This window comes from Phoxinus phoxinus (assembly GCF_949152265.1).
Source record: "Phoxinus phoxinus genome assembly, chromosome: 14".
NCBI lineage: Eukaryota > Metazoa > Chordata > Actinopteri > Cypriniformes > Leuciscidae > Phoxinus > Phoxinus phoxinus.
This window is the reverse complement of record NC_136889.1, coordinates 28,025,956-28,141,766: the sequence shown is the minus strand read 5'-3', so window position 1 is coordinate 28,141,766 and position 115,811 is coordinate 28,025,956. Positions and strand designations below refer to the sequence as shown.

Sequence of the window (115,811 nt, the reverse complement as noted above, 5' to 3'; positions counted from 1 at the left end):
GGCTAGCAGTCAGTTTTTCATCAGCATGTCTACTGTTATAATTAAACATAACTATCTATCTATCTGTGTCGTGACAGAAGGACTCGACCACTAATAGATCCAGCAGTACGTACGGGTACAATCCGGTTGGTATGTGGATACCGCGTAGCGAGATTTTCCCTCCGGGAGAGGATGAAGGATCCTCGATTTCTTTGTTTGCATATTTTTCAATGTGTGCTAGAAGGAATGAGGAGACCATAGCCGCCAGGCTCGTACAGGAGACGGTAACTTCCCCAGAGATGGTAAGTTCGATGCCACCGACACGCCATCATGTACGGAGGAGGAGGAGGAGACACAGCCCATCTGCCCAGCCAGAGACTGTTCACGTTCCATCTACTCAGCCAGAGACGGTTCACGTCCCGTCTGCCCAGCCAGAGACTGCTCACGTCACGTCTGCCCAGTCAGAGACTGTTCAGGTCACGTCTGCCCAGCCAGAGACTGCTCACGTCCCATCTCCCCAGTCAGAGACTGTTCAGGTCACGTCTGCCCAGCCAGAGATGGTTCAAGTCACGTCTGCCCAGTCGGAGACAGATCGGGAGATGCCCATTCACATGGCCGGGGGGGCACTGATCGGCAATTTAGAGCATTTAGCTCGGATCCTAGAGACGCACTTCAGACATTCAGTGTCTGCTGTTCCAGAGCCGGAGCCAGTGTCGTCTGTTCCAGAGCCGGAGCCAGTGTCGTCTGTTCCAGAGCCGGAGCCAGTGTCGTCTGCTCCAGAGCGGGAGCCAGTGTCGTCTGTTCCAGAGCCGGAGCCAGTGTCGTCTGTTCCAGAGCCGGAGCCAGTGTCGTCTGTTCCAGAGCCGGAGCCAGTGTCGTCTGTTCCAGAGCCGGAGCCAGTGTCGTCTGTTCCAGAGCCGGAGCCAGTGTCGTCTGTTCCAGAGCCGGAGCCAGTGTCGTCTGTTCCAGAACCTGTTCCAGTGTCGTCTATTCCAGAGCTGGTGTCTATTCGTGGTCCTGAGCCGGTGTCTGTTGCTGGTCCTGAGCCAGTGTCTGTTGCTGTTCCTGAGCTGGTGTCTGTTGCTGTTCCTGAGCCGGTGTCTGTTGCCGTTCCTGAGCCGGTGTCTGTTGCTGTTCCTGAGCCGGTGTCTGTTGCTGTTCCTGAGCCGGTGTCTTTTGCTGTTCCTGAGCCGGGTTCTGTTCCTGTGCCGTGGTCGCCCTGGTCTTCACCGGCGTGGCCGCCCGAGGGGTCTTCACCGCCGTGGCCGCCCGAGGAGTCTTCACCGTTGTGGCCGCCCGAGGGAAGTTCTCCGCCCTGGCTGCCCGATGGGTCGTCTGCTTCGCCCTGGCCGCCTGAAGGGTCTTCACCACCCTGGCTGCTTGCACGACCGGCGTTCCCCTGGCCGCCCGATGGACTGTCTTCTCTGCTCTGGCCACCCGATGGACTGTCTTCTCCGCTCTGGCCACCCGATGGACTGTTTTCTCCGCCCTGGCCGCCCGATGGGTCGTCTGCTTCGCCCTGGCCGCCTGAAGGGTCTTCACCGCCCTGGCTGCTTGCACGACCTGCGTTCCCCTGGCCGCCCGATGGACTGTCTTCTCCGCTCTGGCCACCCGATGGACTGTCTTCTCAGCCCTGGCCGCCCGATGGGTCGTCTGCTTCGCCCTGGCCGCCTGAAGGGTCTTCACCGCCCTGGCTGCTTGCACGACCTGCGTTCCCCTGGCCGCCCGATGGACTGTCTTCTCCGCTCTGGCCACCCGATGGACTGTCTTCTCCGCCCTGGCCATCCGATGGACTTACGGTTTTGCCCTGGCCGTCGGTTAAGCCGTCACCCTTTGTTCCTGTTTCCCTTCATGGACCTGGCCCACCATCCCTTCCCCTGATCCTCCACCGTTCCACCTCCCTCCTGAACTCTTGTGTTGTGTTGTAGTTACGCTATGGAGCGTCTGGTAGCTGCTCCGTATAGGGGGTACTGTCACAGTGTCTGGTTGTGTTTCCCTGGGTTGTCACTAGAGGTCCTCGTTCTCACGGTGTCTTTCACATTTGACTTCAATTCCCAGCATTCTGTCTGTCACTCATCAGTTCATTGCACTCAGCTGTTTCCCATCACCTTGTTAGATCTGTGTGTGTATACCCTGGCTGTTTCTGTGTTAGTTGTCGAGTCCTTGTTAGATGTCCTCACACTTCCTGGTTGGTTTCTTGCCTGTTCCTGTATTTTGTTATTCTTGTTGGATTGCTTACATGGTATTTGACCCTTGCCTGGACTGGATTACGCTTTACGGATTACCCCAAATAAATGTATCTAACTGCACTTGGATCTGCTGTCTCTCCATTGTGTGTGTCGTGACAGTAGCTTTATAGAGATATCCTAATACTGAACATATAAGTGCATTATCATGAGTCATATCTTTCCCTTACAAAAATTAACCCTGATTAAAGTATAGTAACCATGTTTATTTTTTTTATTTTTTGGCGGATTGATTATCATTTGTTAACCCACATGGCTCAGAGTGGTGTAACAATTAACGAGGAGGCCACACGCAGATTAAATTAACTAAAAAATACATGTTTATTAAAGTAACAAATAAGGAAGTATACATTTTACGTTCCCAGAATGTTCTCAGAACGTCCCCGCTGGTGTCAAGGACTTCGCCTAGTAACATTCCCGGAACGTTGACGGTCATGATGTAGAATTATTTAAAGGGTTGGGGGATGTAATTTGGTGGATCTTCACGGAACATTCAGGACGTTATCAAAACGTTTTGGGCACCATTTGGGACTTTGATGTTCCCAGAATGTTCTCAGAATGTCCCCGCTGGTGTCAACGATGTTCACTCTGTACATGCTACCCTTGGAGATATCATTAGGAAGCATGGCATTACTTTTTATGTTATGCTGATGATACTCAGCTCTATATTTCTTCTTGCCCTGACGAAACTTACGAATTCACAAAATTAATGGAATGCATAGCTGATATAAAAAACTGGATGACAAGTAATTTCCTACTACTTAATTCTGTAAAAACAGAGATTCTAATTATTGGACAAAAAACGTCCTCACGTCATCATAACCTAGAATGATGTCTATCACTTGATGGCTGCTCTGTTAAGTCCTCAGTGTCGATCCTCAATGTCGATTAGGAACCTGGGTGTGCTCTTTGACACCAATCTTTCATTTGAAAGTCACGTGTCTAGTATCTGTAAAACCGATTTTTTTTCATCTTAAAAATATACCTACATCATATGCTCTCAATAAAAAATGCTGAACAATTAGTTAATGCTTTCATGACATCAAGGCTAGGTAATTATAATGCTATTATCAGTGGTTAACCTGCACGCTTAATAAACAAACTACAGCTGGTCCAAAACGCAGCAGCTCGAGTTCTTACCAGAATCAGGAAGTATGACCATATTAGCCCGGTTCTGTCAACACTGCATTGGCTCCCTATCAAATATCGTATACATTTTAAAATATTGCTGATTAATTACAAAGCACTAAATGGTTTAGCTCCCCAGTATTTTACGCATTATAGCAATAATAACAACTCTTGACGCATTATAGGGATCAAAATCGACTGCTGGCGGTAGATCCTTTTCCTATTTAGCACCAAAACTTTGGAACAATCTTCCTAACATTGTCTGGGAAGCAGACACACTCTGTCAGTACAGATCTAGACCAAAAAACTCATCTCTTTGGCCTAGCATACACATAACACATTATAGACTTCTATAATTCAATGTTAGGCTGCATAGATTAGATCAGACGAAACTGGGAACACTTCCCATAAATCCTGATGTACTTGGTACATCATAATAAGGATGGATATTGTGGCGTATAATATCTCAAAGTCCAAACAAACGCTGCAGCAGGCTGAGACATGAGGGTTTACACTGAAGACACGTCACGCTAAATCATTGCACATGATGGAATGTCTTTATTGCTCTCTTTCACAAGCTTAGAAAACATAAACACTTACGTTGATTGATGTACTTCATAAACCGTGCATAGATACCTCAGACAGTGCGTTAAGTGACGATCAACAGAAAGTTTCTCCCCATGCTCACCCTGCAGCCATAATCCATACAACCCGCCATGTCACACAGGTGAACATACACGCTAATATATACTCACCACACCCCCTCACGGTGCCATAGTTACCAATGACGTCACACCGCACGTGCACATACACAACAGTATAGAAGGAAAGAAGAAATATCACAAAAGACTAATCAAACCCAATGTATGGCTCCTACATTCCGGCCCCAAATTATTTCATAGTAATAATTAATCACCACTATAACCTTGTGGGAGACAGACATCAATCAGAATATGAAGAATGAACTATTAGTCCTTCAAAGTCCAATAATAAAAAAGTTCATTCAAACTGTATAAAATCTTCACTGCTCTTCTGCTTCCTGCAGAAGGCAGACTTTGGTTATTGGTCTGTTCAGATAGCTAGTTTTAGTCTTAATCCGTACACTTCGTACCAATCCACTTTTGTCCGGAACAGTGTCCACAATTCTTCCTGTAATCCAAGTATTGCGAGGTGCCATATCATCCACTGGCACCACCAGATCTCCTGAAACAAAGTTTCTTTTTACGGAATTCCACTTCTGGCGCTCCTGGAAGGTCCAGGAAGGTACTCCTTTACCCAGCGCTTCCAGAACAAATCCGACATGTACTGAACCTGTTTCCAGCGACGACGAGAGTAAACATCCTCTTCCTTGAACAATCCTGGAGGCAATAACGGCCGCGATTTAAGCAGAAGCAAATGATTAGGAGTCAATGCCTCCAAATCTTGAGGATCTGTAGATGCTTTCGTTATCGGACGACTGTTAACAATCGCTTCAGCCTCACAAAATACTGTTGCCAAGCTTTCTTCGTCAAGGGTCTGAGTCTTAAAGACCGAGTTCAGCACTCTACGAACTGACCGAATTAATCTTTCCCAAGCGCCTCCATGGTGTGATACTGCTGGGGGATTGAAAACCCATTTAACACCCTTTTGCAACAGTACATCATTTACGAGGTTATGATTTAGATTCTCAATAGCCTGCCTCAATTCACGTTCAGCGCCCACGAAGTTAGTACCGTTGTCTGAACGAATTTCCAGGACTTGACCACGTCTCGCTATAAACCTTCTAAAACCATTAATGAAGGAGTCCGTGTCTAAAGATGAAAGAACTTCAAGATGTATGGCTCGTATTGCCAAGCATGTAAAAATGAGCCCATACCTCTTGATCACAGTTCTTCCACGTTTAACTTCAAATGGTCCAAAACAGTCCAAACCAACTCGACTAAAAGGAGGCTCATCAGGAGTTACTCTGTTGTGAGGAAGATCAGCCATTTTCTGATGTCCAGGTGAAACAGACAGTTTACGACAGATAACACATTTAGTCAGAACCTTTCTGATGGCAACACATGCACCAGGAATCCAATACTTTTGACGCAAGTGAGAAAGCATGTGGTTTCGTCCACCATGGCCTGTTTCTTGATGTACATGAGCAAGGATAAGATTAGAAATGTGTTGATCTTTAGCCAGTATAACTGGATGTTTCGCTTCAAGTGGCATTGCTGCTCTACTGAGCCGTCCTCCAACCCTAATGAGATCACCATCCAGGATCGGGTTGAGCTTGTAGAGATGACTTGTCCTTCTTACACACTCTCCTTTCTTCAAATAGGACAGTTCCTCCGGAAACCTTATTTTTTGACAGAAACGGATAATACTCAACTCCGCCATGACCATATCATCCAAGGATAAAACATCCTTTGGCACTTGAGCCTTAACACCTTCCATCTGAACCTGTAGCTTTTTCTCCAGCTGATCAGTACTTAGATCTAAACTAGAAAGGTTTTCTCTCAGCAGCTTTCGATGTCGCACCAAGGATAGGAGCAAGGTCTTCAACTTGAGAAGCCAACCAACTGCCCTCTTAAGACAGAACCAGGAGGAAAAGTAACCAATGAGCTTCTCCATCGGACTAACCTGCTCAACTTGAGCAGCGTTCACCGCCACAGCCTTGACCTCTGGGTCTCCAAAGAGAGAGCTTTCCAAAGTCTCAGGATTTTCGGGCCACCTGTACTCAGGTTCACGAAGAAAGTCAGGACCACAGAGCCATGCATCAGTCTTTAAAAATGACTGAACTTTAACACCTCTGGAAGCTAGATCCGCAGGGTTATTTGATGTATTCACATACCTCCACTGCGATACGTTAGACGTTTTCAATATTTCAGACACTCTGTTTGCTATGAAGATCTTAAATCTAGATGTCTCATTTTTTATGTATTTCAAAACAGAAGTGCTGTCTGTCCAAAAGACGGACTCTTCAAGGTCCATTTGCAGCTCCTTCCTCCACAACTTGTCCATCCTGCTAGCCACCACCGCAGCAGTCAGCTCCATACGAGGAATGGTGACAGGTTTAAGAGGAGCGACACGTGCCTTTCCCATTACAAATGCACTGTGAGTTCGTCCATTATTGTCATGGAGCAACAGGTAAGTCACAGTCCCAAACCCTTCCTCACTTGCATCTGTAAAGTGTTGTAGCTGAGCAGAGACGACACGGCCACAGTCCACCGGTTTTAAACACCTACTGACCTCCCAATTTTCAAGGTCATGAAGGTCTTTCAGCCAATCCATCCATTCTGCGACAACAGAAGAGGGCAAAGGATCATCCCATCCAAAACGTCTCCTGCAAAGGTCTTGGAGGATTTTCTTGGCAGACAAAACGACAGGAGCCACGAAACCAAGAGGGTCATAAATCAAACTAACCATGAACAGGATTCCTCTTCTTGTGAGTGGGTGAGTTTTAAGTACTTAAATGAGTCAGATTCGACACCACTGCACACCCAAGGCACACTCAACAGGCAACGAGTCGCTATCCAGATACAAATCTTTTACCTCTTTGGCTCGCTCTTCCGGAGGAATTGCAGCAAGGACAGTATGTCGATTACTAATCCATTTTGTCAGCTTAAAACCACCTTCAGCACACAAGGCACTAAGCTCTTGACATAAAGATACTGCTTCCTCTTCAGAGCCAACAGACACTAAACAATCATCAACATAGAAATGGTGTAGGACGGTGTTAACTGCCGCAGAACTGAAGCACTTTTGATTGTCTTCAGCACACTTCCTTAAAGCAAAACAAGCGCAACTAGGAGAGGAAGTAGCACCGAACAGATGCACCCTCATTCTGTACTCCACTAACTCCTGACTGCAATCTCCATCGGGCCACCACAGAAATCTCAACAAGTCAGAGTCTTCAGCAGGAACCCTGACCTGATGGAACATGGCCTCTATATCTGCCATAAGCACCACGGGTTCTTTGCGGAATCTTGTGAGGACTCCCACCAACAAATGTGTGAGATCTGGTCCTTGAAACAACTGTGAATTCAGAGATGTCCCCTGGAATGTGACCGCACAATCATAAACTACCCGCAGTTTTTTCTTTTTAGGATGATACACCCCATGGTGGGGTAAATACCACACTCTTCCATCGCGACGAGTCAGATGCTCAGTCGGTACTCTCTCAGCATAGCCATCAGCCAGCATCTTGGACATAAATGTAATGTAGTCGGAGCAAAAAGATGGATCTTTATTCAAGCGCCTTTTGAGACTCAATGCACGCTGTTCTGCAACTGGTTTATTGTTAGGCATTTTCAGGTATCTTTGTCTTACCGGCAAACCGATACTGTAATGACCATCAATGAGCTTGGCAGAATCGGAAACTGACTCCATGAAGCAATTATCCTCTCTTGACAGACCAGGTTGTTCATCCTGCAGATTTTCAGGAAAATCCACCTTCAGTTGCTTCTCCCAAAGCTCATCAAGCCTTGCCACAGAGATGCGATTAACTGTGATGTTGGGCTGCAAACACTGATCACTGATCTGATTATCTCCTCGGAGCGGACCGTTCACGGTCCAACCCAGAATGGTCTTGATTGCATAAGGGCCCCCATTCGCTGCACGAAACACTTCCCACGGTTCCAGAGCTTGAGGGACGTTAGTGCCGATCAGAAGGTCTACATCAGCATCGATCTCTGGCATTTTTATATCTCTCAGATGCGACCATCTTTGGAGGTCTCTCGAGCATGGAATATTACCTCGATGAACAGGCATACTCTTCTGAGTAAAAACCTCTGGCAGGCCACAAAAGTTTTCTGAATCTAATCCGGCCACTTCCAAGTCTGACAGCTTGTAACTGTTCACCACTTTCTCTTGTCCCATAGTTCTAAGAAGGATTCCAAGTTTCTTTCCTGTAAGATTAAGCCGATTCATGAGTTGCTCCGTACAAAACGAAGAAGTACTCCCTGGATCCAAAAATGCATATGTGACAAAAGTCTCTTGTCCTCTCTTGGATCTCACCTGAACAGGCAAAATAGAGAGCGTGCAGTCCTGTTTACCGGCCCCAGTCAAACCACTGGACTGAACAGACACAACAGCACCTTCTCTGATCATTTCCGAACCACCGATGTTCTGAGTCGGAATTTTTTGCTTTGCTTTGGGGTGGATATGCAACAACGTAGGGTGTCTATAATTGCATATTTTACATATCAGTCTTTTTCTGCAATCCTTACTCATGTGCCCAACGCACAAGCAACCAAAGCACAAACGGTTCTCCTTCAAAAAGGAAATTTTATCATCTTGAGTCCTTTTATCCAAAAGAAGACAAACATTCAACGAATGTCCAGCTCCACAAAACAAACAAGCTTTCGCTAGTGAATTATTATCCCTTTTATTCACAGACTCAATTTTCTTCTCAGCAGGTGCTACAGCAGTGGCAAAGCTACTGCCTCTAGCCTTTGAACCAGCTTGAGACTTGACCATTTTTAATTCTTTTTTTTTTCTGTCGCAGGTGTATCTTGAATATTTCCGAAGAGAGGATCACTTGATATCTTGACTTGTCTCTCGACAAACTCCACTATGTCCACAAATGTAGCTCTGCGACGAAACTTCTCCTGAATATCACCGGCTACACTTCTCCAATGATCCCGCAGCTTATAAGGCAGCTTTCTCACAATAGTTTGCATATTTGTAGGTACATTCAGGTCACTTAAGGCGGTCCCCATGGAGTTGCAACATTCCTGTAACATTAGACTGTAGGCCCGTAAAGCCTTGTTATCTTCAGCTTTAACCATCGGCCATGAAAGTACCTTATCCATGTAGGCAGAGGCTACTTTAAATGGATCGCCAAAATGCTCCTGAAGTAGTGACTTTGCCTTAGTGTATCCGTGGGAAGGAGGCAAATGTTGACAGCTTCGGATCAAATCCCTGGGCTGACCTCTCGTATACTGCTCGAGGTAATACAGACAATCCTTCTGACTTTGTGTTCTCCCTTCAATGTTGTGTTCAAATCCTCTTATGAAGGTTTGCTACTGGAGTGGATCTCCGTCAAAAACTTGTAGGTCTCGCTTAGGCAAGAGAAAAAGTGACTGTTGTCCAACCAATAAAGATGTAATTTGGTTTTGCCTTTCCAAAACGTTGAAAAAACGCTGATCAAAATTATTCATTACTACGGGTGACGCTTCCGACTGAAGGTGAGTAACTGGTGGATGAGAAGCGCCTTGCGGCAAAGTAAGCAGACCAACCCCAGTCACGGCAACGGGCTGAGTAAGCAATGTGGACGGATTGGCCCAGGTCACAGCAGCAGGCAGCTCAATTTTGTTGCATGTCTTGGGCCTAACAGCAGCATCACCTGAAAGCAAAGCTTCTCCTACAGCCGATGTTTGAATGTTGAACTCAGGCACAAATATTGCAGCGTCATGGCTTAACTGTGTTCTTTTCCCTCTTTCCAGATAGGAGTTCATCCCATCGGAGTTCACAGAAACGTGAGACACACTGGCTCCTTCTGAAGCCTTGAACACGCTTACTTTAGCCATGGATGCTGCCAGCTCCATGTCCAGATCGAGCTCCTCTTTCTTCCTCCTTAACAGTTCTTGCTGTTCCTCCAAGGCATGCTTCTGACTCAGCAACCCTTGACGAGCCATAAGAGCAGCTGTCTCAGCCTCAGCCCTTATTCTAGCGGATGATGCAGTAGACATAGATTTACTCACCACGGTACTGTATTTCTTTGATTTCACTGACACATTAGAAACGCTATCACTTGGCCTAATATCATCTTCTACTATATTTTCCATAATTTCAGATGTATGAGCCTCATTAGCATTAGAAATGGTAGATCGTAAACATGGGACATCAACGCCCTCTACAGGTATGTCTGGCGCATTCAACAGCCATTTGTTTGTCTCATCCACAAAAGCGGTATTATGTTCTTCAACGCTGTTAAACCAAGCATTCTGTTTTTCTTGTTCTTCAGGTGGGATCATAGAAACCACCACACCATGAAGATGACTTGCTTCTTTAAACAGGCTTGATATATTTTCGAGGTGTGACCGTATACCTTCACCACTGTCAGCACTTTGCATTAGATCTTTAATCTCTCTAATTGCACCTTTAATTTTTCTTATTTTTGTTTGACGTTCTTCTTGGAGCTTTCCCAATTTATATTCAAAAGCCTTAGGTGTCAATGATATTTTCCTTTTCTCATTCAACCTGGTATCACTCATCTCCATTTTATGTTGCAAGATACAAAAAAATATCACAAAATTATCTGCTAATGACACGATAACACAGCTCACTTAGATTACATTTCCACTCAGAAACAAGATACAATGCATTGGTCTTTTGTTTCCCTCTAAATTATCCACAAAAGCTAAACTAAACTCAACCCTAGTCTTCTGTGCATACTAGCGGTGGGTATTTATGTACCTCTATACCGATAGCCTTGAACCAGACTAACCGTCTTGGGACCAGAACTACGGCGGCACTCCCAAGCGCAATGCTTCACCCGCTTGACGCACGAACCAAAATACTACAAAGGGTAATAAAACAAACAAACCAGTACGATCACCTTATGTGAAAGTACCGCTGAGCCTAGCAGGGAATACAATCATTTATTGACCAGCAATCCTCATTGTTTACAGTGTACTTAAATACAACGTTTGTAGTAATCAAACATAAGCATAAGTTGTAACAGAAAATTTGTGAATAAAATAAGTTTTACACGAGACAAATGCGCGTTCACGTCTATCGCTTACAACCTTGAACGATATCAAACATCCAACGTTAACCAACACTACGTTTTAATCTGCGCTTCGTAAAATTTTCTGTTGACTTAATATTGCGGCGTATAATATCTCAACGTCCAAACTAACGCCGCAGCAGGCTGAGACATGAGGGTTTACACTGAAGACGCGTCACGCTAAATCATTGCACATGATGGAATGTCTTTATTGCTCTCTTTCACAAGCTTAGAAAACATAAACACTTACGCTGATTGATGTACTTCATAAACCGTGCATAGATACCTCAGACAGTGCGTTAAGTGACGTTGGTGATGTTGGTGACGATCAACAGAAAGTTTCTCCCCATGCTCACCCTGCAGCCATAATCCATACAACCCGCCATGTCACACAGGTGAACATACACGCTAATATATACTCACCACACCCCCTCACGGTGCCATAGTTACCAATGACGTCACACCGCACGTGCACATACACAACAGTATAGAAGGAAAGAAGAAATATCACAAAAGACTAATCAAACCCAATGTATGGCTCCTACAATGGAGTCTACGCTAATATTAGTGTCTTTGTTTATCCCGAGGTTTACCGCAGTCCACCGGATCCAGGCCGCATCCAGATCTGATGAACGACCAGCACCTGGACACGACGACAACGCAGTGCTGAAGTGTCAACTAGTCTCTCCACCATGGTGGACCTGCGCCTTGACCCATCCCAAAGCACCCTTAAGTGCCAGCCTCATCAGCCTTGTGAAGGCCTCATCGACACGACAGCCATCGGCACTGATCCTCAACAACTCGTCTCCATACCGGCGTGATGACTCCGACTTCCAACCAGATGGAAATGGATAAATACTCTGAATGCTCTGATCCAATCTGACTTCTGACCTGTAATGCTTCCCGAATCATAATCATACACTGTTCGTTCATTGGCCAGAGGAGAACTGCCCCGACTGAGCCTGGTTTCTCCCAAGGTTTTTTTCTCCATTCTGTCACCTGACGGAGTTTTGGTTCCTTGCCACTATGCCTTGGCTTTTGGCTTGCTTAGTTGGGGACATTTAATATTCAACAATATTATTAATCTGCCTTACTTAAGTTGGACGATGACGCAATTTTCTTCTAGAAACAACTTTGTTGTATTATTTTCATGTTATCACTGTGAAGCTGCTTTGATACAATCTGTATTGTAAAAAGCACTAAATAAAGGTGACTTGACTTGTCTCTCAGCCGCCTGCTCATAGAGATCAATTATTGTCACCTTCCTAGAATAATTCCCCATGTCATTTTCATTTTCAAATGGCAATTATTTTAGGAAAGTGACGTTATAATGCTCATTATAAGGAAAATTAGGATGTAGCTTGTTGTCTACATTACTAGTGTAAGACTTGTTTGTGGGTGTTCTCGGGGCTTTAATCTAAATATAACTTTAGGAATATAGAAATAAAACCCTCGGACACGGACGAGTTCTTCTTTAGCCTCTCTTTACTTTATTTTCCTTTCTCTTCCGCTCTCCTCTCTGAACTCCCCCCGTCATAATAAAAGTCCTCACAACAACATCCACTTTAACACAAATATATAATGCTGAATTAACATTGAGATATTCAAATATAACATCAGCATTAATCTTTTAATATAACGTGCTACACTTTTAACTCTTACACTACTTCCCCCTTATGAAAAGAAACGTCCTCGTTTCCTGATATACAAAACAGAAACAATACATCTGTAACAAAATATGCTTTCCTTACATTTGCACTTCAAAACAAAACACTTTGGGGGTACAGGAAAAATGTGAGTAAACAGTTCAGAATGCGAACATGAATCTTTAACATATTACAAATAACACTTTGAATGTGTCAGTTTTCTAAACTCTTTTAACATTACTCCACTCTTTCAACTATACATTACACAATCCCATACTCAAGAATTTTAGTTGTATGAACAAGAATATGTGGAGATGGATGTTAAAGACATTACACATCCCTATACCGTAATGGAGGGCGCACAGAACATCCTGATCTTGTTCTCATGCCATTTTCTGGCCGTTCTGTAGGAAGTTCTACATGGGATTCAGCTCTAGAGCTCTCAGAAATTTCAACCTGAGCCTGAACAGGAGGTAATGTACCATCCCGCCTTTGGATCTGTTGAATTGGCCTTGCAGAGTCATGAAAAACATAAGGTCTGGAGCCTGAGAGTGCCGTAAGTGGAGGGCGTCCCATATGAGGGGATGTCATAACTGGACGTGAATCAGGTGACCACACAGAGATAATACAACAAAGTCAGCACTTTGCATTAGATCTTTAATCTCTCTAATTGCACCTTTAATTTTTCTTATTTTTGTTTGACGTTCTTCTTGGAGCTTTCCCAATTTATATTCAAAAGCCTTAGGTGTCAATGAAATTTTCCTTTTCTCATTCAACCTGGTATCACTCATCTCCATTTTATGTTGCAAGATACAAAAAAATATCACAAAATTATCTGCTAATGACACGATAACACAGCTCACTTAGATTACATTTCCACTCAGAAACAAGATACAATGCATTGGTCTTTTGTTTCCCTCTAAATTATCCACAAAAGCTAAACTAAACTCAACCCTAGTCTTCTGTGCATACTAGCGGTGGGTATTTATGTACCTCTATACCGATAGCCTTGAACCAGACTAACCGTCTTGGGACCAGAACTACGGCGGCACTCCCAAGCGCAATGCTTCACCCGCTTGACGCACGAACCAAAATACTACAAAGGGTAATAAAACAAACAAACCAGTACGATCACCTTATGTGAAAGTACCGCTGAGCCTAGCAGGGAATACAATCATTTATTGACCAGCAATCCTCATTGTTTACAGTGTACTTAAATACAACGTTTGTAGTAATCAAACATAAGCATAGGTTGTAACAGAAAATTTGTGAATGAAATAAGTTTTACACGAGACAAATGCGCGTTCACGTCTATCGCTTACAACCTTGAACGATATCAAACATCCAACGTTAACCAACACTACGTTTTAATCTGCGCTTCGTAAAATTTTCTGTTGACTTAATATTGCGGCGTATAATATCTCAACGTCCAAACAAACGCCGCAGCAGGCTGAGACATGAGGGTTTACACTGAAGACGCGTCACACTAAATCATTGCACATGATTGAATGTCTTTATTGCTCTCTTTCACAAGCTTAGAAAACATAAACACTTACGTTGATTGATGTACTTCATAAACCGTGCATAGATACCTCAGACAGTGCGTTAAGTGACGTTGGTGACGTTGGTGACGATCAACAGAAAGTTTCTCCCCATGCTCACCCTGCAGCCATAATCCATACAACCCGCCATGTCACACAGGTGAACATACACGCTAATATATACTCACCACACCCCCTCACGGTGCCAAAGTTACCAATGACGTCACACCGCACGTGCACATACACAACAGTATAGAAGGAAAGAAGAAATATCACAAAAGACTAATCAAACCCAATGTATGGCTCCTACAATGGAGTCTACGCTAATATTAGTGTCTTTGTTTATCCCGAGGTTTACCGCAGTCCACCGGATCCAGGCCGCATCCAGATCTGATGAACGACCAGCACCTGGACACGACGACAACGCAGTGCTGAAGTGGTAAGGTTGATAAGGTTTCAGCCGATTATAGTGAATAACTTTAGGCTTTGACCTAGAATCAAGCAGATCTTTCACTTTATATGTCACTCCAATGTCACCGGTCGGTGAGTCCAACCTGCTCAAACCTTTGTATGGACCAGTCCATTTCGGAGAAAGTTTGTGTCTTGACATAGCTGGAAGATTAACCCATACAAGATCCTGAGTTTGATAAGCCACATGTCGGACATGACAGTCGTAGTAATGCTTTTGCTGTGCTCCAGCTGTCTGGATGTTATCTGCAACGGTGGTAAAAGCAGAGCGAAGTCGTCCCATCACAGAATGTGCATATTCAGTTGGGGTTCCGGTTGAAGCCCTGGAAGATGCTGAGGGTACACCAAGAAGAAAGTCAGCAGGCAGGCGAGCTTCTCTGCCATGTGCTAAGAAGAAAGGTGTATGTTTGGTTGAGGAATGAACACTAGTATTGTAGGCAAATTCAACCTGTTTTAAGTAATCATCCCATTCCCCACCTTTGGTATACAGATATTTTGCAAGCTGATCTTTTATGGACCTATTGGCACGTTCTACCATACCGTCGGACATGGCATGATATGGAGATGTCCGTGTATTACGAATCCCAAGCAGGGAACACAGTTCTTTCACCAAATCAGAATCAAACTGTCGGCCTTGGTCAGTGTGCAAACTCTGGGGCACACCATGTTGGCTCACATAGTCTTCAAACAAGCACTTGGCGACAGTCGTTGCACGTTGATCAGTAACTGCATAGAGATTGAGGTATTTGGTGAAGTAATCCATTACTACAAGAACATACCGATTCCCTTTCTGTGTAATGGGCAACTCCGTTAGATTAGCAGCAACTTTTTCAAAAGGCATGCTTGTGACTATGTTTTGCATTGGGGCCTGCTGATGAGGTGTTTGTGGTCTCCTTGATTCACAAGCTTGACATTGGGCACACCATTGTGTAATGTCCCTAGACATGTGGGGCCAGTAGCATCTCGCTAGAGCACGTTGCAATGTCTTTTGTGCACTAAAATGTCCAGAGAGTGAATGACCATGCAAAGTCTCAAACACGTTACGCTGCAGTGCAGTTGGAACTACAACCTGCATAATCTGTTCACCTGGCGGAGGTCTGACTCTTTGACAAAGGACATGATCTACAAAGGTAAGCCTTGTGAACTCTTTCCAGAAATGCCTAAATCCATTATCAGCACCTTTGAGCGCTGCATATGGGGGTCTTTTCTGCGTCAACACCCATTCAGCGACAATGCTCAAAATAGGGTCAGCTTCCTGAGCCTGTAGCATATCGTCATTATCCATACCCAGGCATGTAACGCTGGAAAAGGCAGAAAACGCAGAGTTTGAAGGCTCAAACCCAGAACCCGCACCAGAAGAAACAGGCTGTGCAGAAGTAGGGTGTGATTCGGCTACCTCAGTCTGCGTCGAAGTAGAAACAAAATGGACAGGCTTGATCTCGACGTCATTGGAAATGTTGCTCTCCCTGTCAGGTCGACGAGACATGGCATCAGCATTGGCGTGTTTGTGACCATGTCGGTGCTCAATGGTCCAGTCATAGAGGTCGATCTCCAGTGCCCACCTTGCTCTGCGCCCCGTTGGATCACCATCCAAAACCATTCTCCTCAGACTAAGCAAGGGCTTGTGGTCAGTAATGATTCGAAAAGAATGACCCATGAGATACTGACGGAAGTGACGAATGGACCAAACAATAGCCCACAACTCCCTGTCATATGTTGACCATCGTTTCTCAGTAGGTGTCAAGATGTGACTGCCATAAGCGATGACACTTTCTTTGTCGTCAACATTCATCTGGGACAGAACACTTCCGATAGCTGTGTTTGAAGCGTCTGTGAAGAGCAAAAACTCCTTTGAAAAGTCTGGGTAGGAAAGAATTGGAGCATTGGTAAGTGCATGTCGCAACGAATTGAAAGCTTCCTGTTCCAACTCAGTCCAAAGTACAAACAACTTCGCTTTCTGAGTTAGAGCATGCAGTGGCTGTGACATTTGAGAAAAGCAGCGAATGAAACGCCTGTAATATGAACACAGGCCTAAGAAGGCTCGAACTTCTGTAGGATTTCCAGGAGTAGGCCATTCCTTAACCTTCTGAATGTTTTTAACATCAGGCTGAAGACCGGCAGAAGACACAACATGGCCCAGAAATGTCACTTGCTGTTGAGCAAAATAACATTTAGCTGGTTTCAGCTTCAAGTTTGCTGCTTTCAAACGCTGGAAGACCTCCCTCAAGTGTTGAATGTGCTCTGCAAAATTCTTGCTGTAGACGATGATATCGTCTAAATACACAAGACATGTTTTCCAGGACAGACCCTGCAACACTAGCTGCATCAAATGTTGAAAGGTGGGCGGAGCATTGACAAGACCCATTGGCATCACTGTAAACTGATATAAAGAACGACCAGTAGTGAAGGCTGTTTTTGGTTTGTCTGCCTCATTAAGTTGCACTTGCCAATATCCGGATGAAAGATCCATGGTACTGAATATAGAGGAACCTCTAAGTGCATCCAAGGTGTCATCTGTTCTTGGTAAAGGATGAGTGTCCTTAATGGTGACAGAATTAAGGCCCCTATAATCTATGCAAAAGCGCCAGGTGCCATCTTTTTTCCGCACCATAACGACAGGTGCAGCCCAAGGGCTATGACTGACTTCCACAATACCTTTTGCCAACATGTCATCCACCTGAGACTGAATCACCTCTTGCATCTGAGGAGAAGTACGATAGGCACGTTTTTTAATGGAAATTGCATTGCCGGTATTGATTTGGTGTTTGACTATATTCGTACTACCAAAATCTGTAGGGTTCTTAATAAACACATCACAATACTCATGCAACAATGAGTGTAGTTCGTTCACCTGAGGGTCAGAAAGATTCCCACTCTGAATCTCAAATGGAAGAGGTGCCTGTGTAGAAGAGGAGGACACATTACATACAGAATCTGAGTGCTGAACGACATCATCTTGGTTTATTGGAGTGAATTCCCCCAGCTGCATACCTGGTTGCAGTACAAAAGGGCTATTTGTTGGATTCATGACTCGTACTACAGTTTGACCATTTTCAGCTACTGTAAGGGTGCGTGCAACTGCAATACCATCCAACTTAGATAGATTTGGCTCAAGCAACCCACTGTAACCATCTGCTAAACCTGCATTAACAGCAAACGGGATAAGCTGAGCTGTACAGTGCATCTCACATTAGGGAGGAATGGTAGTAGTCACAGTAATTTGAGCTGTGCAATGTGCAGGGGCAAGTTGAGATGTACTTAACAAGTGTAAAGTCTGATCATAAAGGCAACATAGCCCCTTACCAACATTCAAGATTACCTCGTGCTTCTGGAGAAAATCCCAACCAAGTATGATACCCTGACTCACATTTCTGATGACCTGCATGTCATGCTGTAACGTCAGTGCACCTAATCTCAGGTTAACAGTCACATTTCCCAGAGTATCTAGATTCTGACCAGTTACAGACTTTGACAGAATAAAATTACCCTTTAGTGGTCTTTTGCACAATGAAGGAATTGCCATACGGGTAGTTTCATTAATGAAAGAAATACTAGAGCTAGTGTCTATCATGATGTGCATGTCAGTACCTTCAACAATGCCATTGATGTGTGCTGTACAAATGTTCTTCATGTTTGTAGCAGGACAGTGTTCAGTCTCTGGATGGCTGGTTTCTGTAGTTGTCATCCGTACGGTGTCGTGTGGAGCTGGTAGTGAAACAGCTGATGTGTGCCCCGCCGCATCAGCTAGTGGAAGTTTCCCTGATGATGGCTGTGATGATCTGGGTAGACATCATGTGGACCACTCTGAAGATCCAGGCTTGGATGCTGAGGTCTGTAATGATGGGCTTTGTACTCCTCAAAGGTGACACGTTTGTGATGAGGGCTTGGACTGCGTCGTTGAAATGACGAGCGGTTGTAAGACATGGTGTCATTTCGTTGTCCCCGTCTGTCGTCCTCGTAGTAGTCAGGGCAGGCTGCAGTGGAGTATTTTGGAGAATAGCAATCCTTGAACCTCTCCCTACGGTGAGGCGAAAAATCCACTCTGGCATTATGCTGGTATGTGTCGTCACGTCGTCTGTAAAGGTCTCTGCGATGGCTGGGAGATCTTCTGTAGCTGTCAGGTGAAGGAGAACGAGCATCTGAATGTCTGGTTGGTGAATGTCCATACGGTGCACTCCATGCCATAGCATAACTCGTTGGACTGCGCCGATGTGGTGATGGGTTTTTTGCGAGGTCGGCTGCGTTCCTCATGCAACTGCAGTTTCAATGCTGAAACATCCTTACTTAAGTCTTTAACTGTGTTAGTTAGATCAACAACCGCTTGCTTCAGAAAAAGAGTGTCAGTGTCAGAAATAACATTCACTGTCTGTGCTGCCGAATTGCCTCTCACCGCAGATGGAACCGGCTGCACCAATTTGGCGGCCTGGCGCGCCCGTTCAGCTTCAGTAGCGATTTGTAAGGCCTCTTTGAACGTTTTCACACCCCTCTCATGGCATTTAATCTGGAGTTTTTGATCTAAACCAGCCAGAAATCTCGACAGTTTCATGTATTCAGAAGCATTCTGCTCAAAATCTGGAAAAGCTTCTTTGACCAGTCTACATATGTCTGCTGCATACACTTCCATTGGTTCATTAGGCAATTTGTGTCGTGAATTTGGAAATGTTTGAAAAGATGCAATTACATCCTTCTGACCAAAAGCATCTTGTAATTGTTTTTTCGCTGCAGCAAAAGAGTGCTGAATTTCAGATGGAAAATTGTCCCAAACAATGAACAGTTCAGGTGGCAATCTAGTAGGCAACTCTGCTGCTAACACTGCATCCAAATCAACACCGCTATCTTTATAGCGAGCCTCTTGAATTACCTCGTAACGACGGGCCCACAGCTGAAAAGACTCAGAGCCATCGTTGCGAAATGGTGGCGGTAAAGGAATGTCCTTTGGGGTTTGTGCACGGCGCGTCCGCGCACTGTTCTCCCGCGGTGCTTGTGCTTCTTCGTCCGACATCGCTGAAGTTTATTCACGCCACATCAACGTAACGTTACAGCGTCTTGCTGAAATGCGTTTGGCCGAGGTGTAACGTTAGGCGGAAAAAAAAGAAGAAGAAAAAGTATAGGCTATATACAAAAAGAAACTCGAATATCCGACAAAAAAACACCGCTGCCACCAGTGTAAGACTTGTTTGTGGGTGTTCTCGGGGCTTTAATCTAAATATAACTTTAGGAATATAGAAATAAAACCCTCGGACACGGACGAGTTCTTCTTTAGCCTCTCTTCACTTTATTTTCCTTTCTCTTCCGCTCTCCTCTCTGAACTCCCCCCGTCATAATAAAAGTCCTCACAACAACATCCACTTTAACACAAATATATAATGCTGAATTAACATTGAGATATTCAAATATAACATCAGCATTAATCTTTTAATATAACGTGCTACACTTTTAACTCTTACACTATGATTGTAAAGAGGAGTCAGCACAAGTTATTGATCCGGGATTTTCGAATCTGTGAATATATTGCTAACTTTACTGAACTCCTTGAACTAAGCACTGACCGTATTTCTTCATATTTCAGTCCAAGTTCAAAATAAAACTCTATGAACCACTCCATTGTTAACGTACGGAGCTGTATGAAACACGGCCAGCGGGACATTAAACAGGAAGGTTTTGTGAGAGAACTCAAATAACTTTGCAAGAGAACCCAAAAGCTTTGAAAAACCTCAGTGTAAATTACATGAAATTATATGCTAGTGCTACTGTGAACTATACAGCAATAGTTTGTGTACTAAAATCAAACTGAATCCCTTGAAATCCATTTTTTCTTTTATTGCAGCAGTTTTCCTGTGATGCCTGGAGTGTTTAAACGTTTACGCCAGGTAAGTGCTCTGAACGCAGCTCTTTTTAGCCACGGGGGTTTTTGTGCTGATAGCAAAGGAGAGATTGCATTGATACAACCCCCCTTTAACAGTTTAGAGGTGAAAACATGTTGTTTTATAACAGTGGTGCTTATTTTATCCTGCATTCATTTAGTTGCTTTTTGGGCATTGACTTTACTGCATTTTATCAAGCTGCATAAAAGACATGTCTGCATTTACATTGTTTTGTCAATTTATAATCAGAGGTTAGGTATTTCTTGCCAATTACAAATGAGAAAATAGCCTAAAGTATTCAACCGCATTCAGCTGATTTTTTTTAAATTTGTCATAATATATATATATATATATATATATATATATATATATATATATATATATATATATATATATATAAGACATTGTTTTATTAGTATAAACTGTTCATATGTATTTCGTGAGTTTTCTATTGATTGTCTAAATGAGGAGGTGAGTCATCAGCTGCACTGAAGACAGAGCTGGCTGTGCTCTATAAATAGCACAACTGACCTGGCTTCATGGGCTAATCTTGCTTTGAAAGGCTGAGCAGGGACATCTTCAGACGCCCGGTGGTACTTGCAGTCTTAGTTGTGATACTCAATGCTTAAAGGTGCTGTAACCAACGTTTCTTTCAAAATAAATCATCACAACATGATAGATAACATAAAATACTATGCCTCTCTTTTATAACATATTACACCTCTCTTACCTCAGAAAAAAATAAAGTGAAGCAGCCTGCTGTGGGAAAAAATGGTGTAGGATTTACTTAAAGGTAGGGTTGGTAATCCTGTTTAGAAACATTTTTTATTATACTGGGTGAAATGGTCCTTCCATTCTGATAGTAGTCAATACATTATGTGTTCAGAAAAAGGAATGAAACAAATCTGACCTCTGTAGCAGCTGTAGGACAGTAAAAACTCTGACCAATCACTGCCATTCGGTGCGAATGTAAAGAACCAATCAGATGCCTTCATGTCTCGTGCCCGAGCACCACTGCGTGCACACTGCACAGCAGTGATGCGCGGGTCAATGTATAAACAACCCGCACCCGACCGACGTTTTCAACTAACCCGCCCGCAACTCGGACCGCAAAAAAAGGTAAGAAAATATTGTACCCGACCTGCGTTTTTTAAAGTAGCTATAGTAAATGCTCATCGCATCATGGGCCATAGACGGAGGAACTAGGGGTGCACATTTTTCAGAATGCTGTATGATATAGCCTAGTGTTTTGTAATAAAGGCTTGATTTATTCATTTATTTCGTTTCATTTTCTTAACAATTAAGATGCTGCATGTGTTTATCCAGTCTAATCGACGTGCGTCTCTCCCCGGACTTTCCCAACAAAAATCCCGCCCCCTCTCAGCAAATAGGCGACATAAAACTGACATTACTGAGCTATATGCGTTTAAAAGTAGCCTATTAAAATGGCACAATGGCATTGCTCAGTTCAACGCGTTGGGAAATCGGGCATTTTGTCCCGCGTCAGCTTTTATTCAAAAGTTAATAACGCGTTCAACATTCAAAAGGTAAATAAGGATTTCCCACTGTCATCTGCAGACTGAGCTCGTGCGTCATCCTCGCGCATTCAGCCAATAAAGTGTAGACCTATGTATTTCATAGAACATTGTGTCTAGTACTATATAAATTACAAAGGTAAACGACCCGACCGACCGCGACCCGAATATCATTAAAAATATTTTTGGATGACTCGTAACCGCGGGCGCAGGCACCCGCTCATTTTGGATCAACCCGCGCATCAGTGGTAGGTATGCAGCTGACTCCAAATGTGGATGCGCGTTCATGTTTGTGGGGGGGCGTAGCTTTGGACGGAGCACTGACAGGAGGGGGCGGAGCTTAGAAGAGGTGCCACTTTCAAATCTGGCTAGCTCTCCAACATTACCTACTCTAGCTTTAATATATATATATATATATATATATATATATATATATATATATATATATATATATATATATATATATATTACAATGTGTCCGGTTTTATCCCATCAGAAAGCCTTAGCTCAGGGGTTCTCAACTATCAACTATGTCCCTCAAGGTTCACTTTCCTGTAGAGTTGAGCTCCAACCTTAAATAAACTCGCCTGCCTATAAGTTTCTAATCTTGAAGACATTTGCTTCATCCCAATTTGCCTATATATAGTATGCCATAAAAGTATGTATTGTTTTTGTGAAGAAAAAGAGTGTGCGTGTGTATAGCAGAATAGTTTTGGGGCATACTTGTCAATCATCTTCAGTTAAAATCCTCCACTTTTTATGTTCTACTTTATTAGAGAGAAATGTAGTAGCACGTTGATCTGTCAGTCATGGGTATTTTATGCGGAGAATGACGCATTTCAAATTTAATGACCAAACAATTTTTATAAAGGTTCACACTGCTTTTTGCAGATGAAATGTTGATGACATAGAAATATGCTTTAGACAGGTTATATATCGATTATTAACCTATATTCTCTAAACCTCTCTATTTATCAGTCGGTCTTACACATATGTCATGTTTGTAGCTTTTTCAAACACTTTTTCTTTTTGTTTATAGTTCTAATCAAATTCTTGTCCAATGCGCAATGGGTTGTGGGCAATATTAGCCGTAAGAGTGTGCACGGATCTGAACTTCAGATTGCAATAGGATAAAGTAGACCATCCGGGTATCTTTGGAAAACGATTTACGATTTACTAAATACAATTTGGGACACAATAATTCTAATTTTGAATATTATTTAGGATGGATAGTAGATGAATTGGTGAACTGGGACCCAGCACTTGATTAGCTTGTTCAGGTGTGTTTATTAGGGTTGGAGCAAACCTCTGCAGGGAAGTGGATCTCTTCTAGCTGGTCTTTGTCAATCATTTTGTTGCATTTTGCTGACATGGGTTGGAGTGCCCAAACCCAGTGACAGCAAAAGTTAGATTTTTTTTTTTTTATCATATAGGTTACAACAGAGTTTAAATGTTTCAGTCAATAAGTTAGTCAGAGTTCACATTTTCTTCTGCCAACAAATAAATGCTTTTAAAATGGCGTTGTCCAGAGAAAATAACCATAACAACAGAATACCATTGCAATCAGTTTCAGGCAGCATATTGATAATGAATGAAAAGTACTGTCATTATTGATCACTTTATAATAAATGTACATATCACTAAAATGCAGTGCTATGTTTAGAAAGTCTTTTAGATCAGTGCTTCTCTATAATTTTGAATCAAGAGTGTCAAATTGTTGTCCAACACAATATTTGAAAGCCACCCATAGTTGAAGCCAAAACTATTGGCGTGTCCGAATCCACTTTTACTAGTTTAACGACGGGAAAAATGGTCGGTGCGCCGGCGCATGGTCTAAAAGGGTTGTCCCTATTCTCTTAATGAGTAATGGGTGTGTTTTGCTCTGTTGATGAAGCCACGAAGATGAAAGGTTTCCAATATCATTTAATAATCCACACGGTAATACAGACATCTAGCACAGACCCAACCAAACACATACAAGACCGGACAATAAACAACAGACAAGCAGAAACTTAAAGTCGGCATGAAATCAAAATTGACCCTATTTACTTTGTTAGCGGATATTACTAGTCAATTAATCCGTGCAAGTTAATACACGGAAGAAAATTGTTTGCCGAAGTTATCTTTAATCAAAGTCTGAAAAGTTACTTCCGGGTCTGGAATGGTTCTTTTTTCTGATGACGTAGGCATGAGAACTTGGGTTGTTTAAACGCTTAGCCACTCCCCTCAAACCGTTACTCTGCTATGGGCGAGAGATGGAGAGGAGGAGCGCTGAAGTAAAACCCTGCCCTCTGTTCAATATTCCCTTTCACTCGGAAATGCGTCACAACACTTGAGAAAAGTCGTTTGCAACTTCCGGTTCACACAGACTTTAAGTAGTGCAGATAACGAGGTGCTAATTAACACAGCTGAACTAAACTAACTCATAATGCTCGTGACCATGGAAACAGGATACATGTGAAGAAATAAACTAAAAGTACAAACTAATAGAACTGTGACAGTTACCTCCAAAGTAGACATGCAGCCATCAATGTTTTGCAATCAGAATGTTGCACCTGAAAGAACCATTAACTGGATCATGAAGAACTGAAGGTTCAAACGCAGTAAAGAAGGCTTCAGGGCGTCCCAGAGTGCTCAGCAGAGGACTGAATTGTGTCACCACCAGTGCAGAGCTTGCTCAATATCAACAGGGGCTTTCGAGTTCATCTGAAAGTAAAGTGAAACAAATAATTTGGACAATGGTTAAGTTGATATTAAGAGTTTTAGCGTTTGATATTAATGTATTTTATGTCAATGTCGACTGTTTTTCATTTCTTTAGCCAAAAAAAGTTCCCAACATCAACATTTATCATTTAATAAATTTAAGAATGTATATGAAAGGGGATCCATACTTTTAAAAAGGTTTGATAGTTTGAAAAGTTGGGCAAATTATTGTGTTTGAGTCCCTGGAGGAGTAAACTCTTTGCGCTGTTGTATCGCAGAAAAAAGGCCAATTAGCACCGTTAAATCAGGCTTGAGAAATGAAGTGGTCCTTCAGGAGAATTTCAGGAGTCTTCTACCTGGTGGAGTTGCTGCATAAAGGCATCTGTACAGAACACCTGCACTAAGTGGACCATTCTGAAGCGCACACACATTCATAGCCGTTAATGTGTGTAATGGTGTGTAACTCTTGCTGTGGGGTAATGTGCCTGTGAGGGCTGGAAGTACACTGTCTGTCTGTAATAGGCCCTATGCACAGCTGCACTACTTCCTGAACTTAAGCAGGGTTCTTTGTTTCCTGTCTGCCAGGATTGGCCAAACTGATTAATCTAGGTGTGTCTGATTATTGTTGTTGGTCAGACACACCTGGATTAATCAGTTTGGCCAATCCTGGCAGACAGGAAACAAAGAACCCTGCTTAAGTTCAGGAAGTAGTGCAGCTGTGCATAGGGCCTATAGCTCTGAGGTTTAAAGATACGGATACTGTAAATTATCCTCAGCTCTGAAGTCAAGCAGTAAATGTAAGAAGTGCTGTCTATGAAAACGCAATATTTGCTCAAACAAGTGTGGTTGTACCAAGGGCAGTGCGCTTATTATTTTCCAAAGGTTGCACAGGGGGGAAATCCAGCGTTGATTAATCTCAGTTACTGTAAATAAGTGTGCATAAATGTATTATTTCTGCAAAATGTCATTACAAAGAACAGTAGCCAGAAGGCCAGATAATAATTTTAGTGTTCCACACATAAAATTACACTGTATGGAAAACCGCTTCAGTCTAAAAAAAGGGTAATTGCAACTTTAAATCTCACAGATTAACTTTATTGCCTGCAATTACGATTTGAATTCTCCCAATTGTAACAATATTTCACAACGTACCTGTCTCATTTCAACTTTATCGTACAAATGCTACCTTTATGTATCAGGGTCAGTTTATCAGTATCAGTTCATTTCTTATTATGCATATTATGTCACTATTATTTTCTTATTTCTTATTCTGAAGTGGAAACAGTCTTCGTGACCATTGAAAGTGGCAGGAATCCCTCTGTCACACACACAAACAAAGATCTGCTTGCGAGGAAATGCAGTTCTGATGCCTGTACTGACCTGTGATGGGCAAACTCGTGACCATGACTAGAAAAAAAATTATACGGGTGAGCATTCTGACATTTTTAGGGTCTCATCTTCCTGTTTTTAGTTCGTTTACATGCATTTGGTTCATATTGTATTCATAAATCATTCGAACCGCTCCAGAATTCGTTTGGAAGCGGACCAAGACCCATCTTTTCAGCGTGTTTGGTGCGCACCATGGTTCAGATGGCAGCGTTCACACATGTTCAAATGAACTGCACTAACAGAGTAATTACACCAGGGTTCGTTTAAATCGAACCAAACATGCAAAGTGTGAACACACCATAAAACGTAACTGAATACCAGACCAAGAATGAAATGTATATAGCATGCATAAATGTTTCCCCGATGAGGAAACCCCAAAGGGACTTTGAGTCTTGCCTCTGCTGGTTCTCCCCTATTGGCTTCGCCATGCAACTCGAATCCGCCCTTGGGTTTCCAGTCACCAGCTCTGCCATGGCATGGGGATTCCCTGGCTCTGCCTCGTCTCTGAGCCCTCAGCTCAATCTTGGGCCTTTGACCAGTCAGCTCCTCCTAGGCTCCTCATCTCCTCGGCTTCACCTGGAACCATCGTCCTTCCAGCTCCAACTGGCTCCACCTTGGTCAGTTATCGCTCTACCATCGCTTCAGGGTCTTTGACTGTGCCTTATCCCTCGACCCCTGTGGCTCCGTTAGTCTACTAATTTTCTCTGCGTATGTACATGGGCAGAACTCAAAGTCTCAGGACCTCAGACCAGCTCTTTGTCTAACACAGTCTCACCCCAAAACGTCACATACTGACGGGTCTTGACCATACGGCAACATACGACGAAAAGGGTACCCTTTAACGTCCATGTGTGATGATTCGGGTATGGTTGGGTTTAGGTATGCGTTAGGGTACCGCTAGGAGGCGCTGCTAGTGCGCTTATGTCTGCGTCTCATATTGACGTTATAGGGGTACCCTTTTCGTCGTATGTTGACGCATGGTCAAGACCCGTCAGTATATGACGTTTTGGGGTGAGACCGGGCTGCTTTGTCTGTTACGGAGGCCAGCAGAAGGGAAAGGCTATGTCCAAGCAGAGGATGGCCCACTGAATAGTGGATGCCATCGCCTTGGCTTACCAAGCACAAGGCGTGCCCTGCCCGCTCAGGTTGCATGGACACTCCACGAGAGGCGTTGCATCCTCCAGGGCACTGGCACGTGGCTCCTCACTAATAGATATCTGTAGAGCTGCGGGCTGGGCGGCACCTAACACGTTCACTAGATACTATAGCCTACGTGTAGAGCCGGTCTCCTTCCGTGTTCTCACCCTAAACGGGTAGAAACACTGAGAGGCACCGCTCTGTCGGCTTGCTGCACCCTGCTGTGCACCCTAATTGCTCCAGAGTGAAAAACCTATCCGCTAAATCCTTGAGAACCGGGTCTAGGCTGGGTCCCATATGTGTGACCCTGTCCTCACACTGGCATCGCCTCAGTCCTCTGGCACCGTGGTGCTACCTCAGGCCACTAATCACCACACGTCTTGGTGTCCTGGGGCCGGTTGCACCAGCTGGTCGTACACCCGGTCGTAAGACTAAGCTTAACTTAAAATGTGTTTTAAGTCCTGCTTAGAATTAATACCTGTTGCACCATCTGGGCGTAGCACACGTCTGAGACTAAATATTATGTCAAGGGTAGGTGTAAAGTGAGAAGTCTTGACTTGTTTCCATGGTGAAAATAAAGATAAATAAAAACGTTGAGACAATGGCGCGTCTGGTATATAGGCTACACAATTAGTGGGCTTTCCGGCGTGAAAGAGTAATGAGAGATCGCACCAATCCTCTAGATATATAGGGAAACAGATAATTTATTGAACGTTTTCGTTTCAGCAGGGTTGAATTGTTTGAATGAATAGACGAGTTATCACCGTAGTTACAATATGTACGTAACAGATGGGAACGGAGCGCTGTCTCCAAAACTGCAGGTGCTAATTTCTCTTCGATTTTAATGCTTGCATACCAAAATATGCATATACTTATTGAATAGCTCAATATTTTTTCTTGTTTTACAATATGAGTAATTAATTTTAAAAAAAATTGGGCTCAGCAGTCATTTTGTCATCTATTCATAAATTTCAATTTGTAACCACAGTATCCACAGAATGGCGTCTCAACTATCAGTGTGGTAAAACATGTCAGCGTGCACACGCATCGTCTACGCTAATCGTAGCTGCGCCTAATCGTAGTTTTAGATGGTGCAACAGGTGTAAATATTCACCGGAAAGCTGGACATAACTAAGTCCAGCGTAGACCCAACTTTTTTACGTCCAGCACCCCTGTGTCGCCTGGTCTCTCGTTTCATCTGACCCTGTCTAGGTCTCCTCATCTCCAGGCGTCACCTCTGTTCCTTAGGATCAAGAGTTAACCATAGCTCCTCCCTACATCAGTTCCGCCGTTGGTCACCTTCCTCCTGGCTGTCTCCTGTGTCGCTCTGTGCTCCTCCATGGGTCCTTCCATCCATGGCACCTCCAACCACCCTGGTTTCTTCTGTCGGCATACCTGCCTGGTTTCTGCTCTGCGCCGGCGCCTCGTCCACCTCCAGAACCCCCACCCTACCTGCCCCATAAAATCAGTTACTGTATGAGGACACAAGTGGAGGTACCTTCCTGGGGGGTGTTATAATAATCTTATTATTCACCATGTCGTGTATTGGCAGTAGCAAGACCCGTTCTTGCTCTGAAGCAGCAGCAGCAATAACAGCAGCAGCAGTGTAGCAGATCGATTATGCCAAGACCAAACATATCAAGATTGTCATATCCATTACAATGCCAAACACTCAGAGAGTTGTCATTAAATATTTTGTAATAAAAAGTTAAATTAAAATTTGAATTACAAATCTGCATTCGGCTTCTTGAACTGGAACTTTAAAGGCCTTCTCATTTCAAAATGCTGCATATCCCTGAGAGTGATGGTGTTCTGGCAGATGAGATAAAGGCCCGGAAAGAACTCCACCCACTGTGTCTGTCACTGCTTCATATGGGTTATCTTACAGGTGCACTGCAGCTTCCATTCATATTGAAAGTAATCCATCAGACAGGAGAGAGCTGTTTAATTCAGTCTTTTTGACATAATCTCTGTTTCCCTCTCTCTCGGAGAGTGAAAAAGTGTGACAGGATGCAAGAGCAGACATTCATTCTCAGACACTCACTGTTACATTTTTTATCTGCAGTTGCAGTCAAGGTCAAAAACAATGTATTATGTCAGTAATGGTGCTCTCTCAGAACATAAGGTGTATGAGTGGACAATTCCTGTACTTCAACACATCCCTTTCTATTAATCGTACCATAAAAAAAGTACATGGCGGATCTTTCATGATATCATTTTGTACCTTTTAGGTCTGTTTAATTTTCCAAAGAGGAACATAATTCATCTGAGTTTATAAGTGGCTTTTAAAATGTAATAACAGTACACAAGAAATGAATAAGTACACAAACATATAATAAGCAATGCTTCATAAGAAAATATGAAAATAGAGTATATTTAAATAAATAAATAATAAATGTTTTTACAAAACCATCAAAATAAATGAACACAAACACCAATAGACATATGTATATATTGTTTGATTTTTACTGTAGCCTATACAAATGTAGAATACAAATTTAATTTCACATTCTATCCATATAAACTTAGAATAAAATATTGATGATCTGAAGTACATCCTTATTCTGTACTATACTTTCTTTGTCATATCACATATTACAGTTATACAAAAAATACCAATGTTGGCTTGACAAAAATAAGTAAATAAATAAATAAACAAACAGTGAATTTATTTATAAATAAATACTGTGGGCATGTAAGTGATGGATGTAGAGCATCAGAAACTGGTATCTAGTTACCTTACAATTCTATTTTATGTCATTTTTCTAGTTCACCAAAGGATTTGTCTGAAAATCTTCAAAGCTCTCCGACGTTGTCTATGATTTAACGTTAAGGGATTAAGTGAGGTTAACTAGATTTCATGGAATTTGAGTGTTTAAAGGGTTTGTGGTTTTACAGCAGGACAGAAACAGTAAAATCTGGAGCAAAAAGACATTGTCTATGGTGTTATTCAATAACATAAAATCGTTCCACACATTCAATAAAACAGAGCTTTTCATGAACCCAGTTGATTTTGCAAGTAATCTGCCAAAAAAAAAAAAAAAAAAAAAAAGGACACTGAATAGGCATGAACTCTGTGTAATGAACTTGTAGTTTTTCTTTTAAATAAATTGCCTTAATTTAGGTTCAAAGTAAAAGCACAACTTTTTTTCCCTTGTAGATCTGCTCCCATGGGTCAGAGAAATCGTATGTGTTACTAATTAAACCAATCGTTATTGATAATTTATCCACATTTTACTCCAATTAATATTTCAGGCTGGGTTTATTGTTAAGTCAGTTTCTGGCCCATAGAATGTCTTGACAACATAAAATCTATTGGGCATTTCTACCAATGGTGGACTTCCATTGTAAACATAGCTAAAGAAAAGTGTTTTATAAAATGTATTATTTCCATTTAACTAAAAAGTGTATTTCTGTACAGAGTAAAACAATAAGGGACTACAGAACAATTCATGTAACAACGCTGGTGGGTAAAGAGTATTCGGCAGGTCAGGCTTACACACTATGTCGATATTACAAGCATATCAAGTTGACCTGCTAAGGGACCTGGATGAGAGTGAGGAAATGCGTCACGCTATACAGATCTGACTCTTCGGGCCACCAAGGAGACGGCTAAATCAGTTGGACGATCTATGGCAGCTCTGGTGGCCACGGAGAGAAAACTTTGGTTAAATCTATCTGACCTAAAAAAATATAGACAAATATTTTCTTATGGACGCTCGGCTCTTGCCTTATGGCCTCTTCGGCGACTCTGTCAATTCTGACGTTGATAGGTTTCAGGAGGCGAAAAACAAGCAGTGGCGTTTCAGAAGTTTCTTCCTCGCTGATCTATGGTCCCGCCCAGCAGTCTCGGCCGTCAATGTGGTCCTCACAGCGCAGAGTGTAACAAAAACAAAGCGTCGCAACTCGGGTTCCTCGCCTAGAGACTCCAGGTTTAATCGACTGAAGCGATCAGTTCTCATATAATGGAATTAATGGTAATATTATTGTTGACTATTAAATTAAATGTCCCCAACTAAGCAAGCCAAAAGCCAAGGGCAACAAAGGCGACAAAGGCGACAGTGGCAAGGAACCAATACTCCATCAGGTGGCAGGATGGAGAAAAAAAACTTTGGGAGAAACCAGGCTCAGTCGGGGCAGTTCTCCTCTGGCCAACGAACGAACAGTGTATGATTATGATTCAGGCAGCATTATAGGTCAGAAGTCAAATTGGATTGAAACAATTAGAATATTATCCAGTTCCATCTGGTTTAAAATCGGAGTCACGCCGGTATGGAGACGAGTTTGTTGAGGATCAGTGGCCAGTCTCGAGAGACTGGTTCCCTTAGTAGATTTTATGGTAGCGTGGAAGCTACTGTCAAATATATCTCGCTGGGTCCTACTAAAAATAGAAAAGGGGTTACAAAATTCAGTTCGGTTCTCGTTCGCCCAGATTTCTAGGGGTCCTCCCTGCGGTGGTGGCTCTGGTTCTGGAGCAAGAAGTACAGACTCTTCTACGAAAGGAGGCTAAAGAAAGGGTTCCTCCTCCCAGCAGGGAGTCAGGGTTTTACAGCCGTTACTTTGTTGTTCCAAAGAAGGATGGAGGGTTGCGTCCTATTCTAGACCTGCACCAACTAAACCGCAGGGTTCAGAAACTCAAGTTCAAGATGCTTACACTGAAACAGATTGTGCCACAGATTCAGTTTGAGGACTGGTTTGTCATAATAAACTTGAAGGACGCGTACTTCCATGTAGCCATTTATCATCACAGGAAGTTCCTGAGGTTCGCTTTTGGGGGCGAAGCGTACGAATATCGGGTTCTTCCGCTTGGCCTAGGTTTATCACCCCGCACTTTAACGAAATGCGTGGATGCAGGTCTGGCTCCATTGACACTCCAGGGCATCTGTGTGTTGAATTACATCGACGTCCAGTTGATTTTAGCTCAATCCGAGCAAATGGCAGTTCGGCATCGAGATGTCATTATATCCCACATGAAAGAGTTGTGGTTGAGACTGAATGCCAAAAAGAGTGAGCTCCTTCCATCTCAGAGGACCAGTTTTTCTAACTGTAGTTTGGGATTTGGGGACAATGCAGGCACAAATGTCCCCTGCTTGTATAATATTGATGCTCAACCGTGTAAATGGGGTAAAACCAGGCCAGTCACTCACTGTTCTAGAGACTGTTGGGTCTTATGGCAGCTGCGTCCAGCAGCCTTCTGTACATGCGACCCCTGCAGTGGTGGCTCAGAACCAAGGGGTTTCTCCACGTCGGCCTAACGATGGATGCTTCCCTCACAGGTTGTGGGCGATCAAGAGTGGGCTCTCAAACACTTCCTCCCAGACCTGAGGGGCCATAATGTGCTTGTCCGCATGTCCGCACTTACAGTATATCAACGGGGACTTCCAGGACCTGGTGACCTCCTGATGCAGCTCCGGGAAGAAAGGCACTGGGGGCGGGTGCTAGCGGGTGCCAGCACGTACCGCCCCCAGGAACCAATCATCCAGCTTTGAGCGCTGAGCGCTACTCCAACCCGATGCTTTCAGCTGCCCGGGCAAGCATGGGCGTCAGCTCTGGATCTGACTCGGGAAATGCTGGCACTTCCGAGAGAGGCAACGCAGCCGAATCCTCATCTCCAGAGGAATCAAGCCCACACTGTGAGCGACATAGCATCATCCGCCGGACCCCCCGAATGAAACACTGGGTCCCCGAGAGAAACCAGCATCACCCGGAAGCTCCACGGCTTGCGATGTGCTGGGGGGCCTTGCCCGAGGAAGACTTGTCGGGTTGTTCCACACCGTAACCCTCAGATCACCCTGGCCACCAGCCAAAGTATCCCCTCTCGAGGAGGAGATATATTGGGGTGTGGCAGAAGGGGACTCTACCTCCACGGGGGTCATTGAGTCTCGATATTAACACCGCGATGGCCATGTTCCCGCAAGGAGAACATGACTCATCCACGAGCGCTGCCTGAAAGGCCCAAACACGCTAGGCAGCACTCGTGACCGTTAGGCGGATGGACCATCCGCCCACATCCAGAAACATATGGGCGAGACATCTTTAAAAAGACGTAACCGTGCAGCTCTTTTAGCAGAGAAAAGCTCTCTCTCAGCAGTGCCGAAACGTCCAGGAAAGAACACGAGCCGTGTGAAAAGTCACTGCACAGACAAGCAGCAGGACCGTGAACCCGCTGAAACGTGCCGTCACACCAACACCGCTAAAGAGAGACGCTCGATGCTGTTGAAGGCGAAGAGAAGCACATCACACTTCAGCTCCGAAGCAAAAACATAATGCGAAATTGCACTCGCGGCTCCTTTAATACCCACGCGGTGGGGTGGAGTTCGTGATGCAAATTCCGCAGGTATTTTCATACCATTGGCTCGTTTTCTAATACTCTAAGGATATAGGGCTCTCTAGAGAACCCCCCATTTCGTCAGTCACTGACGTAACTCGTAGTGACTGACTGAAAGGGAACCATGGTTACACACCCGAGACGTTTTTTCATGCATCTGACAATTTTGATATTTTGGGCTTTTTAGCTTTTCATAGTGTTTTTTCAGACTAGTGAAAGAAAACATCCAAAATACGCTTTTAAGTGTATTCTTTATAGCACTTTATCTATTAGCGTCGGTAAATTTTAATTAAAGTACATTTCTTTAAAGGCCATCTTCTCAAAGTTTTTTTCTCCTGCTCCTAGTCTGATATCTCCACTTCAGCAGCACTTACATAGGAATAAAACTGTAAAGTTTGGTCTATCTACACTCTGAAGGTTTTAACAGAGGGGTTTGTTCATATATAATTTGCCAGTTTTAATTCAACAGTTTATTCCTAAAAAATGGTGGGAAATTATTTTTTTCTGGCTGTTGACAGTCACTTCTGATTCAGGAGTGATACAAATAGATATCCAAAATCCCCTGACTCTAATAAGTCCAAAAATAATAATAAAAAATAAACAAAGAATTTTTAACCTGGCTTTATCCAATGTTCAGATTTTTGTTCAAGAACTACATGCAAACCAGTGCATATTTAATTAGATTATGTCCAATTTGCATATTTAAACATACTGTAACATTTCAGAAAAATTGTAATACAAAAAATGTTTGCCATTCTTAATGTAATCAATCGACTGGAAAAGTATGGTGTTTTTTTATTCGTTTTTTTTTGTTGTGTTACCCTATTCACATCTTTCCTTAATTGAAACATTCTTACAAATAAATTGTGGATCTTTGATAAACAAAAAAAGGGATGGCTGATCGAACATACTGCAAAATCATTCTAGTGAGTCATCTTGCTGTCTATTGCCTGTCTATATTGACAATATCCCGTCAGAACCTAATGGAGCTCATTTGGAACTCTATAGGCAAATCACACAGCACTCCACATATAAAGCACATGGGAGACTCCGCTCACACTTCAATACATTTCAATACAGTTTGGGATCAGCATGAAAAAAAAACCTTGTACCTTAGTGCCTTTCTATGCTGGATTTATTTCAATGAACTTGTCACATTGCATCATGGGATTTTCTTTTATGTAAAAATACATGCAATGCTTCCTGAGAAGTTGGTCAAAAACTTCTCTGCCTGCGATGGTTTAAAATGCTACATATTTCATAGGCAGCTCATTCTATTTTTTTTTTAAACCATCTGTGTAACAAACTAATGTGACAAATAAATGACAGAGAGTTTGGTTTATTTCTCTGCACCATGGATCTGAGCAAATAAACTAGGCCTACAGAGCCACACATTGTCAGGATTGGTGTCAGGCTGATTGGAAGGGTTTATGTCAACAGCTTATATAATTTAAACCTCTTAATCGTATATTCCACGTGCATTCTTCTACAGTATTTGCAGTTCTGTCAAAATATTTCCTTTTACCTTTGCTCCTTCATGTGGGAAAATAGTTAATGTAATGTAGAATCATCAGGTTATTTACACATACCAACTGAGAGAAAATCATAAGCGAACATCTAGAAAGCAAACAAGTTTGCAGCATCCAACCTTGCATTGCAAAAACAAGATATGGCTATGAGGAGACATGCACAGGTTATTGAAGAAGTCCTTCTCATCACATTCCCTAATGCACTGGGCACAGCAGCCACAAACACCTAAATGGCCTTGTAAAAAGTCTATATTGTTGTTTCGATCAAGACAAGGACACAGCAGTGAGACAAACTGAAGGCCACATGCTGCAATCATTTGACACCATGAATTGGCCTGTAAGTAATGTCACAGTTCAGCAGGGACATTTTTTATTTGACACTGCATTGCAAAAAGCTTCAATTTCTGACATGTTTATGTGAATAATGTATTACATACTGTAAAAGTAACAAACCTGTAAAAAGTTTTTCACCAGCAGTAGCCTATAATTGTCTAAACAGTATAAAATCAAACTAGGAACGATCAGACATATTTTTACATGCCGTGTTGCCAACCAAGCAACGTATCAAAAATGCCGACATCTGATATGGCTCTTTTGATAAGTAAACATGAGATGGATAAAAGCAGCATCTGACAAAAATCATCTGATAATTGTGTTAAAAAAGTTAAAAATACACTGTTTATTTACCTGAACATTTTGTGCAAAAGCTAACTGTAGTTAAATGCCATCGCCCATTCATAAAATGTTGTTCCTTACAACATATGTAAACAACAACAATGAGCTTTATTTTTTCTTTGCCAGAATGCATGTGCTGCCCTCCAGTGGCAGGAGCTTAGATGTGCATTATCTGCAAATGCATGCTGCCATTAGGGCACACAGCTCCAAAACTACCACACATTTTACACATTAACATTGCAAATGTAGGGCTAAATGGCCTCTTTCAATGCTAAGATAAGCTAATATCAGATCAAAAATATAGTGGGAAGAATATTACAGATAACACGGAGCATATTTCAACAAATTCTTCTTTAACAAAACATTTTTTTATATAAATCTAGGCAAAAAAAAAAAATTGTAGAAAAAAAATGGTGAATATCACAAAACATGTCAAAAACAATTTAAAAGAAAAAAAGACTGACATTACGTTTAAAAAATAAGGAAGATTTGGCTTACTTTTAAGGATCAAAAGTGATTCTTATTTTTGAAAATAATAGTAATATATTATCTATATCATCAAGTAATTTATATCATTGTAGTATTTGTTGCATTGCCTTTATGCTGATTTAAAAAATAAAAATTTTAGTTTATTTTTTTAGATTATAATAATATCTAGTTATGCAATGAGAATAACGTGTTTAATTGTCATAAAAATAATGTTAAAATGCCAGAAAAAAGCTTTATTTTCTTATAACATGCTTAATTTATAATCGTTCCTTTCTTGTATTTTTTATTGATATATTTTTTGTGATATTCACCTAAAAATAACCATGACAACAGTTTGGCTGAGCAAACTGTAAAACCAATAAATTGTAAATATGAACCCAGCAATCATAGAATACAGCATGCCGTCTGTGATTTTGACACCCTTAAATGTTCTCTACTGTTCCAGCATCATCATTTAAAATAAAGGAATTGAATGTGCAATTAATTAAAAGGATAGCGTAAATGGAAAACATGTTCCAGTGTTTCAAATGCTAGACAGGAACTCTCAAATGAATTCTTGAATTCTCGTCTCTTACTCAGTGATTCCACACTCCCGAAAGCGGTCTGGATTTGCCCACCTCTATGATCTGCTCGGCACTGGAGGGTAATAGATCGGCATGGAGTGATCACACACACTGAGGTCTGATTTGCCACTGACAAGAATGTCATTGCTCCAGATTTCTTCGGTTGACTTTTCGCAATTGATCAGCTGGAAATCCCTGTCAACACAGATCTCTATTTGGCCCAAAGTCTGAACCTGGCCCCCCTGAGAAAACAGTAAGAAATCAGATCTCACCTCAGCAAAACTGATGGCAAATTGTGGTCCGAGTGAATTTAACTGTTGCCCAGAGCAGAAGAGGAAATCAAACGGGCTAAATTTACTTTCTTAAAGGAATATTTGGGGTTCAATAAAAGTTAGGCTCATTCGACAACAGTTTCCTTTGAAACGTATTATTTGAGCTGTAAAGTTTAATTTAATAATTTTTGCTCTCATGGCAACAAAGTTTAGATTTTAAACTGTTTTAAAGAAAAGGAGGGATGAGTCATAATACATTTTTGTGGTAATCATCATTATGCCAGAGGGGCTTTCGCATCGGGCAGTTCTAGGAACTATCCACCAGGGTGATTCCCCGAGAACTAATGGTTCCCTTAGGAACATTTTCCTGGTTGCATTCACACCGCCAGTAGGAACTCTGAAGTGACGTAAGATGCGCTTATTGTTGTGACTTTTATTTTGACGCCGCTGAGGACGCCTGAGCCTGAGCATGCAGTGCTCGCATTCTCCGTGTTCATAAGTTTAAACACGTTATTAGATGTAACTGTTATACAAAGAAAGAAGACAGTAATGAAAAGGTATTAGCGTATGCCGTGTGGTTGATGTCCAGTGTTGCTAGCCGAGCAGAAATACATAATCATGTTTCTCTTGGTCCCCTCAAAGTTGTGTCGGATTTTCTCCTCAGCGTAAAGGTTCCATCTTCGTGGAGTTAGTTTCTGAATTAAATATATAGGCTACAATCTGTGTGATTACCGTAGACTGTAAAAATATGGACGTAGTGTCCGTAGAGCATTTTTGAAGGCAAAAGTGGGCGGAGCCGGCCGTCGCCATCTTGGCAGCGCGTCAATCATAACCAAAAATGGGCAAAAAGGCGGGATTAGCTGAGGTGACGTGACGCTAACAGACAGCAGCTATATGGACCAAAACCACCTTTTGCACCAGGCTGTAAACACATTTTTGGGGTATTTTAGCATGGGGGTCTATGGGACTGACTCTCTTTTGCAGCCTGTCTCTAGCGGACAGTGTTGGTTTCAGTGTTGGTTTCAAGAGAGAGACCAGGAAGTTGCCGCTTGGTGTTTACACAGTCTTTTTAAAAATGGCGGGTGCTGGTGTTTCGAGTGTGTTCGGCCAATCAGCGTACACAAACGTCACTGGTAGTTCCTATAGTGCTGGTTTAAACCCTACTCTGAAGTAGGAGATAAATGAGTTCCTCTAAAAGGAGTTCCTGGAACTAAAATCATTCCTAGTTCCAGTGGTGCGAACACGCCGACATCCGAGTACTTCCGCTAATAGTTCTAGGAACTATGAAAAGGTTCCTCTGGTGCGAAAGCCCCTATGCTGTCGACTGAGCCAGGAATATTTAACACACTATCTTAAAGGAACAGACAACAGGACAAAATAAAAAATGCTTCAAAGTCTAAAACATATTTTCTTGTCTGCTGATGTGGTTAGAATATTCTGCAATTCTTCATTCATACCTTTCCTGGGTGGACACACTGAATCTTTGGCTTCACTTTGTAGACGTTGATAAGGGCTGTCTCCACATCATCAAGCTAAAACAAACAGGAAATATGACACATTTACTCACATGTGACCATAATCACAAGATTCTTGTTTACTCTAGGCCAAAAATGGAGAAGTTGAATGACCGCAATAGAACATTGCAAGTTCTGTGTGTTGAAATGCTGATCTTGCAGCTCTCGCAGAGTGCACTGGGCAAATTATACACGCTGCGGTATAGGATAATGCTTTGAGGCATCTTATTAGATGGATGATACTTTCGTGAAACGTAAACCTGATCGTTATTTCCATTATATCTTTCATGTGAGCACATGTTGTGGTATCAGTGATACAGAAACAGAAAACACAGCAAGCTGGTACATTACAGTAAATACACTCCAACGCAACCACAGCTTCCGGATTATTAATCACAGACCACCTCTCAGGTCAAAGGTCATAGTTACATTTTTACCATAAATGGTTCAGTGTCTCATAAATGATAATTACAGAAGTGAGAACTATTCAACTACTTACAGTGTAATGCTCCTCAGAGGGCACAATGTTGTTGTTCCTTAAAACACTGAAAACACAAAAGCCTCATTAGGAAATCAATGTCAACTGGAGATGGGAGGCATGATGGTGGCGGCTAACAGATCTGTGAGATAGCAGAAGTGTTGAAAGCGGTCGTGTTTATACCATTGTAGCTATAATTGTGAAGCCATTATGGGCAGGATTTGCTTTAATATACATACCGTATACAATAAGGGAACATGGATTAATATGGAAATCCAAAGCGGGACCTGCCCCAAACTTGTTATTAAAGTGCGTTGTTAGGTACAATATGAATCAACGGTTTATTTGTTTATGTTTGTCGAGCAACATTGTAGTTTGCCACATTAACCCTACAAAGCCTATTGTATCATATTTAATATGTAGATTTCTAAGGCCTCTAAATGATCAACATGATCAAAACTTTGCAGAAAACCCTGTTGTATAAAATCTACTACATGCCTTTTGTCATCTGATTGATAGTCTATTCTTTTTAGCAAGTAAAAGGCCTTTTAATATCATTCAAATACGAGCTGTGAAGTTTTTTTCTTATAACCTTTTTATATATTAAGTAGGCTATATGTAAAAAATTATATTGTTAGTAATATTTCAATATAAACACTTACTGGACTGAAGCAACTTAAGTTTACTTGATTATCCATGCATAATAAATGCAAAAATCATGTTAAACTTCAGTATCAAATATAAGAGATGTGACGTCTTTTGTGGAACGTTTATTTGTTGTCTCTCAATTATCAATGTTTTGCATTGCCTTATACGTCTCTCCCCCTCCCTCCACAATAAAAACTGGGCTTTGATCATAAAACTAAGCATTTAAATATCATCTTACTAAGAAATATTATTGGGAGATATAGTTACAACTGATATTTATATGGATTTTAGTAGTAGTCTGAAGTAGTACCAGAAGTATACTGTTATAGATTTCAAGTTATCAGAATTTTATCTTACTTTTTGGCTATATAAATACCAGCAAAAGCACCAAATTATATATTTTTGCTCAGTTTGCAAGTTTTTTCCTCCTCGAGTATATTATATATATACAATTGTAAGCAAAAACTTTTTTTAGATTTTGTCTAAAGGTTCTATTATGCCATATTCTTTACAGGGTTAATTTAGAATTTAAATTTAAAAGTCATGTGAGCATATATCACCTATTTTACAAAAGCTTTGAATGAGGCTCCAATCAGAATTTTGAGTCACAACCATCAGTTTTAAAATATTAGCTTTACTTTATTGAGTATTTTAATTTAGCTGGAGTTTTACATAATGCCTGTTTATGGTGACAGTTATCAATCATTTACTTTATAGATAAAGTATCTTTTGCTTTGAATCCACCAACTTTACTGCTATCTCACGACTTCCTAATTTACTGTAATTTTAATGAATACTTCCTAGTATACAGTGACAAGAACCACTAAAAAACAAGAACTCACCCATTAAGGTCAAACTTGCTGTACAGCTCAAGAGCTTTGCTGAAGTATTTATGCTCACTGTTCAGAGACTCTGCTTTTGCAGCACATGTTCCATGTTTCTGCCATTCATATTTCCTAAGCACAAAAAAATCAATACATTCATTAATAAAAGCATAGTAATGCTTAAATGTATTTTACATTTTCAAGTTTTTGACATACCAAAATTCTGGGGAAGAAGGTACTAGCAGATCTGGCCAGACTTTCTCCATTTCTGGTAATATGTCCTGCAAGACATGCACATACAACATGTCAAGCACATGTCCGTTGAATTCAAATATATGACATGCAACAGGGCAAGAGGGCAAACTACCTCAATCAAACTGGCATTAAAATGCCAGGATGTGTTGCACCTTACGCCAGTGTTGGGCCTGTAATAACAAAAATATTCTTCAAATACTTCTGCTGCCAAAAACCATAATCATCCGACTGGCATTGTCATCATTGCTGGATGATTTTTTTTAGATCACATGACAACCAGGGTTGCACTAATATACAATTTTGATCATAATCAATATATCATAACAATATTTACAGTACACAATGTCAAGTATAAAGTTTATGTTACACGAGATGGAGCAGAAGTGAAATGCAGAAAATACGTTTTTTATTTATTTCAATAAGAGGTGTTAAATTAGCAAATTATTTTTTTATGCTTGTGGGTTAGTTAAAAGTTTGAGGAAAAGGTGTCTTCAGTTAATACCAAAAGCATATCTTTATTACAGCTGATTAACAACATGATGGCTGCTTTTACAAATCTATACACTTTTATGTTTTTCACCTCTTTTTTTAATACAGTATGTCTTCCATAAAAACAAGAAACCAATATAGTCACTGATCAGGCATGTGCACCTAAAAAAAGGAAATATTTGTGAGACTTTGACAAACAGTACGATGCATTTTGTCTTGATAAACCTACCATAATCCATGCAGAGTCCAATAGCTCAAATTTGTTTTGCATTGTCGTTCCATCTATAAATGAAAAACAGCATAATTTATCCACCTGATACCCAGTGGAGGAGCAATAGATGGCCCATCAACAATAAAATAAATGTCAAGCAAAAGAAAATACATTACACTGCAAAATGTCTGTGGCCAGTGTTGGGTCAGGATGAGTTTTGTCCATTCTCCCCTAAAAGAAGCAGTCAATTCACAATAATTCACAATAGTGACAATAACCATCTGACATACATTTTGAAAAAAAGTGGTCACAGTAACAAATACATATTAAAATCATTAAATTGGCCATGCAAATGGGTGAGTACATGAACCAAATTTGTATTGCTGTAATGCACCTGGATATTGTTTTGTAATTTTCATTACTGTAATAAAGTAGGCTACTTTTAATGGTTCACAGTGCTAAACACAGTGACACAATTTATTAGTAGTAGTATTTAAATCTTCTACAAAGAACTACTACAATAACATATAAAAAAAACCAATCATTTGTAATTTCTGGGGGAACTCACAAACAAATTATTTTTCTTATTATTATTCCAGTCATAATGCTGTGCATTTTGTAATACATTATGCATATTATGGTTGCTGAGCGAGAACAATTTCTTAGAATGTGATTCTTATTATGAGATGTTCATTAGTAAATCAAAAACTGTTCGACTAGTGTAGTCGCATATGAGTTGGTTCTTTCTAGTTGATAAAAAATAACTGAATTAATCTGACTCTCCAAGTTATTAATATCATGTTCAATATTAATTAACCAAGAACTGTTAGTGTGTATTGTTTTCATTGCTGTGAAAAGTCACAGGATGTCCTGTCTGAGACGTCAACAGGACAACAAAACGTGAAATACATTTGAATACGTGAAATACACAACCTTTGTAATGCCTGTGTAAAAACAACTTTGGTAAGAATTAGGCTAGATTTATTACATTTATTTCACATTTTGTTATCTGTCCTGTTGACGTCTACAAAAAATAAACTCTGTTGGCAACAGTCTGATACGGGCAGTACTGTAAGTTCAGTTCAACGTTGTTTTCTAATCTTTACCCTTTTAAACATCTTAGATTTTATGTAGCTAGCGCTAGTATTTACAGTGTAGCCTACTCTATGTATCTGTTCAATAAATTCTGGAAAATAACGTTACAAACATGAGGCTTTACAGTAAGTCTATATTTACAGTATTGATTGTCTGGCTGCTGCTAATGCACCCAACTTCAAACAGGGATCAATATGTAGCTGCTATACATACATTTATCTAAATGTAACGTATTTGAATGACATACCGAGGATGGGCAAAGGCCGTTGAACAGAAATATCCAGCACAAAGTACGACAGCAACTGTAATGAATCTCATTCTTCCTGATGGAGCAAGTCCGATCATCTAAGAACAAAAGAAGGATTTATTTCCAACCGTAAGTTACATACACAACGTACATTGTAAAAATCATCTACAAGACACAGAGCATAACGCAAAGTGGCGTCCAAAAGTAACAACCGAATGTGAGATAGAACAAAAACAAACAACAACAACAAAAAACCTGAGCATAAACTTGCGTTAAGAAGTCAATGAAGTTACCTTTTATTGTCTGATATAACGTTACCGCTTTGATTTTTTTTTTGTGCAGTTTTTACGCCCAGTTAGTATCAGAGAGCAGCAGCGTTTTAAAGGTTGTTATTCAGTCTACAGTATGTGTAAGATCGGACTGCCCCAGCACAGCCACTGTTTCAGAAACTGCGGTGGAGTCACTTCCTTTCCTGTCACACACACAGCGGCCTCTGTGTGTGTGCCTTGAACATGTTTACGTTGGTATGTCGTCACTGCGCGTGCGCTGTCAAGTCATGTGATAAACGGCAATTGATGTCATGTGAAGGTGGATTATGCAGATTAAGCTATAGGTATGTCTCAAATCTCTCAACAACCAGGCAGGGAGTCTCTAATGCCATTTTGTTGTTGCTGCAAAATCAAACAACTGGGAAAATATGGGGATATCCCGTATGGGGATATCTATTAGTAAAATAAATAAATAAAATGTTTTACCCTCACCTGTGCCGTGCGTGCCTTATTCTGAAATCCCCCATTTTTAATAATTTACTAATTAAATAGGTACAATTTGTCATTAGGAGGCCTATTTTTGCTGTAGCCTACAACAAAATATTTACGTAAATTACCCTATTTATGTATTTTTTATTTTGAGCTCCCACCCATCAATATTAAAAAGTTAGGCCTATATTTGTGTAATACCGTTTGATGCCGCTAGTGGCCTAGTAGGCTACAGAGCAAGCTAGATCTATCGTACGTAACGTTACATCACAAAATTGTTGAGCAATAAAAAAAACACATAAATTAAGTAGCTTTTTGCATGGTTTCGAGTGCATTTCGTCTTTTTAGCAATTGTGCTAATTCAGAGCAATTAATGTGTCTACTTTAATATGTTATTATGATTTCTGTTCGACTCACCTTAACTCTTGTTTTTTAAAAACCCATTCAGTATCCATGCAGCGTCAATTAAAAACGTCTGTCTGGTATCTTAATATCAGTGCGAAATGGTGTGGGAAGTTTGTGTAAATGCTATATATAGTCTAATGCCTCTCCATAAATGGGATGCGGGAGAGGCAGCATATTCGCATGGGTAATATTTTGCTTTTCATCAGCTGCTTTCATACAGGCGGTAGAGGCTCATCTACCTCCGCGTCGCGCTCTTGTATTCTCCCGGGGTGAGTATGTCTGGCCCCCTTATTTACACACTTATTAAATTATAAAGCAGAGTTGTCCTTGTAGAAACTGTAGGCTGGAGAAGACTTTTGAACTTTACCTTGGTTGGATATTGATCTATCTCATGATGTTGCTTGAGTGGGAGAGCACTTGACTTTGAAAGGATTCATAAAACGTTGGCAGTTAAAAACATTTTAAGTGCTTTGTGAATATGGGTGAATTAATAGCTGGACAAACTTTGACAGTTTTGTTTGTTTTTTGAAACAGTGTGTTGGTTGAAATGACCTTCAGAATAGGCTATTTATGAATGATTGTAGATGCATTATAATCCATTAACTTTTACATGCCAAAAATAGCTATGTTATTGAAAATTTTGCATTTTTGTAATGTTTGATATGCACCGTAGATGCTATTGGGCTATGTGGGGTTCATTTGTGAATGTGAGAACGTAATGTTGCATTTGAGTAAGCATGTTTGTTTGTTTTGTTTAATTATTTTTCTAAAGGAATGTGAGGAATGTGTTCTTGTTCTTTTTGGTTTTCTTGTTGAGATTGTCTTGCAATGTAGTTTATTTTTCCTTGTTAGAAGATACACGTTTATGAGAAGTGGTTATCTTTCCATATTTCAGTACATGATGTGCAATAATAGCATGTGTCTTCAGTATACACTATACAGTAGAAATTACGCTGGAATACTGTACCCATCTCCTTGGACTGTCCGATATCCCAACCCCCCAGACTCATCTAATTTTAAACTGCCATGATGTTTGTCTTCCCTGTGGCCCAAAGCTCCAGAACACCCCCTCCTCATCATCTCCACAAACAGTTCCACTTTCCTAACACCTAAGTCTAATCAGGAGTGTGTCACAACTTGTGTTTACTGCAACGCCGTGTCCCAAATATCTTTAAACACTGAAATCGGAAATTGAGGATAGGAATTTGTGCATCTACCAATGCATTTTGTTTTGTCCTGTGTGCAAAGACGGTGCATGTTTTTGTTCCCGCTTTGATTCATAGGTCCTTTGAGGTTGCAATATGGCTGCAGTTGTAACCAGACACAAGCATTTCGATCAAGAATACCTCAATACTGAGTCTAAATATGTTGTTCGAGAATACTCCAGGTAAGGTGAAAAATTACAACAGCTGACTCTTTCTTAGTCATGTTTTGTCACGCATCAACTTTTTATGATCCAACAGGCCATGGAATTGTTGAAAGCAAGTCACAGCTAATCATGATGCTCACAGCAATACTAAAACTAATTGTAATAAAATATAATTTATAACATAATAGCATTATCTGTTGAAGCTTTTCTAATAAACCGTATTACCAACATAGCTGAGCTATAACTGATACCGTCATGTCACACATTTTTTCCTCTGGGTAGTTGACATGAAATACTTTCGGGAAGTTGACATGGCCTGCAGTTTGACATGCTATACTCCATGTAAAAGTATTTTCTAATTATGCGTGCAGCTTATATGACCTCATATTGGTGAGAGAGAGACTACAGTCTACATTTGTCACTATGCAGGACCATTTAATATTAACTAAAAAATGAAAGTGATTAAAACTAGTGAAGACCTGAAAAGAGAGGAGGATTAGTTATAGGGCCTGATGTATGCACTTTCACTGGACTTTATCAGATGTAATGAAATTCAGATTTAAAAAAAAATATATATTCTAAGTGCATGTTTCTTTTGTTACTTGTTTCTTTCCACTGTAGACTGCGCTAAAATGTCTCGGTTGAAATGCATGAAATATGTATGTTTGAATGCATATCAAAATCAGTAAACTGATTAACCTGGGATGACATGAAGCATTACTGACCCACGGAGATTTTTTGACTTCTCTGATGAATCTGTGTCTTTCATGCTGTTTGACATTTTAATATACAAAAATGTGTGTTTTTAGCTCTGCGGCTGAAGAGGTGAAATATCAATACCAAACACAGAAGAGAATCCAGGGAGTGGTAAAGCCCTTTAAATAATCATTCCTTTCCTTTTAACAAACTTTTTTTTTTGCGGTTACTGTACTTTTATTTGTCAGTATGAATTTTAATGCATGTTGAAGACATTTGTTGTTAGCAGTAGTAAATCAGAGGTTAATGAAATATAACTGACTCTTTTTTTAGGACATATATTTTGTCATACATAGACTTTTTATGATCCAACAGGCCATGGCATGGTTTGTCTCTTTTCAATAGGTGGATAGGAAGATGCCTGAAAAATACATCCGTGAGGAATCCATGATCAGGGGCCCCAAGTTTTTGGTTAGACTGAGGTCCCACACAGTGTTTGAAAACAGTGCCATTAAACTTTTCTGCTCGGTGGAGGGATATCCCACCCCACACGTCAAATGGTGAGTTTCTTTTCACAAACAGGCCTGCCTTGCTTCCTGCACTAGCTCAGTGCGGTTGCCCTCACATATCGTCTGTGGTCATAACTTGTGAGTTTAAAGTTACAGGTCTATGTGGCCAGCTACAAGAAAGTGTTTCTTTGAATAAAGAAACATTTATTTTAATTGCGTCAAACACTTCATAATATTCACAATACATAATCTATCATAAGTAGATCTGTTGTTTTTAAATCACAAACATTTTCCAGGTTCAAGGATGATGTCATCTTGGACATTTCTTCTGGAAAGTACTTTGTGGAGAACAACGCTGGATTCCATGCCCTCACCATCCTCAAGTAAACTTTACTGTGTATTTTTTTGGATAGGGATGCAATGACAGAATGTGGTTTACTGATGATCTGTATTGAACAGAACGAGTGACAAACTTGAATGGGGACAAAATAAGTGACAAGACTCAGGTTGAGTGCTCATTACATTCTCACTTAGTTATCGGATGGCCACAGAAAGCAGGAAAACTTTTAGGAGATTTCCAAGTTATTAAACTTTCGAATAACTTTTGTAGGAATCTGAGGAAAAACATGTCCAGGTTGCATTTCTCCCGAAATAAATAAATACATTTGCATAGAACGTTTTAAATCCAGTAGGATGTTGCATTGTGACATTACTATCATGACCATTAAGTAAAATAAAAAAAAGTCGTAACTCTTTACAACAAGGTTCATTAGTTAACATTAGTTAATGTATTAACTAACATGAACTAACAATGAGCAATACATTTGTTACAGTATCTATTCATCTTTGTAAATGTTGGTTAATAAAAATAGAGCTGTTCATTGTTTGTTCATGTTAGTTCACAGTGCATTAACTAATGTTAGCAAATACAACCTTTGATTTTAATAATGTATTAGTAAATGTTGAAATTAATATGACTTTGAGATTAATAAATGCTGAAGAAGAATTGTTCATTCTTATTTCATGTTAACTAATGAACCTTATTGTAAAGTGTTACCAAAAATGTGGCTTATATATTTTTTTGTGCAATTCCTAGTGGTTATTCTAATTTGTTTTGCCTTTATGTAAATAATTATTGTAATAACAGTTTATAATAATTAAATTACATTAAGGTACAAGAAATACATAAATATTGTGAAAATAATCAACCATTTTTTACAGTAATAAAATATGCATAATTGTCATAATATTCTAAAACATTTGAATAATTCTGAAATATTCCTAATTGTTTCTTTATAAAATATTTTGTGGTGCCATTTGACCTCAAAGGATATGTTCTTAGATATTTCATGAGATTCACCCTCTAAAACACATTTAAATGTTACTAACAAGTGAATTTCCACAAAAGGAAGTCATGTCAATGGGATTGCATGAGAACTTTTCCAATTTAGTCCAGGGCTGCGCCGCCCACGTCTTGAGCTGCTGTCAGCTGTTCATGTCAAAGTGCTGAGTCTGGTGTCATCTGACACTCCGGCGCCTTACAGAGAGATGACTTTCACTGCTGTCACCCTGTCAGTCCCACAAAAACTCACCCTGGCCCTTGTGTCACTTTCCTGATGGCTTCTTGCATTCAGAGGCCAAATCTCACAGGTGAATCTTGGTGTTCCGCATTTCCTCTAAAATGACCAAACCTTTCACTTTTTGACAAACAGCCGTGCTTCTCAAGACCGCAGGGGCTAAGGGAACGTCTCTAATATAGTACGGTCACGCCGAAGGTCACATTACAGTCTTCTCATTTTCCCTTCCCTTGCGTCTCGTGTTTGCCATTCAAGCCTTAGAGGCTCCCGTGTTGAACACGTTTCGAAAGCAGGCGCTAGTCTACATTAGCATTTAGTTTGGAGCAATTATCCTCTTGACATTAGAGCATTAGTTAACTGCCAATTTATCCATCATGATGGGGAAGCACTTTATGTGCTTTCCAAATGTCAATTAGGAAATGACTGTGGCATATATCCAATCAAATAGCAATCATGTTGATTATTTATTGACTGATTAATTAGTGGAGTGGGTGAAGACAGTGTTGCGGTCCAGTCGTGTATTGATTGAAGTTGTAGACACCTGTGAATGAGTTATACATGTTTTTATAGGTGTGCAACTGATGACACTGCAATGTACGCGGCTGTAGCCTCAAACTCGCACGGACAGGCTTCCTCCCAGGCCTCCGTCATTGTGAAGAGTAAGCTTTTTTACTCCTGTTTTCTGGTATCTAAGCATCCTTACAATAAGATCAAATGTGCAGGAGAACAACAAGTCTAAAATTACAAATGTGTTTTTTACCCAAACGTAGACTATGTTCCCTTTCTTTAAAAAGTCAAAGTACTCTGGTAACACTTTACTGTTCCATCATTAATAAATAACTACGCAGGAACAAATGAATAACACACTATTAACATTCTAGTAACTACTATTAACTAACAAGTAACTCTGAATAACGAATTAATAAGTAATAGCGCTCAGTCGAATATGGTAGTTCACTATTAGCTAATCAGTTACACATTTTTTTTCATCCCTCCCAGTTAACTACCGGTACTATATACAGGTTCATAATTAACATGAATAATGCATAACTTATAATAAAAGGTAACGGTAACCCACTAGTAATGACTCAAGTGTTACTATATTCTTCTTAAGACACTGCTAATGATTTGGATCAGTATTCTAAAGTGAAACACATGATAACTACCTAATATTGACTGAAGTCAGTGTAAGCTTTTGAGATTTTTGTAAGATTTTGAATAGTTATTCCTTCCGACTTATTCCCATGATCTTCAATTTAGAATACTGATCCAAATAATTAGTAGTTCCTTTAGAAAGATGTAGTAACAGTTGAGTCATTACTATCCAAAACCTTACAAAAACCTATTAGTAGTTCCTTTAGAAGGACGCACTGTAGTAACACTCAGTAGTCTTCAGTGAGGTATGACAAATAGTAGTTACTGATTAGCTAATTGTGAACTACCACATTCGACTGAGCGCTATTACTTATCAATTCATTAATCAGTTTCTTGTTAGTTAATAGTAATGAGATGAAATGAAATGAAAGTGGCATTTATATTTTCATACAGTATGTACTACTGTACACCCAAAGCGCTTTACAATAGTAGTTACTAGAACGTTAATGGTGCGTTTCTCAGTTTTCCCTGTGTAGTTATTCATTATTGAAGGAACAGTATCTGAAGTGTTACCTATACTTCTGGTTGTGTCTGCTTTATAGGGTGCAAGGAGGAAGAGAAGTCCAGTCCTTATTCATGGATGCCTTACCAGTGTAAGTGGGAAAGCCTCCTTTCATTAAAGAGTGAATAACTGGGATGATTTAAAAACAAGTCATGAAAGAAAGGAACTGTTTTGTTGTTTCTCAGATGCCATTTTACCTGAAATCAAGTACACAAAGATTAACATCACCTTCACTGAGAAGTTTGACGTGACTTTTGGAAAAGAAGGCGAAAAGGCCACCTTGACCTGCAAGATGACCATTAACCCCAACCTTGCTAACCTGCAACCTGAGGCGCTGTGGTACCGAAATGGTAGGAAGTGGCCACCAAAGGTCACACCACTTTTTTTAACATATCTATTCAGTTTTTGTTAATAATAATTCATAGGTCCCTTTTTAAGCATGTCATTTTTGTGCACTGCAAAAATAATGACTGTTTTTAATTCCCAATTATTTACTGACTGACAAACACGTGCCATTGGTTGAGCCAGTCTTTTATGTTGTTTTATGTTTTATGCTGCTAGTGGCACAGAAATTACACACTTCGCCTATGGGCAACAGTGTGAATATTACAATAAAGTTAACATGCTTTTTATTTGACCATAATGTCTCCTATAAAGAAGCGGAATTTTTCATGCATTAAAACATTTTTAATGGTAGTAAAAAGCATGAAAGCCTTCACACAATGTCTTTAGTCTGTATTCAGAGGCCAATAAAATACAGAAGTGTTCAGTACATACCAAAACGGTTCACAGTGCAAAGACTTTGGATTGTGCACTTTTTGGGTTGCAAAAAAAAAGACAAAAAAAGGATTTGTATTTTGTATGATTTCACTTTTTGGACCTAAGCAAGCAACAGAGGAATGTGAGAGCATACATCTCACATTTTTGGCGCAGTTGTTGACATTGCTTTAAAAAATTTTAATAAAATGTGTTTAAGTAATTATTGCTATTTATTGTTATACTGATGAATTTTAATTCCTGCTTTTAATGATAGTTTTTTTTTAATGATGGTTAATGGTTATATTTTATTCTAGATACTGTGTTACTTCTTTAAATGCATAAATAATGAAATGTAGATTTTGGTGAAAGGCTGAATTATACTAAAACACTTTTTTTTGCTGAAATGTATATACTATAGCTATTTAACTGTCCTAATGACAACTGCAACTGATTCGTTGTGTCATTCGACCCGGTCAGATATTAATTTTCAAGTTGTTTTGTAGGTATTTGTTTTGCAGTTGAGTCATGTACTGAAGAAATAGCTTTTTATGTCTAGTTGTAGTTTATGACTCATTTCACTCCAATCTCATTATATTCTACAAGAGTAATAGTTTCATTTTCTCTCCTCTGATACACCATGCTGTTTTTTTGGCCCTCCAGAGCATCTCCTGAAAGAGTCGAAGTGGGTGAAAATGGAGTCTGGGGGAGGTGTTGCCAAGCTCACGCTTACTCAACTCGCTAAGGATGATGAGGGTCTTTACACCCTCCGCATGGTGACAAAGGGAGGTGATGCAGTCCACAGGGCTTACGTCTACGTTGATGGTAAAGAGTTATGAACTTTTCCAAGGCTTGATGGAAAATCTTATGTGATTCTATTGATGGCCTTTAAAGGTCCAGATTAGCATAATTCATCTCTGACAATCTCATATAGAACATACATCTGTTTTAGAGTGATTCCCCCTAGTGCATCAGTGATGTGTAGGAGTCATCATGTTTTGCCTTGACAGATGGTCCACCTCCAGTTCCTCAAGCTCCCGGAGCCCCAATGGACATCAAGATCCATGACGCTAATAGAGATTATGTCATCGTGTCCTGGAAACCTCCTAACACAACCACTGAGGGACCCATCATTGGATACTTTGTTGACAGGTGACTGCGCTGACTAAGGTGTCTGCCCTATGGGAGTTGTTTTATTGAATACATTTATTTAAAATATCTTGATACAGTGTCCTCAAAAGAGTTTTGGACGCTTTAAAAAGGTCTGAATGTTGTTGCATTAGATAAAATATTAAATATCTGCTAGATTTTTTTCCTCTGAGCTAATTTCTGAGCCAGTTGTTCAATGATTTTGAATCAACACAACATGGATCCACTAAACACTAGCTTAGTCACTGCAAAACATCTCGGTTATGAATGCAAACCTGGTTCCTTGTCTGAGAAGGGAACGAGACGCTGTGTCTGATGATGATATGGGAATTCCTCTGCGTGATTGTGTCTGAAGCACATGTAAAATCACTTATTGGTGGAACATTTAAAACGTGACACATGACTTCATAACAAGGAAGCTTTAAAGGGTACACGTACCAAACATCGTCAGTTTTTGCAATGTCGCTGGGCGGACACAAAAAAAATAAACCCGCTGGAAACTGCTGCACCACAAAACAAGCTGGTGGGGGTGACAGAATGTCTCCCTAAAGGCACCAAATTGGTATAGGCAATTTATATATACGAGATATTATATATGAGATATACCATCTCCCTGGACGGGGCCTGACCATAGACTGTAAAAAAATATGGACGTAGTGTCCATAGTGTCCGTAGTGGGATAACAGAAAATGGGCAAAGAGGCGGGGTGTGGGTGGAGCTGAGGAGCCTGGCTATCTGAAACCACGCCCACCTAGCTTGACCTGATCGAGTTAGCTCTGGCTTGGGAGCTAATGCTATATGCTACTGACAGTACCAAGTCTGCGACTGCACAGGGCCTCGCACTAAAGTGACAGTTGATGATGTAAAGCCAATTAAAATTTCCTGTTTTTGCCCTTCTAAATATTATACCATATTTTCTGGACTATAAGTCGCTCCGGAGCATCAGGCAAAAAATGCGTCACAAAAAGGCAAAAAAACATATATAAGTCGCATTTATTTAGACATTTATTTCACAAAATCCAAGACCAAGAACAGACATTTAATCTGGAAAGGCACACAGAACAATAGGCTGAATAGGTGTCCGGTATGTTAACGTAACACATTAACAGTTATTCAGCTACAATAGCATAAAGAACATATACCTGGGAGGCTGATTAGGCTAAACTAACATTAGCCAGCGAGTCCAACAAGCTCCCACGATCTCATTCCACAACACTGAATCCATTGAATTCTTCCTCGGTGTCGCTTCTGAACAACTCCGCCAACCAGAGCGCCCTCTCGCGGCTGTAGACGGTAATGTTTTCTCTTGGTTCATCTCAGTCAGTATGAATTAGTTTTGATATATAAGTCGCACCTGACTATAAGTCGCAGGACCAGCCAAACTATGAAAAAAAGTGTGACTTATAGTCCGGAAAATACGGTAATAGTTAAAAGACATGGCTACAAGTGAGACTGTGTATCGTGATTCTGTACTATTCTGCTAGTTGAAAATGTATTATGCAGTAACTTAATATTACTCTAAGAGAGTGTGTGACAGTGATTTATGTGCATACATGTCAGTCACTCTTTTTTTTACAGTCTATGGCCCGTCAGCGCGGCATCGCTCGTCAAGTTCGTAGAGAGCTTATTCAATCCATTTTAAATTCTGATTTTGCCTTCCTCTCAAATAGGTTAAACCATAGATATATTACCTACAGTAGCAACGAAAAGCAACGAAATTGTCAGACATCCATTAGTGCATGTTCACAGAGGAATACAACTGAAATACAGCGCTGGTTGTTCTCTCGAACGATACTTGACGACAACGACGGAATCCAAAGGCGTGGGCGAAGTAATGGGTGCATTAAATGGTATGAAATAATCCCGAAAAAAAAGCACAAACACTGCAGAGATGGCAAGTTCAGCAGCTAAAATTTGCTGAGGTGAAGTGACGGCTAACAGCAGACAAACGGCTAGCATTGACATCAGCGGCAATCCATCTGCCACTCAAGTGGCCATGCCCTTAATTATGCAGAACTTCAAGGCTTAGTATAATTTAAATGGATGAGTTATATATTAAAAAAAAATCACCCCTCTCACAGTTGTCATGAAGGGCAAAATTAGCTGTATAGACCAAAACCACTTTTTGCTCCAGGCTGTAAACATGTTTTTTCTGCTGTAAAGTTGGGCATTTTAACATGAGGGAGATACTTGACTCACTTTTGCAGCCAGCCTCAAGCAGCCAGTCAATGAATTACCATTTAATTCACTTCTGTGTTGGTTTCAAGAGAGAGACAGGGAGGTTGCCGCTTGGCCCTGGCATCAGGGCCTCTTAGCCGAAGCCGGTCCTCAGTTCCGCCCGCGGCCCGCCCCACAAAGACATTGGCTTAGAGAGCCATCCAGAGACCCATTCTTTTTGAGGGGGAGCTCGAAGCAAAACTCTGTTCTTGCTGTTGCCGATGTGAGTAGCTAGTAGATGGCTGGGGCTGCTCCCGCCCGGCGAGGGAAGAATCTCTGGAATGCTGCCACCTGCTTTTTTTTGCCTCCTAAAACCTCTCGACGACTGCATCAATGAAGAGACCAGGAGGGGAAAGCAGGCGTCCAGCAAAAAGGATGTCCTTTTCTTTTATATCAGATCAATTTAACAATAAATGCCTCTCCATAGCCACCAGGGCTGCCATAGACCAGCTAATAGCTGGGGCTGTCTCCTTGGTGGCCCGGAGGGTCAAGTCCGTGGCCAGCTCATTAATGGTAACACATTAATGGTGTTTGGGCCTACCCCCTCGGCATCATCTGTGTGTGTATCCCCTCCCGTAATGAAACGCGGGCAAATTAGGGTTTTTATGGAATGTTATACGTTGTTGTTGTAAACAAAAGTAAAAGAGTGATAAACATTCATTGTATTTTACTGTGAAATGAGAGTTCCGTGTCTTCATTAAAATCAACACATTAATGATTTATCCCACCCGCAATTAATTGGAATGTAATTTTTTAGTACTTGGCAGTGTCTGCTGATATATAGTAACCGTGATCCGTGCATCAGGACTGGGGTTATACAAAGCAAGCTGACAGCACTGACTAGAAACTAAGCCGACTGACGCTCAAAAACGGCCCAACATTGCTGGATGGTCGACTGTTGGCTTGGTGTTTTTGCTTCAGATATCTAACTAATTAAAATACCTGATTCAACTCATCAACTTCTTAGTACATTGAATAGGGTGTCACAATATATTGACCTGCGTTCTGTAATATGTAATACTTTACCCTTTAAAGTATTACACACATAAAACAGATTAGATAAATAAAATTGACTAAAATGAAATACTTTACCCTTTAAAGTATTACACACATAAAACAGATTAGATAAATAAAATGGACTAAAATGACTAAGACAACATGTTTATTTATCTATTTAAACTCTAATTTAAATAAAATCAGTATAATATATAAAGCGGTTTTTGAGGGAGATATCAAAACCATTCTGGGATGTGGGTCCTAGTTGAGAAACACTGGTAGTGTGCTCGCGGTTTCTGTAAAATAAATTTACCTTGGTTTGATATTCTGTTGTCTAAGACAAATACATTCATACTTTTTAAAGTGTGCTTTAAGTGTTATATTGAATTGAAGTAGCTTAATTGTAGGTTCTCTGTAATACAAAAGAAAGTCCCTTCCTCAAAGTTGCTTATACAAATACATATTTTTGTCTGGAACATGTGTTATTTTGCATATGCTAGTACAGACTGTGATTAGTTTGTTCCCTGTCACTTTGAACTGCACTAGTATCGAGCTGAAATTTACTTTTGTCGGACGGTAATCAGACTAAGTGATGCATGGATCGGTAATTATGTATGAATGCTCTTTAGCTCAAATCATCTCCTCAGAATGTAAAAGTGGGTTGTAATTTTCAGTCTTTCAGAATAATGTGGAAGTAATGATAGGGAAATCTTGTTTACTCTCCATATTTGTTGTTTTTCATGTTTTTTTCTTTTACTCTTGTTGGGTAGATGTGAAGTTGGAACAGAGAACTGGGTGCAGTGTAACGACTCCCCTATTAAGATCTGCAAATATCCCGTGCAGGGTCTGTTTGAGGGACACTCTTATTACTTTCGTGTGCGTGCCATCAACTCGCGTGGCATTGGCAGACCCTCCAGAGTATCTGAGCCCATTGCCGCTCTGGACCCCACAGAGTTTGAGAGACTTCATAGTAAGCAAAAAAAGTCCTCATGCGGTTTTGTTTATTTACTCGATTTTGTGCCAATAATGCTCCTTATGTACTGGTGTTTGTTTCAACAGCCACACAACTTGGTGGGAGACTTGACGTTGTGACTTACTATGATGACCTTGAAGGTACTGTATAATCCTGGTTTATTTACTGAACATTTTGGAAAATTTTAAAGTGTGATTTGTATGTCTATTAAAGCCATGGAAATGTATCGATTAAAATAATGGAACCCTCATGGAAATTTCAATAACATTTTAATAATAGTTCATTCTTTCATTTGGAACGACCCAACTAAGAAAATGTCCCTGTACCTCAGTACCCTTCAAGTGCTCAAAAATGGCATCCATACTGCATCCTTAAATATTGTGTGGCGGAACTGCCTTAAGATATCGTTCCGTTTGTTCACTCAGTCACTCTGCCTTTGCATATGTAATCTGTAATAGATGACAACAGCTGTCACTTTGTGCTTTCCCCCTTATTCTTTTCATGGTTTTCGCTTTCAAAATTAGCAATAATTATCCAGCCCATAATTGGTTCTCTTCTGAGAGATACTGATTAGTTTTTGATGAGAATTCCATCAGGAAGAGAACGTACAAACATCTGTGGTTCTTTTTCAAGTTGAAATGAACACATCAACCAGTGTCACCCATGTGCATAGTAGATAAGTGTATGTGTGTATAGATAACAGTGTCAGCAGCAGCAGCAAAGATGATATGTATATCAGTCCATAATATTAAAGTTGCTTTTAAAGCTAGTGAAAATGGTGGGATATTTCCTAGTGTGTGTGTGTATTGGTGTGTGTCTATGTGTTCAGGGTAGAACAGTAATTCTGTTTGATGTGGTTTGCCTGCAGCTGAGGGAAAAGCTCCAGGACCTCCCTCTAAAGTCTGCACTTCAGAGACGGACCGAACATATGTTGTGCTCAGTTGGGTCCCTCCAGTCTACCATAGCAAAGCCCCCATGTGGTATTACATTGAGAAGGTTAGTTTCAGCTCACTGCCAGACCATAACCCAGCCGAATAGTCACAAACTTTATTTCAGCAGTTTGGTTATGAATATGGAGTTCACAGTTATTAGTTTCAGATTCTCTTCCTTCAAAAAATAAATGAGTCAATATACTCATTGTGTCACTGTCATGGACTATTATTGTTATATTCCTTTAGTTCCTGTTTCCCCGCTCTGTTTAGTTTTGTTTTTTTTGGTTACTGATTATGTCTTCATTTGTTCCTATGGCTATGTGTGATTTGCTCCTGTCTGTCATGATGTTCGTCTGGTATTTATACTCCCTGTAATGTTCACTTCTGTGTCGGCTCTCGTTTATCATTTAAGTGGTTTGCGTTTATTTCTACGTGAGTTCCTGTGTTTGTTGGTTTAAAATAAAGACTCTTCACTTGTATCTTCGTGTGTGCTTACCATAACACATAACACACTGTAAATTTAGAATTATTTTATTCACGGGACCGGACACCAGTTATCTTGCCAAGAAAAAGAAGAGAAACATGGAAACACAGAGACCTGGCATGAGAGAGATAGAATAATGGGGAATAGAGAAATTTAGAATGAAGACCTCCTCTCATGTAGCCTTATTCTAATATGCCTGAGTTTCTCTCTGTCTGACACATGACACGTTTAAATAATAAATCTCTTGGCAAAATATCAGGTGTAGCTTCCGTGATTCAACAATTATGGGGAAGCATGATTTTTAGAATCTACAACTGAATTTAGAATTTAGAATCTGAGAAATGTTGAGTTCACATTGGGAACTCCGACTTGTGATTGTAGACTTTGATATCGTGGCAACAATTGTCAATAATTTGCTCTATTGCTCTATTTAATCTCATTACTTTCTACACTATAAAAAAATATTTTCATGATTTGTTATCACAGCTTTTTATCTTTTGTCAAATCAACTTCGATAACTAATGTGTGAAGATAACATACTATTTTGAGTTTCTGTTTATTAAACCATTCTTCTTCATTGTATTAACTCAAATTTTTTATTACCACGAACTCAAAATTTTAAGGCAACAAGGTAACTTGCTTTTTTAAGTTAAACCAACATTTTTTTTTTTTTTACAGTGAGTATTTGCGATTTAAAAAAAAAAAAACCTAAAAGTTTCACAGTAAGGAACACAGCAGTCATTTCACCATCTCATTTTACAATACATATTCGTGTAATAGTGTGTTTTTATTGGCTTTGGTCTCATACAGCTTCAAGTCGGAGCAGGATCGTGGCAGAGAGTGAGCACTAAAGTACCCATCAGATCTCCTCGCTATGCCGTCTTCGACCTGTCCGAGGGAAAGGACTATCTCTTCCGTGTGCTATCCGCTAACATGTACGGTATCAGCGATGCTTCCGAGCCTACCGATACCATAACAACACTTCAACTGAAGGGTAAATGCTCTAAATCCAGCATGTCAAAGGCCACCACACCACTGATGTACTTAGTAAAGATATTGAAATGTTGAAACTGTTGCATATGAAATGGAATATAGATCCATTGTGTAGAAGTTTGGTCAGGCTGTGACTTTGATGTCGGTATTAAGGCAGTGAGGAACTTTTATCTGCCTTTCTGTAGTGGAACTAATTAATGCATGATAGGTCATTAAGGGATTGATTGGGCTGGTTGGTGAAGTCACCCCTGAAATTAAGCTCTGTGTTCATTCAGGTGTTCCCTCAGCTCCTGGACAAGTCGTTGCAACCAGGGAGACAGACAGCTCTGTTCTAATTCAGTGGGCACCTCCAAAAGATCCCAATAACCTGATTGGATATTACATTGATTCTTGCGTGAAAGGATCTAAGGACTGGACCTCAGCCAATCACAAGCCCCATAAGCAGACCAAGTATGTGCTCAGTCAAGGTGAAGTTATTTGAGGCAAATTCCATGAATAGAGACAATAGGGTCTGAAACTAAATAGATACTAAATAATAGAAAATATTAAAATAAATACAATTAGGGTAACACTTTATTTTGATAGTCCACTTTAGACATTCTACTAACTATAAGTAACTTTGCAGCTACATGTCAACTAACTGCCATTAGATTATTAGTAGACTGTGTGCTTAATATCTGCTAACACTTTATTTTGATGGTCCCTGAACAGACATTCTACTGACTATAAGTAACTTGGCAACTACAAGTCAACTTATTTTACTTACGCGAACCCTAACACCTAACCATAACCTAACAGTCTACTGACAGATTACTACACTCTACTAATTCTAATCTAATGAGAGTTAGTTAACATGTAGTTGCAAAGTTACTTATAGTTAGTAAAATGTCTAAAGTGGACTATCGAAATAAAGTGGAACCCCAAATGGGTAACCTCAGTAACATTATCTCATTACCTCAGCCAATCACAAGGCATGAAAAATAAAGCATATACTGTCAAACACTTGCTGAACTAGGAACGCCATTGGTTTTAATAACTTGCCTCATGTTTCTCTTATATGGTCATTCAGCAAACTGACTATTGTATTGAGACAAAAAACATTGAGCCATTCAAATTTTTAAAATGCAACATTTACTATTCATCAGCATTTAGCTCACATGAACATTAATCTCTACGACGGTAACTTTAAATATCATTATTATATAACAATTTTTTAAATTATATTTACACACATATTTAATTCATTAATGTATTACTCAAAACAGAACTTTAAACATTATTATATTTATGAATGACAATTAAAAACATCCCAAAAGTGCAACCAAACCTTGTATAGACCTACCTCATTAAATATTAAAATACAACAGCTAATAGCTCCAGCAGAAGACCTTTCAATATGTTTATATTTGTGTTAGAAGTACCAGTTATCTTTATTAGATTTACAATGTGCAATTTGGGTGTAGCATGATGAATAGATACAAGTAATACAAGACATGCTGTAAGTTAAAAGTGTGTCCGTGAAAACAAAATGCCCTCCCATTTCTAAATGTTCTGGTGATGGCCCTGGGTATGGGTCAGGTTAGGTGCTCAACATTTAAATACTGTAATGTAACTAAAATTATTATAGTTCTTCAAATTTAAAGTCATACCATACAATATATGTCATAATAATACAATTATACCCTAACATAATTTCATGATAACAACATTCTCATTCCCTATCTGTGTGTTAATGCCAAATATGTATGTTTTGAAAGCAACGGAGTTCCTAGTTTGTCAATATAGTAATGCCTAGGGGTACCTTTAGCATATCAATAGTTATGGGTCTGGCGTCTGATCATCCTCCAGTTTTTGAGAAAGGATTGTGATGAATTGATTTGAGGCTCTTCACACAAATAGGGTACAAAAGCATCTGAAACCTCTGAACTCTCAAAACAATTTTTAGCATTTCATGATACTTAATGTAACCGTTTTATAAAACAAGCAGCTCTGGAAAAAACTAAGAGACCACTTTGAACATTTTTGTGTTATTCTATAAACTATTAACAACATTTCTTCCAAATTTCATTAGAGCATTTATTTGTAGAAAATGACAACTGGTTAAAATAACAAAAAAATATGCAATGTTTTCAAACCTTGAATAATGCAAAGAAAACAAACAAAACGATACAGTTGTTTTAACTTCAGAAGAGTTAAGAAATCAATATTTGGTGGAATAACCCTGATTTCCTATCACAGCTTTCATGCGTGTTGGCATGCTCTCTACCAATCAGTCACATGCTTGTTTGGTGAGTTTATGCCACTCCTGGCACACAAATTCAAGCAGTTCACCTTGAAACTGTTTCATTACACTCTATTGTGTTTTTAAGGAGGAAACATACTCCATTTATGTTTTTATCATCATTCTGAATGATCCAGATGTAGTCTTTGACAAAACTGTGATTTTTCTCTGCTTTTTCCTTAAAATGTTGCTTTTTTTTATTAGGTTTATCAAGTGTTGATAAAAAAAGAATGTTAATTTCAACATTTACTTATACATTATTAAAATCAAATGTTGTATCTGTTAACATTAGCACTAGTGCATTAGTTAATGCATTGTGAACTAACATGAACAAACAATGAGCAGCTGGATTTTTATTAACTAACATTAATAAATACTGTAACAAATGAGACCTTATTGTAAAGTGTTACCAATTAGTTTAGTTTATTTTGTCATTTTTATTTTTATAAAATTGTAATTATCAATTTTGAAATTATTTTTGAGAGTCTGAACTGGATTTCAGATGTATTTGTACCCTATTTCTGTGAAGAGCCTCAAATTTCATCACAATCCTTTCAATTCCTGATCAGACAACATGTCCATCACTATTAATAAGCTGAAGGTATCTATCTATCTATCTATCTATCTATCTATCTATCTATCTATCTATCTATCTATCTATCTATCTATCTATCTATCTATCTATCTATCTATCTATCTATCTATCTATCTATCTATCTATCTATCTATCTATCTATCTATCTATCTATCTATCTATCATCTATACTTTTATATGCATTTTATGTTTTGCTATTACGGTACTAACATTTGTAGATTTTTAACTAACTTAACTTTTCATTTGTGCCTCTTATGCTTATAAATAAGTCATGGGACACCAGGGTAACTCCGATTCATGGAGAGTGCCCTAAAGTGCATGACAGTGAATATGGTAATTGAAACCAAATGAAAATGTGACTGCACATTAAAACACAAAAACAACTGAAATGCCAAAAAGCTTGTATCAGGATTTTGTGTTGCTGACATGTTTCTTTTGAAAAATGTTATTCCCTGGTAAGGATAAATAACGGAATAGAAACTTCCTCTTTCACTACCTCATTCCTGTGTTCTCGCAGGTTTGTTGTACATGGACTGACCACCGGTGAGACGTATGTCTTCCGCGTACAAGCCATCAACGAGCTGGGCCTCAGCGATGAATCCCAGGAATCGGCTCCTCTTTCTGTGAGAGCTGCTCTCAGTAAGTTTGGCTCTCATGGCCCAATCTCCTTTACATTCCATCAAGAAGCCAACTCCAATTTATTTTGAACCTTTTCCAAACACACTCAAAAGCTGTTTCTCAGCAGTAGGTGTTTGTTATTTATCTTTATTCATAGGCAGTGCTTAGGAAAGTTGCCACACAGTAACAACAGAAAATATTAATTTTACACGTCAAACGTTTTTTTTTAATATACAGTAGAGTTGAGCGGTGAAATGCATCAGCCAGTAGATTCTGCTATAGTGTTTATTAAAGCAATAAACCATTAGAGAATGTGTGTTACAGTGATTTTCACCATGATTAATGCACTGCAGACAACATTGTTAATTATAATGGAAGCGATTTAGTTTTTACAAAACACACCATGTGTAAACAAAGTGTAACTGTAAATTGCTTATTATTGCCGCTATTTTATAACTATTTTACAATATGAGACATATGATTCATTAGTTATGCATTATCTTTTCTTTTGGTTTGGATCCATCAAGTTACAAATAAAAAGAAAACAATCAGATGAATTATTTAATCAAGTCATACCTTTCCTTGATTTGCAAAATAAGATATGCAAAAGCATTTTATATTACTATATACTAGTATACATATTATGTGTGTTATATACAGTCACCATGATATAAAATTGTTCATGTTGTGAAATATATAGCCATCACACTATGAATAAATAAGATATGATCATACCCCAGTACACATTTGTATGCAAAGGGTTTTAAAAATCATTTCATTCCCCTCAAACCTCGCACCATTTGCTAAATTGGTTTAATAATTTATACCAAATGAGTCAGAATGTGTTCTTTTCTTCTTCCCTATCTCTGTGGGACACTTAGTCAACAAGTAGAAATGATTTCAGCCAGCAGACCATTAATTTTTTACAGATCTGGATGATTTGTAGAGCTGTTTGCTTTGTAACTCTTTAGCTTTAGCTAACAGAAATCCTCTGTTTGGACTCAGGGGGACCATTCCATACTCGGAGACTTCAAAAGATGAAAATAAAGATGAAACTTTTTGTCCTAAGAGTGCAGGCCTGTCTATAGTAAACAGCCAGTCAAAACGGTTAGAAAATTAAAGTTCTTTAGATTAAATTATTAGATGAAAGTATTTCTCAAAGTGTTTCAAACAAGCCTCTATGAAGTAGTATATCTTGTCTCATACCATTTAATATTGATACCTTGAGGAGAGTATATCGTCTATCTGGTGGTAAAAACAAACAAACAAAAAAACAGGCAAAACAACCCACCTAGTGTCACAATCAGGTTCAGATGAAGACGATGAAAAAGGTTCTTTAATAGAACAAACTCAGGTAATCAATAACAAGAAGGCACCATAACAACGTGTGATACACGACAAATACCAGACAACAACTGAATATAAAGGAGGAACTTAGGCCCTGTTTACACGAGAACGCTCGCGGGTGAAAACCAGGGTCCGAAATTAACTTTTTGGCTCACCTACCACGGGGACTGGTAGATGAAAAAATCCACCAGCCAAGCATATTTTTTACCGGCCAAAATAATAAAACAGCCTTTTGGTGTCATATACATTAATTTCAGTACATTTAATTGAGATAATAAGGTATTATGTTGAATACAAACATAAAAAAATTTAAATGTATAGTAAAAAAAAAAATCTATATATTAATTTAAACAGTATCTGAAGACAAACATTAACCTAATGTTACAGAGCCATAGGAAAGCATGGCGTTCCCTTGGAATTATAAGGTTCTATCTGACATTTTTGTCAAAATTGAGTTATTCACATATTCTTATTCTGTGACAACTTATTTACATTATGTGATGTTGTTTTTTAAGTTGTGTACATTTTGGAACTTTTTATTTAGAAAATAAAAAGGTTCTTTCTACACGGTCGAATGGAATGCAAAATATTTTAAGCTCAATATCTCAAAACCAGTCAGAATGCAGATAGAACCTTAAAATTCCAAGGGGACGATGGAGCTCTCAATGTCAGCATCAGCAGGCCTATTATTTTACTGTATTTACACAATTATTTTGATGTAAACCAAAAGCTTAACACAATCTGAGAAATAACCAATACTGGCCCACGTCTGCTAAATAGTCTTTAAAAACTACATACAAAAACACTAGTCTAGCTACAGGAGGAAAAACATTAAGGCGGGCGTACACGGTGCGATTTTTGCGTCATGTTATTTTTGTAGCTCTGAACAATCTGATTATCCCGGCAGCTAGGACATCCCACAATATTTGTGTCAACACAGAAAACATTTAATCACTGGATAGTTTTTTTTGTTTATTTAAAGTGTGGTTTATGTCAGCTGAATGTGCGGAACGCTTTTCATAGAAGGTGTTTTAGCACAATTCTTAGAGAGAGAGAGAGAGAGAGAGAGAGAGAGAGCGCAACCGGGGCTCGCTCTCTCTCTCTGCTCGTGCTTCAGTTAAACATGCGCCCTGTCACACGCGCAGCAGTTCGTCTACATTCGGCTACTCACCGATCAGATAAGACTATGGCGGGACAAACATTTTATTAAAAAAAATGTATTACGTTACTATTTTGGTATGAACCTTCACCGCCAGTGTGGCGAATAGCCTTTTGAGATTTACTCGCCAAACGGAAAATCTACCCGCATTTGGCGCTTGGCGGGTGTTAATTTCGGACCCTGGTGAAAACGTAAAAATATTTTATCGGATGTGCCTTTCGTTTATCATATATTTGATAGATAGTCTTCTTTTTAATTTTTAAAAAAAAATCAAAACGATTAGTCATTTTCTAAAAAAAAATCAAATATATATACTTTTTAACCACAAATGTCTTAAACATCCACGACATCACACATTACGTAATCACATTAGAAAGGTCAGGTGGTAACATGACATAGGCAGAAAATGTAGGGTAGGGCGAAAAACTCCATCTCATGTTCTCCTCCAACTTCAGAAACATCCAACATCGTTGTTTTACCTTTTATTGATTTTGTAAATTGCGTTTAACACGTGTCTTTGCACGTTTTCTTTGTAAACACTAAGGGCCCTATCTTACACCCGGCGCAATGCGGCGCAATGCAGCGCCAAGCGCGACGCAAGTGTTTTTTGCTAGTTTCAGTTACGCCCATGAGCTGCTGGTCTGAAAATGAGGTGTGTTCAAGCGCATTGTTGGCGCGTTGCTATTCTGAGGCAACAGAAATAGACTGCGCCATTGACCAACTGAAACCTGGTCTAAAGTCAATGGCGCAATATATATTTTTTTGTTATTTAAAGAGCGCGTTAGTATGTGCCCATTGGCGGGTCCACAACGCAACACAACACAACACTGCTTATTAAACACACAGGGACGCACAGCAGCACACAAACATGCCAAATATTTATAATAAAAGGATTACAATGTAAAAGATTATTATTGTGTACATAAAGATATGGTGGAATCCGGCCTGTCCCGTAGATGGTCTGCTTGCACACTTTTACCTCCTAGATCCGTTTGCGCCCTGGAGACGCATTCAGTCTTTCCACTATCAAATTCCGCCATGTAAATAGCGAAGCCGCCATGGCGCGAGCGCAACTGGCATTTAAAGGGAATGAGAGATGAGACTGTGATTGGTTTAACGCACATACATCACAAAACACACCCATTACTCATTAAGAGAATAGGGACATCCCTTTTAGACCATGCGCCTGCAGGGTTTTTCCTGGCTCAAAACAAGGCGGAGTGGTAAAATCCTGATCATGTATTTTAATAATGAGATAATTAAATGACTAAATTTTTTGTAGACAATCATATAGATTACTGTGTTTCCCACAGTATTTTTGTGTGTTGAGGTCGGTACCTCTAGGGGGGTTCGAAAATTTTGTATATTTACAAAATAAACTCATTAATCTGGTGCACTTTGAGTCTCCCGAATCTGCTTTTAAAAATAAATAATCCACCCGCCAACTGCCCAAACCTATGGTATTCTCTGATAATTTGGTAAATATCACACTGAAGTAGGCTGCTTTAAAAATAACATTTATTTAAAATAAAAGTTGTTGTTTTTTTGGCAAAATTACATTTCCTTAATAGCCTAAACAGAGGCTCCCTTCAAACTTAAATTGTCAATGTTGTCAATTACATCACTGTTGGAAAACACTCTTCAGAATAAGTTTTTTTACATTTTTCCCCTAATTTTATTAAATGTATGCTCCATCTTTCATTTCATATAACAGCGCAACTGTGTTACCGTCAGTATATTATTATCAACTAATAGGCTATCAATCGCCACTTACATTAAATAAAAAAAAATCATAATCATCCTTGCGTTTTCTGGGATTCCCTAGTTATTTTTTTTATTTTATTTTTTTTTATATTGAATTTTTTTTTAATCAGGGCATTTGTCTGGTTGGGCAAATAGCCTACAATTCTCTTTCACTTGTCCCTTAAAAAAAAAAAAAACACGTGTTGGCCATTGTCGAGCCCTGATATGTTTTCCTTGATTGGTTTTCCCTGAAGAGAATTACGTTGTTGAAAACGAAAGTAAAAGAGCGTTCATTACGTTTTACCGTGATGAGTGATCCGTGTCTTTATTAAACTCAACACATTATAATGATTTACCACCCTCGATTAATTGTAACGTTATGTTTTTATTACTTGCCCCGCCAACCCGCAGATTATGATCTGCGCAGCACTATCAGAAAACTATACGGTTTGAGAATGGACACAGGCCGGGAACCCAGAACTACAGAACCGTCACGGTGGAAAATGTGTATCTGAGCATCCGAGATATGTCGAGAGCCGGAGGCGGCACAAAATTTCACGGAGGCGGCCGCCTGATAATTCTCTATGCAGGAAAAACCCTGGCCTGGCGCACCGACCATTTATAAAATAGGGCCCTTGGTCTGTACTTTCACCTACGTCACGCGTGACCTTTCAGCGTGATTACGTAATGTGTGGCGCATCTCAGAGTTAGAGCAAGACGAGCATTTGTGGTTAAAAAGTATATATACATATACAGTATATGTATATATATTAGGGCTATCAAAGTTAACGCGTTAATAACGCAATGAAAATTGTTAATAACGCGTTAACGCAAAATCATATTAATGGCACTAATTTTTTTAACGTGTGATTAACGCAGCGCGTATTTTCTGTTTGACCCTTGGCCCAAGCTCTAGTTGGAGAAATGGAGATACACAGTGTTGCCAACTTAGCGACATTGCAGACCCCTTTAGCGTTTTTTTTTATTATTTTTTTTTTTTTTATGCCCAAACCTTATTTCGTTTCTGAGAATCGCTGGTACTGCTCTCCCAGCACACGCGCGCATCTCTCTCTCTCTCTCTCTCTCTCTCTCTCTCTCTCTCTCTCTCTCTCGCTCTCTCTCTCTCTCTCTCTCTCTCTCTCTCTCTCTCCCTCTCTCTCTCTCTCTCTGTGTCTCGCGCAGCAGAGAGGAGCAGCGCTTTAATTCAGTTAAACACAGATATTATGTTGCTTCTCTAATTTTACATGCAAGTATAGCCGAAATCACAGCACAGATATTGTCTTTATCTTATATATATTTGATTTCATCAGACGATGGCTCAATTATCAGGATTTTTGTGCAGATTAACATCTTGGAAGGGAGAGCTGGTTATGTTTAATGGGTCGCGCTTCAGTCACTATTTCATATTCATTCCATTGTTTGACAACAGATACAGTAAAATATTCCAATGAAAACAGTTTTATTGAGAATTTAGCTTCATCAAAATGGGCACAGAGAGAGACAAACTAATGTAATAATAAATAATAAATTTACATTAAGCATTTTCAGAAGAGCTGCCCTGTCATGCAAAAATCTAAACATGTTTGTTTTAGTAAATTGCTCAGTGCAAAGAAAGATAAGTAATGGGAACCTGGTATTTCTTTGTTCTTTTTTCATGTGTCTAATAGACATGAACAAGTTTTTTGAAAAACATCTATGACCTTTGAAACTAAATAAATCTATGGCTGGGTCCCATTTCGCCTACTTATACTACGAACTAAAAGTATGTACTCTTTTTGTGAAGAAAAAGTAGGCCTATATACTTTTGAGTGTGTAGCAAAAAAGTAGGCAAGCTTTGAGACATACTACTTCGTCATCTTTAACCGACAGATCTGTCGCGTGCATCCTGTCACTGTAAACTGCCCTGTCAATCATCTTGTCACAGTTAAAATCCTCCATTCAATCTAATTTAATTTCCTACCGTTTCGGAAAGAAATGTAGTAGCACGTAGCCTGGGAAAACCCAGACCACTCTCAGTTGTAACTGAGTAAGGGTCTGGCAAAGCTCCATAGACAATTCATTTCCACAGGGGCGTCACCAACGGACGTCGGATAGATCTAAAACCAATCAAAGCAATGAATGACATGACGTATGCAGAGCGACGGAGAAACATCTCGAGACTCTCAGCAATTCTCTGTTTGTGTTAACGAAAATGACAATTTTAAATCGCTTGAAACAGACGCGATAGCTGATTCGAACGAGTGATGTTGTGATGTTCCACGGCGGCATCCATCTTTGTAATGTACAAAATCTGCGTCACCGTCTCTTCTCTGTCGTCATCGTGTAAAGCCCGCCCCAACGTTTCTGATTGGTGCCGCGATTTCGACGGATTGGAAATGGGTTTCAATGGGCTCTTTGCCAGACCCACTTGCAGAGCAAATCTAAATTTGCCGGAAGTGGTCTGGGTTTTCCCAGGCTAAGTAGCACGTTCATCTGCCAGTCGCGGGTCTTTCATGCGGAGATTCTGCTGCAGATGCAATATAATGTGGACAACATTGATAATTAATCACTCAAACCCCTTTATCTAAACCTCTCTACATAACGCCGGACTCGCGCGTCCTCCATGTCTGTAGTTTTTTTTAAACACTTTTCACCCGTGTTTGTAGTTCTAACCGAATCCTCACCCAACGCGCGATCGGTTATGGGCAATATTAGCCATTAGAGTGTTCATCGATCTGCACTTCTGATTCTGACCGGAAATAGTAGACCATCCGGGTATCTTTGGAACACTTAGGGACCGTTCGGTATTTATGGAAGGGGCCACCGGAGGAAAATAGGGGAGGGTCATGCCTTTTTATTCTTTGTTGAGGGGAGGGTCATCCAACTTTTTTTAGTCTAGGGGGAGGGTCACCCAACTTTTGTAGCCTATTCATGAAAACAACAAACTTTCAAAGTGGCTTGTTTTGTGCATATTTTTCCATGTAGCTCTCTCAGTCTCGGTCCGCCCATAGCTAGCAGATGGGTCTGACCCAACAAAAATCAGACGCGAAAGATCAAGTCCAGTTTGGCGCTGTTTGACAGTGCGCGCGCGCTCAGAAAAAGTGCATCATGTCAGAACAGAACGCCAATGAAATGTTTACCACGAGCAAATAATATACTTTTGTGATTGCGAATCACAAGCAGTGTCCTGTGAGTGTGTCCTACGTCGATGTAGCCTACGTCGAGTTTGGGACTGAGGCGCCAGAACTGCAGCTGATAGAATGTGCGCTGTAGTGTGTGTGATAGCGATACCACATTTCTTCAAAAGCAGATCGTGGAGATATTAAATCATCCACGACCAAAAATTGTGATATCGCATAAGGACAAGTATAAAACAACTGTTAGGCTATCATGTCTGAAAACAAACACAAATAACGCGTGCTACATTAGGGCTGTTTACACAGGTCCTGCCACTTCATGCGTTTTCTCAGATCGGATAGAGCTCTGATTTATCAAAACGATTCCATTTACACCTGGTGTGGTCGCATAAATGCGTTTTTGCAAAACGGATTTAAATCCTATCTTCAATTCTTCAAATAGTTTGCACGTTGGCTCATCTGCAGTGATGCGTGTTGCAGTAGCGTCGTCATGTCTGGCTATAACATGACATAAAGCCTATAACACGCTCTCACGTTTATTTTTATTTTATTGCATTTTTTGGGAGGAGTAGCCTACAATTTACATATGTGGTTTCAACAACCAGATGCATTTACTCTTGTTCAGGTTTTTCTGGAATGTGGCCCAGACCTCCCCTGAAGTGGTTTGAGCGATCGGATTCAAATCCGTCTCGAATGCGTTTCGGAGGGCATTTATACCTGGTCTTTTCTAGGGCTGGGTACCGAGTCTCGATAGTTTTTAGGTATCGACCGAATTGCCTCGATACTATCGAGTATCGAAAAATGGCATGTTGTTCGGTTCCAGATTTCGATACCGCGCACATACTCATATGAGACGCGCGCGCACGCACAAACTCGACGCGCATACTTGTATGAGACGCGAGGAAACACACACAAACTCTCCGCGCACATATTATGAGACGCGAGCACACACACACAAACTCTCCGCGTACATATGAATATGAGACGCGAGCACACACACAAACTCTCCGCGTACATATTAATATGAGACGCGAGGACACACACATAATAGGCTACCTTAAAGAAAAGTCGATCAAAAGTGTGGGTACATTTCTCCAGACTCGATGCCAACAGCGTGCGATGCAGTATTTGCGGTAAAATAATTGCTGCAAAGACCGATAAATACGATGAAGACCTTGACAGTGCACGGAGTAAACATAAGAGCAGAAAGTTGCTCCGTCTTCGACTGGTAAATTAAGAGATACCTTGTTGATCTGACAGTGTTTATATTGCAATAAATAATAACCTACTGAATGTACACTGCCGTTCAAAAATGTGTTGGTTTACTTGGCTAGTCAGAATTTTTTTTCAGTAAGGATGCATTAAAGTTATCAAAGGTGACATTAAAACATGTGTGATGTTACAAAATATTTCGTTTTTAAATAAATGCTTTTCTTTAGAATTTTTTATTCATCAAAAAATCATGAAAAAATGTAGGCCTATCATAGTTTCCAAAATACTTTTGGATACTTACTAATTAAATAATGTCAAATATAGTAAATGTATTGTTGCCATATACTAAATATTTGACTAGTCGCACGTTAATTTCTGCTTAAATAGGCTACTGCATGGGATATAGCCCATTCTGCGCTCACACGCATGTATAATCTTGCCGCAAAAACAGGCTAATGATAATAAATATGTATTTAAAAATAACGATGCATTTTAATTGTTTATTAATAAACTATTTTTTTCTAAATCAGTGTCCGCTGCAAACATGTCTCCATACATCTCCGCTGTAAAGTGCGCCTTTAAGAGAAATGCATCTTTCATACGGATTACATCAGATAATATTTGCTTTCGATTTGATTTTTTTCGTTTTTAAAAGTGGACATATCAAGCTTTATATAGATATTTTGTTAATATATTTGAGGCTAGTATGCTATATAGCCTACGATATGTTTCTGCTTTTTTTTTTTTTTTTTTTTTGACGTGCTACAGTTCACGGAGACCATGAAAGACCCTGACTGTTTTATTTTATTTTACAAAAGCAAAACTCTTTCTTGTTATTGTGAGTTTACACAAATACAAGTATTGCGACTGATGCATTATTCTTTTCTGTATGGCCATAAATAGAGTATTTTAAGTTGTTTCCACTGTTGATCGCATCGGCGCCTCCATGTCATGCAGTGCGCGCTACACACTCCGCACACACACTTGGTTATGCGCCTAAGAACAGCGAACAATTATCTAGGTTAACGTTAGAGTGAGCGGCGATGCCAGACGGATAATCCTCATGTTTAACAAATCAAATCATGCAGTTTCTACCGCGAGTCAGCGCTGCGCCAGTTTGAAAAAGGCGGGTGTGCAGGAGCCTTTTAATGAACGTTTGGTGTAGAGGCATAGAGATATCTGAACATCTTTGCCAAGCGCAAACCAGTACAGAAGTAATAATCAATAAATGATCGGGGAGGGTCATGCCTTTTTTCACAATCATTTTGGAGGGTCATAGAAAAATTTATTGCTGGCGAAGGGAGGGTCAAGTCTTTTTTGACTATTGATCTCAAAACTCCTCCGGTGGCCCCATAAATAAATAACGAACAGTCCCTTATTTCAACATACTACGATTTGGGACGTACTAATTCTACTTTCGAATACTATTTAGGACGGATAGTATGCGAATTGGGATGCAGCCCATGTCTCGTCTTCATTCTCTATGTTGAATATGGTTTTAATAGTCAAGTCAAGTCACCTTTATTTATATAGCGCTTTTTACAATACAGATTGTATCAAAGCAGCTTCACAGTGATAACATGAAAATAATACAAAAAACTATTTCATCATCGTCCACCTTTAAGGCAGATCTATAATATTGTTGAATATTACATTTCCCCAACTAAGCAAGCCAGAAGGTAAGGCAACAGCGGCAAGGAACCAAAACTCCATCAGTTGACAGAATGGAGAAAAAAACCTTGGGAGAACCCAGGCTCAGTCGGGGGCCAGTTCTCCTCTGGCCAATGAGTGAACAGTGTATTCCTAAATAGGAAAAGGATCTAAGGCCAGCAGTCGATTTTGATATTCTAGATAATATCTATTCTATATTATTAACTGGCCGGAATTTTGAGATCGCAGTAGACGTGAAGGACTATAATGCGTTAAGAGCTCGCTCAAGTACTCCGTTCATTTTGTGAATTGATAGGTTTCGTTAGGTTTTGAAGAAATATACAGCTGAGTATCGTCAGCATAACAGTGAAAGCTAATTCCATGTTTCCTAATGATATTTCCTAATGGTAGCATATACAGAGTGAACAGCAGCGGTCCTAGTACTGAGCCTTGTGGTACGCCATACTGAACTTGTGATTGATAAGACATCTCTTCATTTAATGCTACAAACTGATAACGGTCAGATAAGTATGATTTAAACCATGCTAGTGCAATTCCACTAATGCCAACATAACGTTCGAGTCTATTTAAAAGGATGTTGTGGTCAATGGTGTCAAATGCAGCACTAAGATCAAGTAATACTAATAGAGAGATACAACCACGATCGGATGATAAGAGCAAATCATTTGTGTCTCTAACGAGAGCTGTCTCTGTACTATGGTACAGTCTAAATCCGGACTGAAAATCCTCGCAGATATAATTTCTTTCAAGAAAAGAACACAGTTGTGAGGATACTGCTTTTTCTAATATCTTTGACAGAAATGGCAGATTAGAGATCGGCCTGTAATTGACTAGTTTTGTAGGATCAAGTTGCTGTTTTTTAACAAGCGTTTAATCATAGCTAGCTTAAAGGTTTTTGGTACGTATCCTAGAGACAAAGATGAATTAATGATATTAAGAAGAGGATCTATGACATCTGGAAGCATCTCTTTCAGCAGCTTAGTTGGTATAGGGTCTAACATACACGTAGTCGATTTAGATGATTTGACGAGTTTGCAAAATTCTTCCTCTCCTATAGCAATGAATGAATAAAAAATTTCCTCAGAGAGACTACAATGCACTTCCTGATGCGATACTGTATTAGACGGTTGCATAGTTATAATTTTGTCCCTGATATTATCGATCTTATAAGTGAAGAAGTTAATAAAGTAATAAACATACATTTGCATAAAGCATCCATATTTATCCATTCCCGTAATGATTAGAGTATTACAAACTTGAATAGTGTTAATTTAAGGTACATTTAGAACAAATAAACAATGTGCGATTAATCACGAGTTAACTCATGACAATCATGCGATTAATCGTGATTAAAAACAATAATCGATTGATAGCCCTAATATATATATATATATATTTTTAATTACTGATCGTTTCACTAGATAAGACCCTTATTCCTTGGCTGGGATCCTTTAAAGCTGCATTGAAACTGCAATTTGGACCTTCAACCTGTTGGTTCCCATTAAAGTCCACTATATGGAGAAAAATCCTGGAATGTTTTCCTCAAAAACCTTAAATTCTTTTCGACTGAAGAAAGAAAGAAATTAATATATTTGATGACGTGAGGGTGAGTAAATTATCAGGAAATGTTTATTCTGAAGCGAACTTATCCTTTAAAGCTTCGCTTCGTATTGTGTCGCTCTTTGCCTCCACGTCGTGCATTAAAATAGTTTTAAGTACAGCTAGCGGTGGATTATCCCTTACTTATTATCAACAGTTGTGCTGCTGTATTTTTTCAGAATATATATATATATATATATATATATATATATATATATAAACATTTTTTTAAAGTAGATATCACTTTACATCAAAAAGCAAAAGTATTAATTTCTTTAAAAAAATAAATCTTACTGTCCCCAAACTTTGTGTACTGTATATGATGCACATTTTGCTGCCTATGTACATTGTTCCAGTGTTCCAAATCTAACATAACTGAAATTATCTGGTTTTGCCATAGTTTGCCATAGCATTGCCATAGTTTGAGGCTAACACTAATGTGTAACAGAATGCATTTCACCGTTCTATATAACATCTCCGGACACATCTTTTCCTCTGAAATGTGCATATTACAAGCCAGAGGTGCGGCCTGCACGTCAGCGCATGTTCCTCTTTTGTTGAAGACACTGAGTAATGTGAACGGTCGGCTTCAGCAATCTGTCTTCTCCACAGAGTTGCCCTCTTCCCCTTACGACATCTCTCTTCTGTATTGTGACGGGGAATCCATGGTTCTCAACTGGAAGCAGCCCATCCATTCTGGAGGAGCAGAGGTCACTGATTATTACATTGACAAATTCAATGTGGCCAAGAAGACGTGGAAGGAGGTCAACATCCCACCCATTAAGGAAAGCCTGCACAAGGTGTCGATTTATTGCAGCATCCTGTGCATGTTGTTACATCAGCTTATACTGATGGATTTCTATTAATATTATTGTAAAATAATTACTAAGATGAACTGTATCTTCTGAAGGTTGGAGGTCTGACAGCTGGGTCAGTGTATCAGTTTAGGATATATGGAGGTAATTTGGTTGGATTGGGTGGTGCCTCAACCCCAAGCACGTCCTTCAAATGTGAGGCTTGGACCATGCCTGAGCCAGGTAATGTAAAGTGTGTACATAGTTTTGACTTGTACTGTTAAAATTATGTCATTATTTATTCACCCTCATGTCGTTCAAAACCTGTATACTGCTAATTGTTCCGTGCAACACAAAAGGAGAAATATTTTTACATTTTCATTATCTAATATCAGAAAATATGAACAAATACTGTATCAAATGTATTGTTCATTATTAGTTAATGTGAGTCAGTGCATTAACTAAGGTCAGCTAATGAGACCTTATTGTAAAATGTTACTGTAGAATCAGCTGAATTTGAAACTTTAGAAACCAAGGCATAACAAAGGCTGTACAAGATCAATAAATGACCCGAAAAGACAATTGACAGTCCTGCAGAGTGGCCCGAAACTTTCTCACATTGGTCCCGGGCCAGCGGGTCATCCTTATTGTTGAGTTCTGTCTCTGAAAATCTTTCCTCCACTGCAACTCTGGAATCTAATTGTCCATTCACCATATTTTCAGTATAGCACACTCAAGAATGAATGACCTTTTGGTAACACACTGATGCTCCATATAGAATCTGAATGCAAATGTGATCAGTGGACAACAATTCTTTGGTCTGTTCTTCACACAAACTGTCGTATGGCAGTCAAAGTTTTTATTTATTTATTTTATTTATTTTGCCATCTTTGGAGTTTGAAAGTCATGGTAATGTTGAACAGATGATGTTCAATGTATGCGAATATTCTCCAAAAGTCTTGCTTTCCACTGAAGAAAGAAAGTCAAACATGTTTGGAACATTATGAATATGGTGAATTAATTATGGCAATTTGTATCTTTGTGTGAACTGTTCCTTTAACAAACTAAAACAAATCTCCATTTTGTTTTATGTGCTGCCTTAAGAACACTTTAGAGGAAGTAAAAGTCTTGTGTGTGCAAAACACTCATCCTTGAGACCAACCCACAACTCTTGGCAAACATTACTTGAGTACTTTGTTCAGCAGATTAACAGTATTTTTATTGGAGATGCAGATCCTCTGCAGTAAGATGTCTTGTTTAGGTCTCTATTATATGTTGACTCTGCCAGCCACCTCTAGAATACATCACCATCATTAAAAATGAAGGATTTATGGTATTAATATTACATGTCTCAATCCTTGTTACTGTGTTTCAAGTGAACCTAATAAGGTGATTGATAGCTATTTTCACACACAAAAAAGTTTTTTTTTTTATCAAAGTGACGCATGTTCAAATCCGGCCTGCATTATACAATGCTCCAATTCCAACATTAGTGTATTGAACAGTCAAGAACAGCAAGAAACTCAAAAGAAATGTGCAATCCTCACAGAAGCTTTCAAGAACATTATCCAAATTAAACGTGTTATATTTTACCCTAAGATCAAAAATAAAATCAAAATTTTTCACATTTAATTTTGAAGTATTTATACATAATGGTATTTTAATGTACTGTATAAATGAGAATCGGCTTACAAAAATGCATAATAATAATAATAACATCAGAAGAGAAACGCCGTTGGTTTACTACAGTGATTAGAATTTGGGAGATTAATTTACATGAAAATGATTTCACATTGCACAGTTTTGTTGATTTTAAGATGAAAGGTCACCTGGACATGTTTTCATGAGATTCACCCAAACATGTTTGAAAGCATGTACAACTTGAACCTTGTGTTTGGCTTTGGTAGGTCCAGCCTATGACCTGAGCTTCACTGAGGTAAGGGATGATTCTTTGGTGGTGGAGTGGAAGGCTCCTGTCTACAATGGGGTCAGCGGCATCACTGGATACTTCATTGAGAAATCCAGGAAAGGCTCTGATACCTGGAGCAAAGTCAACGAAAGTTCAGTCAACCACTGCTATCTCAAGGTATTGATTTGCGAGTGCCGACAAGCTCATATTCTCAGATTTTCTGTTCTACTATTTCAGTAGACATAGACATATGAAAACGTGTGTGCACTTCTCTGTGGCTTTATCAAATGTACGGTTTCAATGTTTACAGGTCAAGGGTCTAGAGACAGGCGCATCTTATGTGTTCCGCGTACTGGCCGAGAATGCCAAGGGTATTGGCATGGCTTCAACCCCTTCTGACCCTATTTGTGTCAAGGCACTGCCAGGTAAACATTTAATGTAGAGCAGACACTGTTTAAGGCATAGACATACATATCGGAAGAGGGGGGGGGGGATGGGGGGGGGGGGGGGAGGATCAATGTGATTCTGCCTTACAGAGTCAGTTGCTTCTTTGATGGATTGTGTCAGCATTGTGATGCTGAATGTGTCAGCTGAAAGAATAGATGTCCCACTTTCAATTTAAAGCGACAATTAATTTACTTTGTTTACTCTAGAACTTGAATGCGAAAAAAATAGCATTCTTTTTTTTTTTTTTTCAGTTATTCTGAGCTTAAGAATCACAATTTATGAGACAATAAATGTAATTTGTAAAGACATAGATTGTTTGTCAAAATAGTAGATAGGAAACACTGGATTTATGCTTTGGATTATGCTGCGCAAACGGAGACTGAAAAATTACTTGCCTTAAAGGGTTAATTCACCCAAAAATGATCTCATCATTTACTTACCCTCATGAGTACCCCCAAACCCAAAGTCTTAAATTGCTCGATTCCTAAGGATCTGTTTAATGACGCCTTTATGACTATTGTTAATAGTCTTCAAATTTTTGGGTACATGGACTTTCAATAGAGGGACAGACACCTCTCACATTTCATAAAAAATCTTAATTTGTGTTTCAAAGATTAAAGCTGCAGTTTGTAACTTTTGGCGCTCTATAGCGGTTAGTAAACAGAACTGCACTCGTCTTGTGGAAGAACATTGTAGCCGGAGCTACTTCTCTCTGTTTGTGTCTATGAGGAGTCATGCAAGTACTGGGCTAACTCCGCAGTGGTACGACCCGAACCAGTCTACAACAGTCAGAATATAAACACTAATTATAGGTGCACCGTAGTGATTCAGGATAAGACAAAAACATGGTTTTGAAAATGGATTCATTATGTACTCGCTTATTATATGAATAAAAAAAAGTTACGAGCCCTACGACTGCAGCTTTAACCAAAGTCTTATGGGTTTGGAATGATATCAGGGTAAAGTATGACATAGTTAGAATTGTTGGGTGAACTGTCCCTTTAAGGCAGCATTTCTCAATGAGAGAACATTGTGGGAGCTGGATGCAATTTTTTTGAAGGGAGTTTTGTTTAAGGCGAGTTTACAACAAAGATTCGCAACGATGCGAGATGAACCGTTTAACTACTTGCAAAAGAATGTGGTCTGCAACATTCTAAAACCTACGAGTTTACACTAGTGCGACTAGACGAGACGAGGTATTGTTTCCATAGCAACTACTCTTTTCTTCAGTTTTTCTGTCATCTTTCTGTAGCGCAGCTGTTGGACCTGTGAAAGCAACTTAGCTAAACATAGCATCCAAAAACACTCTAGTAGACGTAATAATAATATTAATAACAATGATTCTTGTTTGATGATTGGCTACTGTTTGTGATGAGCTACCTAAATAAAGTTTTAATATTTTAATATATTTGTTTAACACCAATTTTTTTTTTTTATTCTATTCACGCGTGGCTCACATCACTTCTCCCTGGGAAACTAATGAAAATGATATTCCAGCTGTTAAATATGGTGAACCACTGCCTTAAGGAGACTTTGTTCAAAGTCAACATGAAATGCTTTTTGCAACGCATTTTACTTCCATAACGTGATGAATTTACAAGTGAAAGTGATATTGATATGATCCTGAACCAAAGAATCCTGAAAAGAGTATCACAGGTTATCAAAACATTATTATAATGGCTGATAAAAAAACCTCGTGATTTTGGCTTATGAATTTACACATGGTTTGTCTTAAAGCACATTAAAACACCACATAGAAATATAAACAACATTAAAGGGGGACTTTAAATTGTATTCATATTTAACAATATTGCTGTTTTTTTCCTGTATTTTTGATCAAATAAATGCAGGCTTGATGAGCATACTGTAAGAGATTTCTTTCAAAAATATAAAAAAGTTATGTTATTTTTTTCTTTTTATCAGTACTGTACACACACACACACACACACACACACACACACACACACACACACACACACACACACACACACTGAATAGGACATTAATTTCCTGCAGCTCCAGAGTTATCAGGAATTAGTTATGATGACTCGGGTGATTGGCTCAGAATGTCTGTTTCCCAGAACTGAGTGTCTATGAGAAAAGATGGCAGATTTCAGTTCACACACTTCTGAGGGTTTTGCATCAGGTGATGAACAGATAGCCTTCCTCAGAAATTCTATAGACCTCATTGGCTTGGCGACATCAGAAAAAAAAGAGGAAAGTCATTTCGGAGGAGGTCATCCATCCAGGGTGTTTTCCTGCCGTTGGCCCGAGATGCTGAGATAAGCTCCAGCATCCCTGCTATCCTACATAAGACAAGCAGTTGGAGGATGGATGGGTGGATTTGAGAGGTTGTTATTACAGTGATGGTATTGGTATTTATTTTCATGATTTTTGTTTTATTTTGTGCACCGATGAATTGTGCACAGTAAGACCAGGAAGTCGCATTCAGTTGTCAGTTTGGAATTTTAAACCCAAACAACTTACACAGCCATCCAGAATAGCAGAATATCTGTGTATTTTAAAGAAGGGGTTTTTATTTTTGAAGAAATGGGAGGAGTGCACAGTGGGGCTGAGAGAGAGCTGTTCAGGGCAGTGTGGATTGCACCATGGGAGGTGTTCTGGAGTGTCTTAGGGAGCAGCTGCCTGCACATTCACAGATAAGCAAAAAGCAGCCACGGGATGATCCAAGATGATTCATTCCGAGTAGCCCGAAAGGTTTGTGGCTGATAAAAATGGCATCAGCCAGTAGAGTGCACTGTGGATTCGTGTGTCTATAGAAAGTGTGTGTGTGATGTTGAGTGAGATGTTCTACAAGTACAACTAAAAAGGGAAGCCCTGCTTGGGCTGATTGGTCATAATCATCTCCACAGATTTCTGCACTTGAACACCCGTCATTCATAAACTTCTGCACACCTGTTGCATGTTCATTAATTAATTAATTATTATTTATTTATTTTGTTACAAATTGTATTATGCTTTTAGATACCACTACACTGAGAAAAATGATAAAATGATACCTTAAAATGGTAGCATCTAAAGGAACTGCTTTTATTCGAGTCCAAAATATTATTTTACATCACTGAATCCATATAAGGGAACTGAATCAACACTGAACAACAGCCGAAATGCATCATTTTCCAGTTATCACTGTAAAGCTGCTTTGAAACAATCTGTATTGCATAAAGCACTATATAAATAAACGTGACTTGACGACCTAAATACAATTATTTAGACAAAAAATATATTTTGTGATGCAATAAATCAGGTATAAATAGCTATTTAAGGTTCTTGGTTTAAACTTATTCCTTTTAAACGTATTTTTTTGAATGTGTGGAAAAGTTGAAATTCCCTAAATATAAATGAAAACTGGTTAGTAAAGCCACAAAATAACAAAAACACCAGTACCGAGTCATTAAAATGGTACATATGACTTGTGCACAATATTGTATGTATATATGAGACTTTTGACATCTGGTTTCGAGACACATTGGAGCAAATGGCATTTGACGTCAGTGATGTGAAATGCCATCAGGGGACGTGTTTTATGTGACATTTGTTGTCCATTTTAAAGCTTTAGTGGAGCAAAATAGCATCAAATTACATTTAGATTATATTAATATAAATAAATAAATATAATATGAATGAATTTAATATCAATGTGTACTTATTATTAGAAAACTGATCAATTTAACATTTTGTCCCCGACGTTTCGAATCATTCCTATGGAACAGCATTGACCAATAATCCCACAGTGTTCCAACCATAACTCCAGCATATCCTACAGTATTTGTTTAGTTGTACTTGTCGACTTGTGCAAATTCTTCTGTGCTTCTGTTATTTTGAAGGCACCCAGGAAATCAAGTGTGGTGTCAATGAGGAATCAGGTGACATTTATCTCTCTTTTGAGAGCTGCCAAATGACAGAGACATCAAAGTTTGTGTGGAGAAAGTCCTACCAAGAAATGACTGACTTCTCTAAGGGGATCATCGTCAAGACATCAGGCAGCAAGTAAGCACAACACGCGCTCAATGTGTCCTAACTTGATCTGGTCCAGATACATATAAGCTCAAAGCATATTTAGGGCAATGCCACAGTTTTGTGCATATTTAATTCTATTTGTTTTCCTTGTGTTGTCCCAACGAACAGACACTAATGTTTGCTCATTGTTTCTTTAGCTCAACTTTGGTTTTTAAGAACCCAGACAAAGAGGATTTGGGCACATTCTCTGTATCTGTTTCAAATACTGATGGTGCCTCGGCCAGCTACAAGATCTCAGCAGAAGGTGAGGCGTCTTAATATATAATGACCATCAGCTTCATTATTAATACCCTCCCTCAAAGGTATATAGAGTACAGGACACTATCAAAACATCCCATTGACAGATTCGAATCATATTTGATTCAGATGTCGGTGTACGGTATATGTTGGTGTGTGACATGGATGTTACATCATCTGCAGTAAAATAGTTACCAGGATATTTGATATTTCAAAGATTCTTAATTTAAAGGGGTCATGACATGGGTTTTATTATTATGTTCCCTTAGGTGCAATTATAGTATTACTATAGTTTTAAAATGTAGTGATTTATGACCTTTTCCCACCCCGTTTCTCATCCTCTGATTCAAACAGTCTGTTTTGGGGGTGTTTCCCCTTTAAGAGTTCAGTTTTAACACCCACTGTTATGATTGGCTAACGTCAGTGCCTATGCATCAATTATTAACGCCCCCAGCCAGAACATTTGCGGATTCAGCGTATTTAAAAAGTAGTTTAAAGTTTTTAATACATTACTTACAGTTTGCGTCGTCGTTGTTGAGCCCAGAATAGTCGGCACGGACTTATCTTTGAGCATCATTTTGGGATTTGTTCTCAAAACAGTCATCCTTCAAATGTATAGAACAAACGCTTAAACTAACACTGCCGTGACTGAGACGTCCGCAAAAAATAAAGTGCATCCATTTTTTCCCTGACGCCTGGATCTTTCACAGGGTATTCAAAGATGTTGTTTGTCCACAGCCAGGAACAGCACATCTGCGGCATCGTAATTTCCCTGTACACAGACCCACTCGCTGTCCGTCGACTGAGCACTTGTGAGGCGCGCAGCGCGCGGGCGCGACAATGATGCGGAATGAGCGTAGTTGTCTTGGGCTGGAGGCGGTCATATGCAAACGCTGGTACGTCACTTCGTACCGTGACGTCACTTCTTACCATGAATCCAGAACGAGCTGTATTTAGAGCTTGATTAAATAAATTATTCGTTTATAATGGGGAGGAAGTCTTAAGCTATGAAACTTGCAGGACGTTTTAATGGTACAAAGACCTCTTATATACCAAAAGATCAAGGCAAATTTGGTTTCTCATGTCATGACCCCTTTAATAATAATAATAAAGATGTGTGTTGTCTACTGTGATGTACTTGAAAAGTGTTGATGATGATGATGATGATAGCTGATTGAAAATGATAGTTACCTCTATCCTTTAGAGCTGGAGAAGATGTTGGCCCTCAGCTATGACATACGCAACCCAAGTAAGTGGCCCCAGATGAAGGAGTAGAGTATGGAGCCCCTAAAGGGACATGGTGAAGAAAAGCAAAAAAAATTTGGCAATCTTTTTGCGTTCTCTCGCAAAATGTTTGCATTCCCCTGAGAAACTTTGCGTTTGCCTGCAAAGTGTTTTGCGTTCCCCTGAACGCAAAGTTTCTCAGGGGAACGCAAACATTTTGCGAGAGAACGCAAAAGCATTGATATTATTTTTCCTTCCCTCTCATATTTTTTTTCCACCACCATGTCCCCTAAGGGGCTCTGTAGTAGAGAATTATTATACTGTTGTTTTTACCTACAATCTGTCCAGTATGTCATTTTGTCAAATGGTGTTCAGACTCAACTTGAATGAACCATGTTCAAAATGCATATTTGACACATCAATTGAACAGTGCATTCAGGGTTCCCACAGTTTTGGAAAACCTGGGAATTATCCAGGCTTAGAAAAATCATGAAATTCGAAGGCCATGGGAATTATTGTAATTTCACAAAATTCTTAATTTGTTAACTTTAGTTAATACATGTTAATTTGTAACTATTGTTATACAATTTGGCTTGTTAAAAATGTATAAATATTAGCTTTTGCAAAACTAAAACGTTGTGTTTCGGAAATTCCTATAGTGCATATTTGTTTTTCTAGTTATGCTTAGCTCTAACATATTTAATCGTCTAAAATAACTCTGTGAGTGCAAAAATGCATCTATGATTTAGCCCACTGTTTCACATACAAGGCTTAAGCCTATTCCCAGATGCACGTTTGAGCTGTTTTAATTGAAAGCAACTTGCACTGACATATCTTAAAATATGTCACTGCCATTGGTTTGTCTCAATATGCACACCAGTAATGTTTACATTTATAGAAATACATTTATAGAAGCTACTTAAATGTCCTAATTTAACTAAGGCCTAATCATAGTACTGTCTGTGAAACCAGGCCTAGGAGTCCTTATCTAGAAACGCCATAGATGGGAATATTCAGGTATGGGAACCCTGAAGAATTGTAATCTGCCAAATTGCTACGTTGGCAACCATAATGGCTCTATTCTAATGAACTATATTACATGACATATGATTAATAACAGTGTGACTATGTATGTATTGAACTTAAGTGTCTTTTTTAAAATTGCTAATGCTGCTTTATTATAAAACATTTGAGGCTATTACAGTGATTTTATCAAAGTTAAAGGGGTTTTAGATTCACGCTGTGCCTGACAACACCATTTAAGCATGTTAAAATCACTGGAACATGTAGCGTGGCTTATTGCTTAAAATAAACTAGACGGTTTTTATATAGAATCAGCATTCACAGGTCTAAGGTCATGCGTATGAACGGTGACACAACACACGTCATCTTGTCATGCGTCACCTCTTCTGTGTCGCAGTTATTCCTCTGAAGACTGAACTGGCCTATAAGATTCTAGAGAGAGGCCGTATGCGCTTTTGGCTGCAAGCTGAGGGTATCTCTTCTTCTGTGACCTACAAATTCTTTGCCAATAACAAGGAGCTTGTCAACTGTGAGGTAAATAACTGTGACTGTCAAATAGAATGGTACTGACAATTATAGCCTTCATTTCATAAACAGAAATCAGGGAGTTTTATATTAAAAGAATAGTTCACCCCAAAATGACAATTCTGTCATCATTCATTCACCCTCAGGTTCTTCCAAACCCCAAGACTTTCTTTACTCTGTGGAACATAAAATATGTTTAACAACACAGTAAAAGTATCATAAACATATGACTTTTTAACTATTTTTATACAATTTAAGTCATTATTCACTGAAAATATTGCTTGGTATGACACCAATTGGTTAGGGATTAGGCAAAATATCAGTATCAGTAGTTATCTGACTATTTTGTATATATAACAATATATTGTTATTAAAATTATATTTGTTTACATAATATGTAAATGTGTACACACATGCATGTACAGTATATATTTGAGAAATATTTGCATGTCAATACTGTATATATTTATATATAATTTATATTATATCTAAATATAAATATGTTATGCATACATAACATTTTTTTCTTAAATATTGCATGCATGTGTGTGTATTTTTATATACAAAATAAGTATACACACAGTACACACACATATATTATGTAAACAAAAACTTTTCTTTCAGGTGTGATTAATCGCTGCACAGCCCTATAATTAATATATTCTTATTTCTTTTGTTATAGAACTCTCACTTAAAGTTAATCTTTACAAACACTAATAATTTGATAACATCAAGCTGACGTTCCGTTAGTTCTGGCAGGTCACGTTAGTCAAGCTCGCATCACCTGACTCTCAGCCGATCCACGTCTACCTATAGGAATACGACGCCTATCACCGTATACATATATACATATCTCCTTCAGTATTATCAGCAGCTATCGCGTTTGTCAGGAGCGAATTACCCTCCTCCATCCCCAGCTCCTCCTCTCTTTTCCAAGTCAGGATTTGGCATTCTGATTCCCCTTGAATCAGAATAAATTCTCGAATTATGCTGTACTTTAAAATATTCAATGAATGATATCTGCAATACATTCATGTTGGTTCTGATCTGTTTACCCTATCGCTGCTCTCCCTGCTCTTATCCATGCTAGGCTAGGAGTTCTCGCCCAGAACAGAACCATACCGCCAATCCAAACTGTATGCTAATTGTCAATCGTACTTGACGATAGTGGTCCTGACAGAAATTGTTAAATGTAATCTTTAGCAGATCTCAAAATAAATATACATTTGTTTGCACTGTACACTGCTATACATTATAATTGTCATTGCCATTCTCATTGTTTTATTTTGTTTTAGCCAGAAATTGACTATTGGAGCATCCCCAGTTGTTCCCCATTCACTTTCATTGAACTGAAAAGGCCAGCATGGACTTCATGCCATAAATATTTTATTTTGTGTTCTGTAGAAAGTCATACCGGTTTTGTATTTGATGACAGAATTGTCATTCTGAGTGAACGATCCCTTTAAGTTTAGCTCCAACTGATGCTGTGCAAGAAAACATACCCAATCCAAATGAATAGATTCAGCTCCTTTGCAATACTACCATCTGTTATGTTCATTTGCTTGAGCCTCGTAAGAAAAGCCCAGGAGAGAAATGTTTACCTCTCTGGCTTTTTCACAGCAAACTAAAATGAGTCACGACGCAGCTACGGGCCATATTGAGATGGTGATGGATCATTTCACTGAAGACAGCGAGGGCACTTTCACCGTGCAGATCCAAGATGGCAGAGCTAAGGCCCAGTCTTCTCTGGTGCTGATTGGAGATGGTGAGAGCCAGCATCGCTCTAGGGCTTGCAGAAGCTCACATCTCGAGATATTGTGCTCTTCTGTTGAACTCTATTCACTGACCTCTCATAGTTTCTGCTTTATTTTCCTGTTCCAGCCTTCAAGGCAGCGTTGGCTGAGGCGGAATACCAAAGGAGGGAGTACATCCGTGTGAAAGAGGGTACTGCACTCATCGAGTTGATGTAGCTGTTGAATAAACTTCTGATAGAGGGAATTAGACCCTGTGGTTTAGTAATGCTATTACTTTTTGAGGTTTACAAACAAGCTTTGCATCATCGACAAAATGTCTTCTTGGTTCCCTGCTGAAAAAATGGCTTCTATGAATAGTTCACACAGAAATTATAATTATGTTATTATTTACTGACTAGGGGTGTACAGCGGAGCAAATATAAGTATCTGTATCTGTTACAATCTTATTATTTGTATCTGTATTCGGAAAAAAAAATGGAATTGGGCAGGGGAGCAATGAAAGAACGAATTTTCCTATATCTTCACCTGGAGTTTCCATGACACTGCAGAGCGGTGTCTATTAGCTGTTCTTACAACAGGATTTTTTTTCAATTATTGCTGTTAATATAATTGTTGCAAATAAACATACATTTGATTATGAAGTAAATATGCTTATATATGATATATAGAGTTTAGACACATTCACTACATACACTCATTAGTATAGCTATGATATCATGCTACCCCCTGGCTCAACTGTTATCCACAAAGAACGAGGAGTGACTGTGTCTGCCAATTATTTTTGCTGTTATTCGGTAGAATTCATTATTTGTTTTGAAGCCATTATCTGTGCCTTTCCGAATAAGGTATCCGGCTTTGGGCGCATCCCTATTACTGATTCTCATGTTGTTTCAAAACTATCTTGCTTCTGTAGAAGAAGAGATTTTGGTAAACACTTTCTTTGAAGACCATGCTTATAATGCATTATAGCTCTATTTATACTTATTTATAAGTAGCCTAAGTATTACTATTTTATAAATATATTTATAAAGACTAATTAAGACCTACACTGCATTAAAAAAAAAACAGTTGTCACCATTATGTTCAGTTTAGTTTCATGATTTTTTTCATTATGTTTTTATTCTCATCATGTGCTTCTTTGTTCAGTTTTCCCGCTCCTCATTATTAGTTCATTTGTGTCAGCTGTGTTTTATTAATCATCCTTGTTTGTGTTATATGTGCAATATAAGTTGATCTCTCACATTCATTCTCTGTTAATTAATGAATGAAATATATGTTGCTTTAGTGTGTGTTGCCCTGCCTGTGTGTTTATTCGTTGTATCTTCGTTATTAAAACTTGTTGGAACTGAATCTTCATCCTCTTCTGCCTTCCTGGCAACCGCCCATGACAAGTTATAGTTACATTTATATTATTTGTATAATTACAAGTCATGCATTTCCTTTTTTCAATGTGCATGCTCATAATCCATTGTACACTAATTTATAAGTATTAATAAATCAATCATGTGGTTCCATGAATGTATTTATAAAAATGCAGCCTGCATTGCTATAATGTTGTTATATTATAGTTGCAATGACTTTTTAATAATTCAGATTTATTTCTATCAAATAAGTGAATATGTTGTTATTAATAGCTGTGTTGTGAGTGATAATACAGTTACTAATGCATCATTGATGGCTTTAAAGGGGCTATGTGGAGTTTTCAGCGGCATCTAGCGGTGATGTTTAAGATTAACTTTAACTTTATTGTCCCCCATGGGGAAATTCTTTTCCACAGTACTGCACTTGTTTGACACACAGCATACACAATATAATACAAATGAACGTCGAAAGATTGCAACCAATACGTTTACAAGCGAGTGCTCGTGCGCATGCTTTTTTTTTTTTTTATTATTATTATGTGGAGTTTGTGTTGGAGTCTGTGTTGTGCTGGTCATTTCCTAGTATTAGCAGACTCCATGTCATAAAGTTGCAGTGTCGTCGCTGTTGAGTGCAAAGTCAGTAGACGAGGCGAGACGCTCGGGAGCGCGCATGCAGGTCTCAGTCACGTCACTGGATTTCGCGGCAAATCCGACCCGGAGCCTTCACATAGAAATAGGAATACTTGCTTTCAGAGGTATTAGCAAAACCCGCCAAATGGATCATTTTATTGTGAGATTACAACCCCTTCACATACAGGCAATAAAAAATGGATTCATGTTAGTAGAAAAACTCCACATAGCACCTAAATCGCGCACGGCGCAAGTGCAAAAATTATCGGCGCGCCCGGCGCATGGTCTAAAAGGGGTTGTCCCTATTCTCTTAATGAGTAATGGGTGTGTTTTGGGCGTAACTTGCAAAAAAAACAATCAGAGTCTCATCTCCCATTCCCTTTAAAAGCCAGTTGCGCTCGCGCCATGGCGGATTCGCTATTTACATGGCTGAATTTGCAAGCGGAAAGACTGAACACTTCTCCAGAGAGGAAACGGATCTGCTTGTGCGAGAGGTTAAATCGCAAGCAGACCATCTACGGGACAAGCCGGATTCCACCATATCTTTATGTACAAAATACTAAATATATACAAGCATGATAATCTTTTACATTGTAATCCTTTTATTTTTAATATTTGGCATGTCTGTGTGCTGCTGTGCATCCCTGTGTGTGTAATAAGCAGAGTGTACACGCGTTTGTGGACCCGGCTATAGGCACATATTATTAACGTGCTCTTTAAATAAAAAAAAAAACAATATTGCGCCATTGATTTTAGAGCAGGTTTCAGTTGGTCAATGGCGCAGTCTATTTCAGTTTCCTCAAAATCCAACAATGCGCCTGAACACACCTCGTTTTCAGACCAGCAGCCCATGGGTGCACAAATTGGCGCAAATGCAATTGCTATTTAAACAACATGGCGCAGGATGTGAAAATAACTGCATCGGGCTGAAACTAGCAACAAACACTTGCGTCGCGTCTGGCACCACATTGCGCCGGGTGTATGATGCAATTTTTCTAATGCAAATGTTAAGAAATCATGAAGATGTGCTCATCATACATTTTGTAATTGTTTATTTGTAAATGTAATATATGAACAATAATTCCTGTAATAAAATAATTAAAAGAAAAACAAATCATTAACACAAATAGTTCCATTTAAAAAAAATATTTTTTTAAGTTGCATACTAGAAAAACACTTTTACAATATTTTTTAAAGTATAATTCCAAACTGCTATAAGCAATACAATGTATATGGCTGAGGAGATATAGATTTTAACAAATCAAAACTGTTCATATAATGCTGTATACTGTAGGTCTAAATGAGTCTTTATAAATATATTTATACAATAGTAATACTTATTATACTTATGTGGGCTGTAATTCATTATAAGCACATACTTCATAGAAAATGTTACCGACATTTTTTTTAAATAATATTCCAGTCACTCTTTTCCCCTTAGTTATGTTGTAGATTCTACTCAAAGTAGATTTTGACAATATGTAGCTTTACGCATCCCAAATGTTGGCATCTTGGCCAGGCCGTAAGACAAGCTAAACCACCTTAGGCTGATTTAAGTTTTTTGTTTCTTTAAGTAGGCATTATGTGTGATTCTTCAAGTTTCCCATGATTTCAAAATGTTTGTTTACCAATTTTATTTTCCAGGCCCTCACTTTATGGAGTTCCTCTCCGTTCAATATGGAGATAACGCCTCTGTCTCTCTTGTTTGCAAGGCGAGTTGAATGGGAAGGATTTAGCCCAAGCAAATTGAACGTCTTGGACTGTCTGATGATATATTGTTGTTTTCTTGCATGTCTGACTACTTTCAGGTGGCAAATTTGAAGAAGGAGTCTGCGTTTCACTGGTATAAAGACAGTGTGGAGGTGATTCCTGAGGTGCCTGCTGACTTGAACTCAGGAGTCTGCAAGTTCACCATAACTCATGTGAGCACGTCACTTCATAAACACGAGTTAGAACTGGTTTAGCCCAAAGGTTTTTAACTGGAAATCAAGCGGTTGTCCGACATAGTTCAAAAATAGCTTATTGTACATTGAAATATATATTAAAAAAATTGTTAACCCAAATAATATATTCCATGTTATTTAACATTTCTACATAAACAATAGTAGAAAAATGATCTAAAAGCATAACACATAGAACAAACACACATGCACAGCTTGAAGATTTTTCTACTTCTCTCTATAATATGCATGGTATCTTAATATTGCAATGCTATATGTGTATATGGCTAATTATTGTGATATATTATTAGCATTTACCATCATTTTTTCCATGCTGGCCTCAGAACAAAGGGACTAGTGACCCATTTTTGGGTCGTGACCACTAGTTTAGTCAGTGACACGCCGCATTTGTGTTTGTGTTTTCTGTAATCAAAGTTTAAAATATATCAGAAGTGTATTGAAGCATACTCAATGTTAAGTACCATAGCTAAGGTTATTTCAGTAAACAGACAAATAATCCCTGCTGGACTGTTAAGGGTAATTGTTCTAGGGTTTTTTTCAGTCAATATTCTTCCCATTTACAAAAAAAGCTTGTGCAACCTCGATAAATACTGCAAAGCTTGATGCATGACAAAATTATACTGTATTTGCTATAATCGCTCCTGACATCTTATGAAAAATAACATAAGAACATTTCACATGAGAAATAACCTTAAGAGCTTTTGACTCCCAAAGGATTGAAACCAGAGATGTGAATCAATTGAGTGCTGTAGTAATTTTATGTAATGCTGGTTATTCTTTGATATTTTTTTGTCAAATGTATTTTCGCAAAACTATTTGAAATAGCTATAAATTACTCCCAAGACAATGTAGCACAGAAACTGTTCTGCCGGTAATGCTCTAAAAAAAGCATCACTCAGATGGCCTGTTTTTGTGAGGTGCTGACTTTTTTTTTATTCCATTTTTTTTTTTCATCCTGATATTCTAGTTCTCCAAGAAGGATGTGGGACTATATAAAGCAACCATCACCGATGACAGAGGCCAAGATGTGTCACAGATTGATGTTTCTGGCAAAGGTATAGGTCTCTCAGGATTGTCTTATCAAATATAGAAAAATGTAAATGTGCGCTGGAAAATGTTCCATAAAATGTATTAAAGATGTCTTTTTTTGTCACCCACAGCTTTTGATGACATCATAAATGAGCTCAGTCGCATCTCTGGTGTGTATGAAATGTATCATTGTCCTCGTCATTTGGCTCTCAAAAGCCAGTATGTCTTTCCATGTGTTAACCCCAACTGATTTTAAATCAGTCTTCTTTCACCCCTCTCTCATCTTCTCTGTCAATGGAGTCTAACATTTAAATGGGCTAGAACTTCAATTATGAACTTTTTATGTTCCCCCATAGTTCATTTTTAGTGCTGCTGTAGCAGTCAGGGTCTTGGTGAGGAATTATGTGACTATAATCCTAGACTGTAACTCGGATACTCTTACTCTAAAAAGTATACCATGTTGATCTGCTGTTTAGGTGAATGAAAAAAAATATATAGGTGATTTTTTTTAAACATAATTAACCATATTAGTAAAGCCATCAAAATAAATTCACACATACAGTACCTACAGTATATACAAATATAATTATATATACTACAGTATATACTGTATTTCAATTATACAAAACTAATATTAAGCTATTAATTCACAAAGTTTTTAAAATCTTAAGACATTTTGGTTGCACTTTCTTTTTACAGTATGTACAGTGTACTTACCTAAGAAAGTACTGGGTAATACAAGTACTGTACATGGGTTAAGATTAGGTTTGGGGTTGGTTCAGGGTTATTACCTAGTTATTACCCAGTTATTGTGATTACTATAATAAGTACATAGTATGTACATGGGGAACAGGACTGTAAATTAAAGAACTGCAAAAACTTTTGACTGCTAAAATACATAAAATAATTGAAACATAATATATATCATTTTTTCCGAACCCCGTAAGGTACTGTCTATCCATCCAGGGTGTTTTCCAAGCGGTTTGGAGAATGGATGGATATTATTTTTTTTAATTATAGTAATGAGAATTTGGGAGGAAAATTTGCAAAATCGACATGGACATAATGCCACAATGCAAAATATATATTTATATATACTTTTTACTGATTTTGAGGTGAAATATGTCCACGTTCTTGACATATTCTGCATATTTTCACATACATTATTTTATATATAATCAATGTGAACCACAGCGGTTGACCAACTTGATGCATTTCTATCCCCTGAGCTCAGTTTCTATTCTCAATCTTTATGATGAAATTACTTACCAACACTTTTTTTACTGCAATTGTGAGTAGAACAGTTGTTAATTTTAGTTGCACTTGCAAATCTATGTATAAATAACAATAGAAGCTCCGCTCAAACACGTGGTGGATATCAGCAATGCAGCTTTTTGTCCAACCAGCCACTGTTGGTGAATTTTAAGATCTCTTTCCTTCTTTTTTTGATCTGGACAGGATCCAGTGCCTCAGAGTTGTCGATTCAGTGCACTGCGGAAGGCATTATGCTTGAGTGCCATATGAAATATTACACCGAGGAGATGAAGATCCATTGGAAACAAAAGTATGCACATTTTCCACTCTCACTTGAAAAGATTTCCTAGAATAAAAAACGATACACAAATAGCCCAGAAAATGAAATGCACATGCCTCTTCATGTCCCCAGGCGTGACAACAACTCTACATGTAAACATGATCTTCACATTTTGGTCTATAATTTTGTGTTGTTTTAGTGTGAGGTGTACAAAAAAAAAAAAAGATTATTGAACTACAGGAAATGACTGGAATAAAGAGTCTGTTCCACGCTCTGTTGTCGACACAAAACAAATCATTCTGATTGCAGTTGCCTAATGCTCTGCCCTGGAGGTGATTCAGAAGCATGTGGAATACTAACGTAGAGAGAAAAGCCTCTTCCTGCTCGCATGGGTTCTCAAATCCCTGTATTAGCATTTTGAAGTGGCTATTCTGGGTCTTTCCTCCCCGTGTTGCACGTTTTGAATCTTACGCAAGGCAGGTATTAATGCAGGGGTGATTTCACATTCCAACACAAAAAAAGCACCCGCCGTGTCTAATTTTACTCTAGGGACATGCTAATTTGATGCTCCACTTTAAAAAAAAGGCACATCTAACATTTAATCTATGGAAAAATGAGCAAACAATTGAGTTTAAAAAGGGATTACACAAGCCTTCGTTGAAATATTTTAAAAGCATTGATGTGCATGCGCTGCGCTTGCACATGGTCGTATTGGTTTTGTAATTATCTCATTGATGAACAGATATTTATCAGGTCTATGTGCATTAATTTGCTCTTTTGTGCTTCAAGGGAATCTAAAATCACTGCATCAGAAAGAATGCGAATTGGTGGCATCCCAGCAATGGCAACTTTGGAGATAGTCGAACCTACTGATAAGGATAAAGGAATGTTTATTATTGAGATTGTGGATGCTGAGAAGACGCACACTCGTACCCTGGACCTCTCTGGACAGCGTGAGTTGTTTGGATGTGTCATTCTTTAATACTGCTTTCTGATCATTTTGTTAAGGCATTTAATAATAGTTGACATAAAAAACCTTCTGGACATAAAACTTCCTCCTTGTTTAATCCTAATGGCTTCAGAGCGGGTCATAAATAGTCACGGAAAACTAAATTATGCCTGTTTTAGCATAAAACAACCTTGACTAAATATTATAAGTGGACCTCAGGGGGAAAAAAAATTATTCAAAATGTATGATGCCTTTAAAGGAGAGTATTGTGGAAAAGAACCCTATTATATTTGAACTTAATTATCAAGTGAAAGACTTTAAGAACAGCTCAAATAGTTTTTAAATCACCTCTAATGAAAAACGCCACATCAATACTGAAGACTCGTGTTTTGAAAGTGATTTTGTCTATTTTCAAAGGCTTTTTCACTCCAACATCCTACACCACATTTGTTATAACCAAAATGGTCACCTGGAACGTGTGTTCTGGCATTGATCCTGTGTAGATGTGTTTAATTGGAAGTAAAGGCCAGTATTACAGCTGCACACACAGGGAATGTATTTAGGGAAATCCAGGGATGAAAAAATGCCATCATAGTATCAAAGGTGCAGGTACTGGCAGTGGTTTCAGTTAGTCAATAGACTGTGTGATGACAAACATAATCAAGGGCTGGTGTCTGACAGGTCATGCAATTTGCTGAATGGTGACAGTAATGAGTAGGGGAAGAAGAGCTATTTCCAGCGAAGCAGGAAAACAATGCTATTAAAATAATGAGAGCTGATTTTCTTTTTATGCCGTGCCTCCGGGACAAGACGCGGCGAGTAGAGACACATTGCAGTTTTCCTTTAAAAAAAATGTATTCATGTTTTATATGCTCTTAACTTTTAATCTTTTTTCCTGTTTTCTGGTTTTAGTCTACGACAACGCCTACGCAGAATTCCAGAGACTCAAGTAAGATAACCATTGCATCAGGCCACCACATGGCTTTCCACGTCCTAAATGTTTAGAGATGCAAAGCATGCGAGCTGTACGTTAGTGTTTGGATAAAATATTATGGTCTGCTAATGAACCCAACAATGCTATTCTTCTTTTGCCCTTCAGAGCGGAAGCATATGCTGAAAAGAGTGAGTATACTCAATCTCTCCCAACACTCTCGGGGGTCCTGCTTTGATATGTAATTATATTCCTAAAATTAACTTTGCAATGTTTTCTTCTCAGATCGTGGCAAAGTGGTTGGTGGTCTTCCTGATGTTGTGACTATCATGGAAAAGAAGGTTTGTTCAAGCTTGTTGTGTGTGAGCCATAACAATATGAAAAATGGATCAATGCATAAAGAAATTGGAATGTGATCTGACTTTCCCTTTGAGGAAAATCATGTCAAAAACACCACAAAATGCGCGCGCACACACACACACACAAGTACACACACACGCGCGCACACACACACACACACACACACACACACATTTTGTCGTATGAATATATGAGCATGCAATATATCAAAAGAAAGAAAGGAAACTAGCTTCATGCATAATTTTTTTATCAACACGTGAATGTGGATACGTTTCCTAAAAAGAAAAGCAATGACCGCTAAATGATCCCAACTACTGAATCCCAACTACTCCCCACACCCCATAGCGTCAACTCCATGAGGCAGCTCCTCGCTCCCATTCTCAGGGAAAAAACCTGAGACATTTTACTGAATATTTGATGGTCTTTACTAAAAATGTGAAGGTCTTTACCCAAAGACTTGGGCCCCAGAGTCAAGTCAAATCACCTATATTTATAAAGTGCTTTATACAATACAGATTGTTTCAAAGCAGCTTTACAGTGATAACAGAAAAATTATTCAATGATGCAAACATTTCATTTTGGCTGTACAGCAGCTTTAAAGGAAAATTGTGTCATTGCTCAACTGAAGTCAGTTCAGTGTTGATTCAGTTCCATTGTAAAAGATCATAATTTGTTAAATTAGTTAATTTCATCTATAAAGTGACTCACACCGTAGACTTAAGATGCCTTACTGTAATACATAAATTATTCTGCCTGGAAAGGTAGTCCCACCTCAAAATAATTATTTAGACAACTTTATAGCTCAGATAATAAAAGGTTGTTACAGATTAACTAATATAAATGCTTTATCAAAATAAGATAATACTTTTCAGTTTGAACCCTCTGAGTTCAGCAAGTCAGATTGTGAACCCGTCTGTTGTTCTTTAACGGCAGGCAGGGTGATTTGTGGAGCAGCATTTCAAAAATAACATTTATTTTGTAAGAACTTGTGGCAAAAGTGCATCTACATGTGTACAAATGTAAAACAAGTTGTAAATCACAATCGTACAATCATAATATGAATTACATAGCTGAAGCTAGCACTATGAATCTGGTCCACCTAAATTTATGGTTAGGATCCACTACTATGTCCATCATAAGTATCTTTACTGTAACTGTCTCCCAAGTGTAGGAATTTTACTGTACACACGATTTGTGTTTGCTGTTATAAACTGAGCAATGAGTCAACATTTCTTTCTGTGATAATCTACATTATGCCTTAAGTGTTGTCAATAGACCTAAACTTGTATTGCAACTGGAGCATTCCTTTCAGTCGCCCATGGAGGGCTGTAGCCAACGCATTAGTGATCTGTGTTGCCGCAGGCAGTCGTGCCGGTGAGTGCCGTTCTGCGGCTCTTCTCTTCAACCCTGGGAGTGCGCGTTGGAGGGCGTCATACTCCTCCGCTCCCTAAGATCCATGTCCATTGTCTTCTGCCTCATAATCCGTTGCTTGCTAGCAGCATGAATTCAGCTTGGGGAATATGGTGTATTCTGACTGTGAAAGGATATTGGTGGGATTATGATTCGCCTGAATAGTTGATGCCGGAAATGCCCGGCATCCTTTTTTCTTTCAGATCAAATAGACATAGCAGGTCAGTGGCTCTCAGATCCATTAAAGGAAAGATGAGGTGAACTTATGTGGGAAAGGAGACCTTTCACCTGCTGAGGTCATGTACACTGGTTTTTCAGTGAGAGCTCCCCACAGGGCTTTGGCCGTACTGTATATTTTAGTTTTTATTGAGCCGTTTTGTTGATGCCCATGACTGTGAAATATGTCATATAAACTGGAAAAAATGCGACATTAATCTGAAAACAAAGTTAGATTCATGTGCGCTCATTAAAAAGTGGAAAAATTATACCTATATGGGTACAAAGGCTTATCACTACCATCTTTGTAGAGGCTAGAAACTTCCTTCACAAATATATCTCTCACCATACATGTTTCATTGAATTAAAGGGCACCTATTATGACATTTAAAATGTTCCTAATGTTGTTTAGGGAGTCCCCAACAACAGTTTTACGTGCATGCAATGTCAAAAAACACTTTTGTTTTCGTATAATATGCATTTATTTCGTTCAACAACTAATTTTTCCAAACCCCTCCTTTGCGCGACGCTAATCTGCGATTGGTCAGATGACCCAGCAGTTTACAGAGAAAATACTTATTGTTTAACACGGAGTACAATGATGCTTTTATCAATTAAATCGTGTTAAAATAATGATTATAGTCCACTGCTTTGTAGTTTGTAGTAAAAAACAAAAAATAAGATAAAGAATTTAATGTTATGTTAGCGAGCATAGCCCAGAGTTCATATTGTAAAAGCACAATCAGTCTTTGTTTGCATTAGCCCGATGCATAAACATAACGTTTTTACAAAAAAAAATGCAGTTACGTTAATACTAGTTATTATTCTATTCTTTAAGACAACTCCGAAAACAACGACAAACACTTCACATATCTCAATACAATTGTCATTGAAGACCTAGACGCTAAACGGTGCTTACACAACAAACAAAATAATTATTAAGCATGCTACATAAAACATAAAAGCAACAATTATTAATAACACTTACAGGTTGTGATACGGAGGAGGAAGCTGATGCGAATACACTTAGAAATGAACCTTCCTTCAATATCAGCCGGCTCGCGAATCCAAGTTTGATTGCATTTAAAAAGCAATCGTCCTCAAAATGGCGCGAACAAAGCACAAGGCTCGGACTATACTTCTGTGGTATAGTTATATGAATTGTAGCCACTTAGTCTTCAAATGCTCCTCCTTGGGCAGATGAAAAAATTTGGCTTTTGAGTCGCACTTCAGAACACAGCGTCTCGTCGCCATGATATTTTCCCTGGCCTTGGAGCGCAATAAGTGGGCGTATCGTATTCAAATAACTTGACAAGTTGACGTCATCTAGTCAGAGAAAAAGCTTCGGTCTTCTAACAATTCATAAAAATGACTCCGAGTCGACTCTTACTTTTGAAAGACAATAACTTTATACACGGTGCACTTTCATATTTCAAACTTTGCAGGATGTTTTTGTTCACTTAGATCTATGTTACACACTACATGAAAGGTAAATTTCAAAATTCCATAATAGGTGCCCTTTAATAACAATTAAAAACAAAAGGTTTCAGAAAAATTATATGGCCACTTTATTAATGATAATCTTCCTATATTCAAGTCAAGTCAAGTCAAGTCAAGTCACCTTTATTTATATAGCGCTTTTTACAATACAGATTGTATCAAAGCAGCTTCACAGTGATAACATGAAAATAATACAAAAAACAATTTCATCATCGTCCACCTTTAAGGCAGATCTATAATATTGTTGAATATTAAATGTCCCCAACTAAGCAAGCCAGAAGGTAAGGCAACAGCGGCAAGGAACCAAAACTCCATCAGGTGACAGAATGGAGAAAAAAACCTTGGGAGAACCCAGGCTCAGTCGGGGGCCAGTTCTCCTCTGGCCAACGAGCGAACAGTGTATGATTATGATTCAGGAGCATTACAGGTCAGAAGTTCAGAATGAATCAGAGTATTTGTCCAGTTCCGGTTGGGTGAAGTCGGAGTGGAGAGGAGGAGAGACCGGTTGACACTTCAGGTCAGCAGCGTCGTCGTGTCCTGGCGCTGGTCCTTCATCAGATCTGGATACGGCCTGGTTCCGGTGGACAGCGGTAAACCTCAGGATAGACAGAGAGACTAATATTAGCGTAGACGCCATCCTTCTTATGATGTACCAAGTACATCAGGATTTACGGGAAGTGTTCCCGGTCCCGGCTGTTCTAAACTATGCAGCCTAACAATGAATTATAGAAGTCTATAATGTGTTATGTGTATGCTAGGCCGAAGAGATGTGTTTTTAGTCTAGATTTGAACTGACAGAGTGTGTCTGCTTCCCGGACAATGTTAGGAAGACTGTTCCAAAGTTTTGGTGCTAAATAGGAAAAGGATCTACCGCCAGCAGTCGATTTTGATATTCTAGGTATTATTAACTGGCCGGAATTTTGAGATCGCAGTAGACGTGAAGGACTATAATGCGTTAAGAGCTCGCTCAAGTACTGCGGAGCTAAACCATTTAGTGCTTTGTAAGTGATCAGCAATATTTTAAAATTGATACGATGTTTAATAGGCAGCCAATGCAGTGTTGACAGAACGGGGCTAATATGGTCATACTTCCTGGTTCTGGTAAGAACTCGAGCTGCTGCGTTTTGGACCAGCTGTAGTTTGTTTATTAAGCGTGAAGGGTAGAGCATTACAATAATCTAGCCTTGAGGTCATAAACACATGAACTAATTGTTCTGCATTATTCATTGAGAGCATATGACGTAATTTAGATATATTTTTAAGATGGAAGAAAGCGGTTTTACAGATACTAGACACATGACTTTCAAATGAAAGATTGGTATCAAAGAGCACACCCAGGTTCCTAACCGACGACGAAGACTTAACAGAGCAGCCATCAAGTGTAAGACAGTACTCTAGGTTATTACGTGTGGAAGTTTTTTGTCCAATAATTAGAATCTGAATCTAGAATCTAGAATTAGAATCAATTTTTTTCTGAATTTAGTAGTAGGAAATTACTAGTCATCCATTTTTTTATATCAGCTATGCATTCCGTTAATTTTGTGAATTGGTAGGTTTCGTTAGGTTTTGAAGAAATATACAGCTGAGTATCATCGGCATAACAGTGAAAGCTAATTCCATGTTTCCTAATGATATCTCCTAATGGTAGCATATACAGAGTGAACAGAAGCGGTCCTAGTACTGAGCCTTGTGGTACGCCATACTGAACTTGTGATTGATAAGACATCTCTTCATTTACTGCTACAAACTGATAACGGTCAGATAAGTATGATTTAAACCATGCTAGTGCAATTCCACTAATGCCAACATAATGTTCGAGTCTATTTAAAAGGATGTTGTGGTCAATGGTGTCAAATGCAGCACTAAGATCAAGTAATACTAATAGAGAGATACAACCACGATCGGATGATAAGAGCAAATCATTTGTGACTCTAACGAGAGCTGTCTCGGTACTATGGTACGGTCTAAATCCGGACTGAAAATCCTCGCAGATATCATTTCTTTCAAGAAAAGAACACAGTTGTGAGGATACTGCTTTTTCTAATATCTTTGACAGAAATGGCAGATCATGTGAATTAATACCATTAAAGGGATACATTAGTTAGCATCTCACCATCAGAATATCGTACTATCATTTGGAATTATGTTCATCTGCTTAAAGTCCACATGAAATCAAAATTGACCATATTTTCTTTGTTTGCCTAAATTGATTGTTTTGTGGTGAACAATTCATCCATGCAAGTCAATCCACACAAAAAAAATTTTTTGGCTTCGTAATCTTTAATCCAAATCTGAAAATGCCCCTCCCCTCTGCATTGGAGGACCTTCCCTGATGACGTACTGTAGGTTTGACGGTTTTGGTGTCCTTAACATCTGTAACCACGCCCCTCCAACTGACAGTAGACAGGCTGAATGAAACACCTACTTTTCTAGATCCAATCAGGTGCTAGTTGGAAAAAAAAGCCATTCCGCTTCTCTCGGAAATACGTCACAACACTGAGATAAAGTCAGTTGCAACTTTCGGTTCACGCGGACTTTAATGCAGTCATGATGTTTCTCATATTTATGCCGTTAATGTGATAATGACAACATACTTCCTCTGAGAATGTTTCGGATTAAATATGCGTTTATCAAATCTTTCGTTTGGTTTTAATTTTTTTCAGACTCTGAGTCTGACCTGCACAGTCTGCGGTGACCCCAAACCTATGGTCAGCTGGTCTAAGAACGATCAAGAAGTAGAACCCAGCGATCAGTACGTCATTGCCATGGACTCGGGCAAGTTCGCCAGCCTCACTATCAAAGGCGTGTCCCTGGAGGACTCCGGCAAGTACACCATGACGGTGCAAAACAAGTACGGCGGCGAGTCGGTGGACATCGTTGTCAGCGTGTACAAACACGGCGACAAGATTCCAGAAATCAAACCCACACCCACGCCCAAGAGGATCATGCCTCCCACAGGTCCGATTGTACTTCCCACCTCCAAGGCTGCCACCCCTGCCCCTGCCCCTGCTGCGGCCAAGTCTCCAGCTCCTCCCCAAAACGCCAAATCCCCCACTCCGCCCCGCGGCATGAAGTCTCCCACTCCCACCAGGAAGAAGTAAAGGCCTAGCTCTTTCCTCTCATTTGCCCCAACAGCACAAAGACGACTAGATTTACATTTCCACTAAGAAATATCAGTGTTTGCAAGGCAGCAAAATAAGTTTGAGTTTAGGTTTTGGTTTGATGTAAACAAAATGCCGCCATCATGACACTCAGCACACATCTTGATTTCTTTCAGCTGTACACAGAAATTTACATAGTTGATTATATGGGTATGAATCAGTAAAGGTGATGCCATTTTTCTGATGCTAATTTTTTTTCTGTCGGCATAATATGCACAGACATGTATAATAAATAATTCATAGTTTTATTGCCATAAAAAGTGTAAAAGAAATTAGCTGCATCGCATACTGTCTGTAGATACTACATTTGGTTTGAAACTTACTTGGCCATGACCATGAATAAGGGTAATCGTTTGAATAAGGGTATTATGAATGAAATTCGGAAGTAACGTTTGACTCTTTGTTGCTGTTTGTTTGAGCATCCTGATACAACAACTTAGGCACAACCAATGGTGTGAGTTAAGGGGATGGGGGTATCTGTTTGTCTTACCAATGGTGTGAGTTAAGGGGATGGGGGTATCTGTTTGTCTTACCAATGACACAGAATTTACACACTCTTTAAATACAGCAAGGAAGACAAAACCAATTGAAATTCAGTATGCAAATAAGACTTTGTCAGAAATCGGCTGAAAATTATCTACAAAACATCTGTACGATAAGCGGTTTGGGCTGAACGAATTGCAAAAGTTTCAATCTTAGGTTTTGAGGTTTAGAAAAAGCCCTCAGGGATACACCGATATTAAAATTCTGGCTCATACCAATAAGTTGTTCACTAATTGATGTTATAGCTGATAGTAAAATTATATTTTGTGTTAAAAATTAATAAATAAACACTGAAGTAAAGTGAATTTAGGCATCATATTGTAAATGAAAGTATAAAAGACTAAAATGTTAGTGTTATTAAAAAATAACTTCAAGTAAGCGTTAGAAGATGGCAACATTTACATAAAAAATAGATGAAAATGAACATGCACGATTAGGGGTGCATTCAGGTTGACTTTTTTCCGATGGCTCTCTCTTCAGTGGCTTTTTGACATTGAGATGACTGGGGAAAATATGTCCCAATCAACCTGAATTCAGCCCTACAGTACAATATTGATCAAGAAAATCTAAACAAATCTGTCATAACAACAGATATATTGTGCATCCCTTCAACATTAGGCTGCCTTGCAAACAGTAATTTAACTATAGTGCACAAATAATAAAAGTACAATAGAAAAGTAGTATCTTCCTCCCAAAATGCATCGTCATGTCGTAAAACGAGCAAGCATTATGAAAAGAAAGAGAGTAGGAAGTTTGTGTGAAGGAGGGTTGGGCGAGTTATATTTAGTGCCACGAGAAAATGTGCGAAACAGTTTGTCATCTGGGTTGCCTAAGCTGAGTGGGCCCCTAATGATTTTGGCTCCCTTTTGCTTGGGGGAAAAGCTTTGATGTTAGTTTATTAAATCTCTGTTTAAAAGCTGTTCTTTTAGTTAGCAACTGAAATCCAGAGGCTTTTTTTGCTTTCTCGAGTGGATGGATGGCCTAAGAGTGCAAGGACCTCCACTTAGCCCCCAGCGGCTGCCATGAGCCCATCAGCGCTCCTCTCAACCTCATCTCACATCCTTGCCTTTTTCTCCTGGTATTGTGTTAATAAAAGAGTTGGAAATCACTACCAGTGTCGTATCTGCCTTGTACACAAACACACACACACACACACACACTTATTGTAAAATATGAATGCGATTAGAAAAGCTACCGGCCCATCTGAAACGCATCAGCACTTTTCTTCGGTTCTTGGGCCAGTTGTACTTCACAAATCATTTCATGTATATGGAACACCTAGCTTGAGGTGTTTTGCTGCCAAGAATGCACTGCTATACTTCCTTATTCACAATGCATGACTTGGCGATTTGTATTGCCTGGCAAATCTCCAATCAGAACCACTTTTTCTTCTTTTGAAATAAATGCATTTAGTTTACAGTGGCCACAAAGTATTTCGACACTTAAACCACTCTTTGTTGCATTAAATAACACTATACCAAGCCAAAGAAAAATAGCAAACAAATGCATATTTTCTCTTGAGTTTTCGGTTACTTTTTTTACAATTGTGCCAGTGGTTTTTAGAGGATGTACTGTATGAAGTCAGTTCTCCTCACGCTCACACCTGTATACTGTACTGTAGTTCACTAAGTTATGAACATGATCCACCGTTTCACATCCACAAGGTACCTTTTGTCTTAATTTTGAACAGAATATATATTGTTTTACTGGGTGTGTGTGTGTGTGTTTGTGTGTGGTCTTTTTGGTATCTTGTTTGATTGTGTTATTGAATGTTAAGACACAGATACATTTTTAAGTGTGCCTTAACTGTCCAAATTCTCTTTGGTGCCACTGCATCTATGTTCCTGGTGCTTCTTTTCAGAATTTGTCTCCTCCTATAATATTTAAATAATGAGATCATAATTTTAATAATTTAAACAAGCAGTGACACTGTTTCAATTTTTTTTTTCTGATTGAATTACTTCAGTAATCAGTTTACTTCAATAGGAATTTGATTGGAATAATTAAAATGTAGGAAATTTAACTTGTTTTGATTTCAAATGTGACTTTAATTAAAATATGAAAATTTAATCAGTGGAATTATTTGCTTTGAACTCATATTTCTATGGCAACTCACAATCTCAGCTAATCCTTTCCCAGACACAAGACGCATCAGTTCATCATTTTATGCAACAGAAATCATTGACAATATCACACGCAGTTGGAAATGTCATTCCTGCATGATAGATCATCTGCGGTGAATTCTAATGGAGTCGTAGTTGCTGACCAGTGCTGGCATGGCAGGCTGACCACCAAGTACAAATCTTTAAGACTGAACACCACATGGTGGCACTGGTGTCCCATTACGAAACCCCAGCAAGCTGCTGTCACCCCAATGAAAGGGAAAAAAAGACACAATACCAGATTACGGGGCTCAGTTTTACACTTTGAGTTCTATCAAGAAGGCAAACCACAAAACTATGTAATGTTCACTGGGCCTGATGAATCAGTATGGGGAACATCAAACACTAAGTCATATATGATAAGACTGGACAATACACCCGAGGAATTCTAATTTCAAAAAATATATATTACTCTAAATTCAAAATGTCTAAGCTACTGTAAGAACTAAAAACCAGCAAATGTCAAGTCAAAAATAGTATGCCATTTTTTCACACAGAATGATATTTAGTAATTTCCATTTATATGCACCTATATGAGAATGCAATAGTAATAAAAAGGCAATAATTCACTATGTATATTTTTATTGCAACATCGTATACATGAAAAATACCACATTGGGACTTTCTGTGAACATTATGTAATTTAATACGAGTTTTGAACAGACTAATTGAAATTGAAAGCACTGGTTTAACCTTGACAAATTTACCAACTTAACACAATATTTCATTCTAGGTTTAAAAGTTACTATATAGCGCTTACACTGAGTATGCAAACGCTTACAAATCCATCGAAATCCACTGATTGCAAACGCTTGCAAATCCATTCTTTGTCGCTACATTACACAGAAGATGAGAAACTTCATCAGTTGTGTATCTTTAGCAATATGGTTACACTTTAGATTAGATTAACTACAACTTTTGCCTCAATAAACTCCAAATTACTGCTTATTAGTAAGGTAGTTGTTACATTTACGTATTTGGTAGGATTAATATGTGCTTTGTACTAATAGACAGCCAATATCCTAGTAATTTGCATGCTATTTAGCAACTAGTTAGTGAGAATTCTAAACTAAAGTGTTACCAACAATATAATAAGAATCTCTCTTAAATTTGTCTCTAATAATAATAAATAATAATAATAATCAGCATTTTATTTTGTGTATATTTTTTTGATCTAGTGGTCACACTGGCGTGTTTTTACACACAAAGGCATCTTGAAATGATTTGACTTCCTGCTAAATGCATTCTGAATAACCAGCACGTAATTTGAAAAAAGTCATAACTATAGTGTTTCGTTGAAGAGCCCCATGGGAATCCCACAACAAAAATATACATAATACATAATAGAATCTGAGACTACTTTGAAGTAAAGAAAGTTTGCTATTGTTATCACTGTCGAGAGCACACAGCATTTTCACTGGCAGATAATCTGAGTGTGGGTGAGCGTGCTTTGAAGATGTGTTAGCTTCCACAGCACTGAGCAAAAAAAGAAAAAGGGGGGGAAAAAAGCCATGCCAACAGAAACTGTCGAGATTCTTATAAACACCAACGGGCTGCCTGAAATGAGAGTGGAAGTGCTGTGAGGCTTGTCAGCCGTGCGCACTACACCACGTTTCATTAACAAAAATTAAAAGTTCCTCTCAAACTTTCTCTCTTATCTTTTACGGCCTCAATTCACATGGCTGTCGTTCCCATGTACCACTTATGCTTTCAAATGGAAGGGTCATATTTATGTGCATTCAGCATGTATATCTAAGGGAACAAAATGCATTAAAAGTACTTACATCTTGCAGAAAACACTGTTTTACAACCAGCTTTAGTCTCTTCTGCTGCCCACAGACCAGCTTTAGTCTCTTCTGCTGTCCAGGCGTCTTACGCTATTGGTGAATTTGACGTGCTGTTCTAAAGAGAGCAGAGAGAGCAGCCGTGGCTTTCATCCTCACACTCATGAAGGACCAGTAGGTTTAGTGCATGTTTCTGACCTATAGTTTCATGTGCTATAACTAAGAGAAGGCATTTTCTAATTTCTTCTTTGGCTTGTTGTAAGAGAACTAACACAGAAGACCCCATGAATTGATTTGAGACGCAAAGTGTTATTTTCTTTGTTGATCGTGAAGGCGTATAATACCTGGAATTCTCAGCATTCTCATTCCTCTCAAATTCTGCCATCTTCCCTCACGGGAACTCGGTTACAAAACAGGTTTTGTTTTTAACTAACCTGAGCCATAAATGTCATGTGACTAATTACATATCACTACAGCTTTGATTGGTTAACACCATATCACACTCCAAAAAAAAAAATTCTTAGTTATTTTATTTTAATCAATCCAAACGCTGGGTTGAGACTGTTGAGTAAGGAAGTGGGGTTAATTCGACCAAATTTGGGTAGATGAACATTCATAATCAGTAACTCAATGATATGGGTTGGGAATACGGATATGGAAGACTGCAGGCACGTCACACAAGTTCCAACCGTTCTCTGAGTGCCGTTACCACTTCACCTATACTAAATGTGTGGAAAATAGAAGAAATATAATTGAAATGGAGAGGAGTGAGAATTTTAAATCTGACTTCAATGAGAAGTCCACCAAAATGACTTGAGTGATGACAGGTGAGTGGGATCTGAAAAAGCCGAAATGGCAGTTGAGAGAAGTGAATGAAATGCTTTAATGGCGTTGATTCACAGTTTATTTTAAGCTTTCAGTATATCTGTTTCTTGGTGGCACTCAAAGTGTGAGGCGTTGGCTGTAGTGTGACTAAAATAAAAGTTATTCAACATTTATTTAACATTGTTCAGTGAACTTTTCAAAAAAGCAACTTTGTATTTTATAAAGAGAGTAGGATAAAATTGTATAGAATTTAAACAGTAAGTTCATATTTGACTCTAGAGTTCACTCAAATATTTTAATAGTGAAACAGAGGCAAAAAACAACACCTTGAGGCTAAGACATTTTAATGATGTATAGTTTGTCAAGTTAATAAAAAAATGTGCTGATCATTTTCCACTCTTGCCTGTTTTAGGGTTAATTAAAAAAAATGCATGATTTTCACAAAAACTAACGCAAATTTTAAAGTACATCTTGCTAGTGTCAAAAGCAGAACCTAAGGAATCAAATCACTTGATAAACACTGAATTCACATTCATTGTATTCAGGAACCACTGATATACTGACATCCAATCTTCATGTACTGTAGCAAATATAAACCTGAAGGTTCCTAATATGGTACCTGATGGCAAGCATGTCTTTTGATACAATGGCAGTTTTTGATATAATGTGTCATGATTTATGTCCTCTTTGTGTTTGAAAGGAATAGATAAAGTAATCTCACTATAATGATTATTTGCCCTTCTTCACTAAGAACATGTCAAATGTAAAGGTGTCCTCTGTGTTGAGTGGTATTCAAGACTGAGTTTAAGGAATAAGGATGAGATTCACCCACAGTGAAAGAGAATGACACATAACAACCGCATAGCATGACAAATGACTGACTTCACAGAGTTATGCAGCATTCAGGTTTTACGCTTTCCAGCACATTTGAAATATAATGACATTTTCTTATTTGTAACTCGTTGTCCTTGAACAAATTCATGAAATACATAGGATTCCCAAATGAGAATGGCTACATTTACTGGAATTTTTGATGTATTTATTTATTTTACAAAATTGTTTGTTAATCAGGTTGTTAACCTTTTCCAGACTCCACGTGAATGACGATCAACTATCTCTATATCTCAACTACTATATGACACACCATTAAACATGTATAATCACCTCAAATCCCTAAATGATAGACTTTCCCTTCTTAACTACATAAAGAGAACCGATTTCAAAAGGTCCAGTCTTGCCCCAAGCAATGCTTGCCATTAAGTAAACTGAGAAAATAATGATGAGAATTATGAATAGATAATTAAATAAATTTGCAAATGATATGCAAAATTATTATAGCATGTTATAGGGAATACTAAATTCTTAAAGGTAAAGTTCTGTCCCACTATAGCTGAACAGTTTTCGAACTAGGTTCAAACACAATTTTCCATTGCTATTGTTTTCATCATTTTGTGGAACATGAAAGAAGATCATTGTCACACACACACACACACACACACACACACACACACACACACACACACACACACACACACACACACACACACACACACACACACACACACACACACACACACACACACACACCTATTGTATGGATTCAGAAGGCTATAGAACATGCTTTTATGAAGTACTGTTATGTTACTTTCAAGTGCTTTTTAGAGAACAAAAACTCAGACATTCTGTCTAGATCTCATTTTACATTTCAGAGAGGAAAGACAGCGTGAGAATGGCATGAGGGCGTGAGTAAATGCTTAAATTAGATAAATCGTTGTTTCAGGGTGAACTATTCAAATTTGAGATCACTTTCAACATGGTATGAGCAAACCCTACATATGTGTATATGCTCATGTTAACCATGGACGATCATATTAAATTAATATAATATCAGTATCTTTCTTCACACAGTTTCGGTCCAGTCCACAAATGTATTTTGAGTGCAGCACAAGTAGCTTTCAAACTGCATTTCAAACCAATTGAAATGAATCAACAGTGGTTCAATGGTGCACACTACTCGCCATCCAGAGGATTTGATCCCAGAATGCTATGGAAATATGCCAGAAACTGAGTTCCACTTACACGCCTCTGGTTTCTGGTTCCCCCAAAGCCAAACCCCTGCTCAGCGCTTTAGAGAACGCTTTCAGCCGTAATAACATCGGGGGGATACTAAAACAACATACAGGAGAAAAGATTCCTCTCCTTCTGTCCTCTTATTTTAGAATAACTGAAAGTCGTAGAGGGAATAGTAATTATTTATACAGAATTTCACAAGCTTAAGAACTGTGTTTGGTCGTTTTATCAGAGTAAATATATTTGTTGAGCTCCGTACAGTGGTTATGCACAGAAAAAGTACACCCAAATGGATTCATTATTTATTCTGCAAAAAGAAAAAAGAAAAAGAAGTTCAAGTCTGTGAAGCATTGATTAGAATAACCAGGAGGGAAGCTGAGCTGCGAATAGGCATTTAGTATTTTAAATAATTATTTCCATTTGGACCCATGGTAATATGCAAATTACAGTTTCAGGTTCAGCGAACCTTTCCATTTGTAACACAGAAGCCTACAACATGACTGCATTTTGCTTATCAGTTATTTATTCAGTTTTTACCTGGAAGCAACGCCACAAAACAATTAACACTTGAAAAATAAAACATCCACTCAGGACAGAGGAAGAAAAGCCTTCATTAAATGGCAGATTGATAAGCGAACAAATAAACAGACAACTAGACCAGCATCTCAGTCAATTAAACAGGTTTTTAAAAGGACTCAAATTAGCATTTTTAGCTGCACGTATATGAGTGTTATTTGGGACAGGAAAGTCATTACATCAGCAGCACTGCTCAAGCAATTCAAATGCTCAATTAATGTCAGGGTTTATAAAATAATGAATTCATTATTACTGCACAAAACTGCGTTGGGGTGAAACCTGTCAAGAAAATGTCTCAGTCACTCCAAAATCAAAAGAAGAAGATGAATAATATATTATTATATACATCATAAATTATATTATATGAAAATGAAGCCTATTTTTAGGACTGTTAAGATTTTTTTTTTGTATTATTGTTATGTGACATTATTTCCATGAACCCCCCTTTTTGCCCCCCCCCCCCCCCCCAAAAAAAATCTGCTCTTTTAATTCTTTCAAATAAATAATGTAAAATTTCATAAATTATTCCTGAACTGAACAAAGTATTTAAATGCTTCTTGAGATTAACCCATGAGACAGCAACATGACATGACATTCACATATCATTTAGGTTCCACTGGAAAATCCAGCAACCCAGTATAATTATATCTGTAAATAAAAATTGCATAGCTGAGAAAATTAGGAAACTTTTGTATAAAAAGTGTCAGATGAATACAATATTACAGCAGTTTTTCTCAATCGATTTTGCTCAATCTTTCTTTTTTCAAAACAATAAATTCAGATCTCTTAGATTAGAATTTCTTATTGATTTCAGAAAATTGCATGTGTCTTGGCAAAAGAGTAAGTACAATTGTCTACAATTTGCACAATAACAATATGCAAATGTTTTTTTTTATCAAAATTGATGAGTTGATTACCAGTAAAATTGAAAAAAAAAAAAACCTCTTCACTACTTCTAAACATTATTTCATTGTGTGAGCCATCACAAGCAATATGATGCATTTAGTTTTCAAAATCTTTCAGACATGCATGTATACTAAATAAATATCTGACATGGAATGTTTGTTAATGTCTGTTTGTTAATGGCAAAACGGCTGACATTGTATCGAAATAGTACAAAATTTCGACACAATCTTACTAATCAACCAATCAAATTTGGAAGCATGGGGTTTGCCCAGCACAATCACTGCTATTTTTACTGTAACATGGAGGAATGTCACAAGCCACAGCAGCAGCTAAAGCGGTACTGTAAAAAAAAAAAAATGTATTCATACAGCACATCTATTTTTGTAGAAATGCGTTGCATTGGCATTGTCCAATTTACTGATGCAATAAGGGTTTAAACCATGAATTAAATGTTTTGGGTGAGTTTCTACATTTTTCAGACATATAGAGTTCTGGGGCCTCATTTATAACCGTTGTACGCACAAAACAGGCCCTGAAAAAGGCGTACTCCACTTTCGAAGATTTTTTTTTCTGACGAAAACTATCTTACCGGGAAAATGTGCGCACCTGCACGCAAACTCTGACCCATGCGTACGAACGTTTTGGAGACGGAGCAGTTTGGCGAGTGAGCTGGAGTTAAATGTCTTTTTGATCACTTTTAGACAGAAAATCTAAAGAAAATTATACATCTACAGAAAAATAATACAAAAATAATGTCACACTCATCAAGCCTATCTCTTGAAGCAAATATCCATCCCTTCTTAAATGTCCGCGCCAGCGAGCGCATTGGGCCGTTTAGTGAAACTGACGCATCCTATCTAACTGCAGATGAAGTAAAACCGTAAATCTTCATTATGAGTCCTAATCTTAAATACAGTGCATGTTCACAATAACAGTTTCAATAATTCAAAGAATGGTTTAAACTATGTTTTACTTCTGATATAAACATTTAGATTAAATATGCCATTCTCATTAATGGAGTTAAACATGAAATCATTACTGAGAAGTTACACAAAAAAAATTATATTCAATAAATATAAATATTTATTGTGGATGTAATGCTTTTGAACACTTTTCCTCTGGCATGCTGTGTTGTAATGTTTTACGTAACTACAGAGAGAATTGCTTATCATGATAATAGCAGATTGTCTGAGAAAATTGTTTCGTGCAAATAATGCACAACAAGGTCGATCTGTTTCCATTAAAAATATAAATTAAATTAAAAATACTATTAGGCCAGTGGAAAAGATTGAGAAAAACTTTCTCTGAAATGTATTTTACACTATTTGATTTATTTATTCAAAAACAAGGCAAGGATAGGCTGCAAAATGATTTTTATTACAGTAATGTAATGTGACGGCACATCCATATCTCATGTTTTCCACGTTTTGTTGGCTATCGTTAAACGTGGTATCACGTGGATGAATAATCACATGTAAATGATATGCAGATGAGGATATGCATAGTAAAACTAAGCTCTGTATATGGTTATTTCGGGGAGGAGACGCATGTGCACACAATCTTCCGCTGACTGGGATTTATAAAGTAAATTCTGCGTAGGTTCTGGCACACGCACGGTTTTATAAGTCTGAATATTTTTTGCGTACACCATTTTTGGCTTTCGGGCACACGTACACTTTTAGTAAGGATCCTACGCACAGTTTAATAAATGAGGCCCCTGATGTTCCAGCAGTTTTGACAATTAAACTTACAGAACTTACAGAATTGACTCGCCATATGCTTGCCAAATATAGTACAGGTATAATTTCCTCTGGTATTAAAACCCCCATTTTTACATATCAATCAAATATGCCTGGGTCTTATGTAAATGATTACGTAAATGCCCCCAATAAAGCTAAGAAAGACCATTATTCACTAGCCTGGGTTTCCCCATACTGCCTTTGCGCAGCGTGATTTTCGCCTCATCTAGGGAACCAATCACAGAACGGGGAGGGAGCAGCAAGACGATGACGACATCTATGTGACACAACTAAGCAGTTTGTTTATATCCATATATACCTTCGATCCTCATGTTTATCTTGCACAAACGGTAGTCGCTGAACGTCATTGTTTACACAAAAATATCTTACCCATCGTCTTCTTCCTTGTCTAATTTCTGTCGCTCTACATATGTCATCTGGTATAATGGAAACGATTGGCTATGAGCTACGTACAGGCACATTTGATAGACATTCTTAGCACCCAATAAACGGCGCCGGGCATTCGTAAACCACACCTCAAATACGAGAAAATGCACATGTGGTTCCCAGACCCAAGTCTCAACGAGAATTGGGTCTGGCGTTAGCCAGGCTAATTATTCACAGTATAACTGATATAAAACAAAGACAAATTATTTTGTCAAATTAAGGCAAGACATATTAAAATATTTTATATTTTGCCACAAACAAAGATAATACGAAATTAATTTTGAATAGTGTAAATTGTTTGAATTGTTTTATTCAGAACAAACCTGTTCACTATAATGAATTCGATTCAAATGCTTCTTATGAGAGAGTACATTTTATGTGTGTATGTGTTGTGGTGATGATGATGATGATGATGATGATGAACATTATTCACACTATAATACAAAACAAAACAGACCTAAAAAGGTCAATATTAGATTAGATTAGATTGGATGGATGGATGGATGATATGGATAGATGGATGGATGGATGGATGGATGGATGGATGGATGGATGGATGGATGGATGGATGGATGGATGATATGGATAGATAGATGGATGGATGGATGGATGGATGGATGGATGGATGGATGGATGGATGGATGGATGATATGGATAGATAGATGGATGGATGGATGGATGGATGGATGGATGGATGGATGGATGGATGGATGGATGGATAGATAGATAGATAGATAGATAGATATATAGATAGATAGATGATAGATATATAGATAGATAGATAGATAGATAGATAGATAGATAGATAGATAGATAGATAGATAGATAGATAGATAGATAGATGCCCTATTGTACGGACAGAGAATCATAATGTAGGCTCATAAACCTTATTTAGGCTACTACTGGTCAATGGGGGTCTTATCGGCAGAAAAAGCACTCAGCTTCATGAGCCCACCACACCCATGCACTAGAGCAAAGAACAGCAGTGCCTTCCGGGGTGCGTCAATCAGCACAGCCACACTCCGAATGGCCACCTAACAGCACCTGCCAGTGGAAAAGCTGTCCTCATGTCTGGCCTGGCTAGGTGCCCATTACGACCAATCTCCCTTGGTTACGGTCCCTCCAATCTGACAGCACTCCCGCTCTAGGAACAAAGGGCCTCCACACCAGGTGCTCAGAGCTCACCATCTGCAGAGCTACACCTAATGACTGCTTTTACTTTAGTTGATCAATTGGTGTTTGGTCTGTTCAGGATCCATAACTTAAAGGTGACAGAAAGTAACTCAGTAATTAGAAGTATTTTGAAGTGTTAAAGGAGTCAACATGAAATCAGTATTGACCCTTTTTACTTTCTTAAAACATATTCATGATATTATGGACCTTAGTCATGATAGTGCCATATTTATTTATTTTTGACAGGAATGAAAATAAAGCCGCAAGGGAGAGAAGACAGTGTGTTCAATGGATTGTAATGGATTGTGCACTATGCAGAATTTCAAAAAGAAAGAAAAAAGTACAGGCACAAAAATAATCCTCTCAATTATGATCCACTAAGTGTGTGGTGATGTTTGTATCTACAGAGACACTGCCCTAAGTCTGAACTTTCTTCTTGTATTGCTTTGCTCTGGACATTTCTGGGCTGCAACCTTTGGCCAGTGTGTTTACATAGCAATTTTCTCAGACCCCACACCACAACCAGCTTTTACTCGGCCCACATACAGCAATGAAATACTGTCCTCATATGGACCAGATCTGGATTAAAGACAAAGGCCACACATGGGCTATAACTGGCCCAAGTCTCAGTAATTAATAACGAATAACCGGCCCTGAACTGGGCCAGAACAAATGTTAATATTGGTACTGATTCACAGCCTTAAACCATATCCACACCAGTCTTTAACCAGAAACCCCAAAACTGAGCCAGACCTGATCATTATCTAGCCCAATATGCCATTGGCAACACAGAATCTTAGTATTTGGTAATGTTGTATTGTATATTTCTCTCATTTTCCATAATTAATTTGTAACAGTTCCAGTAAACTGTTACCTCTCTTCTATGTTCAATGTAAGTTGTAATTTTACTCACTAGGGAGCCATTATCAGGGAGATTTGTATAACAATGTTTTGGTATGTAAACATAATCATGGCAAAAACATAATCATAATCATTAAATACAAAATTGAAACTCCACAAAATCCACAAATCATGTTCCTGTAGAATAAAACTATTGTATATTTAAACAAGCACATTCTCATACTTGGATATGCATATATAACATTTACAGGTAAAAAAAAAATGCATCCGAAGTGCTCTCTGGTGATATTTTTTTCAGTAGAATCTAAGTTCATTGCTGAAAATTGCATTCTGATCAAGTGGTGCTCACTGCAGAGCCATATGACATCCAGCTCCACCTGTCTGGACTATTATTACATCCAGAGAGGGGGGGCTGGACTTCACGCTCCACCCAGAGAATACACTCACCCGAAACATGGCATGTCGCAATCAATGGCGAACAGGGGTGGACAGTAATGAAGTCCATTTACTTGAGAACTGTACTTAAGTTTACACTTTTTGAGTATCTGTACTTGAGTATTATTTTTTTCTGGAAACTTGTGACTTTCACTACATGAAAGACAAATATTGTACTTTTCACTCCACTACTTTTCTATCAATATCCTCAAAGTCAAAATTCGTTACTATGTAGCAGCTTTGAAAATCAGTGGAGGATTTTATCTTCCCTAAAACGTGATTGTTTTTTTGCAGGTGCTCAGACAGCATAACAATAATCACTCCTGTAAGGTCACGTGTTGTGAAGTTAAATAATTTCCCAGCATTTTTTGAACACTGATCACTGATCAGCTTGCAAAACGGAAGAAGACGGTTCCTCTGCCCAGTTTGCGCACACATTGCCATGTTCCAGTTTAATGAAAAGGTTAAAAATTATGTTCGTTTTAAATGTTTTCTTACAAGATAACTGTAACTTTTAGAGTTTTTGTTACCTTGCATAATTACTATTTTGTAGAGATGCATGAATAATCATAAAAAGATTGCAATCTCGATTCAAACACCCACACGATCTCTTTCCTAAATGAAAGCGATTCCCCTGTGTCTATTAAACCTTTGACAAAACCACACCGGAATATTCACCTGTGTTGGCGCTGCCTCTGATCCAGAGAGAGAAAGTATCATGTATAGGAATGAAACCACTTCATAAACAGTATTTTCAACCACACAGTATCATTATTTCTTTCTGCATTACAAACATTCATATTATCACTAGTCTTTTTTTTTTTTTTTTTTTTTTTTCAGTTCTTTCATTTTTATAGGTTTTGTAACGTTCTAAAAGTTCTTTATTCCACAGATACTACAAGCTGGTCAGTGTATTCAGTAGATTGCTTACAGTTTTTCTCAATCGATTTGACACATTTCTCCAAACTCAGGTCACTGTGCTCAAAACAGTTGACACAGTGATCTGAACACTTTGTAATTGTCCTAAAAAGGTTGTAAATTGTCCTTAATTTCATGCAAATTGCAAATCACATGCATCAATTTTTCAAAACGCTGTGCAGAAAATTATCAAATGTTTTCACATTAGTTCATACAGCCTACCAAAACTTTAATACATCAGAAAAAAACAAAACAATTGCAGCTCACTTTATTGTTTTACAAAAATCACAATCATTTGTACACCATTTTTCCAAACACAACAAACAAAACTCTGTTCTATGTTAAATTCTCAGTTGCACTTAGAATGTTCTCAATTCACCCTTCGCCGGGAGTTTGATTGCCATGAGATCTGACCAATCATAATCGCCTTCCGCCAAATCGTTTTAATAATTTTGTCCGACAAAGCAGTCAGGAGAGTTACAGTTTTTTGGGATTGCTTAAGCACGATTTTCAAAACAGGGCCCGTGTTTTCAAAACACTACACACAATTAGCAGAACCACAAACCCAATTAGCAAAACACTACAGATCCTTTGCATTATTAAACACACTTCACA

At 38.8% G+C, this 115,811-nt stretch overlaps 2 protein-coding genes across 2 annotated transcripts; one reads left to right on the top strand and one right to left on the bottom strand.

Moving 5' to 3' along the window:
- Positions 1-35,542: 35,542 nt before the first annotated feature.
- On the bottom strand, positions 35,543-43,485 carry rnaset2 (ribonuclease T2). The gene is made up of 10 exons (XM_079635932.1): positions 43,243-43,485; positions 42,950-43,047; positions 41,784-41,838; positions 41,626-41,678; positions 41,020-41,077; positions 40,869-40,933; positions 40,671-40,784; positions 39,202-39,247; positions 38,646-38,720; positions 35,543-37,158 (listed from the first exon to the last, which is right to left on the bottom strand). Exons 2-10 carry the CDS (start codon positions 43,045-43,047, stop codon positions 36,973-36,975), a joined length of 750 nt encoding a protein of 249 aa, XP_079492058.1. The 5' UTR covers positions 43,243-43,485; the 3' UTR covers positions 35,543-36,972.
- A 773-nt stretch (positions 43,486-44,258) lies between these two features.
- On the top strand, positions 44,259-102,408 carry myom2b (myomesin 2b). Its single transcript, XM_079635930.1, has 36 exons — positions 44,259-44,381; positions 45,396-45,499; positions 46,291-46,348; positions 46,583-46,737; positions 46,983-47,069; positions 48,834-48,922; positions 49,961-50,011; positions 50,106-50,270; positions 51,340-51,501; positions 51,687-51,828; positions 55,809-56,008; positions 56,098-56,151; positions 56,880-57,007; positions 58,238-58,421; positions 58,696-58,870; positions 61,814-61,935; positions 74,374-74,561; positions 74,672-74,798; positions 76,463-76,641; positions 76,775-76,889; positions 80,760-80,922; positions 81,090-81,196; positions 82,394-82,438; positions 83,834-83,970; positions 85,582-85,726; positions 85,843-85,905; positions 89,351-89,418; positions 89,515-89,628; positions 90,635-90,722; positions 90,828-90,866; positions 92,155-92,260; positions 93,020-93,183; positions 94,092-94,128; positions 94,279-94,301; positions 94,396-94,451; positions 100,260-102,408. Exons 2-36 carry the CDS (start codon positions 45,414-45,416, stop codon positions 100,695-100,697), a joined length of 4,260 nt encoding a protein of 1,419 aa, XP_079492056.1. The 5' UTR covers positions 44,259-44,381; positions 45,396-45,413; the 3' UTR covers positions 100,698-102,408.
- The last annotated feature ends 13,403 nt before the right edge of the window (positions 102,409-115,811 follow it).

Excerpts from the sequence above, each read along its gene's own strand:
- rnaset2 (XM_079635932.1), bottom strand. The coding sequence starts at position 43,047 with ATGATCGGACTTGCTCCATCAGGAAGAATGAGATTCATTACAGTTGCT. Across the intron at positions 38,721-39,201 it reads CCTCTGAGGAGCATTACACT|CTTGATGATGTGGAGACAGC; the intron begins GTAAGTAGTTGA and ends TGTTTGTTTTAG. Across the intron at positions 37,159-38,645 it reads AGTGTGTCCACCCAGGAAAG|GGGGGCCAGGTTCAGACTTT; the intron begins GTATGAATGAAG and ends CTGTTTTCTCAG.
- myom2b (XM_079635930.1), top strand. The coding sequence starts at position 45,414 with ATGGCTGCAGTTGTAACCAGACACAAGCATTTCGATCAAGAATACCTC. Across the intron at positions 46,738-46,982 it reads CCCACCCCACACGTCAAATG|GTTCAAGGATGATGTCATCT; the intron begins GTGAGTTTCTTT and ends AACATTTTCCAG. Across the intron at positions 61,936-74,373 it reads TTCTGTGAGAGCTGCTCTCA|AGTTGCCCTCTTCCCCTTAC; the intron begins GTAAGTTTGGCT and ends TCTTCTCCACAG.